The sequence below is a fragment of the Dreissena polymorpha genome, chromosome 5, assembly GCF_020536995.1.
Source record: "Dreissena polymorpha isolate Duluth1 chromosome 5, UMN_Dpol_1.0, whole genome shotgun sequence".
Lineage (NCBI taxonomy): Eukaryota > Metazoa > Mollusca > Bivalvia > Myida > Dreissenidae > Dreissena > Dreissena polymorpha.
In genome coordinates, this window is record NC_068359.1 from 97,732,454 (window position 1) to 97,876,632 (window position 144,179).

A 144,179-nucleotide genomic window follows, 5' to 3' on the forward strand; every position below is an offset into this window, starting at 1 on the left:
TCAATCTGGGACGCCGTATGTTAGACCAGGATATCAGCATTCGGTTAAAGTAGATCCTCGTTTCATTCCGAATTAGTGCATGTTTGATGTTAGGATAAAATAAACGCTTATTGTTTTGGGTACCATGATAACAACCTGATAAATATCGTGTATTTCCGCTCACATCCTAATTAGTTTCGTCTCTCTTATCTAAATCAGGAGAAATAAAGAACCAGCAGAACGTTTCAAATGGCATGTTGACAATTAAATTAACGTGTTTGCTAGATTAAGGTTCCATATAAATCATTCCATTGACACAACGAGTCTGCTTATTTGAATATTAGTAGATTTGTAACTGAAACACTATTACTAACGAATACAACATTGAAAATTATTTGTAATTTAAGTATTGGCATATACATGCACATAATACAATAGGGGCTTTTTACAACATGCATCAAACATTTCTTCCGAGATATTTGATATTTGTCATCATTTGTAAATATGTAGGGTTTCATATGATCTGGTGCATTTTTACTCATAAAGTCATTATAGTGTTAACATGAATTTAAAGCATAATGTATTTAGTTTTAATTTTAATAATTATACCGTGCGAGACAGTTTCATTAAACTCTGTGTGCTAGTGATCAATGCTGTGCTAAGTTCGACGCGATATTCAATCGGTCTAAACAGCTTATTCTTCGTATTGATCCTTAACAGCGGACCAACAAGATTTTATCTTGTTTAAGTTAATTCAACTGTCGTTTAAATTAGTATTATTTGCTTGTTTCAAATAAGAAGACATTTTCAGATTGAGCAGTTCACGATAGCAACCATGAAACGATAAACATTTATTCTAAATCCATGCAACTTGAAAGGCATAAACCTACTCTTTCGTACGCTGTAAACAAATAATACCGATCGTATTGTTAATAACTTATAGTGTTATTGTCTTCAAAAACAGTTCGTTATATCAACGTTCGCTAGCTTATAATGTCAACTGACTATGACATGTTTATTTTCAGAAAAAAAATGATTACCATTTCATGAGACATTACATATTATAATGTTGAGAAACTAATAATCTACTGTTTGGCTTAATGTGATATTAAATGTTGTTCACATCTAAAAAGTCTGCGAATGGTTCAATAGTGGCGAAACCTTTTACATAATGTACTATGCTATTAATCTGTACCATGTCATTATCAGAACAAACTTTAAGGAGAGATTTGTTTTTGCAATAAGTTAATTGAAAGAATCATATCGAACAAAACATATCAGGAATTTGAATACATTTTCTTAAATACTAAGAATTTATTTTGGAATCGACTCGAGTAAATAGTTTATCTGTTGTTGTTTTTTTATTTTCGAAAATGATCAGGAAGGTCATACAGTGCATGTCGCCGGCGTAAGGGCAGTTGCTATGAATGAATAACGCTTCTAGTAAGCATCAAGATTTACATTTACTATGGTTACACGGAGATTTAAAGATCCGAGTGTTACAACATATGACGCCATCGGGAGTTAAGTCATTCGCGAAATCATGTTATTTAATGCAATACGTATTTTTACTTTTAATCAGCTAATCTTGGAACGGTTTTTAGTGATAACCGAATACATGTTACGCCCAAATCGACAGTTGTTGAATCGTATTCATAATGACCGTTATAAATTTACAATATATTGTGTGCATGTTTCTGTTTTAAATTTTGCTCAGCGTATGAAGCTAAATGGGTTTAATATGTTATTTGAATTTTAATAAGCTCAACTATTTTTTTTATAAATAACAACAATTAAGGACATTGTTGGTGGCTATATATTTATTAACAACCAAGAATTTTGGGGTTTTTGTTTGGCACAAAGCTGGTCTATTTTCTCGAATAAATGACTATGATCTGGAATATCAAATGTTCAATGATATATTCATGTCAATTTTTAAATTTGACACGTTATCCTATTAAATTAGTTTTAAACATACTGTTGCAAGTACCTGACGGCTTCTGTACTTGATTCAGATGTATGGGAAGGGTGGCCATAACAAAGATGTCATGGCCTATTAGCACGCATATGTGACCGGGCCGAGGAATAAACCTGTGATAATACGATATGAAGTCAATCACACTTCTAAGTTAGCCGGCCGTTTGAAATAACACAGAGGCGTGTTATTCACTCCAAATATATGAACAGACAATTGACTTTGGAAAATCGTTCCCGTTAAACATGATTATAAATACTGCTTTTAAACCGACGAATTGCTCATTCACAATTTGATACAACGCAATCTTCACACTCGATCGTTATCTGAAATTGTTAGTAACCATAATTCTTCTACATTGAACGTAATTCAAAACTCGTTAAAATGCCATCTTTCATTTCGAGATTTATGCGAGGAGAATCTCTGTCAATTGCTTAAATAGAAAGACAAAGATGCAGTATATTAAGTATCATTTTCGAAATTAACTCGACGTTGATTATGTATAAGCATGTTATTCTGAGTATACGCAGTACACTGAGCTTGCCTGCTCAGGCCTTCAAAGAATTATTAACAGTCTGCTTCGGCCGCTGGTCTTGTTCGATTATTCTAAAACTATCTTTATCTGTTTCTGTCAAAAATCATCGTATATGTCACGATGGTAACCTTTTTATGATTGCATTTCAAATCCAGATTACACTCCTAGCATTATTTAATTGAATATGTCAGTTTGCAAGGGACGTTTAGACATACGATATTATCTTGTTATGTTTGCAATTCGAACTACATAATAAGCAATTCATTAAGTACTGCATTTTGAAACTGGTCGATAGTGATTTCCACGAATTTATAATCTTCTATTTTGATTGAATACACTGATGCATAATAAGTGTATATTCGTCAATATGTTTGACTTATTTATTATACCTTATTGTATCGTATTAGGTCGCCGTGGTGTTAGGTCGCCGTGGTGTAACGGGTGTGGTCTCCGCCTAGAGATATGGGGGGGGGGTCACTAATTCGATTCCTTCTGTGTTACCCAAGGACACCAATTTCTTTCGCGACTTGTAAAATATGTATGTTCAAAACGATAAGATGCTATTTAGCCTATGCAAGCCGCTGACAAAATTATATTTACGACCATGCATAAGGCTAAACCTATTTGAACTTATTTAAGATATTGGCCATAAGTTATATGTCATTTTGTGAAGAGCTATTTTTATGAAGTTAACATGGAAAAGGTTCGGATATATATTCACGGTTTTTCAATAAATAGGAACACCAGGGTGTACAATTGACAATTTGTTTACTATTTACGCATGCGTTTTTGATATGTTTATTGAGGAGCCATATCCATCACACACGTACATGCGAAGTTTTACATGCATATATATTATACTTTTTTAGATATGATGGTTTGTTTGTGCCAATGTATATTATTCAACAGAGCCTAATCTTAATGTCTGTTACTTTGTTTTATTGTCAAATATGCAGAATATAAACGACTGTATAATGTACAGAGGATTTTAAAATAAATTGTACCTCATTCTTAAGATGCTTATCTGTTCGTAGAGACCGTCAGTGAAGTGTTTATTTTTTGTCTCACGAAAATTTCAATGGACAAATGAAGAAAGAAAAATTGTGTTGTCTCATTTTTTTCAATATGTACTGAACACAAGTTTTGTATTTTGTATAAAACGTGTTGTGTTGATTTCGATATGATGTAAATTACAAAATAATCATATTTAGTACTTAGGTCAACCACTAATTACATATGTTTATTCGTTCTGTTTCCTATATAAGTGCACGTCAATAAATTTCAACGACACTATAGAGTAACGGAAATTTAATAAACATTAAAACATGGATTGTGTGAAGCAAACATTAAACAATAGCCGATACAGAGCTATCGCGCAAAATATGCAAAAATGCATAATAATGGCATTATCTATACACACTATATCTTAAGTGTGACATATATTACTTGTGAAAAATAGTGTTAACTGAGCATTTAGACCACACAAACTGTTCCTTTGCAGTTTTACATTATTAACATACTATAATTTAGGCAAACACATAAGTGCTAGCATTCTTTATAAACCATTGCAATGCAATAAACACAATGGAAGTATAAATCCCAGTCTCCCAACATGCCTAAAACGTTATATATGTTACAAGTAATGGATATTTTATCGTCACGGACATTTCTGTGATCGCATATACCAGAGGGGGTAATCACGTGTAAAGATAGTCACGTCAAGATGACGACGTCCATACCGAGACAATTATTTTTCGCCGTTTTATACCCTTTATTACTTCTGTTTATTTTTTAAATGACGCTCACTTTCCAGCCATATCAGTAAAAAGGTGATTAGCGTTTATTTCGTATTTAAATTCGCTTAATATCTTGACTTGACTCCCCGCATATTTTCTAAATGGAGCCCTTATTAGGTCATCCCGCTAAGAAATTTCGCACCGAATAAAGTCAAGATATAGAGCGAATATTACTATGAAATAGAAGCCAGTAACTTTCTTCCTAATATGGCCGGAAAGTGAGCGGCATAAAAAATAATACAAGTAATAAAGGGTATAAAACGACGAAAAATACCTGCCTCGGCATGGACGTCGCCATCTTGTTTGTCACGTGATTATCCCCTCTGATATACTATTCAACTTCTTTGACTTTAGCCCGTTATTGTGTAGGTATATTCATTTATACCAGTAAACCGGAAGTTTAATTTATTATAAGCACTATTGCTAAAACTAATACTGTTCATAAAGGTTCTGAATATTCACGCGAGTGTTGTTTTCCAATTGAAACATTCTGTTTGACTTCCCTGTAGCAATTGGTGCTGCAATAGTACATAACACATCAGTTTTCTTTACCCAAAGTTTATCTTTTCGTGTCGGCCAACGAAACAGCTGTTTTCTTTCCTCCATAAAATCGATCTTTATATCATCTTCATCGGTTTTAATCAGTTTTCCAATGTACCACTTATGTTGGTAAACCGCTGCGACGAATTCGTTAAAGACGTAGATTCGTTGACTTCTTCAGATTCTGATGTCGGTACAGGCTCGTTTGCCGCCTTGTGTACATTTAAGTTTCCAGCCGTTTGAGCCGATTCGTTTTCAGCCGTTTGTTCAGGTTTGTTTTCAGCTGTTTGTTCAGACTCCTTTTCAGCCATTTGTACGGAATAATTGTCAACCACTTGTTCAGAATCGTGTTCAGGCGTTTGGACGAATACCTTTCCGTCGCATGTTTTTGCCGGGGTCCACGAGTCACACATTGTTCCCGACAAGCATAAGCTTCAATAGCAACTTGTATATCGAGTAAGTATATTTGATTCACCGTTTCCAACAATGGAATGTATCTTCATTGTGCCAGTGACAGATTTCACTTTGCGTTCTGACATCGTCTGATCCTTTGCTTTGCATTTTTCATCGGACACGTATCGAAATGTTACGTTTTTTAAGCTCGACGATTTTGCCCAGTTGAAGAACTCAAATGCATCGCTTATTGCGTGTCGCCCGCAACGTGTTGCTTCGTCGGCCATGCGCTTCGTGGTACCTCCAAGACCATCACAGGGGCCCTTACCGTGGCCGCTTTCGAAATAGTTCCATCGAGCACGACATCCGTATGTAGCTTTATGATTCGCTACCGCATCAAACATATGTCTATAGGTCGCCGTGGTGTAATGGATATGGTGTCCGCCTAGCGACCGGGAGGTCACGAGTTCGATCCCCACCGTGGGAGCGTTCTTTAGATCTCCCCCAAAAGACACCAAGTACTGGTTCTAGGCCCAGGAAACGGACTCGAGAGCGTTTATATAAGCCTTAGGCTTTCGATGCAATCGAGCTAAAATAAATAGGTTTAAACTAAATTAAACTAAACATATGTCTGTTTCGGTACTGTGAGGACGGCGAGTCGCTGCAGTAATGTATTGTATCCAGATTAGGATCGATTTCTTTAAGTTCTGGTATTAGATCATCCAGAAATGCCAATACAGTTGAAGACTTGTGAGCAAGTGTGTCCGACACAGTGACAAAACTTTTGTGTGTTATACATCCATCAGAAGATTTCCAATACGCAACTGCCGGGTGTAGAGTAACGGAAGACTGGTTGAAGTACGCACTCTGTACCTCCTCATGTGATCGACACGAATAATTGTCAGCAAAGTCAATCTGAACTATCATATGTCGCTCAGGTAATTCATGTTTTAAGATTTTCAACTGTTCGTATTGGGTGTGCACTCGCTCGAAATGCTCTTTGAAATCAATCATTTGAGTTTCGAAGTGTTCTATAAACCGATCTTTGTTCATCTTACTTTCAACTACTCTTGTAACTGTCTTCTTTTTTCCCTTTTCTTCAGTGTCGACTCGCTTCCATTGACTGACGAAGACATCTTGTAATTTTTCACTTATGATCACGCTAGTCAGTTTTTGTGCTGCAGCTGTTTCTGAATTTGCTGGAACGTCTTTCACATATTTTGTAATTGCCTTTACTGTTAATGCCGCATTTTGATGTTTGGTACAAAGGCACGATAGTCTGGACGTCATAGACGTTTTGTAAATATAGCTGGGTCGTGTTCTACTGAATGTTGTGAACGAAATGTCAATATGAGGATGCTCAGCTTAGAATTTTAAGTAGAGATTTTTGAGGTTATCGGTCAGAATATGTATTTGGACTTTCATTCCTTTTTTAAGCCGTTTTGCGTCATTTTTTCCAGGTTGCATTCGGCTGTTATCTTCACGCTTCATGAAAGTAATGACATCTTCTTTGTGTTTTTCCAACTTGTTGCAGCGCTATGGTGTTATATTTGGTTGCACCTTGGTATTTACTGTCCCCAGCTGTCGTCTGCCAAGTCCCGTTTTTGCGGACAGTAAGCGAAGACACTTGTACTTCTTTGTAATTTTTCCAGAGACAATGCTGTGCAACGTTTGCAATTTGTGTTTAGGTATGTTGTTTCTTGCGTGTTTGATTTCACTATAGTGATCACATTTCCAAGGAGTAATCGTCTCCTTAATTTTTCTCTTTGAAATTGATTAAGATTGCCTCATTCATTTCTTGCTCGGTTTGTTTGCTTGGTGTTAACTCTGCATGTAGTGAGCTTACTTTTCTCGCCTGTTGAAGTCTCTGTAAAGCCCTTTGTGTAGATTTTAGTTTTGTCTTCAGTTTTTCTCTTTCTTGCTCTAATATTCGTATTCTAGAATGCGCTTCCGACCTATCTCTCTTCCACCGCTTCATAGCAGCATTCCGTTTTCCATTATTTCTGTCCGTAAAATCCATTTTCACCAGCATTCTACCTCGTAATTCTTCAGCTCTTTTTTCTGTTTGACTACCACTAGTTTCTGCTCTTTCACTGTTACCATTGCTGTCATACCCACTTTTAACACTCATTATCTGTCTGGCTCGTGCTGCACGTTTTCTTGCATAAAATGCTCTTAAATTAGCTCTGTTCTTCCTGTTTCTCTCCTGTCTAATCTGCTTCAGAAAGTTTATCAGAGGAAACATACTTTTGATGTTTTCTTTGTTTTTCCTTTCTCAGATACTCTTGCTTATTCTTCTCCTTTTGCCTCTCTCTGTAGGCTCGTTGAATTTCTGCACGACTCTTACCCATATTTTATTCTGGAAACTGAAATACAAAACATAAAATGTCCGTTACCATTCATGAAATATCCGTTACCAATATTTCGTGGGTGCTCGATGGTACATGAATATCATGTATTCAAAAACTTTAACATGATTTAAGTAGAATTACCTACTCCCTTGCAGTAGGTAGTCATATTTCACTTGCAGTAGGTAGTCATATTTCAACTATAGCATTATCTTGATAGTGTTATTACACCCAAACCGTAAGCTTGACATTAAAGCAATAAAATAAGTTCATTGTGAATGATTATTACATACACATTTTCACAATTTAACCCAATAATTTCGTTACCTGGTCTTTAAAAAATGTGCATTCTATAAATTAATAAAAAAAAAAAAAATAGTCAATCAAATTAAATTAACACATAAATTCAGATTTAATAGCAGTACACTTGATTTAAAATATCCGTGATCAGCAGGTAACGGAGATTTGGCAACTTCACAACATTAACATCGTGGACAAACGAACCTTCCTTGAACAAAATAACGTTTTAAATAACATAACGTTCCTTTCTAGAGATGGATGTTCTGAGTGTTTAGAGTTAGCCTATAAAGAAATATAATTTGAGTACGTAAAATGTGTGTACTCACCTTTGTACAAAATCTCAGAAGGTTAACTGTTATTTGTCGATACCCGCAAAGTTGAGCGTTCAATAAAACAATATGGCGATGATGACATCATCAAATGACGTCACGCTTAGCCTTATTGTTTTAATTAATATTTTAATATTCTATTTGTGGGGGAGTTTAGTATTTCGGTCACGGAAAGTTAATAACGGAAATTTTAAATTATGTTTAATATCTTATATTAATACTTACTTGTGTAAAGATTTTCACTGATAGTTTACTTTGTGTGGCAATTGACAAAATAAGTGACAATAATGTTAATGTCGCTAATCATGTAGAATAACATAAAAATGCCCATCACGGAAATTTAAATTTTTACAAAGTACGAAAATCATAACTTTTGAGGGAACTCATTATCGTAACTTATAACATTTTATTCGCGAGAACGCGCTGTCTTTTAACTAGAGAATGCATAGAAGGTAGAAAAGCTGCGTCAAAAACAAGTTTAAAGCTATCTTCGCGTTCTTTGATCGTCTCTTAAGGTCATGGTTACGGCAATTTAAAAAGAAATCTTTAACTTCGGCGACATAAACTCCATCTTTTTTTTCATTCACATGTGTTTTAATGTTGATTGGGACTTACTGTTTACATTAACATATTTGTTTTGGAAGAAAATGCATTGTTTAAAACCAACTGTATCACGAAGGTAACTTATATGTGGATGGTATAATGTAATTAATATGAGAAGGCGACAGTAACGGACATTTAAATTAGATGTTTTGTTAAATCATTTTTGCCAACTATTTGATATGAAATGCCAAACTACGATTAATTTTTATTTTATATGAATGGGTTTATAAATAATAACAAGGATAGCCCGTGTTTTATATCGTCAATGTGTCGTTATCACCTGGCGACAGGTATTGTTCCTATTTATTGAAAAACCGTGATTGTTATGATAGAAATCACTAGAATCGGAGATAATGTGCATCGTCTTATCTTTTGTTCAAAATTTACGTCGACGTTTAAACTAATGACAACATTAGGTGAACAACACAATGGAGCCTATCGTTGCAAAAAACAAATATGCGTAAGGAAACGAGGAGTCGATTTGACCATGTTTGTTTCGTTTAATGCATACTAAGAAGGTTTCGAATGTAAATGGGAAGTATACAATTTTGAAACGTTTCCATTTCGAAATATCGTCTTAAATAAGATCATAATAGCTTTGCGAACTGTCCCTCTCTGGAAAATGTACACCATCTTGAGCTAATGTGTTGATATGTAGTTGATGTTATTGGTTACGATTTTTGCTACCAAAAATATATATATATTTAATTGTTCGGTCAATATTAACTAGATAGAACATCTGCATTGATAATGCATTTATTTTAACGAATAACTATTCATATACATGTATGTGTTGGCCATTCAATGTCAATGTGAACATCAGGTATTTTGAAAAATAACATAAAAAGCTATGCTTCAACTATTTAAATAAGATAAAAGAAAGTGTTAAAGCTTAACAGTGTTGATGTTGAATTTCATTTACATGCATGCATCTATAAAAATGTACTCGTAATGTTGTAATGCCTTCTAAGGCGACCAAAACATTCAGAACACTCGACGTATTATCAAACAAACTAAAGCTGCATCAGCACATAAGTAAGCGAATTTTAAATATACACATTAATGCAGATTATAAAATCGCTTTAAATAACTCAAACTAGGTTAATAGAAACAGTTTCCTTAAACGATGTTTAACAGTTATCTTAATGCAGTTTTTCTTGAATCCACACATGCATTTTTCCCGTTGAATACAGCAATATTATGCAATATCTATATTGTCAATTATTCGTTGAGAAATATGAATATACATTTGATTTGCTATCATGATCTGAAAATAAGCATGTTTTATGTTTGCATTTACTTTAAATTGCCCCGTCGCTTAACGCATTATTATAAATCAGTTGGTTGTGTGAAACAAATCATGCATTACTATTATGTGTTATCAAGGCTTATATCAAATGAATATGTCGGGATTAATAGAGGATCCGTAAAGGAGTAAATAGCCACCGAATTGGCATGTTTGATAGCTATCGTTATATTATTGCAATCTACATGTGTATACATGACCTCATAACGATATGTTATAGTTGTTTTTTATGTCTGGTAGAGAAATGAAGTGCATTTTAAATACTATACAGACACAGGTTCAGTTTGTATGTATTTGTACTGAGATTTTTTACATAACATAAGTACATTAATTTCCCAAGGGAGAAAACATAAAACGTAAACTAGTATATACCAGGTGTTTAGTGTAGATCTTAACAACTGGTATTTTTAAGTAACCGCGCCCTTAGTAACCAATGATCTCTTCCTAAATGTCCCTAAGAACGTCTGCAAAGGTTAAATTAAATATAAATGTACACTCCAAGTCCAAGCCAAACACTAGCTTTGACGTTACATGTTAACACTAGTTTTTCTACTATAAATGTCTGTTGACTTGAACAATAACATCAATACCGTCGTCAATCTGCCCGAAGGTTGGCCCGACACTCCTTAATAAATGGTTTTATATGTTCTTGAATCCTTGGTTGAATAGAAATAATTGTGATCTAAGGAAACGTATATCAGGACTCCTAACTCAGGGATAGGCCACGTGTATAAATCGGATCTTGCAGCAAAACAGTGCACAGTGATGTGTTATTACTCCATTACTCTACATATACCACTAAGACAATTTAATGTAAACATGTAGTCTTTATTAAGCAACCTTTTTCATAATATCAATATATTATGCCGACTTACCATATATATGTTGAAACAACTAGAATGATCACGTACTACTTACTAAAGTCAGTGGGTGTGACTGAGCGTGTCGATAAATATTAATTGTGCCGTGATTAACTTTTGTTCGTCAAAAGGTTTTGGTTTTACCGTCTTAAGCTAGCCGAAACTTACGATCAAACTCTCATAATTGATGTCGACGTACCCAATCGACCCAAAGCACACACACGTTTAAATCTTGCAGTGATTGCCACGTCACTCACCAGAGTTACCAAAACGTTTAAGTCCATGACATTCAAAGATTCAATTTAGTCTACAAAACTATATACTATTTCGTTGTATCGCAAAACATTATATATATTCACGTGACTGATTAGATCCGCCACAATTAGTTCCAACAAGCAGACGCGTCCACCAATATTTTGCGACGATCAAAGAAAGCTGTTTGATAATAATAAAGTAGACCAACTAATTAAAATTAGCAATTTCCGACTGTGATATTGAACGTAGGCAAGTACCTTATTAATCTCTATTTCAATATGTGTGCGCCAGACATAGTTAATTATCATCATCTGTAGTGTATACCAATTGACGTTTATCACGCAAATTAAGAGTGGTGTCCCTAAAGGCAAGATTATACGATCTTATACATTTTTTCAAAACATGCAATCCATTATGAATCGAATACAATAATTAAATATTATGAAAGTAGTACCAGGACTTAAACCAAGGAAAAAGTTGTATTCAATTTTTCCTGATGCACAATATACACCATCCACATGATCACAAGACGTGCAGTCTGTTAGAAAATCCCCAAAACACTGTCCAGATTTGTTAATACAAATCCTAAACATAAGCTTAGTCTTTACTAAATACGAAATAACAAAAAGGCTTTTAATTAAACTTCCTAGTTGTGTATTCCATTTGTGTACTGATCTATTAAGCTTAAGACATCACGCGAAAAACATAGTCGTAACGGTATTTGTCAATATAGTATTATGTGACAATCCCAGTTGTTTATCCGATACACTCTGGCTCATGTCGGAACGTCCTCATTGTTTGTGCTTACGCATGGGCTTTTTAGACAAATGCATGGGTAATAGTTGATTGATTAACTCAATACAGTAAATAGTAAAGTTGCAAGTAAAAATATAACACATCATACAGGTAATAAGTGTTACTCCTTAGCTATCATTTTTTCACAATAAATTAATCTCCGTTTCCAATTTGACACCAGAATTATTTTGTCTAAAATATATATATAAGTAGTTCGGTTTCATATCTGCATCTGTAGCTGTATATGATGCTTTATACATCGGTGTAGTATACATGCGCCCTACAAGTCTACAATTAGTGTATATTATGAAAGCATGCGTTATAATCAATTGGAATACACACCGATTAATAAGAGTGTATTGTAGTCAAAGCATTCATCAGCATTCTTTAAGATATTTATCCTGATCATCCATTATTTCATTTGTCGTCTTCATCGGGATGCATTATTGGAATAAATGTTTCATAAATAGATTCAACTGTTAAGAAACGCCTGATGTCTTTGGACACCACGTTATAATTGTAACGACATACTTTTAATTATCAAACGCCACGTAGTAACCTTCATCACCTGAGTGACTGTCAAGATAAATTGAATTAATTAGTTTAACATTAAATTTCTTATATTGAACTCCTTGATCAGAAATGGTGTTGACGTTTCAAATCAGATGAACTGCTCGAACAAAGTTGCATAAACGATGGTGACGTACATACAAAACCAATCGAAAACACCACGCGCGTATATGTAACAGTGGTTGAATACGTCAGTTCTGAGACTTACAAAGGGGTAAACTGCTTTATTATTCCACCAAGTGAATGCTATCGACATAACGGGATACTTTAATGATACAATAACGAACAAACTACAATATAAAATGACTAATTAAGTCCGTTTCCACCACAAAGAACACACGCTTATCCAAAGATACCTAAAATAACACAGAATGTGATTATACTCAATCAATAACGGCAATTAAATGTAATTAACAAAGATATATGTGAAAGTAGCTCGTTATAAATATATTTCACTCGAAGTGTTCGCTTGGAATAGTTCCTAACCATACATTGGCGTTTATATATATTGTCGTTTATTGGACGTGTGATTGGGTTTGCGCGCTTGAAAAGTCACACGTTAACAGCATCGCTTTTGGTATTATTTTTTCTAGTTTTTAACCTTGTCGAAAAAGATACACTAATGATGAATAAAAAAGTTATGGAATGGTATTATTAAAAAATAGTGGAATCAAGGTTTAAGTCAATTGTTATAGTCTTCTGCCCGTTCGCATAACATATTTTGTACACATGTTACAGTAATTGCAGAATATATTTGTCGCAGTATCAGAAGACAAATAACACAGTAAGTATTCAATCCAATTAAGTGACAGTTGAGTTTTGATAAACAATATTATTTCCTGAATGTATATTACATTTAGCAAATCATGTTATTTACATATTTGCAACTGCATTGAACATGATGCTTTATAAATCATTGTATTATTCGCCTGTACAATTTTCATAACAACCGCTGTTTGCTTTAAGCTATATCAGATTATTATATGATATGCGAGTCTGGTTTGGAATTAATTGGCATACATATACCTTTTATGAGAGTTTGTTTGAGTCAATGACCCCATGAACATTTCACTAAACTGCTCAGATGAGTATCTGTCTTTCAGTTATATAAATGCATAAGTTACCTGTAGATTATGTTTTTATAAATGTCAGTTTATATGTATCTACATTGTCATTTAATGCCGATAATATATCGATGTCCGGCTTTATTAATTATGCTCTCTTGAAGCACACCGTAGACACAGGGCAGAGGTAAAGACATTTATTATCAATTGTATAGGTATAATGACACCGACGGATTGTTTTGAGAACCGATACTATTAAACGTATGTCAATAGTTACTGTTTATCTCGTCTTTGTGTTTGCATTATTTAATACTGTAACGATTATTCACTTAACGCGAACTACTGATTTTAGTTCTATAAGTGTGTTGCAAGACATCCTACAATCAAGAGCATGTAAAGGCATGCGCATTGCGACGAAACGATGTAGCATTCTGGAAATATGTATGCACCCTATATATATCAATCAACAAAACTTGTAACTTAATTTTACACACAAAACTGTTGATCACCGATTCAACTAAAGTTGCCCGATGCAATAGGCGTGATACAACTTTAAACATGCATTAATACAAAGTCAAAGCTGCGTGCACTGCCTAGGACAATGTTTATTGCAAAATCAAATAATAGTATATATAGATAAGTTTTCATTTACACCAATATACATGTGAATACAATGACCTTTGTTTACAACATGTTTAAAGTTACCACTATAAAGGGTTTTCACGAACATAACAATGTATAGTTTACGGCTAAAAGCAATTACATGTAATAAAAATGTGTTATTTAATTTTGCGAATTTTACATTACATAAAATAAAAAAAACAGGCATACGCAAAATAATAATGAAAACGATTAACAAGCACAATACAAAACATAGTCAAATTAGTCAATAAACAGGAATGAATCCACGTTATAGCAAAGGTCCATTTTTCCATTTCGGGGATAATCTTTAAGTCGATGTATCTTAATCAACCCACCGTAAGCAAAACTAAATACTGTAAGAAATAAAACAAATCCAACGGTGAAAAAGCGGCAGAACACGTTTATAAAACGTATATTTAGCTCTATGTATGCGTGTGAAAGGTTTTAATCTTAATTTGTTTTTAGTTTTAATATATTAAATGATATTTTTAAATCGATTATTTCAGCATACCCGAAGCTTTCTACATAATACTTTAATACACTGCAACTCATAAAATACATGTATTTATTACATACCTGCTTTATGTTCCGAACAAATACAAGTTGTATAAATCGGTAAAAATACAAGGGCACATAAAAAAGTCCCGTATTATGCTACTCGCTAGTTTTCCCATTCCGTATCACCATACTAGCCGGACTACTTTTATTGACGTCACTTTGAATGCAGAAAATTATACGAGCATTCGTGGTTAATTATGAACCCTTTAACTCATTCATTTTTTTAACAAAAAGGATTAAAAGTTGTATATAAAAAAAGAATAGTACGCAAGACTATTGTTACAAGTTTTTGTATCAGTCTCGTATCTTGCGCTATTTAATCAAACAATCTACTCGACTGATGCACACACATAGAACAAACGACTAGCGTAATATTCCGTATGTATTGAGTCGCGTCATGCAAAAATGGTTTTAATGTCGTATTCGACCAGCGAAGCTCCAGAACAGCCTTCGAAATAAAGTTGTGCAAACGTTATTGGTCTCATACGCGAAAAATGATATTTCCTGACTATACTGCGAGAATTGACCGGCTTGGTTAAAGCTATTCTTGCGGCAAACGTCATTCGACACGTTTTCGCATGACACGGGATTATTTTCATTTAAAATATATTTCATTTACGGAGGAAACATAAGGACACATTAAATGACCAAATAATGAATAGCATAATAACCATTTGACCTCATTTGAAACAGCAATATAGTTTATTAACGAACTGTACCTTCACTGACTGCTTATGTATCCGAATATATTACTGTTGCATGTCATTTAACGGAAAAACTCGATGTACTGGCATACTTATTTGCATACAATCTGCGATCTTGAATACTTTGTCTAATACAGTTTTGTCAGTAAAAGTAATGCACAATAAAGCACGTTCGAATGCCGTGCCATAAGTCAAAACTAAACCAAATTAAATCCTACTGTGTGCAGATAGCAAGCATTTCCAATAAACACAAATAGATGGAACTGATAAATACACATGACACAGCTTGACAAATCTTAACCGATATAATTCACAAGTATGCAGATGGTACTTTAATAGTGACGATGACAACAAACTTTTTTTGTACCGTTTTATAAGACGAAGCCCACGCTGCAGACACGTAAATAACACAGGAAAACAGTTTGTTTATTTATCTTACATCAGTTGACAAGGAATCCCATTGTCTGTGTCACTTTGTTGAATATATATGAGTGACGCGATTGAGTAGAATGATTTTGAAGATATTAAAACGGTAATATTTATCATAACGCTGTTGAACTATATACACGGGGATTCGACGCTGAACATCGTCCTAAATACACACCAAATATATTTGATTCCAACGTTTTGAGTTTGAATATCGAAAACAGAGCCAAAAACTAAAATCAAATTAATCATTTAATTCGAATGTCATGTACTTTATACAACATACTAGCAGTAATTGCTTAACTAAGGATTTAAATAACATCAAACAGTCACACATCAAACATAAATATATAGACAACAGTTTTGGTATTCTTTTCACATCAATGTAACTCAAATACATAACAAATCGCAATTGCATGTGAAATGAACACGAGCGAGATCGTTAAAAAATTGTTGCTATGAACTTATCATTACATTGCCTTAACTTATATTTTTCAACAAAGAACATGACTTGTGTCCATGATGAGCTTTTTTACTGTACAGCAGACATTTATTTGCAATCGATTAATTGTTTATTTCTGATACTACTTTTTCGGAACTCCAATTATAGTGTTTGCATCATCTGTTTTTAACACAAGTAATAAGGTCGTATATACTCGCTTTACAAACAAAAGTTAAGCATATATTAAATTTCAGTTAAAGTCACTATAACGCTCAAAATCAACGAAAATTTCGTTAAGTATTTCGTAAAATAAAGTTAACACCTTAACAATCAGTGTTCCTTATAGCAATAGCCAAAATTTAAACGCTAAATGTGGTATGATTACTTAGATTTTTGTAGATACAAAATGCTCGTTTTTATTTATTTGTGGCCATAATTAATTCCCGCGAATATATCTGTTCATACGACACACGAACACCGTGTTAGTGTTCATGTGTCGTATGAATAGATATGAAAAACAATAATAAAAACGAGCATTTTGTATCTATAAACATCTATTTTATCAGACCACATCTGGCGTTGAAATTTCGACAATTGCCATAAGGAACACCGAGTTTTAATTGGTTAAGTTTATTTTACGAACAATTGTACGAAATTTTTGTTGATTTTGAATAGTAATGTTACTTTAAGTTGAACAAGCACGTATTTAATGTACATTGTTACTCTTCTATATGAAATATAGATTTAACAAGAACATATTAAATGTTCATATTTACTCTGCTTCATTTATGATTTGATTTATGATCGCATAGTCTGGTTTGACATTGATACAAATCTCACTCGACCTCTAGTGACCACTTATTAACCTCAATATCAGAGAAGTGTGGCGGTTTGACTAATCAAATTGTGGCTTCAAAGATTTTAGATAATGTTCTTCATTAAATATGCCACAGTCGTAAATATTTCATTTATTTCGTAGTTTTGAGAATTGACACAATGTCGTTAAGAACACATAACACTGTCCAGTTGTAATCGTGAGCAGTTAAACGTCAGATTTGGGTTACAAATACAAATATAAAATCGACAGAGTTGAAAGTTATCTATATTTTCATCGCAGATTATCTACTTGTGTATGTTTAATATTTAGAACTCTCAGAAATAATATAAGACGACATATTTGGTAAAATCGGCTGAACGTTATTTGTCAGTTTATACATTTGCTTTTCATTACAGGACAGCTTGTAGGAACACGTTCAATCGAAAACATTCAAATAATAGTTAATGTGTAATACGTAAAAAGTTTGATATATAGAGACAAATAGGTTACTGCCTGATATTTTTGTAATATATTAGGTAAGGCTTAGAATAATATAACGGCGAGACTTGCCGAACCGTTATTTAATTCGTGCCGAGCCTGATATATTACAAAAAGATCAGGCACTAAACTGCTGTTCTGTTTATCATACCTCTACGTCCCCGCTTTTAGGGAAATAATGAAACAAATACTAAACAACTGCAGCTTTAGCTGGAAATAATATGACTTTTGCTGTTTGACGTGTTAATAATGACGTCATGTGCATGCTCATTTAATATTTGTGAAAAATGTTTTTTTGCTGTTTGTGTTGCATGGTGTGTTTAAAATTTACTACGTCTTGGTATTAAATCATTTTTCTGTTGAATCTGATTCGATTTTAAACGAAATGATTACTTTATAGTTGATTCCGAGTTATATTACCATCCTCCACACATGACTGATATAAACACTTCCTATTGGTCCTGATATAATTAGAGAATAAAAGGTAAATGTTGATTATACATCAGGATTATCATGCGAGGCATAGAAAACAAAAAAGCACGATCCTTAGCGAATGCTTTTTCGTTTGTGTGCCGAGCATGATAAACCTGATATATTATCAACACTTAACTAGTATTCTATTATCCCGCTTTTATTCAGTCAACCTGCTATTTAAACACAATTAGGTTTACTGGATAATTTCGCTAAACTTATGACTTCATGTTTTCGAAACAAATACGTCATTTGGTTCCGTGGATTATTGCAGAAATTTAATCAACGGGGCTTTAATCAACCGAATCGCTGTTTAAATGGAACAAAATACATGCATATAACATTACAAGTGTTAAAATTAAAAACACGTAGTTCATCGCTCTATATTGTATCTCCTTAAAAAATCGTTGATTCTAAAGCCCGGTTTTATGGCTGAGACGCACATAGTCGAATAACCCATGGGTGGGCCAGATGTGACTTTTAAGTAGATATTACAAGACTTTTATATGCTTAAATAACTGACAATTTAACGAAACAACAGCTAGTATTTCGTCTTTTATACAATATCTTTCTATATACAATGGCGATGTTCAAGCAAGACAAGCTGTAGCATATGTTTTAACTCTTATGTTACAAAACTTAAAATCAGTTTATACGGATCACTGCGAACTAAGATTTGCATACCTTAATGTAGCTTTAACCTACAATTATTTACAGATGAATACACTAAAGTGGCACTCATGGTGCAATAGCGAAACAAGATCAGTTGACCATTGAAATGAATGTGTATCAATGAGAGTATTCGACAAAACGTCACTTGGTCAGATATTTTGTATGCATAGCAAGTATTTGATTTTGTCATTAAACTTTGTTTGCATAACATAGATAAACAATAAAAATATAGATTATTGACAAATTAAACTCGTTATTTACAAGAACCTAAACGATACAATTGTAAAATAAAGAAATTCACGTGTGTTTCCACAATCTAATTAATTTTTCCTGGAATTTCAATGTATTCTTAATATAACATGTTGAAGTAACTGAACCGGCTTATCAACAAGCTGTAATATTTTAAGGAACTTTAAATTACACTTATAACCGGTAAGACAGATTTGGTTTTCAAGATTTAATAACTAACAATGTCGCCCATTGTGCATTAAAGCTGCGAAATACATAGTTGTTCCTCCCCATATAGACACTAATGGAAAGACAATCGGTTTTATATTAGACCATTATAACAAAATGAATCCGATTTCCGTTTCAGGTAATATTCTGACACATTCATATAATAATTATTTACATGTTGCGATTTTCGTGTTCCATGTTTTGTGAAACACAGTTATGTACTTTGATATACTTCATGTCCAATCGGTTGGGTTATTGTAAAGGCAATTTCAACATTATATACATAAGTAGTGGCTGATACTATACGGTGTGATGTTGTCTTTGTTATGTTGATTTATATTGACCAATACAGGATTGTAACTATATAAATAATCATGTTAAATGCATTTACCTTGCATTATGTAAAGTTGCATCGTACAATTCTGAAGATCGTGCACTCTAACACAATGTTATTTACATGGTATATTTTTACATGTAATGAATAATGGGATACTTGCGTTTTACATATATATATATATATATATGGGAAAGAAAGACTATTCGTATGTTAATAAATTAAGAACATAATTTTATTTCTTTTTTATGTAGCCCATTACGTTTGTGTTTGCGTTTCGGTAAATATTAGCCTGTGCAAACACGGATGATCTATGATAGATAGATAGTCAGTAGATTTGATGTCGTGTTGCCGCGTAGTCCTGAAAATGCCCTTTAAGGAACAACATGTTTTGTTAAAAATGTTGGCGTACTTATATTCGTCTATTACCATTTTGCTAATAACAATATGTACTTAATCGTCATCAGGCGGAATTTGCTGTAATGCTGCCTGTATTAATGTTGTTATAAGTAATGATTGCCGCTGTACCGTAGAATTTATGAATGAATGTGTTGTTTTACGGTTTTGGCACGTAATGTATAGTTTTTGTCAGTCGAAAACTGCGGCTGTGTAATATATTTTGAACTCTCTGATTGCTGTGACATTTCAAGTGGGCTGCGTTGTTCTGCATTTAGGTACAGAATGTTATACGACTAAATTCGTTTCAGCTACACAATCTTAACTATTTGAAGTTAAGCCCACACCTGGTACTGTATAGCGCAACCAGAGTAAAACAACAGATTATGCAGACAACACCATTTAAATGTTAAAAACATGAATATGGTTGAGTTGTTGCTTGTAAATCGATTGATGTGGCAAAGATGTTTTATGGTAAATATGTGGTGTATATGCCCCATACACAAATGAAGAGGTATGTAGTGGCTAAAGTGAAAACTTATATTTGTCACTGTAAGCAATTAGTTATATACGTCCTCTAATACTTACAAAAAACGTCTCCCTTGACATGGGCGTCATCGTTAAATATGAGTACGTACCTTACGAGCATACACTATACATGGCATATTATGCGTCACCACGAAAGCTCTCATTCTGTGAAAAATAACATATTCAAGATCTGTTTGGCAATGTAGGCATACTATATGAAATGACGAAATCTTAAAAGTGCAATGTGTATCATTACGTCAAATATGCTTTTAACTGCATACTAATTCATATTGCGTTCCATACGTTATCGTCTATTCGAGCAAATTGCAGCAAGAGACTACTCCATCTTGTCGAATAATATACTTCACAACAAGCCACTGGCAAAACCATTGCTATTTTAATTTTAACATAGCGTTGAAATTTGATCATAATTTGCTGAATGCAGGTTTTATTATTCGTGTTAAAATGAGATCAACCAACGTCTTCGCTATTCGTAAATATCAGCTTACAAAAATCAAAATTTAAACCTCCACAAGCTTTAAGTCACTATCTACCAGTTTCAAATAGCAGTCCTTAATGCAGTGTATATTACATAGTGCGCATTGCAAACATACCAAGTTAATTTGGTTTGCCTTACCAACCTTAGCAAACTTACACATTCAATTATATAATGCTGGGAGTGTAATCTGGATTTTATAAGCAATAATAAAGAGGTTACCATCGTGACATATATGATGATTTTTGATAGAAAAAGATACAAAGATAGTCTAAGAATAATCGAAGAAGACCGGCGGCCCATGAGGACTGTTTATAATTCTCTAAAAACCTAAGCAGGCAAGCTCAATGGACTGAGTATACTCAGAATGACATGTTAATACATAATTAACGTCGAGTTCATTTAAAAAATGATACTTAATGTACTGCATCTTTGTCTTGCTATTTAAGCAATTGACAGACATTAGCCTCGCAGACATCTCGGAATGATTGATGGCATTTTAACGGGTGTTGAATTACGTTCGATGAGGAGGAATCATGGTTACTAACAATTTCCGATAACGATCGAGTGTGAAGATTGTGATGTATCATAATGTAAATAAGCTATTTGTCGGTTTCAAAGCAGCATTTATAATCAGGTTATACGAGAAAGATGCATTTGTTTTTTCACATATTTTGAGTGAATAATACGCCTGTTTGTAACTCCAAACAGTCGACCAAAACATCCATATATACGTTAAAAATTGATAAAACAACACAAAGCATCCTACACTCACTGGAGAGATCTGTATTCAAATATAAGGCTCGTTATAAAAGACAAGTGACAAAAGGCAAAGCAATGTGACACCGGACACAGGAACTTTGCACAAGTACGCAACAACTCAATGTAATGCCGGCTAACTTAGAAGTGTGCTAAAGTACAAATCTGATTACCACAGGCTTTATCCTCGACACGGCCATATTTACGTGCTGATAGGCCATCTTTGCTATGGTCACTTTACCCATACATCTGATTCAAGGAGAGAAGTCGTCAGGTACTTGCAAAAGTATGCTAAAAAACTAACTTCATACTATTAGGTTAACACGTTAAATCAAATAATTGACATGAATATATTATTGTACATTTTATTTTCCAGATCATCGTAATGTATTCGACAAAACAAACAAAGATTATTGCAGAAAACAACATTCTTGGTTGTAAATAAATATATAGTACCAGAAGTGTCCTTAATTGTTGTTTTGACTGAAAAATAGTTGAGCTAATTACATTTTAAATAAAATATTATACCCATTAAGCTTCATACGCTGAGCAATATTTAAAACAGAAATATGCACACACTGTAGAGTTAACTCATAACGGTCATTAGCAATACGATTCAACAAATGTCGGGTAGCGCGTAACATGAATATGGTTATTACTATTACTTATTAACAGCAAAAATACGTGTAGCATTAAATAATATGAATTCGCGAGTGACTTAACTCCCGATCACGTCAACGTTGTGACACTGGGATGTTTAAATCTTAATGTAACCATAGTAAAAGGAAAACTTAGCAATGCGTAATCCATTCAAATAGAATGACCTTTCGCAGGCGATATACACTGTATGACCTTCTTGATCATTTTCGAAAACAAACATACGGTGATGATACATAAAGCACATATTCGATATAAATCAAATCCAAAATAAAATCCTCGTACTTCAGAAAATCGATTCACATTTTTTTTGTTGGATATGATTCTTTCAATTAACTTACTTCAAAACAAACCTCTCCTTCAATGGTGTTCTGGTAATGACATGGGGCAAGATTGATTGCATAATATATTAATATGTAAAAGGTTTTGTCACTATTAAACCATACGCAAACGTTTCAGATGTAAACAACATTTTATATCACATTAAGACAAACCGTAGATTTTTAGTTTATCAACAATATATACGGGATATCTCTTGAAATGTTAATCGTATTTAACTGAAAATAAAACATGCCATGGGCATTAACAGTATAAGCTAGTATAAGCTAGCGTTAGTTGATATTACCAATTCGTTTCGAAGACAATCACCTTAAGTTATTATACAATCGGTATGGTCTGTTAACAGCGTACGAATGAGTAGGTTAATGCCTTTCAAATTCCGTGGATTTGGAATAAATGTTAAGTTTCGTGTTAAATGGGTATTTATTGTGAACAGAAAATGTCGTGTTATTTAAAACAAGTAAATTTTAATAATTTGAAACGACAGTTGCATTAACTTTAAAAAAATCTTGGTTGTCCACTTGAAATGGTAAATGCGTAGAAAAAGTGTTTAAACCGATTGAATGACGCGTCGAACTTGACACTTAGAACAGAATTGGCCATTAACACACATAATTCAAAACACATGTCTCGTACTGTCTTATTTTAATTAATACATTCGTTTAACACTATTTTAACATACTGAGAAGTCAATATGCACAAGATCATCTGAAACTCTACATTTTTACAAATGATAACAAATATCAAATAAATGATTTATTGTTAACAAGATTTATTGTGATTTATCTAGGAAGAAACATTAGATGCGTGATGTTAAAATTTAACATTTAATAAATGCCCATATTTCATATTTAGACCATTGCCCGTTCTACGACCGCGCTTAATATGCTTCTTGAAGTTATTAAAAAAAATTATATTATAAATAAAATTATAACAAAGAAAACAGCAAAACTCTATTTGTTTGAAAGGACATTGTACATCAGAAGATGCCAAACATTTCGTTTTCATAATAAAGATGGTTCGATTCGGGAAATACGAACACGTTAAAATAGATTGGTTGTAATACGCTAGATATCGTGTATAATGCATTTTTATTTAAATCATAATGCATTTTCAGAAACATTTTTTGCAGAGAATTCATGTTTAATGTCCCTTATGTTTGTTTTTAGGCAAGTTTGTAATTAATGACTTGAATTAAATCATTTGATTATATGTGGATTTATAGCTCGGCTGTTGTCGGAGAAAACCCGAGGTATTGTCATAGCCAGCTCGTCGTGTCGTGTCATGTTGTCCGCGTCGTGCTAAAACCTTAACATGTTGACAAGGTTTTGAACATTGGCTCTAAAATCAAAGTGCTTCAACCTACAACTTTGAAAATTCATATGTAGCTGCACCTTGATGAGTTATACAGGCCACACCCATTTTTGAGTCACTAGGTCAAAGATCAATGTCACTGTGACTTCCAAAAAAAATATGTCAATCTTTTATTTATTCATAACTGCATCCGCAGCCAAGCGTGACACCCGTTATGCGGTGCTCTTGTCTAAGTTTGTTGTAAGAGTGATAACCCGTTGGTTATTTCTTATAAAATAATGCCTATTTAAATGTAATCAAGACAACATTTCTTTCATCAACCTCGAGAGATACCTTAGTATAACACTCTGTAAAATACTAAATCAAGATATAGCAAAGAGCCGAAGTCTGTTAAATTGCCTGTGTGAAACATAAGTCTAACATTTCATTTTTAGGTACATTTGATTAAACCTAAACCACTCGACTATATAATCTAAACGTTTATGTTTAAAGACACAATATAAGTCAGAGAAATGTTTTCAAAATATTGAATGTCATGAACGATGTGTTAATGTTGTTCTGTTAAATGCGGTCAACAAAGAAAATAAAGGAGTAGACAAATAAGAAGATGAAAATAAAATTTGAATCGATAATCTCCACAAAGTCGTGATTTGTAATAACGGAAAGGATCTTCACAGACGTCTGCATAGTCGGAATAAATAATACAAACATGTTGTGTACGGCTGCCAAGCCTCCTGATTTATTTACTCTTGGGAGTGATTCACCAACTTTTCTAATTTGCATTTAAAGCAAGAATTTTATGTGGTGCATGTGCCATAACTAATGTCCTCTCGCAGCATTGTCCTTTCACACAGCTTTATGTTGCGATGGATGCTTAAATCAGATCTTGACATACACACTACTATATTGCAGTAATGAATGCAATGTTTCTTTGAACTATCTGTTATCTATCCAGCAACTTATTTGGAAGTGAAGCTCTAATACATGTCATTAGATCTTTTGTAAGAGTGTATTCTGATAGCAAGTGCTGATTGGGTTAAGTAGTGTAAATAAAACATATACTTACATACAATAGGCGGGCGGTCTACATCTTATTGGTGTCCAATATAGATGTTTTTTATCATTGCCCATTGTATTGTGGATGCCAGGAACCTTTCCGTTATACAGGTATGGTACTGTGTACATTACGCGTTGGTAAGTAACGTCATAACATAATACATTGTAATGAAACTGTGCAAATAGCTATACATAAATCACGAACAATTTGTCAAATTTAAACGTTTGACTGAATTAATCGATTTAAAGAAATTTAATCGAAAGGCTTTGGTAATTTTTTGGTAAAACGAGTACTTTTTTAAGCTTACATATTTATTTCTAGATTTAAATAATATTTTGTTTAGATTTGAGTAACGGATTATGTGGTTGTAGTAGCAAAAGCTAGGAAACTGTTTAACCCTATAAGATATGTTATGTACTAGAAGTGACTGTTACCATTGATACATGTATAAATTGCCATTTAGGTAAAGAGATTACATCTTATAAAGTTCATTGAAGTGATTGTGTTTTAAATGAGTATTAAATTAAAAACATAAATAGTTAAGCTTCACATGTATGAAACATGTTTGAATGTATATGGAAATTCGAATATTCATCGAGTAGATGGGAAGAATACAGCATTATCCCATTGAATTGCCATGACGACCTAAAACAAAAAGATATAATAAAAGTAATATAGCGATAATAAACTGTTGGCAATAAATAACAGGGAGCATATTTTCGATCTCAATGTAAACATGCTATTCTCGCTCTCTTTCAACGACATATGAGAAGGACCGAGCGATGTTTGAATTTATAACATTTATTGACAATCTTTAAATGATACACCATGACTAACAAATAATTCACTTTACTTACATTGTTAATGAGCAAGTTCAATGCGATACTGAAAAATTAACTCTATACTTTATCACAAAGAAGCAAATCTTCAAAAAAGGGTACTTAAGTTTGCGAAATTTCGGTTTCGCAAAGTTTATCCGGTGGCCGTTTCAACAGATAATTATTTGCAAATTGCACACACATTTTCCTTCGCGTATTTTCTTGTTGAAAGTGTTTAAAAGAAATAGATATGTCAGAAAAAGGGACACTTATGTATTCCCGATGATCCAAAGACAGAACATAAACTTAAAGTAGAAAAAAAGGAACCATTTTCCATATACACAATAATTTTGCTCTTTTTGGGAAATCCCAAATATGCTGTGTGGATTATTTCATTCGACCAAAACGTATGTGATGATTCGTAATTTCGGAACAAATTTTGATTCAACAACAACTACAAGTACACGTGTCGTTGTGGATATTTACTCGCTCGTTATAGGGTTCACTGGTGTAGTCCATACTTGATAGGGTGTATACTACTCTGATGTTGAAGGAATTGCATGCAACATTTATGAATCATTATAATAAGTTGGTTTAAGATTGCGATAATACAATGTTGACAATACTCGCGCTTTTATACACATACATCAAAGCAAACCATAACAATATACGAGAGCGTAAATATCAAAATGTAGGAGATAAACCATATGTGAACATGTATCGAAAACAACAACTATCAAGTACTAATATTTAGGTGCAGCCACTATCACGAAAACAATCACAATCAGCTTCGTAGTAACATCAGCCATAACCTTCGTAGATGTATGCCAAAGAAAAGATGGCACAGCGTTGAAGTTTAACTTCTGTCTGTACACATTACGGATACCCCCAAAACACATATGAAACTTAAGGGTCGTAAATACCGTATCAATAAAACATTCTCTGTTAGATGAGAATTGGAAAAGCGGCGTGAACTTTCGTCAATACATGCAAATTATGTTTGTAAACATCTGCATGATTAGTATTTTGAATTTTATATTTTCTTAATTGTACAATAATGGTTTCATAAGTTTGTAGTAAACATAATCTTACTTATAAGGTCACATCAGCTTATTAGCCATTGGCTTTTTAAACATGAATCATTCGTACCAATACCTGAATTCACAGCGAACTGCCTCTAATAACACTTCGTTCGCCTCCAGAGCTAATTTGCACCAATTTACACCGATACGATAATTGTATTGTTAAACCAAAAATCATAAAACAATCCGTGAATGATTCAATAATTGAAAAACGAAATACTGATAGGTCAATACTAACAGTGTAACTTTTTACATCGAATATCATGCCGGGAGTCGTGTTGAAATTATGCAACCAAATACATTAATAATAGCGTAATTATACGAGTCGCCTGCCATTAACATAACTTCCTTAGTGACTTGTTTGAGCGCTAGTCAATTACAAGAAATAATTAGTTTACGCATGATGCAACCGCTCGCATGGCTATGATTTATCTTATTAACTACAGGCTGTCCTTTATATATAGCTTGTGAGAGCTTTATTAGTCGAAGCTGTGCTATCGTCTGCAATATATTAGTTAGAAAATCATCATAAAGCAATTTACAGTTGCTTTATTAAGTTTTCTGACGACAGTATCAACTTAATGTTCATTTTAATTATGATACCATGTGTACCAAGCGAGAGGTATTGCTTGCCTGTCAGCAGGATATAGCTCTCCAATTCGTGCCACATTTGTTTGTGCATGATGAGGATGGGACCGTTTTTTCTCATATTCAGTGTTTGAAAATTCATTGCGCTGATTTATACATTTCGTTCCGATTTAAATTGCATTAGTTTTTGACACTGACTCATTACATAAGGTGCAACTTTCCCGTAATGTTCAAGCATGCATAGCATTTGAAGTTTTGAAAAACATTCTGTGTTTGTTTTCTTTTAGCGTATCTGTTTATGCTGTGTCAAACGTAAATGTCTGATGATAATGTATGCTATTTTACAATTTAAAGATTATTAATATGACACATTTTAAAACAATATTAAATACATTTTACCACATATGTTTACCGTATTTCGATAACTATTGTAAGATCTTACAGAAATCAAAGAGTTCCATACGTGCTCAAAAAAGCTGATTCAAAAATGCAATGAACATTTCTTCAACCTACAATATATAATTAAAATTACAAATTATTGATAGTTTGTATCATTTTATGATGTAGTCAGGCTGTCCTGTGCATTAATACAAGGCATGGGTATGCTTGTTTGCCTATATACGCTACACGAACAGCAATTGCGCGTATTAATTTTGTTTTTACTCTACATTTAAATATAAATTACGGTGCGTTTAGTTCTTGGTTGATTGTTTTGATTAATTGCGTGTATCTTTTTACATATAGCTCATTACATTATCCTTTCTTCAGTTCTCTCCTTAAATACAGAAAGAATACAGCAAAAATGGCCTAGGTAGCACATATAAAGAAAAAATATGATGTTTCATAACCCAGATTTGACCGAACACGCAATTTAAATAGTGTTAAAAGGTTTAACTATAACATATCCATAGTTCTGCTCACCACACCAGCAATTTAAGCGATCCAAAACAATACCGATCAAGCTTCTAAAAAATTTCAGATATTTTGGAAATATATTATGATTTGGTATACAAAGCAAAGTGTTCTCACATATTTTTAACAAGCAATCTTTGATATGTGTTCAAATATTACAATGTTTTCATAGTATGATATTTTGAAAGGAAGTAGTACATGTGCCATTGAATTTTCAAGGCTTACTCAATACATAAGTCTTAAGACAATATTAAAAACAATTTGTATTGAAATTTGGTCCGACAAAATCAGATACATTGACTGTCAAATCATTCTTTGTATCTGTACTGTTGATCAGGGATGTAGGCTTTGAGGACAAATATTAAATTTAGTATACAGAGTCAATACATAGTTAAACAGCAAGTTGTTAAAACAATATTCCCTTGGTGAAACCCCTGTTCTGTCAGTTATTTTAATTTTGAAAAACGATGTTTACAAATATTCGAACCTTATAAGTTTTTGTATGTGTATCTTCGAAATTGCGAACAATGAAGTGTATTATCGAGGATGCTTTTTAATATGTTATCTCTGTTAAAGTGAACCTTACCCGGGTCGTGATTGCAAACAAAATATAGCAATACATGTTCTTGTACGAATGTTCAACAAGACAAACTCGTATGCAAGTACAATTATTTGCGAGTGATCGATATGTGTCTTTATGAGGGGAAATTCGCGAGTTTAATACTGTTCTTACTTTAAATGAGTATGTCATACTTTTTTCAATTATAGTGCTGAGGATTAGCAACCACACATTTGTGTGAGGGGTGTGATAAAATATCGAATTATTGCACATGTAACAGGAATCATTTATAACTGATAAACGTGAACGTGATGTGAACTAATAACTAAAATACTTAATGACGAAATTACATCGTTAAAACGAATTTACGGGCTGATTATTTCAGTTTTTTTCCTTAAATATTCATTTAGTTTTCGTATTAAGAAACATATTTGGTGTACGCACTATTTAAATGTATAATAGATCTGTAGAGGTGAACGCTATCTATAAGCGTTGTGTCTAATTTCGAAAAGCAACCAATAGTTTCATAAATAGGGAGAATGGAAACTATAATTACCATAATTGATGCTTTAGGAATGTTCACAAAATATTGCTGCATAAGGCTAATGTGTGGTACTTGTTGTTAAGTTGTTCTTGAAATCACTTTACACTGTTTTTATTTGCCGTTTTTAAACGGATATACGAACAGGATATTTGTTTATTAACACGAATTTTGGGCAGCGGTCACAATTGAAGCTGGAATTATAGCACGTACTCGGCGGGCTAGATAGACACAACTTGGCGAGCTACTTGGGTCCGGCGTTGAACTAAAAATGCGTCCCCAAACATAATTAAAGTTTAGGCTACATACATAATCTGGTGACAGCATATCAAGAGAATAAATTAAAGAAGAATAGTGTGTGCATTGAGAGTGAGGAACACAGTTAAAACCCGTGTTTACGTATTAACACTGTTGACAGCGCATCCAGTTTTCAAACTTGCTTTTATTATCATACAAATGTCGCTCAGTGTTTTCGCGTTATACGACTGGTATTACAGTATCGTAAACCTATTGTATGAAGAAGCGTTACTACATCCAATAAAAAGGCAGCTAACGGCTAAAACAAATAAGTTTTCGCGTTGAATAACATTTTAACCATTCATATAATTTATTAAACTACTATATGTATTCAACAATAATATATTTATCTGACATATATTTCCGTATTTTTTTCAAATGTTGACCTTAATGGCCAACAATATAGTTTGTTTCTATATAAAAAAGACAAATTAAGAGAACGTTTGGCACATATTGATTGTCCACTTAAAAGTATAAAGTAATTATTCATGTTAAACTCATTTAATTCATATGCAATGCAATACTTGTGATAAATGGTTACTACTTCTTCAAAATATACACACTATATTCGTATAATGACATGTTTATGCAATAGAATGCATAAGGCTCGTCCAGTGCAATTGAATATATAATTGAACAGATCTCATCTCATAATGACTACTTGTGAAACACAAATCTCTGACTACACTTTAAAAAGGGCAGTCTATACTTAAACGTTAGAAGGAAATGGGTTTGCAAAACAGATCTTTAAATGCTATAAGACAGCTTTTAATGATGCCTGATGTGTAGTAGTAAATAAAGGCGCGCAAAATGTTTTTATAATTACTGATACATAATTTGAACAGACATATTTTTGTACATAATCAGTGTAATTTCCAGGACTGTTTAAATATTTCCAAGTCTGGTGTTATCATAATTGAATATCAACCATATGTTATGCGTAAGGGTAGCAAAATACTGCTTTTAGCCATATAGTTTTATATCATGAAAACAAGTAAATTGATTCAGCTAAAAAACTTATTCCTCTGTTTTGTTACTGCAAACAGAAAACCGCGATGCAATACTTATATTTTTTTATCATTTTAACGAGATCGTGTGTTGCCTTTCTTGTATAATTGAGTCGATGTTGAACACTTTACATGTACTGATGGTTTTGAATTTGTTTAATCGGTCAACTCATGCATCCCATTAATTTTCTTATTAAGCTTTTCCTTTTTTTATTATAAGATCACGCCTGATGAAATGTTCTCGAACAACATCATTAACTGCATGTCAATCACCCAATACATGTTAACCCATGTATGCAATTTGTGTGCTACGTAAGAAAGTCTGTATGCACTTACATTGATTATACATGCACCAAAGCTTTTACATGTTTGTGATCAATTAAGCGTACAGTCTAAATGAAACATTGTATACATTCGTTTTAATATGGTTAGTGGTTTGCTCTATAAGGGACGTTCTCAATCTATGACGTTATGCAAAAATATTCTGCTTTGCTGACTAGTTTAACAAATTTACTTAGATAATAATGTCGCGGAACATTCAATGCCATATTGAATGGTGCAGATGCCCTTATTTCAGAGAATGCACAGTTGTTCAGTGGCAACTGTATGGCACCGTTGGGGATAAACTTTTACATAACAAGAAAAAAATGTTGTTACACAGAAGTTAATAATATTTAAAGAATAAACCCCTGACCTGAATGGTATAACGAACTTTATTACATATTGCATGCCATAATATATATTTGGAAATCATTATGCTGGGTGGATTGGTCTCTATTAAGAGCCTACTTCATTGTCACTGCAAAACATTCTTCTTAACAGCTCCAAGTGGCACAAAAACACAAGTGTGAACATGTTTCGGGATATATTATATATTATATCAATCGTATTCAATTCTTAAAAAAAACACTAGACAATTACTTAAGTGAATATAATATATTGCTTGTTGACAAGATAATGATTCCTTCTAAGTTTGGATATTTGAAACAGTGACTAATGTTTGCTACAACAAAATAAAAACATTGTTGTTTAGCATATCATTCAATTTTCTCGCAATTTAATTTAAGTTAACATACAGTAAATACATCTAGAAGACGTGTTTTTGTGTCAAATGTTCTTGTATGACGCATTGAGGTTGTTTAACTTTTTTTAAGAGTGCTGTTTTGAAGTTGCATATGTTTATTTGAACGTTAACTTAGTAAGTTGCATAATTTTAATTAAAATATTATACAACTTAAAATGCAGTTTCAAATAAACAAAATTTAGCAAATTACACATTAGCATTTCAGAATTAAGAGGACAAATCATATGATTTGAATCTTTTGAACGAAGCGTTTATTATTTCTTGCAGCATCCAAGGTAAATAAACTAACATATCGACTGGGACAACGGACGAAAAAGAGTGAATCACGATTCAAACGATGAAACATTCGAATGTCTGATTACTTCCTCTACTAAAAAGATGCTCATGCCGCGCATATGTATTCACAGTTGTGATTGTGTTTATACAATTTGAACACCGTTATGTTATGTGATGTATTCCCTTTTTGCCTGTTCGGCTAAGAATACATCAAAGGCTAGTTTCACGTTTAAGCAATATGGACGTATTATAGTAAATATCATACGGCATGTACGGTAAGGTATGGGTCAAATGCATTTTGTGTGTTTTTAAACTTCAACGATCGACCAGGAGTGCCTTTGAAACGCTAATAAATGGTTTCAAGACATTAAGTATTGATCAAATAGTAATACAACTTTAATTTAATAGTGTATGCCAACACTAGTTAGTCTATTGTTTATGAAAATTGAGAAAATTTTACAACTGATATTATAATACTGTTTCATAAGAAGATAATTTTGGTTGCTTTCTTTCTGGTAAAGTAACATGAACTTTACATTTTCATTTTTGTATTTAAAAAAGTTTCACCTGAATTGATATCATCAGAGAATGATCATATACTTAAATGCATTAATTTGTATCAAATTTGTTATCTAGATAGAGTGAGAGGAAAACGAACGGTTAATAATTTCGCTTTTTTCTCGTAATTAAATCTTACAAAGACCTATAATACACAGGATAGGAAACCACGCGCTTTCTCGCAATAATCTTGCGGCGGGGTCACGTGGTTAGCTACGAGCGCGTACCTTTCATAATGGCCGCGCGTGTATGGAAACCGATCTCGCTTCGCCGATGGTGGTTAAATAAATTACTTAAAGAATTATTTTCAGGCGATTATCACGTTGTGTTGTTAATTGTTTGAAGTTGAGATTGTTTGTTACAAATAAAATGTTTAAGATGCTTTGTGTATTTGTTGTGTGTGTGTGTATAAACAAGTGTTATTTATCGGCTAAAATTTGCCGATTCAGCCGCTCATATTATGTCTTTGATGAGACTTTTTACTTGTTACAAACAATTCACGCATGTTTTGTTGTGTTGTTTTTCATAACCGCAACATCAAGCAGATTATATTTTAATTATTTTAATTTCAATTAATACATATTAAAGATTCTCGCGCAATTAATCACCGCTGTTTGTAATTGGTCTCAATAGGTACAACTCTACATTCGTAAATCATAACATTATATTTAGTATGATACATTTTGTATTTTACATACGCCTTCCATGTGTTGTTCTTGTCTAACTGAAATCAGTGATACAAGTTGTTGTTTGGATTTAAATTAAATTAAATTTTATGAGCTGTAATAATGTCACGTAAAGAAGATCCGAACTTTTTATCATGGGAGAGTGATATTGATCTTGACGATCTTTTAGGTGATTATACAAACGATGAAGAGAATGTTAATATATCTAGTGTCTCTAAGTCTAGTTCAAGTGTTGAGAAATGTCCTAACATTTATGTTTGTCCAGAGTGTTCACGTGAATACAAGACTGTCGCAGGGTTCCGTGGTCATGTTACAAAGAAACATGATAAAAACTTGAAAGGTATGTTATGAAAAATAATTCTTGAAATATATGTTCTTTGTTGTGTTTAATTTAAATAATGGATGTATGTCTTTCGCCTACAATAGTAATAAGAAAACTTTGCTGGTTTCAAAAGGTTCATTTAGCTATTAAGTATTAGTGCTGTCTTCAGTAGTCAGGAGAACATAATTTTAATTTTCTTTCATATTATCATGAGTATGAACAGTAATAAATTTGTACGAGATAGAAATGAGCCTTGTTCTAGGAAAACTGGGCTTAATGCATGTGCGTAAAGTGTCATCCTAGATTAGCCTTTGCAGTCCGCACAGGCTAATCAGGGACGACACTTCAGCTTTTATGGTATTTTTTGTTAAAAAAAGTCTCTTCTTACCAAAAATCTTAACAAGGCGTACAGTGTCGTCCCTGATTAGCCTGTGAGGACTGCACATGCTAATCTGGGATAACGCTTTACGCACAGGTATTATGCACAGTTTTCTCAGAACGTGACACATATAAACTATAGATACTATTCTACATGCAATGCAAACTACATATATAATACTATATACAACATTTAGAGAACAACATAGTAATTCTATACATAATATATTATAAAATCAGATTACAACATAATAATTCTACTTATCACATGTTTGACTCGCATAAAGTCATTACATATTTTTCACATTTCACTAGTGTAATAAAAATTTTGCATTACGTTGTTTTTGCTTACGGACGTTTTTGGCATTTGCAGCGTTTGTTACTATCTGGAAAGCAACGCTTAAATTGTTCACTTCAGGAATCCATTTACGAGCTTTAATAATTCCAAACTTTCATGCTCCTAAACTGAAACACCCTCCTTCCTTATCGAATTCTCATATTGTCTTCTTAATTTCCATACAGTATTTGTTAAGTCACTAATTTCTCCTTTTTGCTCCTTTAGTTTAAGGCACAATTCATCCCGGGTCATATCTGAGTGTTTAAAGCTGGAATGGCTGAATTTCCTAGGATGAATTATTCTATCATCCAAGCGCTTTTTCCTTTTCGCAAGTGCATAACTGTAATTTGTGCATTTGATGCAATTTAGTTTTCTTGGTGTTAACAATTCACACGATGATGACCTGATAGTTGACGAATAACGTGTACCCTCAGATGTCACAGCTCCAAAGTCTCCTTCCCTGAAAAATAAATAAAACATTTTCATGTATCATACTGTGTCTGCATGTGTGAAGAGAGGCTTAATCAAACAATTATGCATTGTATATATGAGTAAAGCATAAAGCTGAGTCATTAGAGATGGAAAATGAAAGTAAGAGTTGAACAAAATTGCATCCATTTAGTTCTTTGTTTGAACTTGTGACTTTTTACAGTCATTTACAGTGCTGTTTAATTACCATAATGATTTTCGTACAAATGTTACAAGCTTCATAAGTAAATTAATACAAAATAAAAATGTACATTTAAATTGTTACGTTGTTTTCTATGGCCTAAAAGATTTGTTTTCTTTCTGGTGACTATGCCATGTCATGACAGCCTCAAAATTTAGAAAGAAATTCATACATTGAAGTTTTCGACATGCAACATTATGCATAAAGCAAAAATACTTTAAATGCATGTTTTTTAAAACATTTTTCTGTTATAAGTTATAACACTAGCTTTTTGTATCCCCTAGCAGAAAAAACTTTATTTCATACAATTTGCATGACAAACAAAAAAGTTTAACATATAAAGAAACAAGGCCATGTAATGACAGCCTTCAAATTTAAAAAGAAATTCATCAGTGTAAAATATTCAACATGCACCATTCATTTTATTATGCTAAAAATCTTTAAAAATGCATTTTTTGTTATAACACTTGCTTAACATCTCCCCTAGCAGAAAAACTTTACTTCATGCAAGTTGCATAAGAAACAAAAAAGTTTTACAAAAAAAGCCAAAGCCATGGCATGACAGCCTTAGAATTTAGAAAGAAATTCATCCGTTGAATATGTTCAACATGCATTTAATATTTTTAGCTTGAAATCCTTAAAAATGCATTTTTTCAAACATTTTTTCTATTATAACACTAGCCTAATATCTTCCATTGCAGAAAAACTTTACTTTATGCAAGTTGCATAAGAAACAAAAAAGTTTTACAAAAAAAGCCAACGCCATGTCATGACAGCCTTAGAATTTAGAAAGAAATTCATCCGTTGAATATGTTCAACATGCATGTAATATAATTAGCTTGAAATCCTTAAAAATGCATTTTTTTCAAACATTTTTTCTGTTATAACACTAGCCAAACATCTCCCCTAGCAGAAAAACTTTACTTAATGCAATTTGCATGAGAAACAAAAAAGTTTTACAAAAAAGCCAATGCCATGTCATGATGGCCTTTGAATTTAGAAAGAAATTCATCCGTTGAATATGCTCAACATGCATATAATATATTTAGCTTGAAATCCTTAAAAAATGCAATTTTTCAACACTTTTTCTGTTATAGCAATAGTGTAACATCTCTCCTAGCAGACAAACTTTACTTTATGCAATTTACATGAGATACAAAAAAAATTACAAAAAAAGCCAACGCCATGTCATAACGGCCTTAGAATTTAGAAAGAAATTTATCCGTTGAATATGCTCAACATGCATATAATATATTGAGGTTAAAATCTTAAAAAATGCATTTGTTCATACATTGTTTCTTATATAACATTAGCTTAACATCTCCCCTAGCAGAAAAACTTTACTTCATGCAAGTTGCATAAGAAACAAAAAAGTTTTACAAAAAAATAATTTATAAGGTTTGTTGCCAATTGTCAAAGTGCACAGTATTGAAATGAACCATATCGGTTAGCTAAATGGATAATACTATCAGAGCAATAAATAAACTGCTCCTAACAAAAAATACCTTTGCTTACATATTTTTCGAATGACGAAATTATTCCTAAAAAAACAACATCGTCGACTTAAAACATCCGTGATTGAAAGCGTTTGCAAATCGTACACTTTAGTATTTATGTCGCAAAAACTCTAAATAATGTCCTTTCTAGCTTCCTTTGTATTCTTACATAACAGGCGACTAACCGGAAACCGACAAAAATTGAGATCAAAACAATGGAAACTTAACTGCAATTGAACTAATTCTAAATCAGCTCAGAGTTAGTCTAATCGGTCGCGAAAAATAGCAAATAAGACATTGAAATTATAAATATCAACACGAATGTGTCAAATACTTACCAATTCAAGTCAGGAGAATATATATCTAGCCAAATGTAAGAAAAATACGATGGAGAATGATGCACTCGATTAAACAAAATGGCGATAAACGGCGGATTTAATTCCATTTCCGGCATCTCCAAACTACGCGCACCTGACTCTCGCGGAATCACGTCTGCTGGGAGGCAGTATAGAAAAACGCGATAGGCAAAACGAGAGTTTCTTATCCTTCTATATATAGGTCTTTGAATCTTATAATAACCTTAACTATGCATACAATACACTTTCGCACGAGATTCAAAACAAGGGACGCATGTTTCACTTTTACGGAAAGTAAAATAAATTGTCTTATATTTCTAAAATATAGTTTGCAATGTTACATGGAATATATACCATAATGCTATACCAGACCATATAGCTGTAACACGTTTTATTGAAATTACTTAATTTGTAATCAGGAGACGATCAGAAACTAAATTCCAACAAATTAATGAAGGCTATTTATAAATGCCGCCTGTGGCGATACTCATTATGCTTATTTAACACACACTCTTAAAAAAGCAATTTTTCATAGATAAAAAAATACATATAACGGTGCATGCAAAACAATAAACGTCAAAAAAATGTGCATAAATCAGACTATACATATGTACATACTGAAATTGTTCAACTGAATGGGTTTTACATAAAGAGTGTACGATTCCGATTAGATAAAAAATGTATATCTAAGTTAATCGAGGTACATTATTTTCCATACGACCAAACATGCATTGGCAAAATTTACAAAATGTAGTATTGTATGTCTAAAAGGTTCTCTGAATAGTTTGAGTATTCATTCAATGTAAAAACCCATCTAAACAAACGACGACGCCGATGTATTGAAAAATGAAGAGCGCATCTAAAGTATCGATACTGTTAAAACAACAAAGACATTCAATGTACATTTACCCACACCACAAACAACCATTATACGAACACAATATATGTATGCATATTGCGCGTAAGCAAACAAATCAATGATAAAGATAAATACAAACAATATTATGATCTTTCAGCAACATAAATTATCATAAAGCAAGAGACTAATAAATGACACTCCTGCCTTCTTAATATGATATATTTAGGAAAATGAAAACACAATTAGTATTATACCAGTTACAATAGTATACATAGGATTTTTAATTATGCTTGCGTTTTTATGACATTTTACACCTGTCGTTTAAGTTGTAGTAAAACAATTGGTAATCAACGGCTGTCTAAGAATGCTACAAAAACATAGTATATTTAATCGACTTTAGTCCCGTCGGCTCATCTGGCTATTCTAAGTGCATTTCGCTTTGTTTATTTATACATATATATATATATATATATTATCTAACACCAGTCAGAGTTTACAAGGACCATATAAACCATATTAACGTAATTCAAGTATTGTACACGTTTGAAAAAAAAATATTAGAAAATAATATTTATCTTGCAAAAATATTGTGTTTAGATGTTATAAGAATTTTAGTTTACTGAACAAGAAAGGCCTAAATGTTTAAATGATTAACATGGCGAAGAGTACCCTAGTGCAAACTAGTAAAATAAACATCTGGCAAATTTAATAAATAATGCTAAACGCTTCTAACATAACAACCTTCGAATTTTATCGCTATCACAATATATCCTTTTATTGTACAAATTGTATTTAAGTCAAGAAATAAATTACATAGAATCTAAAAATGACATGACCTTGGCATGCGAATAATATATATTTAGTTTAAACGTATTTATTGCATCAAATATGCATGGAGTTTTATTACAAGTTTTTGCAACAATATCTGGATCATGTCTTACATAATTATTTCACAAAAAAATGCTAAAATACATTATTACTTGTTCAAATATAGTGTTCCTTACGATGAAGCAATGAACATAATCGTATTAGAAAGTCGCTTTAACGCAATAAATGACTTTCTTATCGACTACCATTCAGTACAGCAGATTATACTCTGAAATATGACACGTGATTATTGAATAACTTTCATAAACACAACTTATTTAAAATTGAAACCATATTTAAACGGGGCATTTACTCTTTGGTAAAGCTAAACGTTACAAAATGGTGAAACTCGTGCACACGAATCGTTCTTTACGATTACCAATCTGGATGATTATTTCGAATTGGAACCTGTTATAGACCGTTAAAACAATTTTCGAGTTATCGATCATACCCTTACAGATCGTGACATCTGCCATATATTATTTGACGACATACATGCATCCTCACCGAATGAAGTTGTAGATATGTATAGCAATAAGGCATGGAGTATATATGTGTAAATCCTCAGGAAATACAGAACTAATCTAAATGAACAATCGTGAGTTACTGCACATCAGGCAAGAACAAGATGCACGCAACCTACATCTTAAATTTTGATTGTAATGCAAAAACAAATGTTGAGAGTTGTAATATCTGACCATAAAGTATTTGTAAACAAATGTATATTAACACTTTTTATGTGAAAACCATGTATAGTGCAATTTTAAATCAAACTTTTCAATTGTAACAATTTGTGTGATTGCATTTTAAATCCAGATTACACTCCCAGCATTATATAATTGAATGTGTCAGGTTTTTTTTGGTCTTATTTATTTTTCCTTTTATGATCATATTAGGTCGCCGTGGTATCATGGATGTGGTATCCGCCTAGCAATCGGGGTGTCAAGAAATCGATCCCACTGTGGGAGCGTTCTTTTGATCTCCGCAAAAGACACCAAGTACTGGTTGAATTCCCAGGCAATGGACAAGAGAGATTCCAAACAATTATAAAATAATTTTACATGAAATGCAATCTATTTAAATAAACTGGTACCGTTGTGTGGTACCGTCATTTAAAAAGTGTTTACATCTGTTTGCATATGTGAAATAAAAAACAATAATGTTAGCGTCAATGCCTAAAAGTGATCTCGTATTTGGTATAGACTAAGCTTGTGTTTATGTTCCTATGAACGAATCTGGGCACTTTTATTGAGATGTTCTAACAGAGCGCACGTCTTGGGTGCATATGGGAGTTGTATGTTGTAATCAGTTAACTTATTTGCAATTGAATGGGACTTCGCATTTATTTATTTTCTAGAACTTCTCCCATCAATTGAATCATATGTTTCGATTTATAATTGAGATTATGTTTAGAAAACAAAATATAAGATCGTATAATCTTGATTTAAGAAACAACACTCTTAAAGCGTATGTGTTCCAGGGCGCAAACTGTTAAAATGTATATAATAAACGTCAATAGTATACACGTCAAAGAATGATAATGAACTATCTCTGGAAAAAAACTTAGAAAAAGAGGTTCATACGGCACTTACTTTCGTGAAATGTATCAGTCGAAAATTGCTTATTATAAGGAATGGGTCTACTTCATTGAGTACTATCACATTAAGCCTTTTATTGGCTTTCTTTGCTTGACGAAACATATGTCTGCTTGTTAAAACGTATTGGCGGAGGATATAACAAGTCATGTGAATTCATATTATGTATTTTGATACAACGAAATAATTGTTCGCTTTGTAGATTAATTAAATACATATATTTGGTAGCGGAAATATCATAAACATTGACTACATAAACATGTTTTGGTATCTGACCACTATAATATCTCAACTGTAGCACTTGTAAATGTCCCAGCGATGGATTGTTCACGAATCGTGTACGATCTTATTTACGACGGTGTTGTGAATTGTGGAACGTTTAATAAATTGTTTAATTCACAATTACTTTAGAATCTTTCTTATTATTCATTAAATGAAAAATAATTGTCAAAATATACTCTTCGTGTCTTAACGCACATATCTTATTTGCAACGCTAGGCTCTATTCGGCTATTCACCTAATCAGTAATGTTGTCATAAATTTAAACGTCGACGTAAATCTTGAACAAGAGATAAGACGACGCAATTTCTCTCACATTCTAGTTAAGGGGAAGAGTGGTTTTTGTCATAAGACAATTAGCCGTGCTTTTTCAAGTTTATTTTTATTAAAGTTATCCACAAAAAGGCATATAACTCATGCCGAATATCTTATAAAAACCCAAAGTATGCGTCTATTATGTTGAGGAAGAATTTTTAATTAGATTAAATAGGATTTGATCTGAATGCATGATATGTAATACAATTTGTCAACGTTTTGAGATGTCTAAAGAACATCTTATCGTTTTGAACATGAAGATGTACAAAGTAGCACATAAAAGATGAAGTTCCAATCTTGGACGCCATATTGTATACCATGATATCACCATCCAGTTGTAGAAGGTCCTCATCACATTTGATAAAAAAGCGCATTCAGCTACCAACGATTTGGGATGTTAGGATCACACACAAACGCTTATTTTTTTGTCGCATCAAAAAATGAGATTATTGTACGTTGACCAGGTCTCCAGATGCACCATGATGACAAGCCCGTAAATATAGTGCATTACCGCTACATTCCTAATTTCTTTCGTCTCTCTTGTCGAAGTGAGGAGAAATGAGGATCAATCGTTTAGAACGATGCAAATGACAAGTTGACAATGACATTAACGTGTTTGCTAGACTTAGGTTCCAAGTAAATCATTTCATTGACACAAATAGTCTACTAGAGTGAATATTAGTGGAGTTTTAACTGATTTTAATATTTGGCACACACAATAATACTGACGAATTAACCATGGCAGAATGGTGTGTTATTTAAAAGTCTGCATATTCATCAAAACTATGCAATAGGGTATTTTAACATCATACATCGAACGTTTCTTCCGAGATAAATAGCGATTAATTGTGTAAACAAACGTGCATTTATTTGATATGTGCAATCATTTGCAAAATTGTAGGGTTTCCAATGATCTGGTTCAAATTAATGCATTAATTATTTTATAAAGGCAAAACGAATTTTAAGAATATTATGTGTTGCTTTATTAGATTGAATAATAATTCTGTGTGAGATATTTGTTTTAAAGTATGTGTGCTAACCGCTAGTGATCAACTCTGCGCTAAGTATCTGGTTCGACGCGTCTACACCGCCATTTAAAGCGGACAACCAAAAGATGCAACCGTCGGTTCAAATTATTAATATTTGTTTCTTATTAATAACACGACATGTTTAGATTGAGCAGTTCACAATCATACACGGTTTCCACGTAACCTTAAACATTTTTCGAAATCCATGCAATTTGAAAGGCATAACAAACTCGTTCATAAGCTGTCAGACCATACCGATTGTATTGTTAATAAATTATAGTGATATTGCATTCGAAAACAGTTTGTGATATCAACTCACGCCAGCTTATAATGTCAAGTGCCTATGGCATGTTTTATTTTCAGTTAAATACCATAATTATCATTGCACGAGACATCGAGTATTAAAATGTTTAGAAACCAATAATCTACTGTTAAGCTTTATGTGATGTAAAATGGTGTTTACATCTAAAACGTTTGATTACGGTTCCATAGCGGCACAACCTTTTGCATAATTTACTATGTTATTAACCTTTGCCCATGTCATTATCAGAACACACTTGAAGGAGAGGTTTGTTTTGCGGTTAGTCAACTGCAAGAATAATGTTAAAGAAATATTAGAAACGTGAATCTTTTTTCTTAAATACGAGGATTTTGTTTTGGACTTGACCTTAATTGAGTATATAACTTATCTGGTCTATGTGTCATCACCTTATGTTTGTTTTCGAAATTGACCAGGTAGGCCATACCGTGTATGTCGCAGGCGTAAAGGCATTTTCTATGAATGGGTTACGCTTGTAGTAATCATCAAGTTTTACTTTTTAGAATGGTTACATGAAGATTTAAAAATTCCGAATGTCACAAAGTATCACATTATCGGGAGTTAAGTAATTCGCTAAATCGTGTTATTTAATGCCACACGCATGTTTACGTTTAAAGAGCCAATCGTGGAATGGTATTTGTAATAAACGAATTCATATTATGCCCAGTTCGACTGTTTTGGAATCGTATTTCTAATGAACGTTATAAATTTAGTCTATATATTTTGCATATTTCTGTTTTAAATTTTGCTCAGCGTATGAAGCTAAATGGGTATAATACTTTATTTGAATTGTAATTAGCTTAGCTATTTTTCATTCAAAACAACAATTAAGTACACTTTTGGTGGCTTTATATTAATAAACAACCAAGAATGTTCGATTTTTGCAATAAGGTGGTCCTTGTTTCTCGAATAAATGACGATGATCTGAAAAATTTAATTTGCAATTATATTTTCATGTCAATTATTTAATGTGACTTGTGATCCTAGGAGGTTAGTTTAAAACATACTTGTGCAAATACCTGACGACTTCTCTAGTTGAATCACGTGTATGGGTAGAGTGGCCATAGCAAAGATTGCATTACCTTTTAGCACGCATATGTGGCAGGACCGAGGATTAAGACTGTGGTAATCAGATTGGAAGCCAAGTACACTTCTCAGTTAGCCGGCCTGACATTGAGTTTGTTGCGTTTTTGTGTCCAGTTCATGTGTCCTGTGTCACACTGTTTTGCCTTCTGTTCTTTGTCTTTAACGAGCATTATACTTAAATACCGATCCCTCAAGTTGGTGTTGGATGTTTGTTGTTGTTTTATCAATTTAAAAATATTTATGTATGTTTGTGAAAGGTCGACCGTTTGAAATACATGTAATACAGAATCGTGTTATTTGCTCCATATATGTAAACATATTGAATTTGGACAATTGTTATGCATATTTTTAAATGCTGCTTTCAAACCACGAATAGCGTATTCATAATTTGATAAAATGCAATATTGACATTCGATCGTTATCCTAAGTTGTTAATAACCATGATTCCTCTTCATTGCCATCATTCATTCCGAGATATCTGCGAGTATAATGTATGTCAATTGTTTTAATAGGACGACAAAGATGCAGCATATATTATTTTCGAAATTAACTCGACGTTAATTATATTAACATTTTACATGTTTTCAGAGAATTTTTAACGGCTTTCTTCGGCCCCCGGTCTCGTTCGATTATTCTTAGACTACCTTTATCTTGTTCAGTCAAAAAGTAAGTATACTTAAGTGAAAGGATTTGCAATAATCACTGATTTTCAAATAAATCAAGTTCGTATGCAGAAATTTGTATACAAATACTAGAGTTAAATCAAGCTTACCATCCGTAGGCTTTTAAACAGGTGTTTGTTTAAATAAACATTAAGGACATTGTATGTTAATGTTGAAACATTACATTGTTCTGCTATGTATGCAGGTAAGTACTTGATTTTTTTATTATGCTAGCTTTTTTGAACCTCAAATCTTTCTCTGTATGCATTGAATTAAAATCTTTATTTAATTGTGATGTTCGATACCGCTTGTGTGTCTTTAGCGCGAACGTCTTTTTGTCGCTTTCATTTTAATGGCGAACAAGATGATTTAAATAATTTTGGTGCGATTAACGATCTTGGTAAACAAGAACAATTCAACGTTTTATTTTTTTGTAAGTTCGAAAATCAATGCTTTTTTCTTACTCGTTTGTATGTGTTCGTTTATAGATGTTAACCGGATGGCATGTTTGCAATATGTGAAAAGACGGAGTTTATGCAAATGTATTTCCCATACGGTGATGTAATATGTACAATTATAACTTGTTAGAATTATAACCATCTTAAGTATGAAAAAACTTTTTTTAACAGACCATAGTCGTTTAAATTACCATACGGTATGCCCTATGCAAAATAACAGTTATCATTGATAAGGTGAAAACCAGTATCACGTATTACAATACTTCACTATAAACCTTGATGCAACAGTTTATCAAATATAGTATTCATGCTACGGAAATAAAGGGATAAAGCAGTACGATACTTGTTTAATTGCATATTTTCCTCGCAGTAAATCTATTTGCACTTCAATTCCATCAGCAGACACAATTGGAAGAACAATGTTATGTATTTTTAATAAAATTGCAACCGAAAGTAAAATATAAAAAATATGAACTGTATAATGAAAATAAATGAATTTCCTGTTTATTTAAGCTATGGTATGATTGTCTGTTTGGTGATTGATACGTGTGATATACACATGTATATATATATATATATATATATATATATATATATATATATATATATATGACACTAGCATTTTTTGCGAATCCCTGTATACAATACTAATATATTTTCGCAATACCAAGATCTTTGGAATTGTAAGAATCTATTCAATGTTGTTTCGTTCTTGGAAACAACAAATCGTCATAATGATGAGTATTGATACATGCAGTATCGCAATGCAATATTAGCTCAAGTATTTTGAAAGTGTAAACATGCATTAAACACATATTGCCATGCGTGGTATCTTAGTGTTATTTTGAATGCTTAACTTGATCATTTCGCGAAATAAAGGAACGCATGGTATGCATTAGCATAACAATACATTTTTCGGAATTGTTACTAAATAAATACATCAACTATTTATATTATCTTTTAAAACAAAATAATTAGTTGATAACAACTGCAACACACATTATAAGCATAACATAAGTCTTGCATGAAATATCAAGGTTAACTCTTGTTTTGTGCAAAACCAACGTTATATTTTGATTGTGTTTGGCGCTTTTCATACATAAAGTGTTAATATTACTTAAACAAGAACAATTCAACGTTTTATTTTTTTGTAAGTTCGAAAATCAATGCTTTTTTCTTACTCGTTTGTATGTGATCGTTTATAGATGTTAACCGGATGGCATGTTTGCAATATGTGAAAAGACGGAGTTTATGCAAATGTATTTCCCATACGGTGATGTAATATGTACAATTATAACTTATTAGAATTATAACCATCTTAAGTATGAAAAAACTTTTTTTAACAGACCATAGTCGTTTAAATTACCATACGGTATGCCCTATGCAAAATAACAGTTATCATTGATAAGGTGAAAACCAGTATCACGTATTACAATACTTCACTATAAACCTTGATGCAACAGTTTATCAAATATAGTATTCATGCTACGGAAATAAAGGGATAAAGCAGTACGATACTTGTTTAATTGCATATTTTCCTCGCAGTAAATCTATTTGCACTTCAATTCCATCAGCAGACACAATTGGAAAAACAATGTTATGTATTTTTAATAAAATTGCAACCGAAAGTAAAATATAAAAAATATGAACTGTATAATGAAAATAAATGAATTTCCTGTTTATTTAAGCTATGGTATGATTGTCTGTTTGGTGATTGATACGTGTGATATATATAAATATATATATATATATATATATATATATATATATATATATATATATATATATATATATATATATATGACACTAGCATTTTTTGCGAATCCCTGTATACAATACTAATATATTTTCGCAATACCAAGATCTTTGGAATTGTAAGAATCTATTCAATGTTGTTTCGTTCTTGGAAACAACAAATCGTCATAATGATGAGTATTGATACATGCAGTATCGCAATGCAATATTAGCTCAAGTATTTTGAAAGTGTAAACATGCATTAAACACATATTGCCATGCGTGGTATCTTAGTGTTATTTTGAATGTTTAACTTGATCATCTCGCGAAATAAAGGAACGCATGGTATGCATTAGCATAACAATACATTTTTCGGAATTGTTACTAAATAAATACATCAACTATTTATATTATCTTTTAAAACAAAATAATTAGTTGATAACAACTGCAACACACATTATAAGCATAACATAAGTCTTGCATGAAATATCAAGGTTAACTCTTGTTTTGTGCAAAACCAACGTTATATTTTGATTGTGTTTGGCGCTTTTCATACATAAAGTGTTAATATTACTTAAACAAGCCATGTTTAATTTAACGAGAGGGGTCTTAAATATATCAGCTTTTCTTTTACAAAATGTGAAACAAATTACTCGCCACATATATAACAAACCGTACCTCGATATGAATACGTTAGAGTTTAATCCGATACGGAAATCGGATTTGTCAAAACGGATATACACCAAACATCATTTTCTATCATTTATGTCCACGGTGTAATAAACTCTGTATCGCACTCTTAAGGAAGGATAGGTGGCATCGTAAGTCGATGAATCCTGAAAATAAACGTTTTTCTGACATAATAAAAGATTACATTGAAATCCTAACAAATCTCGCTGCATGCATGCTTTTCGCGTAACAAACATCTGCCGTCTCTCCAGTGTAGTGACTGTAACTCATGGGACTTTATATCAAAAGTACATACATTTGCTAGAAAAATGACGTGCGAGCATTTCAATTTCTTCTTATCGTTCAACTGTATTTCAGAAGGTATTGGTAATAATTTGTATAAACAGGTTCACTAATCCAACTGCTATATGTGCACTATGCAAACCAAATATAATGACAGGTTCAATAAAAAACGCATTAACCGTTTCATGTGATTTGCTAGATATTGTATGTTTTTTATATTTGTTTAGTTTAAGATGTTAATGTAGAGCGTATTGAATATTCATGCGTTTATATGGTTCAATAACAATAGTTTCTATACTTCCTATGGTATTTCTTTAATAAAGCTCGCACTTTTTTGTACGTAAAATTTTCGGTGATTGAATTACACAGAAAGTCGCATACATTCTTTGTGTAAAGTGACTCATTCTAGACCGGTCAATAAATATGGTATTTGTCGCTAATTGTAAACGAGCAATAACAAAGGGCTTAACAAAAATAATTATTTTTGCAGCTCCAAGGAGTTTTAGTAATTTTGTATTTTGAGATATGTACATGTTTACATGCTGTTCTTTGAGTTTACGATCTAACTGTGTTAAGCAAGGCCAAATAAATGCTACTTAGATTGTAATAAAACCTTTGAGTATATTATAACAGTACTGTAAATTAAAACTGATTACGCGTCCATATAAGGACAAGCATGATTAGTAAACACACATATTTCCTCTTTATTATCTAATATTTAATCGTACATACAATGAGACCAAACATTTATAAAAATGCTAACTGTAATGTACATGCCACACATAATTTGTAAATGCTGTCCGAATCTAAATCCATCCAACTATTACACACACAATTACTTTTGCTTTAATGGTGTCTACAAAATGCTTTGTATTTAACAAGATAGTGTTTTATGAGTTCTCATATATTTAAATCTTTGCATTTACCTCGGTGTTGTTCCATAATATGTTTTTGTTGCATAATGATTCCGATTTTAATAAAATAAATGAAATCCCTGCACTGTCAAAATAGATGCAGCAATGTACATAAATGCCTTCATGTGTATGAATACGGTGTAGTGTTATTACATGCATTTGATTTTTAATATGTGTTCAACTTCTAATAATCACACTTCTTTTCGATTCTAAGACGATTCTGTATGATACATAACATATTGTCCATTCATGAATATGGTTCGCTTGGAACAATTTGAGACGCTAGCTTAATGAATATTGTAATATTTTTTACATGCAGCCGCAAAACTTCAAAATATGCTGCAGGATGCTGCACGATTATGGTTGGCTGCAGTCAAATCTTCAGCAACCGAAGGGTATATACTAAGGTTCTCTGCTCAGATTTAGCAACAGTTGATAACAACAAACATCATTGTTTGTTTAACTAAAAACCCCTTCCAACAGTCAAAAACAAACATTCAATAATGTAAGTGATCGTTTTTAAATTAAGTAAGTATCAGTACAGGTCTTTGAATGATTAGTGTATAATAAGTGTAGAACTATTTTATGATAAAACATTTCACAGCGCAGAGAAACTCTTCTTTAAACGTTCGTCGTTTATTCGTTAATACATCTGAAATGAGTAATAGTGTATTATTCTTAAAAGTATATTTTATGTACGAACGTATACACAGACAGAATTTTTAAATTTCAATTGATCTTGTCAATTTATATATTAATAGTTGTTTGCTATTACACTCAAACTCAAATCAACATCGAGAACAACGCCTAAATAAATGGACGGATGAATAATCAATAATCGTTTCAAATCTCGTTCCTCATCAAACAATCCTTTTTTGTTGTTTGTTCTTGTCTGTTTTTTCAGCATCCCAAACCAATCACGCAAACTTAACCGACCGACAATTTTCCATTTCGCTTTCGCTGTGAATGCTGTCTAATGCCGATGTTACCCTGTTTATCTTTTTACCTTTACATTGCCATTATACATACATCGCAGATCCCTACGTTACCTCGTAAGAGCTTTCTCTCTTTTTTATTTGCTAAACAAAATTCGTCAAAATGTTGTTCTACCTAGTAACCTTGCGTTATAATGATGAAGACATCTTACTATGTTTATACAGCTTTCTTTTCTAAGATATGCTAAAGTGAATATGAAGCCTAAGTAAACGCTAACTACTTCTTTCAAACGTGATGTCAAACTCTCCTACAACCTTATGTTATTTTTGTTTTGTAAATGTACAAAATCTTACACAAAGTTTTTGCACTGTGCTAAATGTTAAAATATAAGAAAATGAGTTACTTGTAAATACCGAACTTATCTATCTTGGTAAGACGAATGTATCGTTTGTGCATGCCTTATATGCATGTTTATACACATATGAGTATGTTTATTATGTACTTGTATATTGTTAAATAAAATCATTACATATAAAAAAGAAACAAAAAAACAACGCCTAAAATTCACATTTCAGCGAATCTTTCATGTAAGGTAGCTTATATTGCTATAGTTTCAACGCAATCGATATTATCCCTTCATTTGTCACCAAAAGGACTTAACGTTCCGATTGTAATTACAACCGGACAGTACCATTTGTTATCTGTGACATGGTATCAATTGTTATAACTATCAAATAAATACCATATCTCCGTCCTTGTCATGTTTTATCGCGATCTTAAAGGGGCCTTTTCACAGATTTTGGCATTTTTTTTAACTTATTCATTAAATGCTTTATATTGATAAATGTAAACATTGGATCATAAAAGCTCCAGTAAAAAATCAAGAAAAAAATTAAAAAAAGGAAAAGAACATTGCCCGGAGCAGGTTTCGAACCAGTGACCCCTGGAGTCCTGCCAGAGTCCTGAAGTAAAAACGCTTTAGCCTACTGAGCTATTCCGCCGAGTACACAATCTTGATGTATTTTATACCTTATATAAGCAATCTTCGTAGTTTCACAAAATTTAACGACAAAAACAGAACTCTCCAAATTATTCAATCGTTTCGCGTTGCAACGCTTTATATTTTTTAGGTTTTAAAATCGTCAAAAGATGCATATAATGGCTATATTAAAGAATGGTTAATGTTCTGTTTTACTGTTTCCTCACAAATATCATAACTAAAACGAAAACTTACGAATCTGAAACAACTTTTTTTTAATTTCGTCAATTTACCAAAGCGTGAAAAGATCCCTTTAAGACATATGAGGTAGAATCACTATTAAATTCGTTTGATTGCTGTTTTTCTATGATTTTAAGGTCAACATTTGGTTAATGGAGATTGAAGAATTCGTCCACCTTCGAACCATACTTCAATAGTGGTATCAGACGAATCCAATTATATTTTAATGCGAGTTAATATCGGCATTTAACATATATCAGTTGAACTAAATTGAAATATTGAATTGACTCAAAGTTTCTAGTTAAAGTTAATGAATACAATGTACTACTGTTGTTCAAACAATTAGAAGTTGATGATTCATAGACGTTCAGGAAATAAACGAAGATACTTCTTTATGTCATTACAAAGTATTCTGCTAAACAGCAACAAAACTTTTCCGTGCACATAATACATCTGCTCGGTTGGAAAACCCAATCGGTCTGTTTATATTCTGCGCAGATTCGATCATGGGCGCAATATGGTTCTTCAACAAAAAAGTTATGTTGCATTGCACCTGAGATTGCGTTTATATCTCTATGTCGCACTTAAGTGACATGCATACTGATATAGGGTGCTCTGTAGTAATTTTAGTTGTGTGTTTGATAGAAATTCCAGATACAACTTCATAACTACTAAATTCCTGACAGCAGAGGTCCAGATAAGATGCGTATTTGCGTAAAATACGCATCAAAAAAAAAAGAAAATACGCATGACTTAAAATTATGATGAGTAAAAATACTCCTGGCTAAATTCGGATTACGCATAGTGTGCAATTTCAATGCGTATTAGCCGTTAATACATGCATATAAATTCATGTAAACATGACTGGTTCCCGTCATTGTGTCCACACACACAACGGTAAAACCGTAATGACATCACCATGTTTGTATAGAATGTGGTTCCCGACCTTATTTACTCCTCAGTCAGAACGGTATCATTTCATTTAGGCCCGCGATAAAAGCCGTTGTTGACACAACGGGCTCCCCGCTGTATTGTTAAGAATCGATATACGCTTACTGTGAAAACATTTAACATCATATTCGATAAAACCCGAATCGCCAACTTCAAGCATATTATTTTTGCTATCAGATCATCTCTTGTGTAAGTTGTGTGGCACTATGGAAAAACCTTTTTCTTTCAAGCACTTTTTAAATGGCAGCCGAAATGCACATACAATAAACAAGTTTTACAGATACCACCCGCTTACCATTCAGATAACGTGACTAAGCATATGTTTAACCTGTTAGATATATAGAGAATATTATGTGAGCATTGAATAGAACCGTGGTAGCGCGAGGCTTGCCGATGAATCCACTTGAATAATAATGTAATGCGAAAACTTGCTGCTTGCTTGTTTTTCATATGACCGTCACGATCTGTGCCGTCCTGACCGGCATTCTCTGTCCCGAAAGCGCTTTTCTTTTTGTGACATTTATCCGCAGCGTCTGCATGTGTCTGTGTTTAATGGTAAATAAAACAAAAAGTAATGGCGACCCAGTTAAAAGTTGTCGATTTTTTTAAGTCGACATCGTCAGTGGTTACACCGGAAAAAATTGTACGCAGTATTATTGACAGTTTATAAGCTGAGGTTATAAAATCGGTGCAGATAAAGAAACATGACGGAAATAAGGTTACAGACAAGACTATTTCTAGCTGGAAAGTAAGTTTCCCGTGGCTCAAAATTGAAACGGACGGCGATGCATGTGTAAGACTAAAATGTACTTTTTTGCGAAAAATGAATTCTGTTTGGGGAACTGATGGTACAACAAATGTTCAAAAGTCAACTATTGAGCGACACAGTAAAAGTGCCCCCCACATTGAAGCCTTTAAATTGTCTGTGAAACATAATGAAAGTTCCACGCTGTTAGCTGATGATGAAGTATCTGACATAAATGTATCAGACACGGATATATTTCTTGTGCGAACTGTTTATATGGCCATAAAAGAGGAACTGCCTTTATACAAAGTAAATGCTCTCCTAGATCTTCAGAGAATCAATAAGGTTGACATGCCGTATCGTAACCTTAGCTGGACCACCATTACAGAACTGGAAAACATTATTGCTTCATATGTTAAGAAAGAAACAGTAGATAAATTGAGTAAGTCAGACTTTTTTGCTGTGATAATTGATGAAAGTACTGACATCACAGTGTCCAAAAGGTTATCACTTTGTGTTCGATATGTTCATGCAGGTACAGCCCAGACTTCCTTCCTAGGAAATATTGAATAAGAGGATGGTTCTGCTCACACTATTACAACAGCCGTAATTGATTATTTAGAGAAATGTAACATTGATGTTAGTAAATGTGTTTCTCTTGCTACAGACGGGGCAAGTTGTAATGATAGGAAAAAGGTCTGGTGTCGGTGTGCAGTTTCGAAGCAAAGCGGCCCCTTTCTGTGTACAAACTAATTGTGTTGCCCATAGACTTAATCTGGCAGTGACTGACTCTATAAAAAGTGAAGAAACAATTAAAAAGTTCAGTAAAAACTTTTCCCAGCTGTACAACTTCATCTCAGCTTCAGGAAATTGCACATTTGCCTTGAAACAAATGCAGAAGTTACTGGATGAACCTGAGCTTTCCGTAAAACAGCCATATTCTGTGCGCTGGCTTGGACTTAAGCTGGCTGTTGATGCCGTTTATAAATGTTATGGATCTATTTTGGCTACCCTGTCAAACTATGCTAGTGAAAATCAACCAAAACCTAAAGGGTTATACAAATATTTTAGTTCATACAAAACAGCTTTGCTTCTTGGACTTATGATGGATACGCATACAGTGTTAGGGGTATTTTGATGTCATTTGCAAAAGGAAAATCTGATCTTCAGTGATGTGCCAGCAATGATTGACCACACAGAAAGTCAGCTGGAATTCATGAAAACCACAGATGGACGTGGTTTGTCTGAAATAAAAGCTCTTATCAAAGTAAGTGACGGTAAAGCCTTCTACAAAGGTGAAGAGCTAAAAAATCACAGAGAAGAAATACTTTCTCAGTTTGACACTGTGAGGCAGAACTATTTGAGTAATATGGCAAAAAATATCAAGAAAAGGATACCAAAGGTTGATAGCAAGATTATGCTGAGTTTAAGTCAAGTGCTTGAGCCATGTGTTGTAAATGTGACATCAGTCCAGGAATCTAAGGAAGCATTAAAATTGTTAGTAGAGCACTATGGTTTTGACAAAGTTGTTAAACATACTGAAGGTGACCTAACTGTTGGTACAACACAAACTGAAAAAACTGTTGACAAATTCCTAACTGGAGAAGAACTGAATCAGGAATGGCCATGGGTCTACGGCATGATAAAAGGCACATACAAAAATCTCTCAATCCAAGATTTTTGTATGAGGCTGGTAACAAAGCATCACGAAACATGTCCAAATATGGCCAAACTTGCTGTTATAGCACTATGCATGCAAGTCACATCAGTGGAGTGTTGTGCGAGGTCATTCAGTACACAGAACCGGATCAAAAGCAAATTCAGGTAAGTAATATGGTAATGTTAAAATAGAAATATAACCAGTAAAACTTTACCTATTAATATGAAGCAGAAATAGTGCAATTCAATGAAAAACAAAACAAATATAAGACATAACATATTTACATATATGCAGCAAGAATGAACTAAGCATTATGTTTTCACTAAAACAAGTTTAACAGGAAATAAAGGGAGGAACACCACTGAGTAGTTTTCATAAATTTATTTTTACAGGAAACAAGCATTTTGTCAAAACCTTAACACGCATCTTATATCTTTTATATTTCAGATCATCGCTTGGTAATATTGCCATGTAAGCCCCTTGTGCGGGTTGGCCTTTGTGGGCCAAGCTTAGAAGATTTTGATCGTGGCTGTGCAGAGTGTGCTAAACAGTGGCTTGCCAAATCAAGGCGGAAAAAAGATTAATGGCTGCTTATAAGCCAAGGGCAAAAAACTGAAAAACTGTTAAATAAGTGATTTATTGTGTTAATTTGTGTACAAGACTGCTTGTTAATTTGTTATAGCGAGTTAACACTACATGTACAATTTTTTATTAATTCTGATTTTTTTTAAAATAAATACTCCTAAATATTATCGGATTTTGATTTTTACTCCTCAATTAAAAATTTCATGAGTGAAATACCCCTCGGCTGTAAAAATTATCTGGAGCTCTGCCTGACAGCAAGTTTGTTGTTCACCGTTCGAAACATCCGTGTGAAATTAATAACAAAAACTATGTCTCATTGTTGTTAATTATGGGACAGAAGAAGGCCAGAATATATTATGTGTAAGAAATATTTTTATATTATGCAACTTCGTTCTTTGATTGTATTCTTCTCTTGTTGGTAAATTATTGATTATTGGTGGGCATTCGAATGTGTTGTTGTTGTCATATTACTTGTACTAAATAATCACATAGATATTTGTAGCCAATTAAACTCTCAAACATAGTTAGCATCTTTATGTAGACGACAAACACATTGCGTAGTTAAATACGTCCATAGTACTATTTGAATCAAACATCATAGTGTGGGTTTTATTGGCATCGGGGATTATGCGGGCCAGTACAATCTTTGCGCGGATGGTGCCTTTTGTGCGGGCTCAGGATTGCATTCAAAAATATTATAATTCCCATCGTTTTGCTTCACAACCATTTAGGGTTTTCGTAATGGTGCATTTAATTTTAATAAAAAAACACATACCATTATATATTCAAGACTATACCATATTTGAAACGCATGTTTTTGCTCTAAAATTAATTATGTTTCATTAAGTGCCATTTGCATTTTACAATACACAATAAGATGTATGCTATTATAGACACGCTTTTAAGAGAAACCCAAAAAGAGAACGGGACAATGCATTATGTTTTGAATAAATTGATCGGTTAACCATTATCAGTTCTTTTTGTTCTCAAACTATAATGCATACAGAACAATTATTAACATTAATTCCCATTAATCTTTTAACTCTATTAAGAAAACTATTTGGCTTCAACAACGAATAGAGACGGGGTTGTTTAATACCATATTAATGTATGGCGTTGTGTAGGACTAATTCGAACGACGGCATATTACATACAAATACATACACGTATGCCATGACGGCTATTTGCGAGCATGGTTGCTCAGTAACTCCATTTAAGCATACTATTCAAAGAAAACGGTTTTTTTTCTTAAATGACCAACAAATCACTTATTTCAAAGTTATAGAAGTAAAAACAATATATTTGCAAGAGTGACTAAGCCATATTGTTTCTTTAATTACTCTTGGCATGACAATATTTCTTGACTTAAATCAGCAAATATATCTAAAATCTGTATTTTACAAATACATTTATTGTCGGACTTTTTCAATTTTTATAATTTTAAACTATAAATCGAAATTTACCATAAACACTAATGAGGCATCCAATTTTCATCAATTTAGGCAAATGACCGATGGCCTTTCAAACACAGTACATTTAATGTTGACCCTTGTTGAACCGAAGTTTGCTAGCAGAGCCTACGGCATTCAGCAGCTGAAATATCGGTTTGTAATACACATAAAAATAATTTTAGGTTATGATCTATTTAGTTCAAAATTATCACACTCTTTCGAAGTGCATACACGTCAACAGTCTTGCCTAGTGCGACACACTTAGACTCGCGGTGGAAAACATAATTATTGATATTAAATGGATTTATGATTATTTGACTGATATAGAAAAACTTCCGGAAATATTTACTACGCAGTCGTTTTCAGTGTTAATATAGAATTTAATCATATACGATACATGTTTTCATATATATTACCGTTTATTTGTTTAGGTCTAATTTCATTTAGACCTTTTAAAAATAAAAACAAAGTCTGGAAGTCAATGAATGCCAGTCATATTTCTAAATAAACTTCAATACATTGTTAAACGCAAACACTATTGCTGTTGTAAATCGTATGCACCATATAGGGTTGAAAATAGTCGGTGCATTCGAGTATGTCCACGCGTATTCGTTTGGAAAATAAAACCGCTTACATTTATCATTACTATCGTGAACTTTGTGTCGATATAAGATCAAACATATGTTATGTATTGTGTTGTTTTTGTTACAATAAAGCATAAAAAAACAAATACAAGCGGAACTAGGCAAACTCAAGGTGCATTAACATGATATTAGTCGCACTGCAATGCTCTTGATCCCTGAGTGGCACAAAATACCAAACAAAAACGCAAATGGGTAAACTACAGAGAAATCTCATACAAACTGATGACAATCCAAAGAGTCACATCATTTAAGTTATGGGTTAAACCGTGGGCTGTGAGTCGTCTAAGTCTTCCCACCTAAACATAATCAAGTTTATACCTCTTTTGTTTGTTTTTCGTGATATGAAACATAACAAATGCGAAACAAAAAAAAACAGAAACAACTATAAAAATATTTGAACAAGAGTTATACTTCTTGCAATTCAATACATATAAAGGTTCAATTTGATAAATCCTATTGTTTCCGATGTTTTCTCCGGACTAACGAGTACATATCTCATCCTTACGATTGCATTTTGTGTAGTTGTAATATATATTATTAGCAGATTTCAAAAAATAACTGTTAAAACATTTACGAAATTATGCGCGTTAAAAACGTATGTTCGTCTGAACGATCGCCGTGTCTCATGGTATTACAAAATGGGCTTGTAAGTCAGTAATTCATGTGCGAATATTGTGTTTGTTATCCAGCCTTAAATACATTTAAGCACGTTCGTTCATTGCATCAATGACTACTATATGTATCTAATTAAACACATGGGTTAGACAAATTACCATTTAGAAAACTTGTTTAAAGTGCCGTACTCTAGCCATATCAACATCTGATTAGGACTACTGTTTGGACACATCGGACACCTAAAATGACATTAAATACCTCTTTCCGTGATATGAGTATACATATGTTCGCATAATAGCGTACACCGTGATTAAATATACATTCGGTCATCTTTCAAACAAATCGTGCAAAAAGCTGCAAGTTGTGTTGTTCATTGTCGGTGGTATCCACACTTAAAGCTTGTAGCTCGGCTTTCCATAATGTTTTCTGTATGCTGATATTTACGAATAGCAAAGCCGTTGGTTGATCGTATTTTAACACGAATAACAAACCTTGCATTCAGCAAATGAGATTTAAATTTCAACTCTATGTTAAAATTAAAATAGCAATGGTGTTGCCAGTGGCTCGTTGTAAAGTATATTATCCGACAATATGAAGTAGTTTATTGCTGCTTTTTGTACGAATATACACATATACGTTTGCACTTTAGCCACTACATACCTCTCCATTGGCGTATGGGGCATAAACACCAACATATATCAAATAGATCATTAAACATGTTATCTTTGCCACAGCAGGCGGTTTATAAGCAGCAACTGAACCATATTCATGTGTTTAACATATAAACGGTGTTGCAAGCATGATTCTATTGTTTAACTCTGGTTGCACTTTACAGTACCAGGTGTGGGCTTAGGTGAAACGAATGTAGTCTTACAACATCATGTACCTACATGCAGAACAACACAGCCAACTTGACACACCACATCAATCAGAGCGTTCCAATTATATTACACAGTCACAGTTTTAAAACGAAATATTAATTAAGTGCAAACAAAACAAAACAACTTTGATCACAACATTCATTCCTTAATGGTAAGGTACAACGGTAATCATTACTAATAACATTCTAGATACAGGCAACATTACAGCAAATACCGCCTGATGGCCATATAGTACATATTGTTATAAGCAAAATGGTAATAGACGAATTTAAGTACGTCAAATGTATTACCAAAACAGGCTATTGCTAAAAGTTCATTTTCAAGACGACAACAAAGCTACTGACTGTATTTGTATTCGTCTTCAAACAAATCGTCCCATCCGTTTGTGCGCTGTTTTGCATTTTATGGACTACATCAAATAGAAAGAACATTGTATTATTAATTTATTTACAAAGGAACATTCTTGTTTTCAAATTATATCGATGTAAAACGCAAGTATCAAATTATGCATTACATGTACAAATATGCCATATTAACAACATTGTGTTCAGCTTCTTTCGATCACAAACGCGTGAATCTAATGACTCAAATGGAAACAGAGAGCAAATACTTGTCAGGGATTTTGAAAGATCCACAAACGCGTAACGGTATTCCATTTTCAGACTATTTTCTGCTTTTTGAAATATTTTATTGTCATACAATTCAAGAAATGTCCGCAGACAAACAAAAATGGAAATAGGAAAACTCCAGTCTCATTAACGTGCAATCAATCGTATAATCGCTGCAATGATTTTAATTTCTGATTGGCGCCAAATATCCCAACACAAACCAAAAAAGTAAAATATAAAAAAATCCTATTCAAACCGAAGACAATCCGTAGCGTCACAGCATTACAATCATACAGGCGAGTTGTGTTTCGTGTTATGTCTTGAAATTTGACCAAGCACTTGTAACAATTTAATGCATATAATAATTGCTAGAAAGGAAATTCATTTCTTCTTTTAATAAGACAAGTTCGTGGAAATCGCTGCATAATTGATAAAGTAATGGCTGTTCAAAGCGAGGGCAGCCTGTTTACGTGTCATTTTGAGTTGAATACCTTATTATATATAAATTGGACATTGATTTTTTTAGAGAAGTTAATATTTTCGTAATATTTTATATGATTTTTCATTCAAAATGATGTGCTATCTTATAAATATCATAACCACACCCTAATCACATGTGCAATATATTAGAGTGCACAATCTGCAGAACTGTAAGATACAACATATAACGTATATCGAAGGTTTAAATGCATTAATTAAAACTTGTTGCATGCCCGTTAGAGAAACAAACTGCGATAACAAAAATGCTTATCACAATGAAAACTATATACGTTTAAGATGATTATGTTTATAGTTTCAATCCTGTATTAGTTCATAGAAATAAACACAACACCACTCCTAATGTATATAATGTTGAACTTGTCTTTACAATCACTCAACCGATTGGACATGAATTATATGAAAGTACATCACTGTGTTTAACAGAATATGGAACACAAAATCGCAACATCTAAACAATAACTATTTGACTTTGTCAGAATATAATCTTAAACGGAAATCGCATGAATTTTTTTTAAATGGTCTTATATTAAACCGCTTGTCTTTCCATAAGTGTCTGTTTGGGGAAGATCAACTCTGTATTTCGCAGCTTTGCACCATGGGCGACATTGTAAGTCATTAAATAGTGAATGTTAAGACAGTAAATAAGTGCAATTTAAAATCATTATAAATCTCTCTGTTTGTTGATAAGCCGGTTCAGTGACTTCAATATGTTAAATCAAGAATAAAATGAAAATTCCCGGAAAAATGAATCACACGGTGCTAACACTAAGCACTTGTATTCCTTTATATTGAAATAGCATCGTTTAAGTTCTAGTAAAAACACGTTATTTACTTTGTCAATAATCTGTATTGTAATTGTGTATCTATGTTTAGCACATAAGTATTTATGACAAAATCGAATACTTGCCTTGCATACAACATATTAGACTAATTGACGTTTTATCGAATACTCTCATTGATACACATTCATTTCAATGTGCAATTGATCTTGTTTCGCAATCGAACCATTTATGCCACTTAATTGTAATCGTCTCTTAATAATTGTAGATTAAAACTACATAAAGGTGTTGTTGTTTTTTTTTGGTATGGTCTGTCCTTATTTCACATGCTTCAGCAAATTCACAGTTGTCCGTATAATGATTTTAAGTTTTGTAACATAAGAGTTGATACTTGTTCTACAGCTTGTCTTGCTTGGACATCGCCTTTGTTTGTTTATAGAAAGATATTATAAATGATGAAATACTAGCAGTTGTTTCGTTAAATTGGAAATTGTTTAAGCATATAAAGGTATCGGAATATCTAATTAAAAGTCTTTAAGGAGATACCATATAGAGCGATGATATACGTGTTTTTTAGATTGCATTTGTATTGTTATATGTATGTAGTTTATCCCATTTTAATAGCGAGTTCGGTTGATTAAATTTCTGCTATAAACCACAGCACGCAATGACGTAATTGTTTCGACAAAATGACGTCTCAAATCCAGCACAATTATCCAGTTAAACTAATTTTGTTTAGGTAACACGGTTTATTGAATAAAAGTGGGATACATATAATACTAGATGATTGTTGATTATAGATCAGGTTTATCATGCTTGGTACGAACAAGAAAAAGCACTCGCCAAGGCTAGTGCTTTTCGTTCTCTAAGCCTCGCATGATACTCATGATCTAAAATAATCAATAACCTATTATTCTATATTTATACAATCGTCAACAGGAAGTTCTTATATCAGTCATGTGCGGAGAATATTTATATAACTCGGAATCAACTATAAAAAAATCATTTTTAGTAAGGTCGAATAAGATCAAACAAAACAAATAATTTGATACCAAGATATAATATATTTTAAACACAAAATGCAACACAAACCGCAACAAAATGCAATTATTAAGTGCGCGTGCTCATGACGTCATTATTATCACGTCAAACGACAAAAGTCATATTCTTTTTCGCTAAAGCTGCAGTTGTTTAGTATTTGTTTCATTATTTATTTAAAATCGGGGACGTAGAGGTACCATACACAGAAAAACAGGTTAGTGCCTCGCCGTTATATTATTCTAAGCCTTTCCTGATATATTTCAATGGTCACTGGATGTCAAGTGAGAAACTTTGCATACCTCTATTTCGAAGACTGATATGGAGCTTCGCTTGCCGAATACGACATTCAAATCATGTTTTGCATGACGCGACTCAATACATGCGGAATATTATTCCATGTGTGTGTATCAATCAAGTGGCGGAGACTCGAGTGTGATACGAAATACTCTAGTAGCGCAAGCCACGAGACTGATACAAACAGTTGTAATATTCCTTTAACTATATATAAATTTGAATCATTTAATTTAAAAAAGTGAGTTTAAGCGTTCATAACTAACAAAATGCTCTTATAATTTCTGCATTCAGAGTGACGTCAGTAAAAGTAGTCCGGCTAGTATGTTGATACGAAATTGGAAAACCAGCGAGAAGTATAATACGGGAATTATTTCTGTGCAGTATAATGTTACCGATTGATACGACTTGTATTTTTTTCGGAAGATAAAGCAGGTATATAATAAATACAGTTATTTTATGACGTGATGTGTATTAAAGTATACTGTAGAACGGGTCAGAGATGCTGAAATATTACGTTTTAAAAATTCATTTAATATATTAACATGAATATACAAAATAAGGCTAATAATACTTTTCATACGCATAAATAGAGCTATTTCATTTTGTGAACGTGTCTTGTCGTGTTTTTGCCGTTAGGTTTGTTTTATTACTTACAGTATTTAGTTAAGCGTACAGTTTGTTGATTAATCTCTGTATAATCTCAGAAAGAAACACATGCTTTCTGTTTTCTATACTTTTATCTAAAATATAAGCTATAGAAAAGTTAACCTTTTCTTGCCAAGGAGAGATAAAACGGGCACTTTTGATTCTTTGTACAATATAGTCAGTGCAGCTAGATTATCAATACTGAACACAATTCAGGGATAACTTTTTCGCACTGTAAAAGACGCTCCCAATTGACAAACATGTGCTTAAGAACAAGTTGAAGTGCCTGCCATAAACATCTATTCAGACAAATCACAATTACAATTACTTCCACGGCGTGTCTCTGTGAACGTATGAATTACCTCTCATTACTTGCACATGTCAATTGCAACTGTACATTCAATGACTAGGTATTACGTATACAATTTTATTCATTAAAACAGTTAAGACATTTCAATTTTCCTATCGATACGTTATTAAATATATGTCAACTTTAGACTGTTTTCAATTACCGATGCCATTTGGTAAGCTTATACCGGGCCATTTTATTTTTCTCAGTTTTCAGACTATTTATTTTGGTATATTGAATAGTGCAATAAATCAAGCTTCATCCAGAGCTCCAGATAAGGGCCGTACAGCCGTAAATACGCCTTTTTCATGAAGATTTACGCATTTATTTTTATAAACTTGACGTACAATTAGGGCATTAAAGGGGTCTTTTCACAGATTTTGGCATTTTTTTTAACTTATTCATTAAATGCTTTATATTGATAAATGTAAACATTGGATCGTAAAAGCTCCAGTAAAAAATCAAGAAAAAATTTAAAAAAAGGAAAAGAACATTGCCCGGAGCAGGTTTCGAACTAGTGAACCCTGGAGTCCTGCCAGAGTCCTGAAGTAAAAGCGCTCTAGCCTACTGAGCTATTCCGCCGAGTATTAATCATTGACGTATTTTATACCATATATAAGCAATCTTCGTAGTTTCACAAAATTTAACGACAAAAACAGAACTCTCCAAATTATTCAATCGTTTCGCGTTGCAACGCTTTATAATTTTTAGGTTTTAAAATCGTAAAAAAATGCATATAATGGCTATATTAGAGCATGGTTAATGTTCAGTATTACTGTTTCCTCACAAATATCATAACTAAAACGAAAACTTACGAATCTGAAACAACTTTTTTCAATTTTGTCAATTTACCAAAGCGTGAAAAGATTCCTTTAATATCCATTTTACGCATTTTCGAAAATAATCCGGCCTTACCGATACGTCTGCGTCAGCGCGGCGTGATTTGTTGGTCCCTTACCTAACAACGCTTTTCGTTAATTTAAATTACCGAAAAGTTGTAGACTGGGTTCATATAGTATTGTCTATTCTGTCGCGTGATTTCCTGTAACTTGTAAATCCGTCAAAAACAATATGTCTGCGCGCAATGGAATGCCTGCTTAACCGAAACCGGTTCAAAACAACACTTTGTTGTCATATAATTACTACATACGGTGTCGTCTAACCATCCTGACATTAGATCTGTAAACCCAGAAAAAGACATTGTCGCCCCGATATTAAACGATTTGATTGCATCGGTGGCTTAAAATGTTAGAAAACACGATGGGAAACGAATGAGACAGTGAAATAAGTGTTCATTTACTTAGCTTACTAGTTGGCTTGTGTTTTCTTTTTAAGAAAAATGAAGAAAATGTATTAGTCATTAGTTTTAATGCGTAGTTGTATTTGCATCATAATTCATAATGGAAAACCTAATACAGTAACTGTTTAAGAAGCTACATATAGTTATTATATTTGCTGCAAATGTTTCTGTAAAGTCAGTTATACACCCTTCAATATCCAAGAACACGTGAATTACAGTACTACCTGTATTTTTGAATATTAGTACAGGTACTAATTGATTTTAAGGGTGACTCCTTTTCTTTCTGCCAGTGGCAGAACTGTTACTAATTTCACAAATCCTTATCTGGAGCTCTGTTCATCCATAATTATTTAGATTAAAAGCAAGAAAACACCTGTTATTTTGTTCCGTAAAATGTCTATAATATTGACTGGTCGTTCGCCTATACTTTATTCGGCTGGGGTACAAATACGTCTTATCTATACGCGGACAGTTTTGTTATTTTAGAACGTTTGTATAATAATTAAGTGCAAAGAGCAGACTTACAATTGTGTGTACAATTACGGATGGTTCAACATAAATAATGTGCGCACTTGAATTTTGTTTCAGGCTTGCCATGAGCTAGTCAACAAATAAAGTAAATCTGCTATTTTTCAATCTGTTGAGTACTATCCCCCCCCCCCCCCCCGCAATACACACACACACATACACCAACTTTATGGCACGAATAAATCTAGATTTAACATCAACATATTGATTGCATTGATCACAAAGAGTGTAGTTAACTATGCATCGCAATGCAGAAAACTACATTTCCATTACATATTTAAGATCAAACAATACAAAGCATTTGAACTTCACGTTTACTTGGTTTTGTAAGGAAATGAATATGTGCAATTTACGGCATCGTATTACATTGTATATAAGCAACCGGTCACAAGCCTTTAAATTAACCAAACTTGGATTGTACACGAATGGATTTCCTGTTTATTTTACTTAAGTTATAATCATAAATATAAAAAGTACCAAAATGACAAATATTTTCCAGTATATACATACATGTATAATATGGGCATCGAAACATCAATTATTCAGAAGGGGAGTTTGGATTTTGAAACAGAGTTCGCCAACATACTGGAACGCATTATCTGTCGTCTGTTACATATTATCATTTTATAAACATCAAAGTACAGAACCCCTAAAGTTTTCAAGAATAATCTAGAGCTTAATTAACATATGAATATCCTCAGTTATTGATGTCAAACTGTGGTCGTTAGAGACGGAGAAAATTTAAATATCTGTTTAGCAAGGTGATTGGGCGATTACCACAGCTATTCCGCTTAACGTCGAAAGTGTATACTTCTTACAAAAGCCCCGTATCCTTTTGTCAAAAACATGACCGCAAAATGTTCGGCAAGTCTAGAAATCAATGAAGAAAACGAGAAAAGAAGGTAAGTTGGTAATAAACAAATATTCCATCGAACGATGTTTATATTTCACATCTAATTGCCGTTTATTGCATCAAAATTATGTCGCTATTAACTTAAAACAAAAGTGGAAACAGTTTGAGCGTGTCGTGAATGAAGTGACTTTCAACGCGCGAAAACTCAAATTTATGCAGATTTTAAACCATTAAAATGACAGATTTGTTTTTGTTAAACGGTATTTTATGGTAGAAGAATCAATTTACAACACATTATGGCATGCTTTCTTTAATATAACCGTGATGTTAACATTCACACGTATTAGCAAGTATGCACCGCTCAACACTGACATTATAGAATTTTGAACACCGCTCAAGAATGTCCGTACAAAAAACCGTATATTCATAGATTTTTCGAAACCGCTTTATTTTGATATTTTTTTCTTTCAGAAGGAAGAGACGTTCCAATGTATGTTTGAACAAGCCAAAGAGCAAGAAAAGGAGACTTGTTCCTCCCTGGGCTGAAATTGATACCAGCGAACGACTGATAAATAGACGAAATTTTAGATAAGAAATTCGATGGAGTGCTTCGCAAGTGGCAATCGTTTCAAGAAAGTTTCGTATTATAAAGATATCAAGTGTAGGTGACAAGTTCCGTCCCTTAATAGCATGTGCGGACTGCATTGTATCTTCTTACACAGAGCTCGACTAATATATTGTTAGCAAACTTAAACGATAACAAACACTCCGCCGTTTATTATCAAAAGTCTACACACACGTTTACGACAGGCGTCGAAATGATGCATAATTATAGGTTATTAGACGTTTCACTGTACAATACGGAGATATATTTGGACGAGCACACAGTTTGAAGTCATATTGGACGAGCCCAATATGACTTCAAACTGTGTGCGAGTCCAAATTTATCACGTATTGTACAGTTTAAACGTCTAATAAACTTTTTATTCTATATCCTCATTACCAAACCAGCTTTCCGTATTTTTATTTTCATTCATTAATTACGCACTTTATGACGTATCTTGTGTGACGTCATTTCTCTGACGAAACATACTAGTATAAGCAAGACTCTGCATTTTAGGGACAACAATATGGAGGTGGTAGTGTTTAATAAATCTAGTAGCAAATTATACCATTTTGATAGCATTGAACGAATCCAAAGGGCAAAACGTATTTCGGATTGTGTGTTTGTCAAGCATAATTGTTAACTTCGATAGGAATAAAACAACTCGCTCCGACAGGATTACGAATTCGTAAATTGTGTTTTGGCCTTTGGGTCAGAATGGAAATGCATATCATTGTAACTTAGTTGTTATTAGGCTAGCATTTGATTAAAGTTGTCATTTAGGTTAATAAAATTGATTTTTTGTTTTGCTGTTGCATATTTGTTTTCAATTTCTAGCAATAACAATATCACTTGCTTTTGCATTTTTTTTTTCTAACAATAAAAATTAATTAAATATCACATTCTCGATTCGTTTTTTTATTTCCTCTCATATTTTCAATAGGAAAGTATTAAAAAGAGACATACAAGCAAAATAACGCCTGTGTGAATCGATTATAGTACATTCGGATACTTTTTCTCGGTAACGGCTTTTATCGTTATAAAACAATTGCTTAGTGCACGTGTACTCAACTGTCCAATATGGAAAAAATACAGACTTTTTGAATCCAATACCGGAATATATTGGACGGTCACGTGGTACATATGAAGAATGCCGATTGGATGAATTTATTGGATATAGAATAATGGTGTTTTTTGTCTGATTCAGATTGTTGACGTCGTTCGTATAATAGAAAGAATATATAATGTTGTAATGCAAACTTATCTTTAAACAAAACAACTATTTTATTTTACAACATTGTCTAAGGAAGTGCCAGCAGCTTTGGCTTTGTATCAAAATGCATGTTGGATCAGTGTACCACACCTATTGTATTGGGTAATTTTAGTTAAATCGGTTAACTACAGTTATTTGTTAAAATTAACTTAAAGTTACAAGTATTGTTGATTGTAATTTATAGGGTGAATATTTATTTCCAGAATGCTGCATCGTTTCGTCGCAAGGCGTATGTCTTTACATGCTCTTGATTGTAGGGTGTCTTGCAATAAACTTCTAGATCTAAAATCAGTATTTCGCGTTTAGTGAATAATCGTAATATTATTAATGATGCAAACACAAAGAACAGTTATGTTAAGCATTACTTAATATATTCAATGGATATCAGAAGTGAAGAACCATTCTGAAAATTACTGTTGACATCTGTTTACTATCGGTTCTCAAAATAATCCTACGGTGTCATTATACGTATATAATTGATAATAACATTATTTACCTCTGCCTTGTGTCTTCGATTTGCTCAAAGAGATAGCATAAGTAAAGACGCACATCGATACATATCGACATTGAATGACGATGTAGATGATGATAAACATACATTTACAAATACATAATGAAAATGTAAATTATTCATTTATATAACTGAAAGACGGATACTCAGCTAAGCAGTTTAATGAAATGTTCATGGTGGCATCGACTCAAACACACTCTTATCAAAGGTATTTGCATGCCAATTGATTTCGAAACAGACTTGCATATCATATAATAATTTGAGATAGCTTAGAGCAAACAACGGTTTTATGAAAAATTGTACAGGCGAATAATACAATGACTTATACAGCGCAATGTTCTATACAGTTGCATATATTTAAATAACATGACATGATAAATGTAATACTTAATTAGGAAATAATATTGTTAATCAAAACTACATTGCCCTTAATTGGATTGTATAATTAATGTGTTATTTGTCTTCTGATACTGAGAAAAATATATTGTGTAATGTATGTAGCATTTGTACAAAAATGTGTTTTGCGAAAAAGCAGAAGATTATCTACAATTGAATTAAACCTTGATTCAACTATTTTTCTAATAATACCATTCCATGACTTTTTTATTTATCATTTTATTTAGCGTATATGTTTCCACAACGTTATAAACTAGAAAACAAATTAGCACAAGCAAACCTGTAAATGTCAATACATACTAACGTCAATGTATGGTTAGGATCTATGCCAAGACAACACTTCAAATGAAATATATTTTTAACGAGCTACATTCACAGACATCTTTGTTAATTACATTTAATTGCCGTTCTTGATTGATTATAATCACATTCTGTGTCATTTCAGGTGTCTTTGCTAGCCGAACTTCTATGGATGAGCGTGTGTTCTTTGTGTTGGAAACGGGATTAATAGGTCATTTTATGTTGTAGTTTTGTTCTTTACTTTATCATTAAACTATCCCCTTACGTCGATTACATTCACTTTGTGGAACGATAAAGCAGTTCACCCCTTAGTAAGTCTAAGAACTGACGTTTTCCACCACTGGTACGTATACGCGATTTTTGTTTTCGATTGGTTCTTTATGTACGTCACAATCGCTTAAGCGACTTTGATTGAGTAGTTCATCTGATTTGAAACGTCAGGACCATTTCTGATCAAGGAGTTCAAAATAAAATGTTTAACGTTAAACTAATTTTAAATTAGTCAATTTATCTTAACAGACACTCACATGGTGAAGGTTATTACGTCGCGTTTGATAATTAAAATTATGTCGTTACAATTAAAACGTAGTGTCCAAAGACATCTGGCATATCTTAACATGTGAATAAACAGTTATTCTCATAATGCATCCCGACAAAGACGACAGAGGAAATACTTGATTATCAGGATAAATATCTTAAAGAATGTTCCTGAATTCTTTGACTACAATACGCTCTTATTAATCGGTGTGTATTCCTATTGATTATAAAGCGTACTTGCATAATATACACTAATTTTAGATTGTTGTGGCGCATGCATACTAAAACGATGTATAAGGTATCTTATTCAGCTGCAGTTTCAGATATGAAACCGCACTTCATTATATATATTTTAGACAAAATTATTCTGGTGTCAAAATGGAAATGGAGGATAATATATTGTGAAAAGAATGAGAGCTGAGAAGTAACACATTTTACCTGTATAATGTGTAACATTTTTAAATGGATGTTTACTATTTAATGTACTGAGTTAATAAATCAACTATGACCCATGCATGTTTCTAGAAAGCCCATGCGTAAACACAAACAATGAGGACGTTCCGATATGAACCAGAGTGTATCAGAAAAACATCTGGGATTTCCGCATAATACTTTATTGACCAATTCCGTTACACCTATGTAAATGAGTTTTCGCGTGATGTCTAAAGCTTAATAGATCAGTACACCAATGAAATAAAAAACTTGGAAGTTTAATTCAATTCCTGTTTGTCATCTGGTATTTGGTAAAGACTTAGCTTATGTCTATGATTCGTAATAACGAATATGGACAGCTTTTTGGGGATTTTCTTACAGAATGCACGTCTTGTTTTCATGTAGATGTTGTATGTTGCACATCACAGAAAATTGAATTCAACTTTTTTCTTGGTTTATGTCATGGAACTACTTTTATATGTCAATGTTATGTTTTGTTTTGAAAAAAAAATGAGATCGTATTATCATGCCTTAAGGGGCAACACTTTTAAATTTGCGTTACAAACGTCAATGGTTATACACTTTATATTATGATAATAAACTATGTCTGGCACAAACCTATTGAAATATACATTAATGAGGTACTTGTCTACGTGCAAAATCTCAGTCGGATATTGAAAATTTTAATTAATTGGTCTGCTCTATTATTATCCCACAGTTTTCTTCGTTCGTCGCAAACATATGGGTGGACGCGTCTGCTTGTTGGAACTAATTGTGGCGGATCTAATTAGTAACGCGAACATATATTATGTTTTGCGATACAACAAAATAGTATATCGCTTTGTAGACTAGATTGAAACTTTGGAACGTCATTGACTAAAACGTTTTGGTAACCCTTGTAAGTGACGTGGCAATCACTGTTAGATTTTTAACGTGTGTGTGCTTTGAGTCGATTGAGTACGTCGCCATCCATTGTGAGAATTTGATGGTAAGTATCGGCTAACTTGAGACGTTTAAACCAAAATCCTCTGACGAACAAAACTTAATCACGGCACAATTAATATTGATATACACGCTAAGTCACATCTGCTGACTTTATTAAGCATTACATGTTCATTCTAGTTGTATCGACATATGTTTTGTAAGTCGCACAATATATTCTTATTTTATCCCACTTTTACAGCGAAATCGGTTGATTAAAGCACCGTTGATTTAATTTCTGCTATAAACCACATCACCAAATGACGTCATTTTTTTTCGACAAAATGACGTCATAAATCCAGCGAAATTATCCAGTTAAACTTATTGTGTTTAAATAAAAAGGTTTACTGAATAAAAAAGGGATAAATAGAATAATAGATAAGGCGTGATTATAGATCCGTTTAATCATGCTCGGAAAGAAAACGAAAAAGCACTCGCCAAGGCTCGTGCTTTTTGTTTTCTAAGCCTCGTATATTAAACCTGATCTATAATCAACACTTACATATTATTCTCTATATGAAACAGTTTTCTTAATGAATACTATACATTACATGTTTACATTTAATTGTCTTAGTGGTATATGTAGAGTAATGGAGACTCATGTAATAACAAATCACGGTGCACTGTTTTTGCTGATAGATCCGATTTTAACACGTGGCCTATTCCCGAGTGAGGAGTCCTGTTATACATTTCCTTAATTCACAATGGTTCCTGTTCAATCAAGGATTCAAGAACATATAGAACCATTTATTTAGGAATGTAGGGTCGACCTTCGGGAAGATGGACGACGGTATTGATGTTCTTGTTCAAGGCAACATATATTTATTGTAGAAAACTTAGTTTTAACTTGTAACTTCAGAGCTAGTGTTTGGTTTGGACTTGGAGTGTACAATTATATTTAATTTAACCTTTGCAGGCATTCTTAGGGACATTTTGGAGGAGATCATTGGTTACTAAGGGCGCAGTTACTTAAAAAATACCAGTTGTTAAGATCACTAAACTTTATTGAACATATGAGCAAACATTGGAATCATTAAATACCACTAGACACCTGGTATATGCTAGTTTACGTTTTATTTGTGTCTCCCTTGGGAAATTAGTGTCCTTCTGTTATGTTTTAAAATTTTAGTTCATGTACATAAGAACAGTACATCACACACTAATTGGCAGATTATTGTGTTTGTCCTTTCAGTCAGCAAGCTGTACGAGAGCAAACACACGACGATCCAATAATGTCAAAACATTTGTCAAAATATACGAATGATCCCTTATTCGGTGTTGATGAAGTCTAAAATAATAATAAACTTCACAAAAGCAATAGTGATACACATCACACTTATTTCGCGTGCTTACTTCATTACTCAATGGCACATTAAATTGTAGGTATTGTTCAACTTTGCAAATTCCCCTCCCCCGGCCAGTATCGCTCTAATGATTTGTATTTCGACGTTCACATTTGGCTCACATTGCATGCATTCTGTCTCCAATATTGACGAATGCAATATCGCTTCCCTCCTAGCTTGCATTTTATCATAATATACTTAAAAGGATTTGCACATATATGTCAGAACTGAGTTCATCTGGTTGAACAAACTGTGTCTGTATATTATTTAAAATGCACTTCATTTCTCTACCAGACATTAAACACAACTATTAAATAGCGTTATGATGCCATGTGTACGGATGCAAATTGCAATAATATAACGATAGCTGTCAGACATGCCAATTTGTTGCCCATTAACTCCTACACGGACCCTCTGATAATCCTGAAATATTCATTTGATATAAGCATTGAAAACGCATAGTGGCAATGAATTATTTGTTTCACACAACCAACTGATTTATTTCATTGCGTTAATGGACGGGGTAATTAAAGTAAATGCAAACATAAAACATGCAAAAGACGTCTTATTTGCAGGTCAAGATAGCAAATCAAATGTGTATTCATATTCCTCAACGACAATATATATATTGCATAATAATGATTTATTCAAAGTGGAAAATTCATGTGTGGATTCAAGGAAAAAAAGTGCATTGAGATAACTGTTAAATGTCGCTGAAGGAAACTGTTTCTATTTACATAGTTTTAGTTGTTTAAAGCGACACATTTTAAGATCTGTGTAAATGTGTATAATGTGTATATTGTAAATTCACTTGCTCATGTGCCAATGCAACTGTATTTCGTTTGATAATAAGTGCAGTGTGATTGTTTTGGTCGTCTGTATAAATATTGCAAAACTACGAGTACATTCTTTATATATGTATGCATGTAAATTAAATTCAAAGTTTAACATTACCATTGTTGATCTACAACACTGCTTTGTCATCTTATTAAAATAGTTGAAGTATAACGTTTAATTATTTGTTTCAGAACACCTCATATTTCAGATGTTCACATGGACATAAAATGGTTAAAACTTTTGCGAATAGGTATTAAAGAAAATTAATCCATGATCGATGCAGATGTCCTATAATTGAATATTGACAGAACAATTAAATAAATATTTTTGGTAGATCAAATACTGTTATCATTGACAGCAATTAGAGAAACATGTCTTTCTAAATTGCCTTAATATGAAAACTGTACCACTAGAGTGTGTTAATGTCCCATAGATGGATAGTTCACGAAGCTATTACGATCTTATTTATGACGTTAATGTGAAATAAAACCTTTAGACAATGTAAACTTCCCATTTACGTTGAAATTGTCTTACAATGAAAAAACATTGTAAAAATCGACTTTTCGTGTCTTAACGCATATTCGTATCTGCAACGGTAAGCTCTATTCTTCTGTTCACCTAATGGCATTAATGTAAACGTTTGAATAAATCTTGGGCAAGAGATAAGACGATGCACATTCTTTCCAATTCTATTTAAGTGGTCGAGTGATTTGTTTCATTAGACAACTAGGCTAACAAAAAGGCATATTACTCATGCCAACTATCTTGGTACAACCGTAAGCATGCGTCTATACTTAAGACGAAGAATTTTAAATTAGTTTAACTATTATTTAAGATTTGTGCATGGCCGTTAATACAATTTTGTCAACGGCTTGATTTGTCTAATGAACATCTTATCGCCTTGAAATTTGAAATTTTACAAGTCGCTCGTAAGAAATGTAGTTCTAATCTTTGACGCCATCTGTTAGACCATGATATCAGCATTCGGTTGAGTAGATCCTCGTCGCATTCCAAATAGGTGCTTGCATATATATATATATATATATATATATATATATATATATATATATATATATATATATATATATATATATATATGTAATTAGATATGTGAAGTTACTTCAAATTCTAATGGAACTTATTAATTGCAACCATATCTGAAATAAATTAGTATGTACTTATGTTATAGATGTATTCCAATGAAATAATATTTGTATAATACCGCCGTATCGCTCAAGTTTTAAGAAGCAGGCAAATTCTGTAACAATGTCTCTATTGCAAAGATAATGCTGGCATAAAGATTTAAACAACACAAACAAAAACAAAGGTTTACGGTAAATCTAAAGCGACTGTAAACATATTCATATATCAATACGGAACATATGTATTTATTTACTAAAAATCTTGTGTATATGAAACAGCATAGTTTTGTAGCAAGGTTTTGTTGTCAGTTATTAGTAATTCAATAAACGTGTGCATGTTCGGTCTGCATCTCTTATAAAATGGTACATACTGAGATCTTAAATCTGAGTCCATTCTAAACTCTAAAACGAAATGTCATTCATCTTCTTATATAATACACATATTACTCTTTCTTTCGTCTATAGGAACGGGAATTGATTTTATCCATCTTAGACTTTCTTCATCTATGTGAATAGCATCTTATATGATTTTTGTTTCTGTGCACATTTCTTAATAAGGCTACGAATTAAAAGTGGCGATGCATATATGGAACCAAACAATGCAATATGGGCTTTGAACATCATGCATCTAACGTTTCTTCCGAGATAAATCACAATAAATCGTGTTAACCAAATCATTTATTTGATATTTGTAATCATTTGTAAACCTGTAGGGTTTCAGATGATCTGGTGCATATTCAATCCTCAGTATGTAAAAATAATGTTAAACGAATTTACCGTATATTATAATAAAACAGTACGAGACATTGATTATGAATTATGTGTGCTATTGATCAATTCTTTACTAAGTGTCAGGTTCGACGCGTCATTCAATCGGTTTGAACACTTTTTTCTACGCATTTATAATTTCAAGCGGACAACCAAGATTCTATTTTTTTAAGTTAATGCAACTGTCGATTCAAATTAAAATTTGCTTGTTTTAAATAACACGACAATTTTAGTTCAATTCCCATTTAAAACAAAACCTAAAACATTTATTCCAAATTCATGGAATTTTAAAGGCATAACCCTACTCGTTCGTACGCTGTTAACAGATCATACCGATCGTATAATAACTTATAGTGATTGCCTTCGAAAATAGTTGGTAATATCAACTAACGCTAGCTTCTACTAGCTTATACTGTCAATGCCCATCGCATGTTTTATTTTCAGTTAAATACGATTACCATTTCAAGAGACATGCCGTATATATTGCTAAGAAACTAATGATCTTCTGTTTGTCTTAATGTGATCTTAAATGTTGTTTACATTTGAAATGTTTGCGTATGGTCAAATGGTGGCAAAACTTTTTACATGATATATTATGCTATCAGTCTTGCCCCATGTCATTACCAGAACACTCCTGAAGGAGAGGTTTGTTTTGCAGTAAATTAATTGAAAGAATACTGCCTCACAAAATACCAGGAATGTGAATCGATTTTCTGAAGTAAGAGGATTTTATATTGGAATTGATTTATATCGAGTATGTGGTTAATGTGTCATCACCGTATGTTTGTTTTCGAAAATGATCAGGAAGGTTATACAGTGTATATCGCCGGCGTAAGGGCATTTTCTATGAATGGATTACGCTTGTAGTTAGCATAAAGTTTTCCTTTTACTATGGTAACATGAAGATTTAAAAATCCGAGTGTCACAACATATTACGTCATCGGGAGTTAAGTCATTCGCAAAATAATGTTAGTTAATGCCACACGTGTTTTTACTTTTAATAAGCCAATCTTGAAATGGTATTTACCGAATTTATGTAAAGCCCAAATCGACAGTTGTTGAATCGTATTTCTAATGACCGTTTTACATTTACTCTATTTTGTGTGCATATTTCTGTTTTATTTTTTTTCCGCGTATGAAGCTTAATGCGTATAATATTTTATTTAAAATGTAATTAGCTCAACATATTTTTCATTCAGAAAAACAATTAAGGACACTTTTGGTGCTATATATTTATAAACAACCAAGTATGTTGGTTTTTGCAATAAGCTAGTGTGTTTTATTTTCGAATAAATTACGATGATCTGGAAAATCAAATGTACAATAATATATTCATGTCAACTATTTCATTTGACGTGTTAACCTAATAGTATTAAGTTAGTTTTTTAGCATACTTTTAGAAGTACCTGACGACTTCTCTCCTTGAATCAGATGTATGGGAAGAGTGACCATAGCAAAGATGGCCTATCAGCACGTAAATATGGCCGTGTCGAGGATGAAGCCTGTGATAATCAGATTTGTAGTCAAGCACACGTTTAAGCAAGCCGCCCTGACATTGAGTTTGTTGCTTATGTGTGTTAAGTTCTTGTGTCCGGTGTCACACTGTTTTTCTTTCTGTTAATTGTCTTTCATAACGAGCCTTTTATTTGATTCCAGAACTCCCCAGTTGGTGTAGGATGTTTGGTGTTGTTTTATCAATTTTTAACATATGTACGGGTGTTTGTGTTAGGTCGACCGTTTGAAGTAATACACAAGAGTGTTAATCACTCCAAATATGTGAACACTCAAATGAATCTTTCTCGTGTAACCTGATTATAAATGCGGCTTTTAAAACAACGTATAGCTTATTTACATTATGATAAAACGCAATCTTTTCACTCGATCGTTATCTTAAGTTGTTAGTAACCATGATTCCTCTTCATTGAACGTCATTCAACACTCGTTAATTCATTCCGAGATGCCTGCGAGGATAATGTCTGTCAATTTCTTAAATAGAAAGATAATGATGCAGTATATTAAGTATTATTTTTTAATGAACTCGACGTTAATTATGTATTAACATGTCATTCTGAGTATACACAGTACACTGAGCTTGCCTGATCAGGTTTTCAGAGAATTAAAAATAGTCCTCTTCAACCGCCAGTCGTGTTCGATAATTCTCAGACTGTCTTTATATTTGTCTGTCAAAACTCATCGTATTTGTCACGATGGTAACCTCCTTATGATTGCTTTTCAAATCCAGATTACACTCCCAGCATTAAATAATTGAATGTGTCAGTTTGCTAAGATTGTTTAGGCAAACCAAATTAACTTGTTATGTTCGCAATGCGCATCATGTAATATACACTACATTAACGACTGCAATTTGAAACGTGAAGATAGTGATTCTAACGAACTGATTTATATGTAATATTCTGTTTTGATTGTATACACTGATGCATAAAACGTGTATGTACATCAACATGTTCGTCTTATGTACGTTACCTTATAGGCTCATATTAGGTCGCCGTGGTGTCGCCTAGTCGCGACGACTGAAAAAAAGAAACGCACATTATGCATTGACTAAACAATACATTTGAGTTTGTTTTTCGGACTTGTAACTCAATAAGTACATCAACTATTGATATCATCCCTTTAAACAATATAGTTAAGTTGATAACAGCTGCAACACACATACTAATAATAACATTCATCTTGCATAAAATGTACAGGTTAACTCATGTATTGGTTTAGGTGCAAAACCGACGTTATATTGTGGTTGTGTTAAGCGCTTTTCATTCATAAATCCTTGATATTACTTATACAAGCCAAGTACAATTTGAAGTGAGGTGTCTTAAGTATCACAACTTGTCTTTTACAAACTGTAAAACAAAGCATTTACCACATATATAACATACCGTACCTTAATTTCTATACGTCAGAATACAATGCGATACAGAAATGGGATTTGCCAAATGGGCTTTACACCAAACGTCCTGTTTTCTCATTAATGTTAATATGTGGGTGTACGAAACTCTGTATCGCACTATTTAGCATTATAGGTGGCATCGTAAGTCGTTGAATCTTGAACATCAACGTTGTGTGACATAATAAAAGTTCATATTTAAATCCTAACAAATCTCGCTGCATGCAGGATTTTCGCTTACCAAACACCTGCCGTTTCTCTAGTTCAGTGACTGTAACATGTGTGACGTTATATGGAAAGTACATTGCACTTGCTAGAAAAATGTCGTGCGGGCATTTCAATTTCTTTTTATCTTGCAACTGTATTTCAAAAGGTATTGGGAATAATATGTATTAACAGGTTCACTCCAACTGTTGTATTTGTACTATGCAAAACAAATAAAACAAATCAAAAACACGCATGAACCTTTCCCTGTGATTTGCGATATATTGTAATGCTTCGTTGGTAAATTGCGACAAACGTCAGATTTTGGGTATCAATCAAAAACACACATGAACCGTTTCCTGTGAGTAGCGATATATTGTAATGCATCGTTGTTTAATTGCGACAAACGTCAGATCTTGGTATTTTGTGTTTGTTTATCCTAATTGCGCATGTTTTTATAGTTGTTAAGTTGATGATTTTACTGTAGAGCTTACTGAATATTCCTGCATTTTTATGGTTCAAATACATAAGAGTTTAAATATATTCTATGGTTTTTCTTTGTTTAAGCTCGCACTTATTTCTTTACGTTAAATTATCGGTGATTGAATCACACAGAAAGTCGCATACATTATATGTGTATCGTGACTCATTCCAGCCTGGCCAATAAAAATGGCATTTTTCGCCTTTTGTAAATGATAAATAACAAAGGGTTTAACAACAATAATTATTTCTGCAGCTACACAGAGTTTTACTAATTTTGTATTTTTAGATATGTACATGTTTACATGATGTTGATTGAGTTGTAGATATTACTGTTTTAGGCAAGGTAAAATAAATGCAGACGTGGTTTGTAAATAATCGTGCGAATATATTATAACTGTACTGTAAAGGCAATTTGATTTCACGTCCTTATAAGGACAAGTATGATTTGTAAACACAAATATTTCCTCTTTATTGTTTGATATTTAAACGTACAGACAATGAGAGAAAACATTAATTAAAATGTTTACTATAAAGTACATGTCACACATAATTTGTAAATGCTGTCCGAATCTAAATCCGTCCGAATATTAGTGCACACAATAACTGTTGCTTTAATGGTTTCTCCAAAATGCAATGTATTTAAGAAGATAGTGTTAAATCAGTTCTAATATATTTAAATCTTTGCATTTTCCTCGGGTTATATGTTGTTGTTGTATAATGATTCCGATTTTAATAACATATAAAATCACTGCACTGTCAAAATATATGCAGACATGTACATAGATGACGTCATATGTAGGAATACGGTGTAATGTTATTACATGCATTTGATTTCAAATATGTGTTAAACTTCTAATGATCACACTTATTTTCGATTTTGAGACGATTTTGTATGATAAATTAAATATTGTTCATTCATATATGATTCCCTTGGAACAATTTGAGACGCTAGCGTAATGCACATTGCATTATTGTTTATATGATGCCGCATAATATTTGCTGCAGGATGCTGCACGGTATTGGTTGGCGGCAGCCAAATCTTCAGCACCCGAAGGGTATATAAAGAGGTTCTTTCTGTTTTAGCAACAGTTGCTAACAATAAACATCACTGTTTTTGAACTAAAAAAAACTTTAAAAAGTAAGAAACAAACATTCAATAATTTAAGTGATATAGTCATTTAATTAAGTAAGTATCAATACAGGCTTTTGAATGATTACTGTATAAGAAGTTTAGAACTATTTTATGATAAAACATTTCACAACGAAGAGAAACTCTTCGTTAAACATTCGTCGCTTTTTCGTTAATACATCTGAAATGGGTAACAGTGTTTTATTCAAGTATATTTCATGCACGGACGTACACAAAGACAGTATTTTGAAACTTTAATTGATCTCAGTAATTTCTATATTATTTGTTTATTGCTAGACTCAAACTCAAAACAACATCGAGAACAACGCCTAGAGAAAAGCGCATTCCAGCGAATATTTCGTGTAAGATAGCTAATAGTGCTATAGGTTCAACGCAATTGATATTATCCCTTAATTTGTCACCAAACGGACTGTACCGTCTCGATCGCAATTACAACCGGACAGTACAATTAGTCATCTGTGACATTGTATCAATTGTAATAACTACCAAATTAATACCATATCTCCATCGCTGTCATGTTTTATTGAGAACTTAATAACTATTATGCAGAGTGACTATAAGTTTTGTTCTATTACTGTTTTTATATGATATTTAGGTCAACATGTGGTCACTGGAGAAGGATTGACGAATACGTCCACTTTCGAACCTTACTTCAAAAGTGGTATGAGGCAAATTCAATTATATTTAAATACGAGTTAATTTGTGCATTTAACATATATTAGTTGAAATTAATTTAAATATTGAATCGACTCAAAGTTTCTATTTGAAGTTAATGTATACAATGTATTACTGTTGTTCAAAATAATTAGAACTGTATGCGTCTTAGACGTTCAGGAAAAAAAAAGATACTTATTTATGCCACTGCAAAGTATTTCGGCTCAACAGCAACAAGTGCTCGGTTGGAAAACCCAATCGGTATATTAAGATTCTGAGCAGATTCGATCATGGGCGCAATATGGTTCTTCAACAAATAAGTTATGTTGCGTTGCACCTGAGGTATGCGTATATATCTCTAGGTCGCACTTAAGTGACTTGCATACTGATACGGGGTGCTTTGTATTTATTTAATGTGCGTGGTTCATAGAAATTCCAGATACAAATCCGTAATTACTGAATTCCCGAGAGCAAGTTTGTTGTTCACCGTTCAGAACATTCCTGTTAAATAAATAACACAAACTATGTCTCAGTATTGTTATAATGGGACAGAAGAAGGCCGGAATATATATGTGTACGAAGTATTTTTTTATTATGCAACTTTGTTCTCTCATTGCATTCTTCTCTCGTTTGTAACTTGTTGATGATTGGTATTGGTGGGCATTCAAGTTCAACGTGTCGTTGTTGTCATATTTATTGTACTAATAATCACATTCATATTTTTCATGCAGATTAAACTCTAAAACATAGTTCACATCTTAATATAGAAGACAAAAATATGACGTATAGAGCTGTAACTATTCATCCATCATTCGATTCGATTCGATTTCGATACCAAATCGTCCGAATCGATTATTTTCGATTCGATTCAAATTAAACTACTTGCTGCTTATTTTGCAAACTATTTTATGTTTGGTTTGTCCAGTGCATGAATTAATATGTTTGGTATTTGTTATTAACTTATCATGTTGTAAATTTAAAGTGTTTAATTTTTAAATAAAAATTAAAAACGCAAAATTGTTATATAAGTAACACATTTATTGAACAAAACATCCTGTTGAGTTATTCTTAAATATTATCAAATGCACAATGTATCACACTTGTTTAACAGGAAAAAAAAAACACCATGGAAGAATATAAACAACTTCCAGTTTAATTCTTAATAGAATGCACACAGTGTAGTAAACAAACCAGATGTATTGAGGAAGTTGCCTTTGCATCAGGACCTTCGCGAAACCCGAAATGTTCCCATACTTTTGATTTTAATTTTGACGGTGCGTCTTTCAGCGTGGTTGAAGAAGCCATTTTACAGGCTGATGTAATGCCCAGCATGTTATTCATCCATTCATTGGAGGCCATATTGGCTATTGACCAATCACAAGACGTATTACAAATGACAAGAAAATTAAGACGACAGATTCGGAAAGTAAGGATTAAAATGCGGATCAATCGGGATTGCAGTGAATCGAATCAAAATATTGGTCGTATTGGTATCGAAATCGAATCGGCGGCGTTGAACCGGTTTTTCGATGCATCGAACCGAATCGTTACAGCTCTAATTACGTATTTCAATACGCCCATAGTACTATTTGAATCAAACATCATCAAGTGGTGTTTAATGGCATCGCGGATTATGCGGGACCAGTACACTCCATGCGCGGATGGTGCCTTTTATGCGGGCTCATAATTGCGTTCAAAAATATGATACTTACAACGTTTTGCTTCACAACCAATTAGGCTTTTCGTTATTGAGCATTTAATGTTGATAATAAGAACACATACCATTATGTATTTAAGATTATATTATATTTGATACGCATGCTTTCTAGCGCCATTTGCAGTTTACAATACATAATACGATGTTTACTATTAAAGAAACGCTTTTAAGAGAAACCCAAAAAGGGTTTGACACAGAAAATATGAGTTTAAGGAAATATATCAAGTATATACGGGTTTTGAATACATTGATCGGTTTACCATTGTCAGTTCTTTTTGTTCACAAACTATAATGCATATAGAACATTTGTTAAAATGTATTTCCCATTAATCGTTTAACTCTAATAAAAAACTATTTGGCTACAACATCGAATACAGACGGGCTTTTTCATACCATATTAATGTATGGGCTTATTTGAACGACGGCATAATGCATACAAATACATACATGTATGCCGTGACGGCTATTTGCGAGTATGGATGCTCATTTACTCCATTTAGGCATACCATTCAAAGAAAACGGATGCTTTTCTTAAATGATCAACAATTAAGTTATTTCAAGTCATAAAAAACAGTATATTTTCAAGAGAGACTTAGCCATATTGTTTCTATAATAACTCGTAGCATGACATTATTTCTTGACTTAAATCAGCAAATATACCTAAAATCTACATTTTACAAATATGTTTAACGTCGTACTTTTTCACTTTGATAATTTATAATTATAGATCAAAATTAAAGATAAACACTCGTGTAATATCCACGTGTGTTAATTTAAGAAAATTGACCGTTTGCCTTCCAAATACAGTACAGTTTATGTTGTACCGAAGCAAACAGAGCCTACGGCATTCAGCTGAAGTATCTGTTTGTAACATTATTTTAGGTTATCATATGTTAAGTTACAAATTATCGAAGTGCATGCACGTCATCAGTCTTGCCATATAGAAGTTAACCATTTGCATGTTTTCATATATATAAGCGTGTATTAGTGTTAGGTTTTATGTCGAGTATACGTTTAGAAATAAAATACAGGTCTTGAATATAAAGAAGTGAAACTTCAGCTGCTGGAGCAGTACTGCATTATCATTATATACAATTATTTGGTCCTTTATTTAAACATTGACACATAAAGGTTTGCACTTAAGCCACTACAAACCACTCCATTGACGTATGGTGCATAAACACCAACAAATATCAAATTATCATAAAACATTTCATCTTTGCCAAAAATGATCTATAAGCAGCAACAGAACAATATTAATGATTTTGTAACATTTAAATGGTGTTATCAGCATAATCCCATTGTTATACTCTGGCTTCGCTATAACGTACCAGGTGTGGGCTTAAATTCAAATAGTTAATTAAGTGTTCGTAGGTTAAACGAATGTAGTATTAAAACATCATGTAACTAAATGCAAAACAACACAGCGAACTTGAAATATAATAGCAATTAGAGCCAGAGGTCCAGATAAGATGCGTATTTGCGTAAAATACGCATGGAAAAAAAAGAAAATACGCATGACTTAAAATGATGATGAGTAAAAATACTCCTGGCTAAATTCGGATTACGCATCGTGTGCAATTTCAATGCGTATTAGCCGTTAATACATGCATATAAATTCATGTAAACATGACTGGTTCCCGTCATTGTGTCCACACACACACCGGTAAAAACGTAATGACATCACCATGTTTGTATAGAATGTGGTTCCCGACCTTATTTACTCCTCAGTCAGAACGGTATCATTCCATTTAGGCCCATTCTATACATAGATGGTGACGTCACTACGTTATTGTCACCTCTATACTTAGACGCATCACGCACCTCCATTTGGAGGCATTTATGCCTACGACACAAAGAAGTCCGCGGATGAATGAAGAATTTGCTTTTTAAGTAAACATTCATGTTGTGATTTAAAAGTTAAGTATTACTTTGTTCAGTCTTACGGTCTTATGTTAGTATCAATTATAATTTTCGTTAGTTTTCAACAATTTCGCTCTTTAACAGCACTTTCACTTTCGGTTGTATAACAACATGTATCCTTTATTGACGAAAGTTTGCAATGAAATAGCGTTTTCAAAACCGCTTAAAAAGTTTCAGAAGGTGTGTCTGGTGCATGTTTTGAAAAGACACAATGTCATAGCTATATTGCCGACTAGTATGGGAACAATTTGATATTTCAAGTGGCTCCATTTGCATTGCAAGAGAAGTTCAAATTGACTTGTACAGTTTGTTAAATTTTGACACCCTTATTATATATTTTTTTATAAGTGCCTGATAGATTTCTTTCTTAAAATAATTGAAATCATTGAAAAATTTAGTAAAAGCACAGCATTGATGTTCTATGATGGTCATTTTTAGTGGAATAGTATGTTACAATAAAACAATTATAACTATTGTATTAATGAATTTAGATTAGGTGTCATTTTTAAATGGGGTAGTAATTCATTATATGAGATTAGCACATTATATAGTTGAAAAATAAATAACACTTTAATGACTTACAATAGTGAAATAAAGTAGCATAGAATATGTTGCAGGTCATAAAATGTAAAACTGAAGTTCAAACTCAGAAGAAGCTTTACAAATATTTAACACTGACAACAATGTTGATTTTCCAAAAAAAATCCTTCCTATCTTCCTGCCCTAGTTTTTTGGGGAAAATTTAAATATTATTAATATCATTGAGTTAAATGATTAAAATATCAATATGTTTTGATTACATTAGCTAATTATAGTATTACATTATTAATAATGAAATACTTTGCAAGGAAAGTCCAATTCTGTTTTAATTAGTCTCAATTAGCTACTAGTAAAACTGAAACTCAGTGACATCCAATAATTGGATTATATGCGTGTGAATGCATATGTTTTTTTGACAGTTACATAGTACCCTATTTAATTGTATAACAACAAATAACTTTAGTTCCACAACCCAGCCCAAGTTTACACAAACTGAATTAATTCATCAATTGATCCTATTTAATTATATTAAAAACAACATGTGTAAGATTTTGAGAATATCCCCTGTATTCCTCTAATATTCCTTTAGTACACCCAGGGTTGGCACCAATCGACCAACCCCAGAATTAACCGGCGGTTTTTACCGGTTAAAACCGCCCCGGTCAATACTCCCAAATTTGTCATTACTGGTCAATACTTCGATTGACCTTTACCCCCAATTTTGATTAATATTCCATGCTTAATTAACAATATTGATAATATAAATTAAGCAGACATATTGCCAATAATGTCTTAAGCTATTAATACCCACTATTTTATACCTGTTAATGCAAATAAGTCAAAGTTGGTCAACTGGATTTTTCTGGTTGATTGATTTTTTTCAATTCTAATGAATCATGAATGCTCAGAAAATTATGTGCTTGATTCAACACGAACCTGTCAATTACTGTGTATTAGTTGTTCCTCATGCCACACTGTCCCCAGTATTCTCACCTATACAGGTTAGGGCATCCAAAACTGATAATAGGGCCTTAAATGGCACCTTCTTGACACAACCCTTACTTGTCATGTATTCTTGCCTGGATTTCTTTAAGTACTGTTTAAACAAAATAGTGAAAAAATATTTTATTTTCCATTGATACAAAAAAAACATAATTAGAAATAATTATTAAAAGAAAGTAGAGTAGACCCACAATTGGTAAACATTATTTGTTGGCAAAATCAAGAACTTTGATTGCTTATTCATTTGAAGACCAATTGAACTTTAAAATATGAAAACCCTCTTAATACAGAAAGGAGACAAGTTAGAAGTAACCATTAAATTAATAGCAAGTTATCTCCTTTTGTGTGAGTGAAATGAAATAGCCTTAGGGCAGATTTGCTTCATTGTCACTTTCAGAGACATAACACTGCATGCATATTATTACCAATTAAGGCTTAGGGGCCAGATTTATGACCCTAGAAACCACACTAGTTCTGTTTGTCATTCTGCCTATCAAATAGATATATCAATAGATCAGTGAAATGATTTATTATTGTTGTTTTTAGGGAAGCCTCAAACAAATTTTACCAATTAAATAGATCTTATTAGAATTGCTTCTATAAGTACCTGATTTTTTTCTTTCATTTATTGAGATCCTCGAAAAATTGAGTAAAAACACAGCTTTGATGTTCTTTGATGGTCATTTAAAGTGGAATAGTTGTGATTTTTAATGAAGAATAATAACTATATCCAAGTTTTAACTGAAACACAAATTATTTTGACTAAATAAATATCATATTGGGATATTTATTTTGAGACAAGTAAATAAAATTGTTATGTAACATTTAAATTATAATGTTCCAATACAGCTAGTATGAACATTTTACATTGATTTGTAGAACTCAGGTGTTACCTCTCAAAAATATTCTTTAAAAATTAAAGCAAACTCAACGATGAAAATATTTTCAAAACCAGGCAAATAATAGGAAAGTTATGTTTTCACTAATATTAAGTAACAACACACACCTACCATTGAACAATATATCAGGCACTTATGGTGCAATATACAAGCGTTAATTGGATTAGCAAGTGTATATAACAAGATAACAGCTATTGTATAAAGGGGTACTTATGGTGCAACAGGCCCATTAATCAGCATTGATGAGATTAGGTGACATCTTTGAAGGGGGAAAGTCATTCATAAGATGAGATTAGCACATTATCATTAAAAAACATTTTTATATAGTTTATCACTGTTTTAATTATTATTAATAAATTGCTTTGAATTTGCCCTTTTTTAATTCATAAAGTTATTAATTTTTCCTTAAATTCCAAAAAATCATTTAATAAAAACGGGTAATTGTGTTTTGTGTTTCTTATATCAATAAGTTTTTATTACATTTGCTAAAAAATTATATTATTAATAATGAAATAATGTGCAAGGAAAGTTCAATTCTGTTTTAATTAGTCTATTTGAGGAATTAGTAAAAAATAAAATATCAGTGACGTCTAATAATTTGATAATAAACATATGAATGCATGAAAAAAATGTTGAAAGTTACTAAGTTAATATTTATTTATCATATTTAACTGTTTCGAAATTAATTTAAATTTGATTTTGCCATTTCTCAATTCACCAATTGACCATATTAAATTGGATAAAAAACAACAAACACTACATTTGCACAACCCTGCCCAGGTTCACTCAAACTGAAATAAGGTGTTAATTGTGTATTCAAAACGGGTCTTGATTACACATTATTCTTGGTTGCATTTGTGTTGAGCACCATGTATAAGATACTCAGTAAGACTTTGAGGATATTCCATGTATTCCACTAGTACACCAACATGCACTAACTAATGATTTACATGCAATCATTAAACAGTTAAACCCTCCAAAAAACAATTCTAAAACCAAAAAACCATACAAGCTGCTTCATAGATATTAAAAGTTAATTAAAGGCTTCATAAACAAAATAATAATTTTTAAAATAAACAAAGATTATACTTCAACCGAACAATTATAAAAAAAAATATTTTTTAGGGGGGGGGGGGGGTAAACATCTGCACTAAAACTAAAATGGGGGGAAACGTCTGGGGGGGAAACGTCTGGGGAGGAAACATCTTAACGTCTTTGTGGGAAACGTCTTGGGGAGGTAATGTCTTGGGGAGGAAATGACCGGAAACCATTCCCAAAATGGTGAAAGAAATAACACTGGCATATAAATTAAATGGCAAACATACAATATTATGTCAAGAAAAATAAAGCTGTAAAAATCTCACCTGCTTGTCTTTGATGTTGCAATTAGCACATTCAGCATTTTCAGTATCTACTAAATAAATATATGAAAGTGCCAAATGTCCAAGATACCATGACGTCTTCCTCAAAATGTTAGATCCTTCGAACTCCATTTTATTTTAACCCTGACTAATCCTCTCACACATAAGGCCTACATGTAAGATTCCTTGTAATGTTCACAGCGTTTGTTTTAAATCGTTTACGTTCTCAAATTTCAGCAGGTATTTAATTATAAATATTTATGATTTAGATTTATTTACTATTTCGAAGATACAGTCTTGCAACATGTTTAGTTAGTCTAAGTTACGTGTTTAGTGATTCTTACAAACAATAGACTGACATGAAAAGTGGCTCCTTTTGAAGCACAAACTGCATCCAACTATATATTACAGCTGGCCCGGTTTGATTGGGCCTGTTTTTGATAATAATTAATTACCATTTTTCACTTCCGTGTTTATTATGTTTACCAACGCCATGATGGAAAAAGTCCGTTTCCCACAATGCTTAGCGCGCATTCACACAGGTCAGTAAAGTAAAGACCGGTGTGACACAATGATTTAGGCCCGCGATAAAAGCCGTTGTTAACACAACGGGCTCCCCGCTGCATTGTTAAGAATCGATATACGCTTACTGTGAAAACATTTAACATCATATTCGATAAAACCCGTTACCATTCAGATAACGTGACTAAGCACATGTTTAACCTGTTAGATATATATAGAGTATTATGTGAGCATTGAATAGAACCGTGGTAGCGCGAGGCTTGCCGATGAATCCACTTGAATCATAATGTAATGCGAAAACTTGCTGCTTGCTTGTTTTTCATATGACCGTCACGATCTGTGCCGTCCTGACCGGCATTCTCTGTCCCGAAAGCGCTTTTCTTTTTGTGACATTTGCCGCAGCGTCTGCATGTGTCTGTGTTTAATGGTAAATAAAACAAAAAGTAATGGCGACCCAGTTAAAAGTTGTCGATTTTTTTAAGTCGACATCGTCAGTGGTTACACCGGACAAAATTGTACGCACTATTATTGACAGTTTATAAGCTGAGGTTATAAAGTCGGTGCAGATAAAGAAACATGACAGAAATAAGGTTACAGACAAGACTATTTCTAGCTGGAAAGTAAGTTTCCCGTGGCTCAAAATTGAAACGGACGGCGATGCATGTGTAAGACTAAAATGTACTTTATGCGAAAAATGAATTCTGTTTGGGGAACTGATGGTACAACAAATGTTCAAAAGTCAACTATTGAGCGACACAGTAAAAGTGCCCCCACATTGAAGCCTTTAAATTGTCTGTGAAACAAAATGTGTTAGCAGAAAGTTCCACGCTGTTAGCTGATGATGAAGTATCTGACATTAATGTATCAGACACGGATATATTTCTTGTGCTAACTGTTTATATGGCCATAACAAAGGAACTGCCTTTAGACAAAGTAAATGCTCTCCTAGATCTTCAGAGAATCAATAAGGTTGACATGCCGTATCGTAACCTTAGCTAGACCAACATTACAGAACTGCAAAACATTATTGCTTCATATGTTAAGAAAGAAACAGTAGATAAATTGAGTAAGTCAAACTTTTTTGCTGTGATAATTGATGAAAGTACTGACATCACAGTGTCCAAAAGGTTATCACTTTGTGTTCGTTATGTTCATGCAGGTACAGCCCAGACTTCCTTCCTAGCAAATATTGAATTAGAGGATGGTTCTGCTCACACTATTACAGCAGCCGTAATTGATTATTTAGAGAAATGTAACATTGATGTTAGTAAATGTGTTTCTCTTGCTACAGACGGGGCAAGTTGTAATGATAGGAAAAAGGTCTGGTGTCGGTGTGCAGTTTCGAAGCAAAGCGGCCCCTTTCTGTGTACAAACTCATTGTGTTGCCCATAGACTTAATCTGGCAGTGACTGACTCTATAAAAAGTGAAGAAACAATTAAAAAGTTCAGTGAAAACTTTTCCCAGCTGTACAACTTCATCTCAGCTTCAGGAAATTGCACATTTGCCTTGAAACAAATGCAGAAGTTACTGGATGAACCTGAGTTTTCCGTAAAACAGCCATATTCTGTGCGCTGGCTTGGACTTAAGCTGGCTGTTGATGCCGTTTATGAATGTTATGGATCTATTTTGGCTACCCTGTCAAACTATGCTAGTGAAAATCAACCAAAACCTAAAGGGTTATACAAATATTTTAGTTCATACAAAACAGCTTTGCTTCTTGGACTTATGATGGATACGCATACAGTGTTAGGGGTATTTTGATGTAATTTGCAAAAGGAAAATCTGATCTTCAGTGATGTGCCAGCAATGATTGACCACACAGTAAGTCAGCTGGAATTTATGAAAACCACAGATGGACGTGGTTTGTCTGAAATAAAAGCTTTTATCAAAGTAAGTGACGGTAAAGCCTTCTTCAAAGGTGAAGAGCTAAAAAATCACAGTGAAGAAGTACTTTCTCAGTTTGACACTGTGAGGCAGAACTATTTGAGTAATATGGCAAAAAATATCAAGAAAAGGATACCAAAGGTTGATAGCAAGATTATGCTGAGTTTAAGTCAAGTGCTTGAGCCATGTGTTGTAAATGTGACATCAGTCCAGGAATCTAAGGAAGCATTAAAATTGTTAGTAGAGCACTATGGTTTTGACAAAGTTGTTAAACATACTGAAGGTGACCTAACTGTTGGTACAACACAAACTGAACAAACTGTTGACAAATTCCTAAATGGAGAAGAACTGAATCAGGAATGGCCATGGGTCTACGGCATGATAAAAGGGACATACAAAATTCTCTCAATCCAAGATTTGTGTATGAGGCTTGTAACAAAGCATCACGAAACATGTCCAAATATGGCCAAACTTGCTGTTATAGCACTATGCATGCAAGTCACATCAGTGGAGTGTTGTGCGAGGTCATTCAGTACACAGAACCGGATCAAAAGCAAATTCAGGTAAGTAATATGGTAATGTTAAAATAGAAATATAACCAGTAAAACTTTACCTATTAATATGAAGCAGAAATAGTGCAATTCAATGAAACACAAAACAAATATAAGACATAACATATTTACATATATGCAGCAAGAATGAACTAAACATTATGTTTTCACTAAAACAAGTTTAACAGAAAATAAAGGGAGGAACACCACTGAGTAGTTTTCATAAATTTATTTTTACAGGAAACAAGCATTTTGTCAAAACCTAAACACGCATCTTATATCTTTTATATTTCAGATCATCGCTTGGTGATATTGCCATGGAAGCCCCTTGTGCGGGTTGGCCTTTGTGGGCCAAGCTTAGAAGATTTTGATCGTGGCTGTACAGAGTGTGCTAAACAGTGGCTTGCCAAATCAAGGCGGAAAAAAGATTAATGGCTGCTTATAAGCCAAGGGCAAAAAAAAACTGAAAAACTGTTAAATAAGTGATTTATTGTGTTAATTTGTGTACAAGACTGCTTGTTAAGTTGTTATAGCGAGTAAACACTACATGTACAATTTTTTATTAATTCTGATTTTTTTAACATAAATACTCCTAAATATTATCGGATTTTGATTTTTACTCCTCAATTAAAAATTTCATGAGTGAAATACCCCTCGGCTGTAAAAATTATCTGGAGCTCTGATTAGAGCGTCCCAATTATATTATTCAGCCACAATTTTCGACTGACAACAAATATATATGTCGTGCAAAACACAAAAACGTAGAATACCACAGTCAGTCATAAATGCTACGGCACAATGGCAATCATTACTTATTACATTCTAAATACATGCAACATTACAGAAAATTCCGCCGGATGACGATATAGTACATATTGTTATTAAAAAAATTGTAGTAGACGAATTAAAGTTCGTCAATATTTTTACCAACACATGCTCTCGCTAAAAGGGCATTTTCAAGGCTTAGCTGCTACACGACAACAACTATACTGACTCTGACTGTAACCTTATCCGTCTTCTAACACATCGTCCCATCCGTGTTTTCGCTGACTTTCATTCTAAGCAACAAGAGAACTTAGGCATGCAAATCATAGGTTAATCAGAGTAAATATGAACATTTAATATGTACTTGTTTAATCTAAATTTCATATAGAAGAGTCAATATGTACATTCAATTCGTACTTGTTCAACTTAATTGAAATTAAATATATACTTAACTTTTCGTTTTAAAAGCGAGTATATACGACCTTATTACTTGCGTTAAAAAAGATGATTCAAACGTTATATTCTGAGTTCCGAAAAAGTAGTATCATAATTAAAACAATTAATCGATTGCAAATACATGTCTGCTGTACAGTTGAAAATTGCATCATGAACACAAGACATGCTCTTTGTTGAAAAAATATAAGTTCAGATTCTGTATTGATGAGTTCATAGTCACAAGTTTGGTTCTTCAACTAACTCGCTCGTTTTCATTTCACCTACAATTGCGTATAGTCATGTAAGTGAGTCGCATTTGTTTGACGAGAATACCGTCACGGTGGGCTATATATTTGGTTTAAACACTATTTATTTAGTTCACTGAAAGTACATATAAGCAATACAATACAAACATACATATTTTATTTGAGCAATATGCTAGGCAGGTAGAATTGCAGTATTGCTTTACATAATGGCTGTAAAATACAATTTGACAGAATTGAGAAGGAAGCTCGAGGCTTATACTATGTCTCTCTTCTGTCAGTTAGAAGCGCTGCTGTAATGGTGTAAACAACCAAACGTATAACAACTATTTAAAGACATGTCAACATTACGAACAATATATTACAGTGATAGATAAGTGCATACTGGTTACAAATGTAAAACTAATATAACTTACAATATAAAAAGTATAACAGAGTAATGTAGATAGCATAAGAGCTAATAAGTGGAGAAGGAAAGGGAAAGCAGTGGAAGAGTTTCAGAATAAGAGAAGTTGCGGTAAGAAAGGAAGAAGTTGCGGGAACGGGGCATCGTTAGCAGAATATGGTTTGTTCCTGAGATAGAAATGGGTTAGAATCTATGACTATCTCGGATGAAAGACTGAACATGTTTGAATATTAATGAATTTACTTCATATAAGCCGTCTTTAACGCCGAAAAGAAGAAGTTGCAATGTTATGGGTAAGAATCTAGAGAGATTGTTAAAAAGAATAACTCTTTTTTCTGTATAAATGGGACAATTAAAGAAAAAGTGATATGTGTCTCTATTCGCACCGCATTGACAATATGGACTTTGTACAATGTTTTTTGAGTACAAATGTTCATTTAAACTGCTACAATGCATTCGTAAACGCGCATGTAGAATATTAGATGTCCGCTCCCCATCGTAGAATTGCTGGGTAATTATTTTCTTATCTTTGCTAAGATTTGCTTTGAAAGCAGAGAGAGAATGAGCCGTTCTCACCGATTCCGGTAAATTGTTCCATAAGTTTATAGTTGATGGTAGGAAAGATCGTGTAAAAAGTTGTGATTTGCATTGGATACTGCGAATGTTGTTAGAGTTACGAAGTGGATAAGCAGATCTTTCTCCCACGCTAGAGGGGATAAGTGTGCACAAGTATGGGGGTGCTAGTGAATTATACATTTTATAGAATTGGGTCAGTTTATGTTTTGTTCTCCTTTTTTTTAAAGGTTCGAGAGCAGTTTCATTGTATAGGTTTTGCAAGGATGCCAAACGGGTTCCCCCGCTGATTATCCTTGCTGCTTCCTGTTGAATCTTCTTAAGTTCTATTTCATCTTGTGTATTAATGTTATCCCAGAATATATCAGCGTATTCAAGAATTGGTCTAATAAATGTTGTGTAAATCGATAGAAGGGACTTTCCATCGAGCGTAAACTTGAACGTTCGCATTACATTGAGTCTTTGCCATGCTTTCTTCTTGACTGATTCAATATGGTCATGCCAGGAACATATATCAGAAAAAGTTAAGCCTAGATGCTTGTGAGACGAAACATCAGTGATTTGGCAGTCGTTGAAAAAGAGAGGGGGATGAATTTGGCGGTTGATTTTTCTAGATATAACTAAGGATTCGGTTTTGGACGGATTGAAGGTTACCAACCACTTATCAGCCCAGGAATAAATTTTTGCAAGATCAGTGTTAAGATGATTAGCCGCATCGACAGGGTTGTCGACGATGATATATAGCGTGGTGTCGTCTGCAAATAGGCGAATTGGACAGTGTATATCTCGTACTATGTCATTTATATAAATGAGAAAGAGGATGGGCCCTAATATAGACCCTTGAGGGACACCAGCGTTTATGGGTAATGGGTCAGATCGGCAGCCAGAGATTACAACACACTGGGTCCTCTCGTGTAGGTAGTCTTTTAACCAAGATAGAAGATTGCCCGAGATACCACTAAGCCGGAGCTTGTGGATAAGACCTTCATGCCATACTCTGTCGAAGGCCTTAGAAATGTCGCAAAAAACGGCTCGAACCTCTTTACCTTTGCCAAGGGCTTTACACAAGGAGTGATACACAGAGACTAATTGGTTCACAGTGGAATCTTATGGAATGAATCCTGATTGAGATTCAATAGCCCTTAAATGGTTAAAAATATATTTGTGGAGAATTCTCTCGAGACATTTACTTAAAACACTTAAATGGGAGATCGGTCTGTAATTTTCAACATCCTGAGGATCAGACTTTTTGTGAAGTGCACAAACAATTGCTTCTTTCCAGCTCCGTGGGACCCTACCATTACTAATAGAAAAATTGAAAAGATTTTGTAGTGGACCTGAAATCTCAGATGCAATTTGCTTTAGAACTTGACGATTTATTTTGTCTGGACCTGATGCCTTTCCCGTTTTCATTATGGAATCCAAGACATCTTGACGGGAAATAATGAGATCTTCAAAGACGGGGCAATCTGGCTCTTGGGAATGTAGGTTGTGCATATGCGTACTTGGTGTAGTTAAAGTAGATTGAGATTGGAAGAATGAATTAAGAATATTTGGTTTATCAAGGGGTGACTCATATATGGTACCATTATGAATTTGTGTGGTGTTTTTATTTGTGATTTTTTTTATTAATTTCCAGAAGTCGGATTATGAGTGTTGATTTTCACGTATAAGTTTAGCGAGATTTTCAAAGTGCAATTTTTTCGCTGATCTTACAAGATTATTAACAATATTACGTTGTTGGCGAAATATGTGCCAGTGTCGGTCTAAATTGGTAGCCTTGGCTTTTGTGTATGCTCGTTTGCGGCGTCGGATTTCCTTACGAATATTAGTATTAGTCATGGAGGATCGGCTGTTCTTATTGTACATATTTTGTTCGGGATTGTTGCTTCGCAGAGACTGATAAGTTGACGTGTGAAATTTGGAGTATATATGTCAATATTATTACCAAAACAACTGTTTCAATAGAACTTCTGCACAAGTTGTCTTAGATTAGTGTAGTCCCCATCTTTATATCGCAATATTTTACGTTTAAAATTAGATCCAGCTATTCTATTGAAGTTTATGACGCAGTAGACTGGGCAATGAAATCGAAGTTGCTGGTTAAGAAAGGGTTCTCCAACGCCGCTTTTTAGCACTTTCAAGGAAGGTGTTACTATAAAAAGATCAAGAATGGAATTCGAGGTTTCAGTAAAATGAGTAGGTTCTTTAATAATCTGTGTGAGATTATACTGCAAAAGAAGGGAGTCCATTTTGATCCTGCACTGTTGTTTATTCATGTAAAGATTAAAATCACCTGTGATAACAATGTTCTCAATACCGGTGTCAACGGCTAGTGAGATCGAATCGTTTATGCATTCAAGTAGATAAGCAGAAGAGTTTGGTGGTCTGTAGAAAGAGCCAGATAAAAGACGCCTTCCCTATATACGAAGTTCGACCCATAGACATTCTAGATCATCATTTTGTAGGTCAGGTCGCTCAATGGCAAAGAGATCGGATTTTACGTATACTAGAATACCTCCATGGGGATCGTTTCTTCTATCCCGTCTGAACGGCTTATGATGAGAAGGGAAATGTAGGTCGTCAGTGTCAACTGTTGAGCTGAGCCAAGTTTCAGTAAACACTATAATATCAAAATTGTTGAGATCTGCATTCAGAATATCTTTCTTGGCGAGGAAGCTCTGAACGTTGTAATGAACAATTTTCCGATTATGGGCAAATGCATCATTTATTGAAGATGAGAAAGATGTACCCGAAGAAGAGGATGACATATCAAGGGAGCTGTCGGGTCCAGGATTGGGATGGACATCGCCTCTTCTAAGAAGAAGGATTGCCAGCCAGCAAACTAACTCGAACATATTCATTTGTTGAAGTCCTTTACTTTTCATAGTACGTGAGTGGAACAAACCTATCCTCATCCTGTACACTCCTATATCAGTGTACATCATATAATGCTGATTGCAAGAAATAATTGGATGAGGAAAAAGCTATCGTGCGCCCGGCCCGCAAGAAGTGAAAGAAGGAAGGAGGAATACTGAGAAGAGAAGAATAACAAAAATAAACAAAAAGAATTGGTCATGTTGATGTTAGAAAAGAGATGTTTAAACCTCATTTGATAAATTTATATTTTGGGCTGTATAAATAATACAGAAAGTGGAGCTTATATTGAATGATCGCGTAGTAACGTAATAGTGCTAGGCTATATATTCATGTTAGATGTGTGACTGATAACAATCATTTATTAAAATCCTTAATTAAGAAGTTACTGCTGGTATGTTGTCTATAGTTCCGGGCATTCGAATTAAACATAAACTATGTTTAAACATCTGTTTTCGATATTCAGACTCAAAATGTTGGAATAAAATATTTGTGTTGCGCATGTTTCACTTTAACCGATGTTTGACGCCTTATTAACATTCCTTTAATTCAACAGCGTTATAATGAATATGACTATTTTTACATACATCTTCCAGATATTCTACTGAACCGCGCACCCGACAAATAAAACGGGATTCCTTGTCAACTGATATAAGCTTGATTAACATATAGTAATATATTTTACTGTTTTCCTTGACTCGAGTAAAAGTTATTTGCATATCGGCTACTCGGGCTTCATCGTATAAACGATAAAAACAAGTTTGATGTCATCGTCATAATAAAAGTAGTTTCTGAAGCATTGCTTTAAATCACATCTTTTAAGATTTGTCAAGCTATAACTCAAGTCTTCTTCCGTTCCGCCTACTGTTTTTCAGTAGATATGCTTGATTAAGTGCACAAAATAAGTTTTAAATTCGGTAGAGTATTGCCTTTTGACACAAAATTCGTCAAAACTTTATTATACAATGACTTTTATTGAAAAAAAATGTAACAAAACAAAATACTCCAGATTGTATATAAATGAGTATCCCAGTAAATCGGGTATTCTCCGTTTCAAGACATGCAATATTAATATATTCGGATACATAAGAAGACAGTGATTGTACAGTTCGTCTATAAACTCTATTGCTGTCGCAAATGAGGGCAATGTGTAAATATGACCTACATGATTTGGTCATCAAATGTTTCCGTATGTTTCCTCCAGAGATAAAATATATTGTTAAATTAAAATAGCTCCGCGCAAGGCGAAAATGGGCGTTTTCCACAAGAAGAGCTCAAACCAAGCCGGTTTATCCGCGCAGAAATGTCAGCAAATACGATTTTTTCGTATGAGACCAAACAATTTTGCATTACTTTATTTCAAGGGTTGTTCTTAAGCTACATGGCCTAATACGATATTTAAAACATTGTTTTGCATGACGTGGACCAATACATACATGTGTTGTATGACGTGAAGTGTATTAAAGTATATTGTAGAGAGCGTTGGGGACGCTGAAATATTAGATTAAAACATATTATTTCGTATATTAAAATAAATTATAATCAATTAAGGCCAATACTTTTCAGACGCATACATATATATATATATATATATATATATATATATATATATATATATATATATATATATATATATATATATATATATATATATGTGTGTGTGTGTGTGTGTGAAACGTGTCCTTTCGTGTATTGTACCGTTGGAATTTGTTCTTGCAGTATATAGTTTAGCTTACAGTGTGTTGATTAAGATACAAAGATTGATAAATTATCACCAAAATGAAACAACGGGACTTTGAAATAGAGTGAAGTCATTGCTGTAAATGGAACAATTTGATTTTGATTTGTAGTGTCCTAATGCATCTCTATGTATGATAGTTTTCTGGGTTCTATACTATTAGCTACAAACTAGCTATAGATATTGGACGTTTTCTTGGAAATGAAAGTTTAAACGGGCACTTTTAGATTTATTTGTCGAATCTAGCCAGTGCAGCTAAATTATCAATACAGAAAACAATTCAGGAATATCTTTTTCGCACTGTAAAAGACGCTCTTACTAGGCAAACATGTGTTTAGGTATAATTTGCAGTGTCTCCAATGAGCATCTATTCGGACAAAACACCATGGCGTCTACGGTATGTCTCTGTAACTTCTGATTACTTTCACGTGTCCATTGCAGCTGCACGTTCAAAGATTCGGTATAACGTTCATAGATCAATGCATTAAACCAGTTAAAGGGGCCTTTTCACAGATTTTGGCATTTTTTTAACTTATTCATTAAATGCTTTATATTGATAATTGTAAACATTGGATCGTAAAAGCTCCAGTAAAAAATCAAGAATAAAATTAAAAAAAGGAAAAGAACATTGCCCGGAGCAGGTTTCGAACCAGTGACCCCTGGATTCCTGCCATAGTCCTGAAGTAAAAACGCTTTAGCCTACTGAGCTATTCCGCCAAGTACTCATACTTGACGTATTTTATACGTTATATAAGCAATCTTCGTAGTTTCACAAAATTTAACGACAAAAACAGAACTCTCCAAATTATTCAATCGTTTCGCGTAGCAACGCTTTATAATTTTTAGGTTTTAAAATCGTCAAAAGATGCATATAATGGCTATATTAGACCATGGTAAATGTTCAGTATTACTGTTTCCTCACAAATATCATAACTAAAACGAAAATTTGCGAATCTGAAACAATTTTTTTCAATTTTGTCAATTTACCAAAGCGTGAAAAGATCCCTTTAAGGCATTTAAATGTGACTTACGATACGTTATTTAATATCTGTAAACTTTAGACTGTTTGCAATTGCCAATGTCATTTGGTAAGCTTATACCGGGTCATTGTATTGTTCTCAGTTGTTAGACTATTTATTTTGATATAGCGTATGTAGCAATTCATCGAGCTGCATCCGTAATTATTCAGAATGAATGCAAGAAAACTCATGTCAATGTGCTCCGTAAATGTCTATCAAATCGATTGAACGTTCGCCTTTACCTTTTTCAGCTTGGGTACAAACATGCATTAGGTATGCGTTGACACTTTGTAATTCACGAGCGTGTATATAATTATGTTGTGAAAAGAGAAAACTTACCACTATGTGTAAAATTAAGGATGGCTCAACATTCAATAATCTGCGCACGTGCAATATTTGTTTAAAGCTCGCAATTGCGTTTGTCTAAAAACAGTTAATATTCTAGCCTTGAATCTGCTGAGTACTAAGCCCCCCCCCCCACACACACACACATCAACATCATGACACGAATAAATCTAGTTCTTTCATCAACTGATTGCGTGGACCACAGAGCGTGTTATTAACTATGCATCGAAATGCAGAAAACTACATTTGCACTAAATATTTAGGATCCAACAATACAAAGCATTTGAACTTCACGCCAAACTTGGATTGTACAAGCATGAGTTTCCTGTTTATTTTTATTAAGTTATAATCATAAATATAAAAAGTACAGATATGACGAACATATGTTCCAATATATACAGACATGTATAACATGGGCATCGAAACGTCAATTAATATTCAGAAGTGAAGTTCGGAGTTTGTAACAGAGTTCGCCATTATACTGGAACGCATTATCTGTTACATAATATCATTATATAAACATCAACGTACAGAACCCCTGAAGTTTTCCGGAATAATCTAGAGCTTAATTAACATATGAATCTTCTCCGCTATTGACGTCAAACTGTGGTTGTTAGAGAAGGAGCAAAGTTTAATGTCTCTTTAGCACGGTGGTAGGGCGATTAACACAACTATTCCGCTCACCGTCGAAACTTTATACTTGTGACAAAAGCTCCGTATCTTTCTGACGAAAAGAAACATGGCGGACGAAACAATATCAGGTAACCAGGTGACAAAATATTTTATTATAAGACACTGCAAATCGTGTTTAGTGACAAAACCGATTATTACTGGTCTCAGCATGACTGGTTAAGTTAGAATTTTGAAGTAAATATTTATGATTGTTAAATTATGTGTTATTCACTAATGAATCAGGAGTAAGGAACTCACACACATTGGACAGTCACAAAGCATCGAGTATACACTAATCGACAATAAGACAGTTAATTGTAAAACCAAGAAAAAAAATAGCATTATGTATTTCAATCTAAACCACATCACATTTGTTCAGTATTAACATTCATTTATTGGTTTAAAAATCTCGTATTTCTATCTACAATCTGATGAGATGACATAAACGAGGACAGGTAACATTGTATAAATGAACTTTGTGGACGTAAAACTAAACTATCTAGCATGTTAAATTAACCAGACGAGATATAACGTGTAACATGAAATAAAATTAAACAAGAGTAATAACATTCAATAAATGACAATAAACACTAGCTTAGACACCTGCTTACACCGTATGTGGAATTTTAATAAAACATAAGATGTTTGATGTTAGATTGATAATTTTATTTGTGCGATGGTATTTCTTTACAGGATGTCGTTTTAATATGTATAAGGATGTGCCTCTGTTTGACTTGGCTGTTTGTTATACAGGATGGTCCTGAAATATATTAAAGGAACGTACTTACCTTGAAATTCGTTATTATGTATTCATATCAGAGATAACCATTAGGCAAACAAATACGAGTAACTTTAATGGCACAACACCGCAAGGCAAAGTGATTGCTATATTAAATCCTAGGAAGTGTAAGACTCTTGGTTGAAAAGGGTGAATTAAATTCTGCGTCATGAAAGTACGTATATTAAGAAAACGAAGTACTACATTGCGACATAATATCAATTATTTCGAGAAACATTAACACAATTTTGAATGAACGTATAATAAGTAATAAGTAATATATCTATGTCATATTTATTGTGTAAATAATTAAATGCGTGCGCTTATTTAACAAATTGTCAGTTTTCCATTTTATATTTCTACATATCGTTATTTGAAACGGAAATGTAGAAGTTAAATATATAAATCGTTTTCATTATTATTTTGTGAATTCCTGTTTTTTATTTATTCATGTTGTGTAATAACATGTAATATGTTATGATAACACGATACATACACATTGATTATAATTATGATGTGTTAATTCGCAAAATTAAATATTTTTTTATAAAATGTAAATGCTTTCAGCCGGTAAGTATACAATGTTATATTTGTACAAACCCTTTGTAGTGGTAACTTAAACATGTTGTAAACAAAGGTCATTGCGTTCACAAAAGTAGGATTCAATGTTAAGAAGGCTCTCATTTGTTAGATTGTAATAGTTTGGGTTGCTTCCTTACCCAGGTTTTCGCCTGAGTTAAAATTTACCAACAGCAATTTACAAGTTGGAAACAATTCTTTCTAGTAGACCCTAATGAATTACTGGATTGTTCTCATTTGCTTAAACAACACTGGATTACGCTAAATACAAAATGTTTTGTCTCGACTTCAAAAAGTGCTACATTATAATCTGAAACAAAAACTAATTGCTTTCTTTGTTGAATAAAATATAATAAATTATAAACGCGATGGAGAAACCTCACTCTTACAGTGGATTCGTTCATAGACACATTTTGGATCTTAAACTTGTAAAAGTTGACGTTCCGTAAACGCTTTTATCTTCGAAGTACATACGGCAATATTGTTAAAACTTCTGCATCGTATCCTATTAGTTTTGTTCTGCCTGAGTTTTAAAGTTAAAATGAGTTGAAAAAATACCATATACCGATGTTGATTGCCCACACTGTACAACACAAATATTAGGCTCTGATCCAGTTTTTAACTTACCTCTTGGGTGAATAACTACTGAGTGACATACAAATTTTTTTCTCAAATCTGTTTTTTTGGGCGTTTACATTATCGGAAATGGGTATAAGATAAGATTGAACGTTGCTTTCGTACTCATTTAGATTTCTGTGGATGTAATACGAATAAGAATTGTTCAGAAACACATACGCGGCATTAGCAATAATTTTGATTGTATTGACAATTGTTTTCAATATCAAAGGCCAATGTACATCAGCGACACATATGGTTTGATAATAAATTTCGTTTCAAGAAAAGTTTCTTATTATTAAAAATCAAGTTTAGGCGGAAAGTTCCGTCCCAAAATAGCCTGTGCGGACTTCACTTGTTTATCTCGAACGACACTCGACGCACATGCATTTTATCCTTTTTCACACAGCTCGACTAATATATTGTGTGATAAACTTAAACGATAACAAACACTCAAAAAAGAATACCGACCAGACACGAATCTCTTAAATTAGTTTATGAAAGTCTTTCTCATTATTGGACCGCCGTTTATTATCAAAAGTCTACTCAAACGTTTACGACAGGCGTCGGAATGTTGCATAATAAACTATAGCAATACAATATTTGATTGTTTGTTCCTCATATAAATAGAGCACTTAAGAGTTTCGCGGATCTCTTTATGTCCATCCTCTTTATCTATTTAGCCGAAAGCCCTTAACCATGTTGTACTTTTCTAAAAAGATATTTAATTCATTGTGATGTGCTTCGATTGCGTAATGCGTGCTTAGTTCCTAGACTGTCGATACAAATAATAAATCATCGAGTCACAATATGTTTTATGTCTGATTGTTGACGTCGTTTTTATAATAGAATGGATATATAATGTTGTAAATGCAAACTTATTTATAAACGAAACAATTATTTTATTTTGCAAAATTGTCCAAGGAAGTGCCAACAGCTTTGACTTTGTATCAACATGCATGTTTCATAAGTGTAGCACGCCTACTGCACTTGACAATTTTAGTTAAATCGGTTAACTACAGTTTTTTGGTAAAATAAACTTATAGTAACATTTTTCATTGTAATATATAGGGTGAATATTTATTTCCAGAATGCTGCATTGTTAAGTTGCAATACGTATGCCTTTCATGCTCTTGATTGTAAGGTGTCTTGCAATAAGCTTATAGAATTAACAAATTAGATTTCGCGTTTAGTGAATAATTGTAACATTATTAATTATGTAAACTCAAAGAAACAGTTATTCCAAAGCATAACTTAATATATTCAATGGATATAAGAAGTGCAGAACCATTCTGAAAATTACTGTTGACATCAGTTTAATAGTATCGGTTCTCAAAACAATCCGTCGATGTCATTATACTTATGCAATTGATAATAAATGCCTATACTTCTGCAACGGGTCTTTGATTTGCTTGAAGAGATATTATAAGTAAAGGCGGACATTGATAAATTATCGACATTGAATGACGATGCAGATGGTTATAAACTGACATTTACAAATACATAATATATTGGTAACTTATGAATTTATATTACTGAAAGACGGATACTAATCTAAGCAGTTTAATAAAATGTTCATGGTTGCATTGACTCAAACACACTCTCATCAAACGTATTTGTATGTCAATTTATTTCCAAACAGACTTGCATACCATATAATAATTTGAGATAGCTAAGAGCAAACAGCGGTTTTTATGAAAAATTGTACATACGGAAAATACAATGATTTATAAATCAGTTCAGTGCAGTTACAAATATTCAAATAAAATGACTTTATAAATGTAATATATATTCAGGAAATAATATTGTTTATCAAAACTCAGCTGTCTCTTAATTGGATTGTATAATAACTGTGTAATTTGTCTTCTGATACTTAGAAAAATATATTGTGCAATGAGTGTAACATGTGTACAAAATAAGATATGCGAAAGGGCAGAAGATAATTTACAATCTACTTAAACCTTGATTCCACTGTTTTTACAAATAACACCATTCCATAACTTTTGTATTCACCATTATTGTATCTGTTATGACAAGGTTATAGAATCGAAAAACGTACAACAAGCGAAGCTGTTGACGTGTGAATTACCCAGAGCGCAAAACAAATCAGACATCCAATAAACGTCAAAATATATTAACGTCAATTTATGGTTAGGAACTATGCCAAGCAAACAATTCAAGTGAAATAGATTTTTAACGAGCTACCTTCACATATATCTTTGTTAATTACATTTAATTACCGTTCTTGATTGATCATAATCACATTCTGTGTTATTTAAGGTGTCTTTGCTAGCCAAACTAATGTGGATGGGCGTGTGTTCTTGTGTCGGAATACTTCATTAGTATTTTTATGTTGTAGTTTTTTTCGTTACTGTATCATTAAAGTGTCCCCTTATGTCGATAACAGTCACTTGGTGGAACGATAAAGCAGTTTATCCCTTAGTAAGTCACAGAACCGACATATTCAACCACGGTTTCGTATACGCGCGTTTTGTTTTCGATTGGTTCGTTATGTACGTCACCATCGCTTTTGCGATAAGCGTCAATGGGTATACATTTCAAATAAAAATAATAAACTATGTCTGGCACAAACCTATTGAAATAGAGATTATTAAGGTACTTAACTACGTGCAATATCTGAGTTGGAAATGGCTAAATTTAATTAATTGGTCTACTTTATTATTATCACACAGCTTTCTTTCCTCGTCGCAAAACTATGGGTGGACGCGTCTGTTTGTTGAAACTAATTGTGGCGGATCTAATTAGTCACGTGAATATATATTATGCTTGCGATATAGTATATCGTTATATAGACTAGATTGAATCTTTGAAACGTCATGGACTTTAACGTGTTGGTAACTCTTGTAAGTGACGTGGAAATCACTGCTAGACTTAAGCATGTGTGTGCTTTGGGTCGATTGGGAACGTCGCCACCATTTATGAGAGTTTTATCATAAGTTTCGGCTAACTTAAGATGGTTTAAGATGGTCGACATATATATGGCAAGTCGGCATAATATATTCGTGCTGTTACACGTTTCCTTTGATAACAACGATTCGTGATCAACCAAGGATTCAAAAGCATATAAAACCATTTATTAAGGAATGTCGTGTCGACCTTCTGGACCTTCCGACGGTATTGATGTTATTGTTCAAGTCGACATACATTAATAGTAGAAAAACTAGTTTTTACATGTAACTTCAAAGCTCGTGTTTGGCATGGCCTTGGAATGTACAATTATATTCAATTTAACCTTTGCAGACATTCTTAGAGACATTTGGGAAGAGATCATTGGTTAATAAGGCCGCAGTTACTTAAAAAATACCGGTTGTTAAGATCTTCACTTAACTTAAGTCAACATATCAGCATACATTTGATTAATTTAAAGGGATCTTTTCACGCTTTGGTAAATTGACAAAATTGAAAAAAGTTGTTTCAGATTCGTAAGTTTTCATTTAAGTTATGATATTTGTGAGGAAACAGTAATACTGAACATTAACCATGCTCTAATATAGCCATTATATGCATCTTTTGACGATTTTAAAACCTAAAAATTATAAAGCGTTGCAACGCGAAACTATTGAATAATTTGGAGAGTTCTGTTTTTGTCGTTAAATTTTTATGAAACTATGAAGATTGCTTATATAAGGTATAAAATACGTCAAGAATGTGTACTCGGCGGAATAGCTCAGTAGGCTAAAGCGTTTTTACTTCAGGACTCTGGAAGGACTCCAGGGGTCACTGGTTCGAAACCTGCTCCGGGCAATGTTCTATCCTTTTTTTACATTTTTTTCTTGATTTTTTACTGGAGCTTTTATGATCCAATGTTTACATTTATCAATATAAAGCATTAAATGAATAAGTTTAAAAAATGCCAAAATATGTGAAAAGGCCCCTTTAATACTAGACACTTGGTATATACTAGTGTATGTTTTATTTTGTCTCCCTTGGGAAATTAATGTACTTCTGTTATGTTATGTTAAAATCTGAGTACCTGACATAAGAACAGTGCATAACGCACCAATGGCATATTGTTCTGTTTGTATTTTTAATCAGCAAGCTGAACGAGAGCAAACGCACACAACGATCCGATAATGACAAAACATTTGTCAAAATATACATTTGATCCCTTGTTCGGTGTTGTTAATGTCTTAAACAATCAGAAACTTCACAAAAGCAATAGTGATACACAGTACACTTATGTCGCGTGCTTACTTCATTACTCAATGGCACATTTAATTTTATGTATTGTTCAACTTTGCATATACCACCTTCCCCGGCCAGTATTGCTCCAATGAATGATCCCTTTTTCGATGTTGTTGAAGTCTTAAATAATCAGAAACTTCTCAAAAGCAAAAGTGATACACAGTACACTTATGTCGCGTCCTTTCTTCATTACTCAATGGCACATTTAATTTTAGGTATTGTTCAACTTTTCAAATTCCCCCCCTCCCACCGGCAAGTATCGCTACAATGAGTTTTATTTCTACGTTCACATTTGGCTAACATTGCAAGCATTCTGTCTCCAATATCGACGAGAGCAATATCGGTCCCTTCTGAAACGGATTTGCACATATATGTCAGCACTGGGTAAATCTGGGTAAACAAAGTGTGTCTGTATATTATTTAAAATGCACTTCATGTTTCTACCAGACATAAAAAACAACTATTACATATAGTTATTAGATCATGTGTACACATGCTGATTGCAATAATATAATGATAGCTATCAGACATGCCAATTGGTGGCTATTTACTCCTATACGGATCCTCTATTAATACCGAACTATTCATTTGATATAAGCCTTGATAAAATGCAAACATAAAACATGCAACAGACGTGTTATTTTCAGATCATGATAGAAAATCAAATGTATACACATATTCCTGAACGACAATATATATATATATATATATATATATATATATATATATATATATATATATATATATATATATATATATATATATATATATATATATATATATATATATATATATCTCTCTCGCATAATAATGCTTCATTCAAAGTGGAAAATGCATGAGTGGATTCAAGAAAAAACTGCATTGAGATAACTGTTAAATGTCGCTGAAGGAAACTGTTTCTATTTACTGAGAATTAGTTGTTTAAAGCGACACGTTTCAAGATCTGTGTAAATGTGTAAATTGTAAATTCACTTGTCCATGTGCGAATGAAACTTAATTGTGTTTGATATTAAGTGCATTGTGATTGTTTTGGTCGTCTGTATAAATTTTGCAAAACTACGAGTACATTCTTTATATATGTATGCATGTAAATTAAATTCAAAATTTAACATTAACATTGTTAATCTACAACACTGTTTTGTAATCTTATTAAAATAGTTCAAGTATAACGTTTAATTCCTTTTTTCAGAACACCTCCTATTATAAATGTTCACATTGAATGGCTAAAACTTATGCAAATAGGTTTAAAGGAAACTTAATGCACTATCGATTCAGATGTCCTATAATTGAATATTGACAGAACAATTGAATACATATTTTTGGTAAAGCAAAAATCGTTATCATTACCATCAATTAGAAAAACATGTTTTTCTAAATTACCTTAATATGAAAACTGTAGCACAAGATGGTGTTAATTTCAATAAATGGACAGTTTACAAAGCTAATACGATCTTATATATGACGTTAATGTGACATGAAACCTTTAAACAATGCAAACTTCCCATTTACTTTCGCAATGGTCTTATTATGCATTTAACAAACAAACTTTGTCAAAATCGACTCTTGTTGTCTTAACGCATATTCGTATTTGCAACGGTAAGCTATATTCTTCTGTTCACCTACTAGCATAAATGTGAACGTTTAAGTAAATATTGGGCAAGAGATAAGACGACGCACATTCTCTCCATGTCTATTTCAGTCGTCGAGTGATTTCTCTCATTAGACATCTAGGCTTACAAAAAGGCATATAACTGATGCCAACTATATTGGTACAACCGTAAGCATGCGTCTATACGTAAGGCGAAGAATTTGTAATTAGTTTAACTATTATTTTAGATTTGTGCGTGACCCTAAATACAATTTTGTCAACGGTTTGATTTGTCTAATGAACATCTACTCGCCTTGAACATTGAGATTTTACAAGTCGCTCGTTAGATATGTAGTTCTAATCTTGGACGCCATATATTTACTAGGATATCAGCATCCGTTTGAAGTAGATCCTCGTCGCATTCCAAATAAGTGCTTGCAGCTACCGACAATTTTGATGCTAGGATAAAACAAAAACGCCTATTTTGTTGTCACATAATAAAATGCATAAGTTGACCAGGTATCCAGTTGCATTATTATAGCAACCACATAAATATTGTGTATTTCCGCTCAATTCCTAATTAGTTTTGTCTCTCTAATCTAAGTCAGGAGAAATGAAGATCCAGAATTAAGTTCGATGCCAATTGCAAGTTGAAAATTAAATTAACGGATGTGTTAGACTTAGGTTCCAACTAAATCAATTCATTGACACATCGAGCCTTCTAGGGTTAATATTAGTGGATATTTAAGTTATTTTGATGTTAGGAATAAACAATAATGCTGACGAATTAAACATGGCAGAAGTGTGTGATATTTTAGTATCTGCAGAAGTTCATGAAATACATCAAGAATGTCAAAGGCCAAAACGGACAGAGCAAGCATTAAGTGTTTACACATTTAATAGTTTATGATTAAACAAAGTTATAATACATTTAATTGCAACCATGCATACATGTATTATTACTAATTGCAACCATGTTTGAAATAAATTAGAATGTACATATGTTATAGATGAAATCCAATGAAATAAAATTCGTATTAAACCGCCGTAATATCGTTCAAATTTTAAGGAGCAGGTAAATCATGTAACAATGTATCTATTGCAAAGATAATGCTGACAATTGATTAAAACAACACAAACAAAATCAACTGTTTACGGTAAATTTAAAGCGACCCTAAACATATAAATAGGTTAATACGGAACATGTGTATTTATATACTAAAAATCTTTTGTATATGTAACAGCATAGTTTTTAGCAATGTTTTATTTTCAGTTGTTAGTATTTCAATTAACGTGTCCATGTTAGGTTGGCAACTGTAACGAAAGGGTACATACTGAGATCTTATTTCTAGGAACGGGAAAAGGTTTTATCCATCTTAGACTTTCTACATACAATCTATGTGAAAAACATCTTATACGAAATTTTGTATTGTGCACATATCCAAATAAGGCTAAAAATTAAACGTGGCGATGCATATATGGAACCAAACTATGCAATAATGGCTTTTTACATCATGCATCTACAGCTTCTCCTGAGATAAATCACAGTGTAGTTCATATTTTAAAGTCAATGCAACTGTCGTTTCAAATTATTAAATTGTGCTTGTTTTAAATAACACGACATTTTCAGTTCTCAATAAATTCACATTTAACACGAAACCTAAAACAATATTCCAAATCGATGGAATTTGAAAGGCATTAACCTACTCGTTCGTACGCTGTTACCATACCGATCGTATAATAACGTATAGTGACTGTCTTAGAAAACAGTTGGTGATATCAACTAACGCTAGCTTATACTAGCTTATACTGTCAATGCCCATGACATGTTTTATTTTCAGTTACATACGATAGCCATTTAAAGAGACATCCCGTATACGTTGTTAAGAAACTAATAATCAACGGTTTGGCTTAATGCGATCTAAAATGTTGTTTACCTCTGAAACGTTTGCGTATGTTCCAATAGTGGCAAAACCTTTTACATACTATATTATGCTATCAATCTTGCCCAATGTCATTACTAGAACAACCGTGATGGAGAGGTTTGTTTTGCAGTAAGTTAATTGAAAGTCCCACAAAATTGCAGGAATATAAAGCAATTTTCTGAAGTACGAGGATTTTATTTTGGAATAGATTTTTATCGAATATGTGGTTTATGTGCCATCACCATAGGTTTGTTTTCGAAAAAGATCAAGAAGTTCATACAGTGTTTATCGCCAGCGTAAGGGCATTTTCTATGAATGGATTTCGCTTGTAGTTAGCATAAAGTTTTCCTTAGACTATGGTTACATGAGAATTTAAAAATCCGAGTGTCACAACATATGACGTCATCTGGAGTTAAGTCATTCGCGAAATAATGTTATTTAATGTCATACGTATTTTTACTTTTAATAAGCCAATCGTGGAATTGAAATAACCGAATGCATGTTACGCGCAACTCGACAGTTGTTGAATCGTATTTCTAATGACCGTTATGAGTTAACTCTACAGTGTGTGCATATTTCTGTTTTAAATATTGCTCAGCGTATGAAGCTTAATGGGTATAATATTTTATTTAAAATGTAATTAGCCCATCTTTTTTTCATTCAAAACAACAATAAAGGACACTTTTGGTGCTATATATGTTATTAAAACCAAGAATGTTGGTTTTTGCAATAAGCTAGGTTTTGTTTCGAATACATTACGATGATCTGGAAAATCAACTGTAAAATAATATATTCATGTCAACTATTCCATTTGAACTGTTAACCTAATAGTATGAATTTAGTTTTAAGCATACTTTTGCAAGTACCTGACGACTTCTCTCCTTGACTCAGATGTATGGGTAGAGTGACCATAGCAAAGATGGCCTATCAGCACGTAAATATGGCCGTGTCGAGGATAAAGCCTGTGGTAATCAGATTTGTACCCAAGCACAATTTTAAATAAGCCGGCCTGACATTGAGTTTGTAGCGTATTTGTGTTAAGTTCTTGTTTCCGGTGTCTCACTGTTTTGCCTTCTGTTAATTGTCTTTAATTACGAGCCTTACATTTGAATAGAGATCTCTCCAGTTGGTGTAGGATGTTTGGTGTTGTTTTATCAATTTTTAACATATGTATGTGTGTTTGTGTTAGGTCGACCGTTTGGAGTAACACACGAGCGTGGTATTCACTCCAAATATGTGAACAGTCAAATGAATCTTTCTCGTTTAACCTGATTGTAAATGCTGTTTTTAAACCGACGAATAGCTTATTTACATTATGATACAACGGAATCTTCACACTCGATCGTTATCTGAAATTATTAGTAACCTTGATTCCTCTTCATCAAACGTAATTCAACACTCGTTAAAATGCCATCATTCATTCCAAGATGTCTGCGTGGATAATGTCTATCAATTGCTTAAATAGAGAGATAAAGATGCAGTTTATTAAGTGTCACTTTTGAAATGACCTCGACGTTGATTTTGTATTATGAACATGTCATTCTGAGTATGCTCAGTACACTGAGGTTGCCTGCTCAGGTTTTCAGAGAATTATAAACAGTCTTATTTTGCCGCCGGTCTTGTTCGATTATTCTTAGACTATGTTTATCATTTTCTGTCACGATGGTATCCTCTTTATGATTGTTTTTCAAATCCAGATTACACTCCCATCAGTATATAATTAAAGGTGTCGGTTTGCTAAGATTGTTTAGGCGAACCAAATTAACCTGTTTTGTTTGCATTACGCGTTATGTAATATGCACTATTCTATTTTGATTGTGTACACTGATGCATAATACGTGTATGTACGTCAACATGTTCGTCTTATGTATGTTACCTAATAGGCTCAAATTATGTCGACGTGGTGTTAGGTCACCGTGGTGTTATTTGTATGGTATCCGCCTAGTCTCGATGACTGAAATAAAGAAACGCACGTTATGCATTTACTAAACAAAACATGCGGGTATGTTTTTTTCGGACTTATTACTCAATAAGTAAATCAACTATTGATATCATCTTTTAAAACAATATAGTTAAGTTGATAACAGCTGCAACACACATACTTATCATAACAGGCGTCTTGCATAAAATGTACAGGTTAACTCATGTATTGGTTTAGGTGCAAAACCGACGTTATAGTGTGGTTGTGTTTAGCCCGTTTCATGCATAAAGCGTTGATATTACTTATACAAGCCACGTAAAATTTGAAGTGAGGTGTCTTAAATATCACAGCATGTCTTTTACAAAATGTGAAACAAATTATTCGCCACATATATAACATACCGTCCCTAAATATAAATACGTTAGAATATGCTCTGATACGGAAATCGGATTTGCCAAAACGGATTATACATAAACATCATTTTCTTTCTATCATTAATGTCCATATATTTGGGTGTAAGAAACTCTGCATCACACTATTGAGCATTATAGGTGGCTTTGTAAGTCGTTGCATCTTGAACATCAACGTTGTCTGACATAATAAAAGTTAAGATTTAAATCCTAACAAATATCGCTGCATGCAGGATTTTTGCTAAACACACACCTGCCGTTCGTCAGTTCAGTGACTGTAACACATGGGAATTCATTTCGAAAGTACCTTTAATTTCCTAGAAAAATGGCATGTGGGCACGTCCATTGTACGTATGTTTCAACTGTATTTCAAAAGGTCTTTAGAATAATATATATTAAAGTGATATTATGAACATCTAACAGTTTATATGTGTCTATCGCAACCGTTGTTTAGTTTTGGTGTTTTCACTTCACATACACTTATTTTTGTTAATGCAGCATTAACATACAATAACAATATCCCGTGAAGAGAAAAGAATCATGCATTTGAATATCAACCGTATTTTTGAGTTGACAACTGACGACAGAAATGATTCGATGTACGATGTGAATCTAAATTCAGTTTGAGTGCAGATTCGTTCATACGACACAAAGACACTATTTTAAACAAATTAAACAACTGGTAGCAAGATGAGTTGCAGATAATTGGTTAGTAACCACATTCTAACTTACTCCTTTGACCTGTTAATTCTTATCAGCTCAATTCAATAATAAAAAATGCCAATAATATCACTTTAAATTGTCAATTATTCAAGCTTCTAAAAGACTTGTAATATCTGCTTAAAAGTATAGTCTGGCTCACCATGGGTTATTCGACTCTATGCGTCAAAGCCAGAAACCCGGGATTTAAAGTCAACATTTATTAAAGGATATACACTAAAGAGCCATGAATTACGTGTTTTTAATTTGCACACGTATACATGTTATATTTATGTTCATTATCAAACTATGTAACGCATTAAACATTAACTCTTACTTTGTATAGTTAAAATTGAACGCTTTCCTGTAAGCTGTTCTTTAATGAAACGGAAATGTATAAATTGCTAAATAACGTTTTGCCGAATTAACCAAATATTTCGTCCGATATTATTTCTGGGAGTTATTAGTATTTAACACACACAGGTACATAATCTACGATGGAAATATAGAGAATGTTCAACTCCGTCGATTTTGTATTTGTATTTGTCACCAGTTGACGGTTATCTGCTCACGATTACAACTGCACAGTGTTATGTGTTCTTCACGACATTGTATCAAATTTCAAAAATACGAAGTAAATACAATATTTTGGCATGTTTTATTAAGAAATAAATCTAATTATGTTGAGTCAATATTTGATTGGTTAAACTGGCAGACATCGCTGAGATTGAGGTAAAGAAATGGTCACTAGAGGGCAAGTGAGATATGTATCAATGTCAAACCAGAATATCACTATGCGATTATAAATCAACTCATATTATAAAGTAGAGCAAATATGAACATTAAATATGTACTTTTTCAATCGTAATTTCGTATAAAAGAGTAAATATGTACATTAAGTTCGTACGTGTTCAACTTAATTGAAATTCAATATATTCTTAACTTTTCGTTTTTTAAGCGAGTATAAACGACTGTATTGCGTGTGTTAAAAACAGATGATTCAAACGCTATAATCAGAGATCCAAAAAAGAAGTATCAGAAATCAAACAATTAATTGATTGCAAATAAATGTATGCTGTACAGTTGAAAAAAGCATCATGAGCACAAGACATGTGCTTTTTTTAAATATGTAAGTTCAGATTCTGTAAGGATAAGTTCATAACCACAAGTTTTGTTTTTTTCAACAAACACGCTCGTTTTCATTTTACATGCAATTGCGTATAGTCATGTTCAGTAGAATGATTCAGCAATCTTATGAAGAAAACGGAATTCCTTGTTAACTGATGTAAGCTTTTATTTACATATAGTATATATTTTACTGTTTTCATTTAAACGAGCATCTCTCATTTACATGTCTGCAACATGGGCTTTGTCTAATAAAACGGTCAAAAAAGTTCTTAGTCATCGAAATTATAAACGTAGTTTATGAATAATTAATGTGAATTATATCGTTTAAGATTTGTGTAGCTTTGTTACCAGTATTTATCCGTTTCAACTATTTTTGTTTAGGGAAAATGCTTGCTCATTGCACAAAATAGGCTCTTCATTCGGTTGAGCATTGCCTTATGGCACGACATACGTCCGTTCTTTATTGGGAAATAACTTTTACTAAAGGCATGTATTAGACAAAGTATTCCAGATTGCAGTTTTTTATTTAAATGAGCATTCCAGTAAATGGGGTATTTTTCGTTTAATAACGTGCAATAATAATATATTCGGATAAATAAGCAGACAGTGAAGGTACAGTTCGTCATTAACTATATTGATGTTTCAAGTAAGGTCAAAATATAAACATCCCATAAATTATTTGGTCATTAATTGCTATTGTTTCCGTATGTTAACCCCGGAATCGGAATCTATTGTTAAATTAAAATAATTTCGCGTCATGCAAAAAGGTGACGAATGACTTTTGTCGCAAGAAGAGCTTTAACGAAGCCGGTTCATTTGTCGCAGAATAGTCAGGAAATATCGGTTTTCGCGTTTAAATACAGGAAACTGTTCTGGAGCTACGCTGGCCTAATACGACATTGAAACCATGTTTGTATGACGCGGCGCAATACATACATGTTCTTTTTGACGTGCAGTGAATTTAAGTATAATGTAGAAAGCGTTGGTGATGCTAAAATATTCGATTTAAAAATAACATTTCATATATTAAAATAAATTATTGAAAATTAAAGCCTATACTTTTCATACGCAAACATAGACATTTTATAAACGTGACCTTTCGTGTTCTTTACCGTTTGGTTAGTTGAATATATTGCAGTATACAGATTAGCTTACAGTAGGTTGATTAAGATACACCGAATTAAAAATAATCACCAAAATTGAACATCGTGAATTAGCTATAACGTGGATTAATTCCTGTAAGTGAAATAATTTGACTATGTTTTGTATTGTCCTCATGCATCGTTGAGTATAATTTCAGAAACGCACACGTTTGTTGTGTTCAGTCAATACTATTATCTGAATAATCACCCATAGAAAAATGTAACGTTTTCTGGCAATGAGAGTTTGAACGGGCGCTTTCAGATTTCTTTGTCAAACATAGTCAGTGCAGCTAGATTATCAAATACTGAAAACAATTCAGGGATCACTTTTTCGCACTGTGAAAGTTGCACTCAATTGTCAAGAATGTGCTTAAGAACAATTTGCAGTGTATCTAATGAACATCTATTTAGACAAAACACAATGACGTCCACGGTATGTCTCTGTGAACTTATGAATGCCTTCTCATTACTTGCACATGTCAATTGCAACTGTACATTCAATGACTAGGTATTACGTATACAATTTCATGCATTAAAACAGTAAAGGCATTTCAGTTTTGTTATTGATACGTTATTAAATGTCAACTGTAGACGGTTTGCACTTGCCAATGTCATTTATTAAGCTTATACCGTGCCGTTTTTCTCTCAGTTGTTAGATCTGTTTATATAGTGTATGCTGCAATAAATCGAGCTTTTTCCGTAATTATTCTGAATGAATTCAAGAAAAAACGTTTTATTGTGTTCCATATAGTGTCTATCAAATTGACAATTCGTTTTCCTATATTGTTTTCAGCGTGGGTACAGCGATACCTGATTTATCCCTGGACGCTTTGTTATTTACGAAAGTTAGTTTGATTTGTTTAACGAGCAACTTACCAATGGGTTTAAATTAAAGGATGGTTCAACATAAAATTATGTGCGCACATGCAATTTGTTAAAGGATTGCCATGGGTTAGTCAAACATAATGTAAATCTTCTATCGTTGAATCTGCTGAGCAATATGTCCCCCCCCCCACACACACACACAAACTCCAACATCAAGGCACGAAAACAGCTAGTTCTAACAACAATATAGTTTTTGTGTGGATCACATATAGTGCTATAAACAATGCATCGAAATGCAGCACAATGCATTTCTATAATATATTTATGAATCAACAATACAAAGCATTTGAACTTCGCGCTTTTTGAGTTTTGTTAGAAAATGAACGTGTAAAAATTAACGGTATCGTATTATTTACGCAACCGATCAACAAGCCTTAAAATTAACGAAACTTGGATTTACAAGAACGTTTTTCGCGAATATATTTCTTTAGTTATAATGCTAAATGTGAACAAAAGTTCCGATATGATGACAAAGATATTCCATTATATACCGACATGTTTAATAAAGGCATCGAAACGTCAATTATTCAGAAGTGGAGTTTGGATTTTGTAACATAGTTTGCCATTATACTGAAACGCATTATCTGTCGTCTGTTACATAATATCATTTTATAAACATCAAAATAAGTACAGAACCCGTAAAGTTTTCCGGAATAATCTAGAGCTTAATTAACGTATGATTCTTCTCAGATATTGATTTCAAATTTTGGGGGGAGCATATAGTCGCCGCTTTGTCTGTCCGTCCGTGTGTCCGCCCGTGTGTCCGCCCGTGTGTCCGCCCGTGCTCAATTTTTGTCCGGGCTATTTCTCAGCAACTAATGATTTGAATTCAATGAAACTTTATAGGAAGCTTCACTAACAAGAGGAGATGTGCATATTATCAGCGGGTTCTGGTCGGATGATTTTTCACAGAGTTATGGCCCTTTGAAATTTTTCATTAACTGTACATATAGTGCAATTCATGTCCGGGCTATTTCTCAACAACTAATGACCCGAATTCAACGAAACTTTATGGAAAGCTTCACTACCAAGCGGAGATGTGCATATTATCAGCGGGTTCTGGTTGGATGATTGTTCACAGAGTTATGGCCCTTTGAAATTTCCATTAACTGTACATATAGTGCAATTCTTATCCGGGCTATTTCTCAGCAACTAATGACCCGAATTCAATGAAACTTTATGGGAAGCTTCACGACCAAGAAGAAATATGCATATTATCAGCGGGTTTTTGTCGGATGATGTTTTACAGAGTTATGGCCCTTTGAAATTTTATATAACAAAATTATTGTCCCCAAAACTACTGTGCCCTCAAGACGGTTCCTTTTATCTGAATATATAGTGCAATATTGTGACAAAAAAACTTTAGGGTGCATCACCCGTCTCCGACGGTGTCTTGTGTTAATTTGCAGTCGTTTCGAAATGCTACGGACGCCTACGAAAATGTGCGGCTATTAACGGAACTTTTTTGTTATAGCAGAAATTACGACCTAAAGACGTAATTAGTTTGTCCTTATTTGAAAGGTAAAGATTATATTGAATATTCTAAAGTAGGGAGACATTTCAGTCAAATGGTCTGGGTACGTATTTTATAACTTACCATGTTCTGTGAATTACTTTACTTTTAGATTTAATCTTTAATTTTGTGTTGCCATCTCGTGTACAGGTATCTTCATATTTATTAAAGCAGTTTGTTCCCTGCCTAGGGCGGCGATTTATTATTATAGCTTTGTCCATCCGACCGTGTTTCTCGTAAACTGCGTGGGATATAATACCCATTATAAATAAATGTGTATTATCGCCCCTGCGAATCGACGTCATGAGAGTGTGTGTTTGCATGTGAGTCTGATGGCCGAGATTCTTGCCTTTGCAAGTGATTCCTCCGGATGGTCGCTGGGAGGACCCTGGCTTTGCTCGCGCTGTACAAAAGTTGGTATAGACACGAGTACTTGTAACGTTCAGATTTCACTATATACCACACAGATTATGTAGACATAAAATGATAAATATGGGTTTACACACATTACGATTATAACCTGATAAGCACACTAGAGAAATCTGAAAGTTACACGCACAGGTATGTCGCTATTTGCGTTGGTCTACTTTTTAAATACGAGATCGATATGCAATGTGCATCGGTTGTGTACGTCTACTATACTTATTTGGATTAAGGATGGACCTTACTTCCTACACATGGGCTCCGTTTTGTCCTGAATAAATGAATGGAGTACCAAGTCAACTAGCCGATATCGAAAACATTAATGACAGTCAATCCCTTGTGTGCCAAGTAACCCTAATGGTCTGACTGGCAAATATCAAGGTTATGAAAAAAGGAAACTAATTTAGTTTATTAAGTATAGTAGTACAAATTGGTTATTGGTATCCAAAAAGTGATATATTCAACGTACACATAGGACAGTCACCAAGCATCGAGAATAAACGAATAGGCAACAAGACAGTTAATTGTAACGCATAAACAAGAAAAAAAAAGATTATGTATATCAAGCTAAACCACATCACATTTTTTCAGTATTAACATTCATTTATCGGTTTAAAAATCACGTATTTCACTCTACGATCTGATGAGATGACATATGCGAGATCAGGTAACATTTTATAAACGAACTATATGGACGTAAAAACTAAAATATCGAGCAAGGATTTTAAATTAACCAGACAAGATATGACTTGTAACATGAAATAGACGCATAACATTATGTGTAATAAAAAGAGTAATAGCATTCAACAAATGACAATACAAACTAGCTTAGGCACCTGCTTTCACCGTATGTGGAATTGCAATAAAACATAACATGTTTGATGTTAGATTGCTTATTGTATTTGTGCGATGGTGTTCATTTACAGGATGTCAACATATCATTTTAATATTTATACGGATGCACCTCTGTTTGACATGGCTGTGTATTATACACGATGGTCCTGAATAAATTTTTAAGGAACATTCCTCGAAATTTGTTATAATGGATTCATATCTGAGATTACCATTAGCCAAACACTACCACTAGCCAAACACATACCGCAAGACAATGTCATTGCTATATTCAATCTTCGGAAATGTTAGACTCGGTTAAAAAGGGTGAAACGAATACTGCGTCATTAAAGTACGTATATTAAGAAAACAAATTCCTATATTATGACAAAAACAACAATTATTTCGAGAAACATTAACACAATTTTGTATATTCGTATGATAAGTAATATATTTATGTCATATTTATGATGTAAATAATTAAATACGTGTCTTTATTTAACACATTTTCAGTTGTCCACTGTTTATTCCCACATATCATTATTTGAAACGTAAATGTATAAGTTAAATGTATAAATCTGTTTCATTATTATTTTGTGTACATTGTTATGTGCGTGGAAATCCTTTGCAGTGGTAATTTAACATGGTGTACACACTCTTAATTGCATTGTGTTATTTATTGTGTTATTTGTCTTCTGATACTGAGACAAATGTATTCTGTTATTAATGTATCATGTGTACAAATATGTTATGCAAAAGAGCAGAATATTATTTACAATTGACTTAAACCTTGATTCCACTATTGTTCTAATTATACCATTCCATTACTTCTTTTTTATTCATCATCAGTTTGTCTGTTTCGACAAGGTTAAAGACTAGAAAAAAAATACTACAAGCGAAACTGTTGACGTGTGAGTTTCCCAGAGCGCAAAACCAACCACACGTCCAATAAACGTCAATATATATTAACGCCAATGTATGGTTAGGAACTATGCCAAGCAAACACTTCAAGTGAACTTGATTTTTTATGAGCTACCTTCACATACAATCATTGTTAAATACATTTAATTGCTTTTTTGTTTGATTATAATCTCATTCCGTTTGTATGCTAGGTGTCTTTGCTAGCCGAACTTATATTGTTAATCGTTCTTTGTGCTAGAAACCGACTTTATTAGTCATTTTATGTTGTAGTTTTTTTTCGTTACTGTATCATTCAAGTATCTCGTTACGTCGATGACATTCACTTGGTTGAACGATAAAGCAGTTAACCTTTTAGTACTGACGTGTTCAACCATTGTTAGGCACACGCGCGTTGTTTTCAACTGGTTCTTTATGTACGGTAACATCGCTAATGCGACTTTGTTCGAGCAGTTTGAAACGTCAAGACCATTACCGAATAGGCAGTTCTAAAGTTTTACGTTAAACAAATTAAGTCTATTCATCTTAACAGTCACTCACATCGGTAAAGGTTATTACGATGTGATTGATAATTAAAATAATGTCGTGTCCAAAAAAATACTCCATTTCTTATAATTCGAATCTATTTATGAAACAGTTATTTCATCAAGCATCCCGATGAAGACGACAAACGAAATGTTTGAAACTACGTGAACAGCCAGCCGAGAGTAGGCAATATATCCATTGCTAGAACTCACTCTTTCAATTTTGACCACGGTTTAAACAAAGTTGAAAATCATTCTTATTTGATTACGGTTGTGCGTCGAACGAGTCGACTCGTATATACGGACGAAGTAAGCCGCTGTGTTTTCCGGTCTAATTAACAAATATTGCAAAAAGAATAAAAGTTTAAGCTTAATAACTTAAGCTCTTCTTTGCTTGTATATTTCGCAGTAACATATATATTACGCGGCGAATCGTGTGCGCGGAACGTGGAATCTCTTCACGCTCTCAATATGTGTAATTTAACCATGACATATAGCTAATTGGATAGTCATGAGGCTCACTTGTTGATTACATTACATACATGCACAAAGTATAGCAGTAACAAGGAGCAACATTAATAATAAGTCACCCATTCAAACAAACTTTGATATATGTATCACCCCCTACGCAATGGCTATGCGTTATTTCACGTTAGCTTGTTTCCCCATGTGATGCTTGTGCAATTCGTCTGTGTTATGCAATATAAGTACACGAGAAAAATGCGCCATTCACTGACAAAACTATGTGTTTTTTGTCTTTCAAATAATGGCAATTGAAATCGTAATTTTATTAACTGACAAGACACAGTATAGATGCATTAAATTAAACAATGGTCGTATATCAACTTATTAAACTTTAATGTGGTCTGTACGTCTTAATTATTGTTAAAATAACAGGAAACACATTTATGTGTTTAGCAGTCGAAATCTAAAATCTAAATCTAAAAATCCAAATTTAGCAGTCTAATTTAGCAGTCGATTTAAAAATTAAGGTCATGCCACTGTTTTACTATCTTTCTAAACGGCTTTAATTAAAGTGGCCTTTTCAAAGATTTTGGCATGTTTTGAAGTATTTCATTAAATGCTTTATATTGATAAATGTTAACATTGGATACAAAAAGCTCCAGTAAAAAATCAAGAATAAAATTTTAAAAAGGTAACCCTAAGCAGGGCTCGAACCACTGGTCTATGAAGTCCTGGAGTAAAAAGTCTACGACTTTGACCACTCGGCCATCCTTCCGGATATAATGACAGATGTATGGTTACTTTATATACGCAATCCTCGTAGTTTCACAAACTATAACGACAACAACAGAACTCTCCAAAATTATTATTTATTATTTCGTTTCGCTTGCAACGCTTTATCATTTTTGGGTTTTTAAATCGTCAAAAGATGCATATAATGGATATTTTAGAGCATGGTAAACATTCAGTATTACTGTTTCCTCACAAATATCATAACTAAAACGAAAATTTGCGAATCTGAAACAACTTTTTTCAATTTTGTCAATTTACCCAAACGTGAAAAGGCCCCTTTAAATGTCGTGTTTATCTTGTAAAATAAGTGCTTCAAACCCGTATCCAACCAGTGATTAAATGCATACCTTCACATAAGTTTCATCTATCTCGGATTTTCTTTTAAATACCAATTAGAGCTTTGTTGTCTCGCGCATTTCGCACATTTGTCTCATACATTGTTTTAAAAAGTGTATTTAATAATTGTTAACATCTGGGTTATATCATTATGTATAATGTCCTTTACATGCACTTCGATATTAGTTTTGACCTCAAACACAACTGTAATCGTTCTAAGACCTCTTTTGCACTTGAACATTATATTACAATGTTTTGGCACAGTCGCTTAAATTCGCTTGCCCAGACATCTTAGAAAAGTTTAAATGCTATCTTTCAGACATGCACATTTGGTTGATATAATTTCTGTTTAAAGTCATTGTATTTTAATAAAAATAATCGTCTGCTATAACCATTTATTCGAATAGCAGTTAGTGCGGTCCTAATTTTACAGTAGTGCCTAGTTTGATGCAAACCATGGCTTATTACAGCATTTATCAGAATATCAAATCATCGTGACACAGCTATGAGTAATTGAGACGTTTTGGATTCAATGTAAGCAAGAGAACATGCATAAGACGTCTTACTTGAAGATAATCAAAGCCAATTGAATCTCTATTCTTATTCCTGAACGATTGTATCGACTACGATATTGCATATTAGTGTTTTAAGTACAAATTTCGCAATATATGCATGAAAATCGAGCAATTACTTCTCTACTCAATGAAGCTGACGGAACTGTTCAAAGTGTTTTTCACTACCTGCGTAAAATAGTATCAGCAATGCAGTGAAACGAAGCTTGTGTTTCTGAATGAATTAATTAAATAAACATAATTATTGAAACTGTAAGTAATTAAAATGTTTTGTGGTAGCCCGTATATATAAATTGTACTTGCAGACAATCTCGGAATAAATGATGGCATTTTAACGAGTGTTGAATTACGTCCAATGAAGAGGAATTCATTGTTACTAAACATTTAAGATAACAATCGAGTGAGAAGATCGCGTTGTATCAAATTGTGAATAGGCTTTTCGTCGGTTTAAACGCAGCATTTATAATCATGTTAAGGAGGAAATATTTTCCTAAGTCAATTGTCTGCTCATAATTTTGGAGTGAATAACACGCTTAAATGTTATTTCAAACCGTCGATCTTACACTAACATCCATTAATATGTTTACATTGATTTAACAACACCTAACACAAACACACACACACACACACATATATATATATATATATATATAGTGTGACACAGGACACAGGAACTCAACACAAATTAGACAAAATGCTCAATATCAGGCCGGCTAACTTAGAAGTGTGATTGACTTCAAATATGATTACTACAGGTTTAATCCTCGACACTGTCATATAAACGTGATGATAGGCCATTAAATCTTTGTTATTGCCACTCTACCCAAACATCAGATTCAAGTACAGAAGCCGTCAAGTATTTGCAAAAGTATGTTTAGAACTAACTTTATAGGATAACAATACAACATAAATACATATAAGAATGAAGCTGGGGTCACCGCCTTGAAACGACCAATGCAAAGCATTGGGGGTTTAAACCGGTTTTAGAGCACTCAACCGCACACTTGGCCCAGCAATATTCATGATACATTTAAGTGTAAATACAATCTAACATCATAGCATTGTAACTCAAATTAAACAATAATAAAAGGGAATTACAACGCATTCAATTTAATTACCATTTAATTACTCAATGGTAGGAAATATACCATAGCAACAGAGTTACAACTTTTTGAGGAACGATGGAATTAAAATGAACATATAATTGTACATTTGATTTTCCGGATCATCGTCATTTATTCGAGAAGAAAGACTAGCTTGTTGCAAAAACTACACTTTTGGTTGTTAATTTATATACAGCCACCAACATTGTCCTTAATTGTTGTTATGAATAAAAAAATAGTTTAGCTAATTACAATTCAAATAACATATTATACCCATTTAGCTTAATACGCTGAGAAAAAATTTAAAGAAGAAATATGCAAACAAAATAGAGTAAATTTATAACGGTTATTAGAAAAACAATTCAACAACTGTCCGACTGGGCGTAACATGAATTCGGTGTTTACTAAATACCATTCCACGATTGGCTTATTACACGTACAAATACGCGTGACATTAAATAACACGATTTCGCTAATGACTTAAGTCTGGATGACGTCATACGTTGTGACACTCAGATTTTTAAATCTTTATGTACCCATAGTAAAAAGCAAAGCATGATGCTTACTACAAGCGTAATCAATTCATAGAAAATTCCCTTACGCCGGCGACATACTCTGTATGACCTTACGGATCATTTTTGAAAAAAAAACATATGGTGAATACCCATAAACCAGATAAACTACATACTCGATGCAAGTCAATTCCAAAATAAAATCATCGCATTTGAGATTATAGATTCACATTCTTGATATTTTGTTGGACATGATGATTCTTTCAATTAACTTACTGCAAAACAAACCTCTCCTTCAAGTAGGTTCTGAAAATGACATGGGGTTAGATTGATAGCATAATACATTATGTAAAAGGTTTTGCCACTATTGAGCCATACGCAAACGTTTCAGAATTCAACAACAGTTCATATCACATTAAGCCAAACAGTAGGTTATTAGTTTCTCAACAATATATACGGGATGTCTCTTAAAATGGTAATCGAATTTAACTGAAAGTAAAACATGCCATGGTCATTGACAATATAAGAAAGCGTTAGTTGATATCACGTACTGTTTTCGAAGACAATATCACTATAAGTTATTATACGGTCGGTATGGTCTGTTTACAGCGTAAAAACGAGTAGGTTTATGTCGTTCAAATTCCATTTATTTGGAATAAATGTTGTAGGTTTCGTCGTTAACATGTATTTTATATGAATTACTGAATCGGAAAATGTCATGTTATTTAAAACAAGCAAATATTAATATTTCGAAGCCAAAATTACATTAATTTTATAAAGTTAAAGGGGCCTTTTCATAGAATGTGGCATGTTTTGAAGTATATCATTAAATGCTTTATATTGATAAATGTATACTTTTGATTTAAAAAACTCCATTAAAAAATCAAGAATAACATTTTAAAGAACCGCTGGTCCCTGGAGTACAAAGTCTACCACTTAGGCCGCTCGACCATCCTTCCTGATACAATGACTGATGTATTTTATACTTAATTAAAGCAATTCTCGTAGCTTCACAAATTTAAATAGAACGACAACAACAGAACTTTCCAAATTATTAATTCGTTTTGAGTTGCAACGCTTTATAATTTTCAGCTTTTTAAATAATCAAAAGATGCATACAATGGCTATTTTAGAGCATTGTGAATGTTCAGTATTACTGTTTCCTCACAAATATCATAACTAAAACGAAAATGTGCGAATCGGGAACAACTTTTTTCAATTTAGTCAATTTACCAAAACGTGAAAAGGCCCCTTTAAATCACAGGTGTCCACTTTAAATGGCCAATTGTGTGCACCTATAATAAGGTGTTTGAACCGATAGAATGACGCGTCGAACCTGACACTTAGCGCAGAATGGATCACTAGCACACATAATTTAAAACAAAAGTCCCTTACTGTCTTATTATTGAAAATAAAAAAGCTATATTCTATACTTTAAGTCCGTTTAACACTATAACAACTTAATGAGCAGCAGATCATACGAAACCCTACATTTTATATAAATGATGACACATATCAAATATCTCGGAATAAATGTTCGATGCATTATATTAAAATCCTCTGTTGTATTTTTAGGATGTTTATGCAGATACTTAAATAGCACTTACTCTGCAATATTTTATTCGTCTATAACTTAATGTTTTAAAGCGAACAAAACATAAATGTTTGTGTGTGATCCGAACATCCGAAATGGTTGGTAGCTACATGACTCGTGAAATGGTAAGCGTATTTAACTGAAAATAAAACATACCAAGGGCATTGATAGCATAAGCTTTAGAAAGTTGATGTTACCAACTGTGTTCAAAGACAACATCATTATAAGTTATTAACGATACGATCGGTATGGTCTGTTTACAGCGTTCGAACGACGAGGTTTATGCCTTTCAAGCTCCATGGATTTTGAATAAATGTTTTATTTTTAGGTGAACGTTTATAAATTGTGGTCAGCTCAATCTTAAAATGTCTTTTTTTATTAAAATCAAGCAAATATTAATAATTTGAAACGACAATTGCATTTCGTTAAAAGGTACAATCTTGATTGTCCGCTTTAAATGGTAAATGCGTATATGGTGTTTACACCAATTGAATGACGCGTCGAACCTGACACCAGCGCAGAATTGATCACTAGCTCGCTTAATTAAAAACCAATTTCTCGCACAATATTATTATTCAAATTAAACAGCGATGCAAAATACGTTAGATTCGTTTTACACTTTAATAACTTAATTAGTTAATATGCACCAGATCATCTGAAACCCTACTATTTGCAAATGATTACAAATAACACATATATGAATGTTTCTTAATTCGATTTATTGATATTTTTCTCGAAAGAAAAATTTGATGCATGATGTTAAAAGCCCCCATTCCATAGTTTGTATGCATATATAATTTGTATAAAAACATCGCCTCTTTTAAATTTCAGCCTTATTTAGATATGTACAGAATTACAAAAATAATCGTATAAGTTTTGCTTAATTAAGATAATATTCAAAAAGATTGTATGTAGGAATTGGAAGATGTACCAAACCTCCTCCAGTTCCAGAAGACGAAAGCAAGTGAAACTTGTGTAATATATTAGAAGAGGAATTTGACTTTGTTTTAGACTGTAGAATTTATTCAGAATTAAGATCTCAGTATATACCATTCGTTACAGACAACAGCCTAACATGTAAACGTCCATTGCATTACCTACAACTGAAAATAAAACGTTGATACACATGCTTTGCTGTTACATAAACACATCATTTTGAGTCAGGGATATAAATACACACGTTCCGTGTGGACATATGTATATGTTTACGGTGCTGTTAATTTACCGTAAAAAATGTATTTGAATATTCGTCTGTTTTTGTTGGTGTTATTTTAATCAATTTTCTTTTCGAAAAAGGCATTGTTACAGGATTGACCTGGTTCTAAATTCTTATACGATATTACGGCTGTATTATAAGAATTGTATTGCATTGTATTACAGTTATAAAATGTACATAATATATATATATATATAATATATGGATGCAATTAACAAGCTCCATTAGAACTCAAAGTCAGTACGCATGTTTAATTACATATATACTATCGATAGGTGGTAATCGGAACATAGATTTTAATAAAACAAAGTATTATATTGTTGCAGTTAAATGTATTATAACTTTGTTAAATCATTAACTATTTACTTTGTAAAAAATATTCTTACTATATCCACTTGGGCGTTTGGCCTTCTGGATTTATTGTTTAATAAACAAATGTAGATACTAAAATAACACCATTCTGTCATGTTTAATTCGTCAGTATTATTGTGTTATGCCAAATATCAAAATCAGCAAAAAATCCACTAACATTCACCTAAAAGAGTCTTTGTGTCAATGAATTGATTTATTTGGAACCTAAGTCTTGTACACACGTTAATTTAATTGTAAACTTGCAATTTGCATCGTTCTAAGAGCTGTTTCTTTATTTCTCCTGACTTAGATCAGAGAGACGAAACTATTTAGGATGATAGAGGAAATACACAATATTTATGAGGTTGTTATCATGGTGCATCTGGAAAACTGATCAACCTGAAATAATCTAATGTTTTGATGCGACCCAAAAAATAAAGCGTTTTTGTGTGATCCTAACATCAAGCATGCACTTATTGTGAATGCGACGAGAATCTACTTCAACCGGATTCTGCTATCCTGGTCTAACATTAGGCGTCCCAGATTGAAGCTACATATCTTACGAGCGACTTGCGCAGTATTCATGTTCAAGGCGATTATATGTTTTTAAGACACTTCAAGCCGTTGACAAACTGTATTAATGGCCATGCATACGGCTCAAATCCAATTTAATCTAATTTAAAATCTTCCTCGAAGGTATCGACGCGTTCTTAGGGTTGCACCACTATTATTTTGCATGCGTTATATGCCTGTTTTGTAAAGAATTACTTAAAAGTAGTTAGAATGGAAAACTCACGGCTAGTTGTCCTATGAGAGAAATCGCTCAACCACTTCAATAGAATTCGAGAGAATGTGCGTCGTATTATCTCTTGTCCAAGATTTGCGTTGACGTTTAAATATTTGACAACATTAGGTGAACAGCACAATGAACGGCCACCGGAAAAACTTTGCGAAACCGAAATTTCGCAAACTTAAGTACCCTTTTTCTTAAAGATTTGCTACTTTGAGACATAGTATGCGATAAAAGTCTTATCGTTGATTAATAATTGGTTATTTTCACTCAAAAAACGCGTTTTCTTCACTATGAAATTTATAAGCAAAGTTGGGGTTCCCATGGGATTTTGGCATTTTCCCATGGGATTTTCGATTTTCCCATGGGATTTTTTCTCCCATGGGATTTTTTTTCTCCCATAATTTGCAAATGGGAGAAAAATCCCATGGGATTTTGAACATTTTAAAAAACGTGTTTTATTTGCGTTTGCAAGTATTTTAACGTTATTTAAGGACTGTATATTGGTTTTATGCCAATTATATATAAAAATATTTAGTAATAAAAAAATCCCATTTTAAAATGGGAGAAAAAAATCCCATGGGATTTATTTCTTATTTTGAGAGATTTATTCATGAAACTTTCAGAAACATCATATTTTATGAAATGATGAACAACTACGATATTTTAATGCGTTAAGTCGTGTTTAAAAAAAAAAAAAAAAAACCATGGGATTTTAAAATCCCATGGGATTTTTAAATCCCATGGGATTTTTTTTCCCATGGGATTTTTTTCCAATGGGATTTTTCAGTTTCGTAAGCCGAATAAGTTTCTTAATGCGAAAAACAACAATAAAGGAAATAATAATTATAATTTTGAATAATAAATTGAATAATATAAATAACATGAATATTTTTAAAATGAGTTACAATTAAAGGTTTATGCTAGTAGAACTTATCATTTCTTGTTCGAGCAGATGGTTGAGTCCAATTGGTGAGTATGCCAGCTTAGAACCAGTATAAATGCATCGCAGACAGACAACGCTGTCATACTGTACACACCGCTGAGTAACAATCTTTATTGCATTTCATTTTGCAACAGAAAATGAACTCCGTAGTATAATTGATCTTATATATGCCCTCTGCTTTTGAAAGCGTGCAACACATTAACATAACAATAAGTCCATGTCAAAAACTATGTGCAAATTCCATTCAAAGCTATATACACATTATAAAGGTCAGATGACCCGCGTCATGCGAAAATGGGTCTTATGTCATATGCGGCCGAAGTTGGTCCATCCTAGCTTGTCCAACCGCGCAGTCTGGTCAGGTACTACGCTGACTGATATATAAAGTCTCATATCCAAACTCGGTAGCTCCTGTGCGAAACTTTCACCGGAAACGACGGCACCGAGACGGGCGCTCGAACTTTGCGGATGCGCGTTATATGTTATATATAATAGCGCGATGTGGTTTTTCTTGCCTCCAATTAGTAAGCCCAATCAGCGTTTTATTGTGTTCTTTGCTTCTACTATTAACAAGAACTTCAACTGATACGAACATGAATTTTATTTTAATATGTTTATTTAATGCTCGGAAAACTCATTGTATATTTAGACTTCTACTTATAAAACAAAGTCGGGTTTTCAACATCTGTTTTCGGCATAAAAATTGTTATTCCAAACCAGATTTTACGCACTTTACTTTACAAAATACCGTTAGGGCCACCGTGGTTACTCATTAAAATCCAGAGGGCGAGAATGCGAGAACGCGAAAGTACGATGACGACAGTGCGACAATACGATGGCGACAATGCGTTCGTACGATTGCGAAAACGCGCTAGTACGATGACGACAATGCGACAGTGCGACAATACAATGGCGGCAGTGCGATAGTACGGGGGCGACAATGCGATAGTCATATCGTACTGTCGCCGTGGTATCATCGCAATATCGCCATCGTTCTATCGCATTGTCGCCATCGTATTGTCGCACTGTCACCATCGCATTTTCGAATTGCCGCCATCATACTATCGCGTTATCGCATTGGCACCATCGTACTATCGCACTGTCGGCTATCGCCATCGTATTGTCGCACTGTCGTCATCGTATTTTCGCACTGTCGTCATCGTATTATCGCACTATCGAACTGTAGTATTGTCGTCATCGTACTATCTCACTGTCGCCATCGTATTGTCGCACTGTCGTCATCGCACTGTCTGATTGTCGTCATCGTATAATCGCGTTCTCGCATTGTCGCCATCGTACTATCGCATTGTCGCCATCGTATTGTCACCCTGTCATCATCGTATTGTCACATTGTCGCCATCGTACTATCGCGTTCTCGCGTTCTCGCCCTCTGGATTTTAATGTGTTACCACGATGGCACTAACGGTATTCCGTAATACTGCTAAAGCACAGTATGATTAGGTCACTCCCAATGCTCAAATCTCTATGTCTATTTTAGTAACAACACATGTCTATGGAAGGATATTTAGGTAAAAGTTACATCATTCGTGGTGAATATTTACATTATGACTGATGCTTATTCTAATTTGCTTTATGACAATTCCAACATGCTTGTTGTCTATTCGTTTATACTTGATGATTGCTGCAACATTACATCATTCATGAATAATATTTACATTATGCGTGATGTTTATTCTAACATGCTTCATGACAGTTCCAACATGCTTGTTCTCTATCGGTTATACTTGATGATTGTTTCAACATGCTTGGTGACTATCCAATGTTTGTGTGTTCATTATTCCTGAAACCAGTCATAATCGGTTTTGCCACTAAGCGTCATTAACAACGGCAGTTAGCAACAGGCAGTAAGCAGAATGCAAGTTACTAAATTGTGACATCAGGTGGCGCGCGTTTATTTTCCGTATGTTGAATAAATTACTTTTCGGAAAAAAAAAGCGAAAACATCCGAATCATTTTGACTAGTAAACTGAATAAGCTGAATTAGTTCCCTTCGTTATATAATCTCCATTAAACTAAATACGTTCATTATTGCCATGAAGACCAGTAAGTTTACACAATGAATTGACTGCCGTGAATGTTTTTGATATTTGTAAGATGCAATTGGCACTCAAGAAATTATACATGTATTTTATTCAGAACATAACGGGGCTGATGTGTTGGAATTGTGGCCCTTCCCTAGTCCAAATAATTACAGTAGACGTAATCTACCGATGTGCATTGCATATCGACCTCATATTTATAAAGTAGCCCAAACCCCCATTGCCACAGACCTGTGCGTGAAACTTTCAGATTTCTCTAGTCTGTTTACCATGCTATAATTACAATTTCTATAAACACATATTTATCATTTTATGACTATATAATGTCTGTGGTATACAGAGAAACCTGAAAGTTACAAGTACTCGTGTCTAGTACTGTACAACTATTGTACTCCTCGTTGAGAAAACAACTACTTCATCTACATGTATTAAAATATCATAAAACATAATTTTCAATCAAGTTGGAAAAAACCAATAAATAAATGTCATATAAACAGGTTTGTCATGAACGTTGACGTCGCTCTTGGTTACCAGAAAAATTCCCACGCACGGATTTCAACCGTCATTGTTTACAATCAATTAAGTGCATAAGTACTTGAATTTGTATAGTGTCCAGCTACAGGTGGTTAGCGTGTGGCTATAATACTAGTTAGTGAAAACATATTTTGGAATGATAAGTAATCATATTATAACGAAAAATCAACTTTTCTTAAAAAAATAAGTTAAATATATATTCAACAAGGTATCCAACTCGAAATCATCAGAAAACGGGATGCATCGTTTTAAACAGCCATTACTTCATCAATTTTGCAGCGATTTTCACGATCTTGGTCTTATTCAACGCAGAAATAAATTTCCTTTCTGGAAATGTATATGTCTTGCAATATTTTTACAAATACTGGGTCAACTTTTAAAAAATAACACGATACACAACTCGCGTGACCCAGCTGTGATCGATCAGACAGTATTCATGACTGAAATCTTCACGGGGAAATGGGCATTTTCCCTGCAAAGTTCACGAACCTCGATACCATAATTCAATAAAACGTATGAAAAAAACATTCTTACCGTGCTTGCCGTAGAATTATGCATCAAAACTAACTGTCCAGCGCATTTTCAAACCTTTGTTTACATACATTTCAACCAACTGACATTTTAAACACAAGAGTGATTTCATTGCTCCAATGCGGAGTTGTGTCTTTTACAACTGGAGATTTCATTCATAAATACGGTCTGATCGATAACAACTGGGTCAAGCAAATTATGTATAGCTTTATTTCTTAAAATTTGACCCAGCATGTGTAGAAATATAACAATATATATACATTTCCTAAAAGGAAATTCATTTCTGCGTTGAATAAGACCGGGTCATGAAAATCGCTGCAAAATTAATTTAGTAATGGCTGCTCAAAACGATGCACCCCGTTTTCGGATGATTTCGAGTTGGATACCTTGTTATATATAAAACGGTAGTGATTTTCTTTTTATATAGAAAATTTGATTTTTCGTTTTAATATGATTATTTATCATTCAAAAAGATGTTTTCACTAATTATTATCATAGCCACACGCTAACCACCTGTGTGTCCAGCACGTGTGCCGGGAGAACAGGGCTTAATGTATTTTTTGTTAAGCTCTATAATATTTATATCCAATCTGTATGAAAAAATGTCGGTGAACATTATTCCGGTGTTAATTTTTGAAAATATTGAGGCATTCGTTAATTATGGATCTAAAACGGAACATTAATCCGCAAAAAAAACACCGGGCATATTGCATATTAGATCGGACACATGAAATTATTTCGATAGAAAGCAATAAGAGTTTCAATTCTACATGAGTAAGTCTCGCTGTGCACGATTACGCTCTTACTGCTCGTATATATTTGACTCTTGGCAAATACCTAGTGTTTTATTTTGCTTAATCAAAATTGTGTCATGCATCTATATGTACTTAAAGCAGCATGACCAACAGCTCTTTCATATGTGAAAGAGATTGACACGAAATACCTACCCATCTATAATAAAGTTTATATGTGCACTTCAATATTATAGTTTTAAAGCATTTTATGTGGTGCAATATAAAAGTACTCTAGTAAATTTGAAATTATGTAATCGATTTCCTCTCAACATACATGCAAAGTTCCAGATAACTTTTTCAGCAAAATCTTGGTTTACACTCTATAATAATCCAGCCTTAAAGTCTATTATTAATTCTTTTTTTTCAAGTAAATATAATTTTTGGCACATCCGCATTTAGGTTTATAGTCTAAGAAGAGCTAATGACAATTGCCGGGTTACAGCAGACTTTTTGCGATAAAAGGACCAGATAATGGAAAACGTTCGGCTTTTCGACTGTTGTAAAGATGGTCTGTTATTCATAATAACGTTAAAGTGCTGTTGATTTCATAATTGAGGGCCTAGACGAGTGGGAACTCATTGATAAAATGTTTACATTATATGCATTGATATTGAGTTTTACGCATGATCACACATTTTGAATTCTTATTTAATTTTTCCAATGTGTAACCGTACGCACAGAATTTAAGTCTACTTTTTTACTAAATTTAATTCAATTTTTTACGACTTTAAGCGTCTTATCTGGAGCTCTGCATACATGCATTAGAAGCATATATTGAAATATATCCATAGACTTTCTTTGGTTATTGAAAGTAAATTACTGTACAAAAATTATGGTTAGTCATTAACCAAAAAAAAGTTAACACTACAAACACGCGGTTAATTTCGGTTCAGTAGCAAATATCTTACAAAGGTGCGCAACTTCTCCTATAACATAAAATTTCCGTTATACGCCGTAAATTTCCGTAGTCCTCCGTAGCATTTCGGAATGACTGTCAATTGACATCATTGTATCATGCATGATAGTATGTTGCTTTGTGCTTGGGTGAAACTCACATCTTACCATCGCGTTAATTTATTAAACGCATTAATATTTGATTTCATTATGCACTGCGCCTATTGCACAAGTCTCTCTGCACAAACCAACATACACATATGCAGCATGCAATTAACGAACAAGAATGTTGCATCTGTACACATGCATGATACCATTAAGCAGAATGTAAATAGACATTGGACATCAGGCAAGATGTAAGTGTCATCAAGCATGAAAAGGTGTCTACATACTAATTGAAAGTACCATCAAGAATCATGACACAGTCACAAAGAAGGATGTAATTTTTACCTAAATACCCTTCCATATTTGTCGGCACTGTGTGTTTGCTTAATTTCACTGAAGAACGTCTACAGGTAAATCTTACAAAAAAAGTGATAAATAAGACTGAGTAGCAATTTTTTCGGCGTTGCTGTTTAACGTCAAATTTGGCCTTTCAACGAACTTCTTAAAAGCCCATTGAATTTTAATGAAGAAGTTTCCCGCTTGTAGGTCCGAATGAATTAAATCAAATTTTGCAATTGGCAATTTGATAGAAATCCCCATAAAACATTGCACATAGCTTTCTGAAATAAACAGGCCACATTGAACGCATTCACGATATCCAACAGCTCTCTTTGCAAAGACCTATCTAGTGTTTCTTGGCCGTGTAAGATCTATAATTAGAACATCGTCACCTAAACATCTACTAATAGAAGAGCATATTTTGGGGAAACAAATTCAATAAGAGTATAAAACGTCCACGATCAATAATGTGTAGTTTGTTAAAGATATCACGGCAGTAAAAACATAGCACTTTAAAGAGACCACAATCTGGTACATTTGGTCAATTGTTGCGTCCGTGGCGGACAATACATTTTTAAAAAGAAAGCGTACAAAAAAGCAAACACAAAGTTCTTCGTAAGCTTGTTTTAATCTTAAAAACACATAATCGACAGTCATTCCAGTCAAATACAATACTAACAGTCAGCACTCTAGAGATCAAAATTGCGGATATAAATATTTAATTCAGGGATATCAAGTGTATCAAGTTCGAATTCCGGAAAAAATAGCCGGTAGTCTGGGGCATTAGGTCCCTTACAGGGATAAAAGGTAAATCCCCGCCCGAGCCGTAGCTAACTGATTTATTGTAGTCTTTCTAGTTGCAATTTCTGGTGAGTACAATGCGGAATATTACGGATATTTGCAACATGTCGAAGATTTTCGGAAAGTAGCGAAGAGGTTTTCGTCAGTTAATATTCATGTCCGTGCCGGCCGCTAACTTATCAGAATCAATAAAAAAGAACCAGGAAAAATCGGTACCGATCGCAAATTTCCGGAATTCCGATAAAGCTTCAACATAATTTGTTCTCAAATGATCGCGTACTCGAACGAATCTGTCCCTACGCCTCCAACTCCCTTTAAATCTCATCGGACGTACATTGATCTCAAAATCTATCCTTGACGACTCAAATCATATTTCCTGAATAGTTTGGCCTATTGACGTCCCTGTAATTATAACAATGGTCTTTTGGATAAACACCGCTAAGTTGTTGCAATATAATAACCGTTTAAAATAGTTACCGGTTTTCATTTAATAAAATGATTAAGTCATATTCGAGATTTTAGCGATTGCCAATATTTTGCATTTGTTTCTCATAAGCATATGGTGCTTTGTCGGACCGTATTTGGTACAAAAACGAATATGTACAAGTTTGTACCATATTCGGCCGAATATGGTACAACTGTCTAATTGTACCATATACGTATCTGCAGTTTTGGGGTAAAATGCCTGACCGAATATGGTACAAACTTGTACCATATTCGGATGAAAAATGTACCACATTCGTTCCGAATATGATACACACTCATCATCGTAATCATCATCATCATCATCATCGTTATCTCATCATCATCATCATCATCATCATCATCGTTATCTCATCATCATCATCATCATCATCATCACATCAATTATCAACACCCCAATGATCATCATCGTTGTTATCTTTACCAACACCACCATCATCATCCCCATCAAAACCAACATCATCATATCCATTATCATGATCGTAATGGTGATCACAAAAGTTTTTTTTGTGATGATAATGACAGCGATGTTTTCGGTCGATAATGAGGATGTTGTGATGATGATGACGACGATGAGAATACCATCATCATCATCGGCCAATAAACATCGCCATCATCATCATCACAAATATTTTGTTATCATCATCATCATTATCATCATCGTCGGCCGATAAACATCGCCGTCATCATCATCTAAAAACTTATCATCATCATTATAACCATCATCATCGTCCGATAAACATCGCTGTCATCATCATCCCAAAACGTTTGTTATCATCATCATCATCATCATTATCATCATCATCATCATCATCACCACAATCATCAAACCCCAATCATCATAACCACTGTCATCATCATCACCACCACCATCATCATCACAATTTTTTTACCATCATCATCATCACAAATGTTTTGTCATCATCATCATCACATATTCATTTTACATTTTGTATTTTATAATTTGTTTCATTCAAGAGATTCAACAAACTTGTACTTTTTTCATTTATTGGTATACTGACAGGATTTTTCAAAGTAATATTGAAGAACATAGAACAGCATTTAAATTTTAATCCAACTGTAGCATTTTGACAAGACATAATATACATATATACATTCATTTTAGTAGCAGCCAAAATATCCCAAATGTGCTTCGTAAAAAGTTACCAGTAAATGAGCAAATGACAACAAATTTCCGGTAGAAGAACATAATCATCAATCACAAAAATAACATAACAGGTTTCCAAACACCGATATACATGTATATTTCACCTGTAATGTCTGTACATGACATCTATGATATCATACCAACCGATTCCACTAACACGCAAACGCAGCCATGCGTTTGCCCATTTTGGCCCCTTGATGATTTCTTTTATTGCCGAAATAAGACCGCTGTTTCTGCCCGCTCTTGTTAATAGGAAACGAACGCTAACAGGATTTCTGTTACTAGTATCTAGTCCAATATCCGGCCGAATGTAAATTCTAGGTGTTTGCAAACTCATTGACCTTATTAAATCTCTAAAGGGTTTGCCGACCTTCGCCAACACAAACTGGATTGACGGGTTTGATTGTATGCAGAACTTAAAAATTTCAACTTGAATGTGAAGTGGTAACATCAGAAATGGAAAAGTCGTTCGCTTCTGTGCCCTCCTATTGTTTATCATATCTTGAAGCTCTTTCAGGGCTGAACACACAGAGACGTCACCGTTGTCGCCAGAGTCACCGTTGTCGCCGGAGTCACCGTTGTCGCCAGACGCAGCGTTGTCGCCGGAGTCACCGTTGTCGCCGGAGTCACCGTTGTCGCTGGAGTCACCGTTGTCGCCGGAGTCACCGTTGTCGCAAGAGTCACCGTTGTCGCCAGACGCAGCGTTGTCGCCAGATGCAGTGTTGTCGCCAGACGCAGCGTTGTCGCCGGAGTCACCGTTGTCGCCGGAGTCACCGTTGTCGCCGGAGTCACCGTTGTCGCTGGAGTCACCGTTGTCGCCGGAGTCACCGTTGTCGCCGGAGTCACCGTTGTCGCCAGACGCAGCGTTGTCGCCGGAGTCACCGTTGTCGCCGGAGTCACCGTTGTCGCTGGAGTCACCGTTGTCGCCGGAGTCACCGTTGTCGCAAGAGTCACCGTTGTCGCCAGACGCAGCGTTGTCGCCATATGCAGTGTTGTCGCCAGACGCAGCGTTGTCGCCGGAGTCACCGTTGTCGCCAGACGCAGCGTTGTCGCCGGAGTCACCGTTGTCGCCGGAGTCACCGTTGTCGCTGGAGTCACCGTTGTCGCCGGAGTCACCGTTGTCGCAAGAGTCACCGTTGTCGCCAGACGCAGCGTTGTCGCCAGATGCAGTGTTGTCGCCAGACGCAGCGGTGTCGCCGGAGTCACCGTTGTCGCCAGAGTCACCGTTGTCGCTGGAGTCACCGTTGTCGCCGGAGTCACCGTTGTCGCAAGAGTCACCGTTGTCGCCAGACGCAGCGTTGTCGCCAGATGCAGTGTTGTCGCCAGACGCAGCGGTGTCGCCGGAGTCACCGTTGTCGCCAGAGTCACCGTTGTCGCCAGACGCAGCGTTGTCGCCTGACGCAGCGTTGTCGCCAGACGCAGCGCTGTCGCCAGAGTCACCGTTGTCATACGACTGTTCTAAGCGTGATATTATGTCCTTGTACACGCGTTGATTGATACGGATACTAACGTAATGCATGCCAAATCCTTCTGGGAAATACCCCAATGCAATTGTTCCAACATCACCATCGAACTTTCCATCTGCTGACACAATTGATGAGTGTTCTAGTCCTCGGGTAGAAACTACCAGGCACTGCAAATTATATTCTCTCATAAGTGCAATGAGCGTGAGGTTGTCGCCGTATGTCCCATTCTTAGACATATTCTTAACGTATTCATCAAATGTTTCATCATAGACAAAAGTTTCATAGAAATATCTGTTTTCTACAATGTGATGGACTGCTTCCTTACGTAAAGCATCTACGTCTTTGTATATACCAATTTTACCAAGTTGATGCGATATAGCAGCAAATTGACAATTTCCATCCGGATTTGGGTCCATGGCAATATTCACCCCATCCAACAACTGCAGATTTTTATGGTGTGTTAAAACATGATAGTACTTAGTTCTGTGATTTTGTTTCTCTGAGCGGTTCTGTTTTAATGAATGTTTTTTAATTTTTCGTTGTTTCTCTAACGCAACAGTTAGGCTAGTCATGTTTTCGACCCCAACCGATTTGCTTACGAATCCAAGTTCGGGTTTGTTCGGTACTTGAAATGACACGATATAAACACCATTTCGTTTTACTTTTTCTACCTTGCCTTCGATAACATATCTTTTGGTTGGCACCCTGGATTTTCGAAAGGGATAGCGAATTAATACTGTCTCTCCTACTTTGTACTTGCTTGGGGAAGTTGCGTTTTTCAACAGCGACCTGTAAGCCTTTTTATTTGCTCGCCGTATGGTTTTCTTTATTTCACGAGAACTATGACGTTCTTTGGTAAAAACATGACTTCTTCCGTAGTAGGCTTCAAAGGGCGTGAGACCCCCAAGAACTCGTTTGAAACTTGTGTTTATGGCATAGGCTAAATCTTGAAGCCCTTCGACCCAGTTAAATCCACGTTTACTTTTTGTTGCAAATAGAATCTTGGCCTTTATAACACTGTTTGACCTTTCACACTTGCCCTGTGATTGAGGATGATACGGCCTACTATTGATCATTTTGATGTTGTACTTGTTCAACAAAAGTTTCATACTAGGGCCTTTAAATTCCAGTCCGTTGTCACATTGGATGATGTCAGGGGCAAGGTTAACCATCAACACGTCCTCTAATGCCTTTGCAACTTCACGCGAACTCTTCGTTTTCAGGGGTTTTGGCATAACGTACCTAGAATAAACGTCCACGACTTGTAGAATATAACTGTATGTGGACCCCTTGTAGCTAACACTTTGATTTTTCATGTTAATTATGTCAATCTGCCATCTTTTGCCTGGTTCCTCTTCTGTAATTGTCTTTGGCTTTGGCTTGTTTGTAAATCTCGGATACTTCTCATGGTAATACTTGCTATTGTACAGTATTTCAAGGATAGCTTGTTCCGAGAACCCCGTGTAATTTACTTTCAGTTTGTTGTAAATAACCCTTGCTCCACATCCTTTGTTTTTCATGAACATCTTCTCAACAAATCTAGGAAGATCTTCTTTCACAAGGACTTGCTTTCCGCCACACAATAAAGAAACCCGGTCACCAAGCTCGAAGTCCTTACGTTTTCTAATCATGGCCAAACAATTATTCTCTTCAGGTGTCCGTTTCTTCACAGGGACATCGAACGATCCGTTTAAACATCTGACAATAATGTCGTACTTCGACCTGGGCAAGCACCCTAATTGCTTCCTTTTTCTCCTAATTGCTTCCTTCATCTGAAATAATATAATAAGTTATTATACATTTATACTTCATTAGTTAATAGAGCTTGTATTGAACACCGCGTGTCGAAAACGAATGTCTCACGACATGAGCTGAGCTAAAATCACTCGTCTGATAGCTCCGCTAAAATTTACAATCCGAACTTCCGGGCAATATGCGCAATGAAAGTAGCAAGTACTTCATGTAAAGTTTCATTGAAATCCAACCGAATTCAAATTCAGGGGAAAAATAGCGGGCAAACTTATGGCGGTCAACGGACAAACGGTCTGTAGAAACCAATGCTACGTGGATGGAAGGGATATAAAGAAGGGGCCCTGGGGGCCTAGGTCGCTCACCAGAAGTCACGACTAGGCAGGGTTCGAATGTCAAAGACCTATAAACTCCATAAAATTTAAAATGTTCAAATCTACAGATTACAGGAGCTCGATCTGATTTTGGTGGAAAATACACTTTCGAAAAAATGACTGTAGCTTAAATATTTTAGCAGTTTAGGAGTTACGCACCCGGAAGGAATGCCACGGACAATTGGATAGACGGACGGACAACTGCAAATGCACTCTGAGGGGGGGGGGGCATAAAACATAAAAATCAATGCATGTTAAAACATCAATGCATATTAAGACAACTGAAAATTAAAATTATGTACAGTACTTACTGTCAAGAATTCTTTTGAAGTTTGAAGAAAGTTTGGATTTCAATTCTTTCTAGTCGAAAATCACAACTTTTCTTGCCGACCGCCAAGTCAAATATGGTTACTGACTTCTGAGTAAGACTCGTGTGCAAAATTCCCGCCTTTTTAAAGCGGCACGTTATCAAAGAAAAAATCGGAAACTTCAAAGCTTTGTCGGCTTCTCAGCAATATGACGTCGGAACGACAAATCAACTTTACAAAGTAATGTTTAGGAATACAGTCACACCTGTCTAAAGCAGCCAGTCAAACATCCTTATTTTTGGAGAGATATATTCATTTAAAAGAGCTCAAAATCTCTTAAATCGGATTTTGGTGAAAATACACTTTCGAAAAAAAAAGTTTTAAAAATTTGAAAATTGCTATTAATGATCACCACGAAAGTATCTGGCCCGCCCGGGAATCGAACCCAGGCCGCCTGCGTGCAAATCTGACGCGCAACCGACTGAGCTAGCCGGCGAAACAGTTACACAATCAGCAAAATCCATGTAAAGTGTGGTTAGGTTAGCTGTTTCTGTTACTGCTAGTTACGACGACGACGACGACGACGACGACGATGATGATGATGATGATGATGATGATGATGATGATGATACTTTTGTCACTTCCAATATTAGGTTAATACAATGTATTTGAGTTTGAAAAAAAGTTTACACATCGGCAGACTATTTCATTTATTAAGAAATACATAATTTATGTACCATATACGTAGGCCATTTTCATTTTTATGAGTTTTTTTGGTATGTACCAAATACGTTTTGGCGAGCATAGAAAAACTTATTCCAACCGAATATGGTACAATGTTTGTACCATTGTCGGACCGTATTTGGTACAAAAACGAATATGGTACATTTGTACCATATTCGGCCGAATATGGTACAAATGTACCATACTCGGACCGAAGATGGTACAATTTTCGACCGAATATGGTACAAACATTGTACCATATTCGGTTGGAATAAGTTTTTCTATGCTCGCCAAAACGTATTTGGTACATACCAAAAAAACTCATAAAAATGAAAATGGCCTACGTATATGGTACATAAATTATGTATTTCTTAATAAATGAAATAGTCTGCCGATGTGTAAACTTTTTTTCAAACTCAAATACATTGTATTAACCTAATATTGGAAGTGACAAAAGTATCATCATCATCATCATCATCATCATCATCATCATCATCGTCGTCGTCGTCGTCGTCGTCGTCGTAACTAGCAGTAACAGAAACAGCTAACCTAACCACACTTTACATGGATTTTGCTGATTGTGTAACTGTTTCGCCGGCTAGCTCAGTCGGTTGCGCGTCAGATTTGCACGCAGGCGGCCTGGGTTCGATTCCCGGGCGGGCCAGATACTTTCGTGGTGATCATTAATAGCAATTTTCAAATTTTTAAAACTTTTTTTTTCGAAAGTGTATTTTCACCAAAATCCGATTTAAGAGATTTTGAGCTCTTTTAAATGAATATATCTCTCCAAAAATAAGGATGTTTGACTGGCTGCTTTAGACAGGTGTGACTGTATTCCTAAACATTACTTTGTAAAGTTGATTTGTCGTTCCGACGTCATATTGCTGAGAAGCCGACAAAGCTTTGAAGTTTCCGATTTTTTCTTTGATAACGTGCCGCTTTAAAAAGGCGGGAATTTTGCACACGAGTCTTACTCAGAAGTCAGTAACCATATTTGACTTGGCGGTCGGCAAGAAAAGTTGTGATTTTCGACTAGAAAGAATTGAAATCCAAACTTTCTTCAAACTTCAAAAGAATTCTTGACAGTAAGTACTGTACATAATTTTAATTTTCAGTTGTCTTAATATGCATTGATGTTTTAACATGCATTGATTTTTATGTTTTATGCCCCCCCCCCCTCAGAGTGCATTTGCAGTTGTCCGTCCGTCTATCCAATTGTCCGTGGCATTCCTTCCGGGTGCGTAACTCCTAAACTGCTAAAATATTTAAGCTACAGTCATTTTTTCGAAAGTGTATTTTCCACCAAAATCAGATCGAGCTCCTGTAATCTGTAGATTTGAACATTTTAAATTTTATGGAGTTTATAGGTCTTTGACATTCGAACCCTGCCTAGTCGTGACTTCTGGTGAGCGACCTAGGCCCCCAGGGCCCCTTCTTTATATCCCTTCCATCCACGTAGCATTGGTTTCTACAGACCGTTTGTCCGTTGACCGCCATAAGTTTGCCCGCTATTTTTCCCCTGAATTTGAATTCGGTTGGATTTCAATGAAACTTTACATGAAGTACTTGCTACTTTCATTGCGCATATTGCCCGGAAGTTCGGATTGTAAATTTTAGCGGAGCTATCAGACGAGTGATTTTAGCTCAGCTCATGTCGTGAGACATTCGTTTTCGACACGCGGTGTTCAATACAAGCTCTATTAACTAATGAAGTATAAATGTATAATAACTTATTATATTATTTCAGATGAAGGAAGCAATTAGGAGAAAAAGGAAGCAATTAGGGTGCTTGCCCAGGTCGAAGTACGACATTATTGTCAGATGTTTAAACGGATCGTTCGATGTCCCTGTGAAGAAACGGACACCTGAAGAGAATAATTGTTTGGCCATGATTAGAAAACGTAAGGACTTCGAGCTTGGTGACCGGGTTTCTTTATTGTGTGGCGGAAAGCAAGTCCTTGTGAAAGAAGATCTTCCTAGATTTGTTGAGAAGATGTTCATGAAAAACAAAGGATGTGGAGCAAGGGTTATTTACAACAAACTGAAAGTAAATTACACGGGGTTCTCGGAACAAGCTATCCTTGAAATACTGTACAATAGCAAGTATTACCATGAGAAGTATCCGAGATTTACAAACAAGCCAAAGCCAAAGACAATTACAGAAGAGGAACCAGGCAAAAGATGGCAGATTGACATAATTAACATGAAAAATCAAAGTGTTAGCTACAAGGGGTCCACATACAGTTATATTCTACAAGTCGTGGACGTTTATTCTAGGTACGTTATGCCAAAACCCCTGAAAACGAAGAGTTCGCGTGAAGTTGCAAAGGCATTAGAGGACGTGTTGATGGTTAACCTTGCCCCTGACATCATCCAATGTGACAACGGACTGGAATTTAAAGGCCCTAGTATGAAACTTTTGTTGAACAAGTACAACATCAAAATGATCAATAGTAGGCCGTATCATCCTCAATCACAGGGCAAGTGTGAAAGGTCAAACAGTGTTATAAAGGCCAAGATTCTTTTTGCAACAAAAAGTAAACGTGGATTTAACTGGGTCGAAGGGCTTCAAGATTTAGCCTATGCCATAAACACAAGTTTCAAACGAGTTCTTGGGGGTCTCACGCCCTTTGAAGCCTACTACGGAAGAAGTCATGTTTTTACCAAAGAACGTCATAGTTCTCGTGAAATAAAGAAAACCATACGGCGAGCAAATAAAAAGGCTTACAGGTCGCTGTTGAAAAACGCAACTTCCCCAAGCAAGTACAAAGTAGGAGAGACAGTATTAATTCGCTATCCCTTTCGAAAATCCAGGGTGCCAACCAAAAGATATGTTATCGAAGGCAAGGTAGAAAAAGTAAAACGAAATGGTGTTTATATCGTGTCATTTCAAGTACCGAACAAACCCGAACTTGGATTCGTAAGCAAATCGGTTGGGGTCGAAAACATGACTAGCCTAACTGTTGCGTTAGAGAAACAACGAAAAATTAAAAAACATTCATTAAAACAGAACCGCTCAGAGAAACAAAATCACAGAACTAAGTACTATCATGTTTTAACACACCATAAAAATCTGCAGTTGTTGGATGGGGTGAATATTGCCATGGACCCAAATCCGGATGGAAATTGTCAATTTGCTGCTATATCGCATCAACTTGGTAAAATTGGTATATACAAAGACGTAGATGCTTTACGTAAGGAAGCAGTCCATCACATTGTAGAAAACAGATATTTCTATGAAACTTTTGTCTATGATGAAACATTTGATGAATACGTTAAGAATATGTCTAAGAATGGGACATACGGCGACAACCTCACGCTCATTGCACTTATGAGAGAATATAATTTGCAGTGCCTGGTAGTTTCTACCCGAGGACTAGAACACTCATCAATTGTGTCAGCAGATGGAAAGTTCGATGGTGATGTTGGAACAATTGCATTGGGGTATTTCCCAGAAGGATTTGGCATGCATTACGTTAGTATCCGTATCAATCAACGCGTGTACAAGGACATAATATCACGCTTAGAACAGTCGTATGACAACGGTGACTCTGGCGACAGCGCTGCGTCTGGCGACAACGCTGCGTCAGGCGACAACGCTGCGTCTGGCGACAACGGTGACTCTGGCGACAACGGTGACTCCGGCGACACCGCTGCGTCTGGCGACAACACTGCATCTGGCGACAACGCTGCGTCTGGCGACAACGGTGACTCTTGCGACAACGGTGACTCCGGCGACAACGGTGACTCCAGCGACAACGGTGACTCTGGCGACAACGGTGACTCCGGCGACACCGCTGCGTCTGGCGACAACACTGCATCTGGCGACAACGCTGCGTCTGGCGACAACGGTGACTCTTGCGACAACGGTGACTCCGGCGACAACGGTGACTCCAGCGACAACGGTGACTCCGGCGACAACGGTGACTCCGGCGACAACGCTGCGTCTGGCGACAACGGTGACTCCGGCGACAACGCTGCGTCTGGCGACAACACTGCATATGGCGACAACGCTGCGTCTGGCGACAACGGTGACTCTTGCGACAACGGTGACTCCGGCGACAACGGTGACTCCAGCGACAACGGTGACTCCGGCGACAACGGTGACTCCGGCGACAACGCTGCGTCTGGCGACAACGGTGACTCCGGCGACAACGGTGACTCCGGCGACAACGGTGACTCCAGCGACAACGGTGACTCCGGCGACAACGGTGACTCCGG